Genomic DNA, 144,179 nt, shown 5'->3' on the forward strand with positions numbered 1-144,179 from the left:
GGACGTTGTGCACTCAGAAAATAAAAATCAACAGCCAAAGTGGCAGGGTCACAATAGGGAGCAAACACTTAACAAAATGGCAGTTGGGTAATAGATTTTTTTTCAGTGCATTTGTACGTAGGAGATGTCATGTGAATCAAAGCTATATTACATAGAGCTGCCTGTACATGTAACTGCATTCAGACCAGGCCATCACTCACAAAAATCATCCACATGAATATCTTGACCATATGATTTCAGATACTGGGAAGAGGGCTGATCAGCATCTATGTTTGAAGGCAGCAGGTTAGTTTATACAAAATCAACTAATGTAGCAGTCTCCGCTCTGAAGAAACAGGTTCTCTTAAATGGATGGTGTTATAGGCACTGCCCGACTTACCTAAGGGTTATGTTCCGTGAACCCTTATGTAAGTCAGATTTTACCTAAGTCGGAATCGCCTTCCCCCATCCCCTGTCCAAAATAATTCACTGAGAGTATTAGCTGTCTCAGTGGCCACTAGGGGAACATTTGGGGCATGTTCTGCAGTGAGTGGCCTTCTGGGTAAGCACCACTGCCATTGCTGGCGTGTGTTCCGTTTCACAGTCAGGGCACTTTCTGCAGCACGCGGTCTTCTGGGTAAGTATCACTGCCATTGCTGGCTTGTTTCAATAATAAAACAATTCAAATCCCAATAATGAGGAGTGGGAGTTGGAGATAGAATCCACCCACAAAATGGCTGAAAACGTTCTGATGGTTGGCTAAACATACCCCTAGCTTAGCAAACTGTCAAATCTGCAAAAGCTTTGTGCATTTCTGAATGATTCTGGCATTCGGAAACATATACAAAATACAAATTCCATAGTTATTTGAAATTAATCAAATCATTTGGAACCAGAAAGCAAGTAATAGAATTTTCAAAATAATTAAAAAAATTCATAGCATGTTAACACATTTTGAAATATCGTATGATTGTCTCAGTAGATTCCCCAGTGTATGCTGAGTAATTGTAGCACCTTGTACTCTGTGACTGGTTTCCATGAACAGTCCAATGCAAAGTGCAGTCTCAACAACTGCCAGGAAGTTTGAGGTTTCCATATACACAGCTGAACAACTTGAGAGTATGGCTCCACTTAAGTGTGGAACTTCAAATGCCTCCCTGCAGAATCAGGCCCAATATTTCGATTGTTGTCATTAATTTTCAGAAAATATCAAAAAGTTTGTTACTTTATCGAAACTACTGCAACTATTCTTAAAGCACAACCACCAAGGAAATCAACATTTAATTAATTAAATCTAAGAAACAACGAGAGTGAATTGCAGAATGAATGGCCGACCTTTCTCCCCACGTTTTAACTCAATCTCGAATCTCTCTTAGTTTCCATTTCTACCTGATTCCCACTTGCTGAGTATTCCGTGTTTGCATGATGTTTTTCACATTCTTACCTTAATCTATCCTTCTATGATCCACCCTTGATGAGAAAGCGCATTCTGTAAGTGAAGATATTTCCTATCATCTCACTGAATAATGTTTTAACCATTTCCATCATTTTTCTACATGCGGTACAACTTTAATACCTCAGGAAACCTAAATAGTCTAATAATTACCTCTGACATTTACAGTGGTTACTGTTGGACCTACTCTGTATAGTTTACATATTGCAAATAGCTACAAATGTGACTCTGATCATCATTGGATAATCAGTGATGTTAAATTATTGTACAAAAGTTGCCCAGAAGTTTGTAAACTTTAATATACACCACAGAAGCCATGAAGGAGTTTGGTTTAATGCCTTTTGGGGACATTGACATGTTCAACAGTGCAGTGCAGTACTGAAAAAAAGTCAGGTTGAGTTTATTGTCATATGCACAGGTACAGTGGAGTACATGTATCCAGAATCCTACTGAGTCCTTAACCTCATAAATTTCTGGTTTGTCCCATGTTTCTTCCTCTTTCAGCACTTTAAGCCTCTCTAAAACGTTGTTTCTCTGATTCTCGCACAAGGTCTTTCTTTCACTCCAGTACCTGTAGAAATAAAGAACTGCAGATGCTGGTTTATACACAAAAAGTCACAAACCCTCCCCCCCCTTCACTTTTCCCCTCCCCCTCTCTTTCCCAGTGCCCATAGACACCCATTTATTTCTCCCAATCCCCCACTCCCCTCCTGCTACTTTCCTCCCTCTAGCTTCACAACATGAATATCATGCCAAACCTTTATAATCCAGATTCACCTTAGTTTAGATTATTTTACTTTAGTTAAGTTTAGTTTATTGTCACGTGTACCAGAGGCACAGTGAAAAGCTATTTTGTGGCCTGTTATCCAGTCAGCGGAAAGACTATACATGATTACAATCAAGCTGTACAGATCTAGGATAAAGGGTATAACGTTCAGTGCAAGGTAAAGTCCAGTAACGCCCAATTAATGCTGTTGGAGTAGAGGTTTAAAAGTGTAGGGCGATTGTAATGAATGATTTATATATAGGGGACGATCAGCCACGATCACAATGAATGGCGGTGCTGGCTCGAAGGGCCGAATGACCTCCTCCTACATCTATTTTCTATGTTTCTATGTTGCTGTGATTGCGGATCCACTTCTGGGACCAGCACCCTGAGGGTCGCCTGGCTTCAGCACCAGTTGCGTTACGTCCTGGTTACGTCTTGCTGGAGCAATATTTTCGATTCTAGTCAGCATGTCACAGGAAGGATTTAAAGGCATAAGAGAGACTCCAAATATATATGAGAATGGTTGGGAAAGAACTGCAGATGCTGGTTTAAATCAAAGGTAGACACAAAATGCCGGGGTAACTCAGCAGGACAGGCAGCATCTCTGGAGAGAAGGAATGGGTGACGTTTCAGGTCGAGATCCTTCTTCAGAATCAGACTGGTATGAGAATGGTTCTTGGGAAGAGAGACCAGACAGATTAAAGAACTATTCTATTTTCTTTGAAGAAGGGAAGGCAAAGGGGGAGATTTAACAGGTTTATCCCATTATTAGGGTCTGAATCAAGCAGATTATGGGAGACTGTTTCTGTTGGTGGAAGGGTCAGAGATTGGAGGTCATAAGTATAAAGTAACACGGAAGAGAATTAAGAGTGGTGTGGCCGGCCGAGCCACTTTGGTCTCGAACCGTGGATTCGTCGATAGCTTGAGCACTCGAGTGGACCTGCCGTGATCTGGGCCGACCAATCAACGCCGACTTGGGTGGTCAGCTGTCGGGGTGCAGCGGATGACGGAGCTAGTCTTCACTGCACAGTCACCACGTTAACACACATCTTGCCCTTTTGTACTAATTGTTGAGCTGTATCGTTTAATATTAAACTGAGTGTTTATACAACACGTGAACCTCTTCAGTGGCATAAATGAACTGTCTGCAAATGTGATATGACAGGTTCCAGTGTGTGCTTCAAGAGGGTATTGGAGAAACATTTACATGGCTACAGAGATGAGACCAGTGAGGGTAGGTCTTTGCTGGAACAAGAGAGTTGTTCTGATAGAGAACCAGCATGGACATGAGTACTGAGTGGATCCCTTCGGCTGTAACCATTGTACCAATCCATGATACTTCGTATTATTTCTGCTTTGAATTTAGGTTTAGGTTTAGGTTTATTATTGTCATGAATATGAGAATGTTAGAGGAATATGGGCCAAAAGCGGGCAGGTAGGGTAGCATAGAAACATAGAAAATAGAAATATTTTCCCTGTACGGAGGACCCAACCTTTTCCCTGTCGGGTCTCCGTGTTCGTTGGGGCCTAGCACCGTGGAGCGGCCTCCAACTGGAACGACCTGGGGGCTCCAGTCGCGCAGCCTGCGGACTACACACCATCGCGGAGCTGGCCGTGTTCGGAGCGGGAGGAGCTGTGGTGGCGCGCTGCTACGGCCAAATCCCGGAGATTCGGAGGCTCCAGCCGCCGGCCCGGTGGACGGTGACATCGGGAGCTCGTGGGTCCCTGGTGGGAGATCGCCTTAACAGCCGCGGGACTTGCTAACGCCCGCAGGGTGCTCCAACATCAAGACCCGGAGCAGGGCCTTACATCGCCCGGCGCAGCCTTAAATGGCCGCGGGACTTATTTACCATCGCCTGCCGGGGACTTTGACTTTGACATCGGGAGGAGAATGGGGAGAGCAGGGGAGAGAATAAGACTTTGCCTTCCATCACAGTGAGGAGGAGATTCGCTGTGATGGATGTTGGTGTAAATTATGTTGTGTCTTGGTTCTTTTTCTTGTTTGTATGACTGCAGAAACCAAATTTCGTTTGAACCTCAATGAGGTTCAAATGACAACAAATAAATTGTATCATTGTATCATAGGTCCTGTCTAATACGAAGTCAGTGACTAATTTTAGCTATAGATCGCAATGGGAAGGACTGTTCTGAAGCCTGACAACAGAGGGGAAGAAGCTGTTCTTAAGTCTGGTGGTGTACGCTTTCAAGCTTCTTTACCTTCTGCCTGACATTTATGAGATGACATGTACTTTTTTTTCAATGGTGTCAGCACCGTGTATGGTCATTGTTACAGTGAGCTAGCAGTGTTACCTGTAAAAGGGATCAATGAAATAATTTTATCCGAACTGCTGAGGAGCTGACATAGATCGGATGAGCTCGCTTAGCTTACTTCCCATTGAGATCGATAGCTAAAATTACTGTCACTGATTTTGTATTAGACAGGACCTATCTGATCCCCACATTTGTTTCTCACAGGTGAAAGATTGCCCAATATTTACACAGAGGGGACGCCTACCTTCACTGTAATATCTTTTTCTCTCTTTTTGACCCCGTACATTTAATGCCGCTGCTGTCTGTTTTTAGCTGGAAGGACTGCTGGGTACTTTAACAGAAGATAGACACAGCATGCTGGAGTAACTCAGTGGGCCAAGCAACATCTCTGGAGAAAAGGAATAGGTGATGTTTTGGGTCGAGACCCTTCTTCAGACTGGGGAAAGGGAAATTAAATATACGAAGTGGTACAAAGAACAAGTGAATGAAAAGTATACAAAAGGACAGATCAAAGCAAGCAAGCATGATCAAGGAGCTGGAGAACAGGAGAAATAACAGAGGGGGTACAGTGAGAGAGGGTGTTGCTGAACTCTGTTGGAGAGAGGAGAAGAACCTCTTCAAGGCAACCTCCAGTAGGCAAATCTTGAGGAGCAGACAAACTGGCCAGGGGTTAATGCAGTGCATGCAAGCTAGGAAGACCCAGTATCCTATCTCACCACTGCCCATCCCCTTCCCCCACCACCCACACCCAACGACAACCCTGACCACCACCCCCCTCCCCTCCCCCACCTCCATCGCCTGTCTCCTGCGCAGCTTGGCATCACCAGTCATGCAGAGGGAATCCACTTTCTAAACTGCTACAAGTGCAATAAATGATTGATGTGCATGAAAAGTAATTACACAGAATGCTTTGGCATAGGGGGATTGTGGGGTGGGGATGTGGGGGTTGGGAGGCGAGAGAAGCAGATACCAGGATTCCCAGCAGATATCTGCGATAATACCTTTCTGTGCTGTTAAATAATGTTCACATAATTAAAATTCTGGAAGATTTAATTTCATGTACAATTTAGTACAAGTGAAGCAAATCCTCATGTTTTAAATTTCTAGCATTTCAAGAAGAACGACACCGTGGAAAATCAAAACTGTATAAAGTTATATCGTTAAATGTTTGATTTGATGTTGTGGAGTGCAGTCCAGCTACTGGTGATGGAATATTTGATTTCAGGTCAGCAGTGAAAGGTTTGACTTTCAGAGTGAAATGGAATTTGAATTGGTACCATATTTAGGCAGACGTGGGAACATATTTAGTTGGATTTAGTTGCAAGGTGGATGAGAACTGTAAACATCCCCTGGACCAGTTTCAATGGATCTATCCCTGGCCTGTCATTTGCATTCTGGCTAGCAATAAAAGAGTGGTTTTAAATGGCAATAGAAATAATTAAGAAATATCCACTTTATCTTACAAGGTTAAAGGTAATATATCAATATTTTATTGGAAGAATTTAGCCACCAGGGCAGGCAAATCATTCATCCACAGTTACAATGCTGCCACTGTCAAAGTGAATTGTTTTCCAAAACTAATATCAGGAGAAATGGTGTTTGAGGTAAATGTATAGGATTTGATTGATCCACACTGTCCAGAGTGAAGGTTATACTGTCTATCTAGACTAGTATAACCTTCCTGAACTGATACTCAGTATTTTGTTTGGTACCTGGCTCTCTGCGATAATGCAAAGTTAATATTTAAATTAAAATATAAAGCTAAACAGTTGATAGAGTGATATTTTTATCAAGGTGATGAATGCTTACGATTATCACCTGATTCTTGCAGTATGATAATGGATCAGATCTATTAACTTGTTACGCAAGATTTGTTTAAAGAGGCTATTACACAGTCATTTAATCAATTTGTTATACTGAAGGTCTTGACTTTCTAGACACTCGCAGTGTGCCTGTTCAGTGGCTGTCAAAGCATGCCTTAATAAAGTTAACACATGCAGTCTTTTATTCACAATGTTTAGATTTCTCACACTGTACAATCCTTCATCGTTTTAGGTTTTATTCTTTCCCCATCTATCAAAATAGTTTAACTTCTGGCATTGTTGTTGGGGGGGGGGGGGGGGGGGGGGGGGAGGGGGGAGGGGGGCGGGGTATTTTTCTCCTTTATAGCACCATAAATTTAATATGGATCATTAGCTCCTGATACTCATGCATGTCCTGACAAATGTAGTCAATGAATAATGCACATAATGTACTTGTGTTCAAAAGCATCACATCATAGAGAGCGCACTAAACAAATATCATCTTTAATATTGATCTGGGTGTGAAATACTGTACGTTCAATGTTAATTGTTAAAGTATTCAACGCAATAAATAAAAGCAATGAGACTTGCTTGAAACAAAGCACATGTATCCCAAGGTCTCTCTATTCAATAACATTCCCCTGGGTCCTGCACTCACTTCGTAAGTTGTAGCCTGGTTTAACTTTAAGATGAGGGGGGAAAAGTTTAATAGGAGCAACTGAGGAGCAACTTTTTGTTACACTAAGAGTGGTAAGAATATGGAGCTGCCGGAGGAGGTTCCCGTATTTGAGGCAGGTACTATTACAAGATTTAAGAATAAGGAGACTAAGTGGGACCCGTTGTGTCCCAGTCACACGGGAGGCCTGGTCCCCCAACGCAACCCATTCCCCAACGCAATATTCCACCACTCACCCATAGTGGGGTGTGTGGGGCAGGGAGTGTGTGGGCGGGGGGGTCGTATGGAGGGGGTGTGTGGATGGTGGGTTGTGGGGGGGAGGGGTGTGTGGGCTGGAGGGTTGTGGGGGGAGGGGTGTGTGTGGGAGGGGCTGGTTGTGGGGGGGGGGGGGTGTGGAGCAGGGGAGGTTGTGGGGGGAGGGATTGAGGGGGGGATGGGTGTGTGGGAAAGAGGGTTGTGAGGGGAGGGGGGGTGTGGGCAGGGGAGGGGGTTACATAGAAACATAGAAACATAGAAAATAGGTGAAGGAGTAGGCCATTCGGCCCTTCGAGCCTGCACCGCCATTCAATATGATCATGGCTGATCATCCAACTCAGTATCCCATCCCTGCCTTCTCTCCATACCCCCTGATCCCTTTAGCCACAAGGGCCACATATAACTCCCTCTTAAATATAGCCAATGAACTGCCCTCAACTACCTTCTGTGGCAGAGAATTCCACAGATTCACCACTCTCTGTGTAAAAAATGATTTTCTCATCTCGGTCCTAAAAGACTTCCCTCTTATCCTTAAACTGTGACCCCCTAGTTCTGGACTTCCCCAACATCGGGAATAATCTTCCTGCATCTAGCCTGTCCAATCCTCTTAAGAATTTTGTAAGTTTCTATAAGATCCCCCCTCAATCTTCTAAATTCTAGCGAGTACAAGCCAAGTCTATCCAGTCTTTCTTCATATGAAAGCCCTGCCATCCCAGGAATCAGTCTGGTGAACCTTCTCTGTACTCCCTCTATGGCAAGAATGTCTTTCCTCAGATTAGGAGACCAAAATTGTACGCAATACTCCATGTGTGGTCTCATCAAGACCCTGTACAACTGCAGTAGAACCTCCCTGCTCCTATACTCAAATCCTTATGCTATGGTTGTTGGAGAAGGGTGTGTGGGCAAGGGGGGGGGCTGTGGGGGAGGGGGTGTGTGGGCAGGGGTGTTTGTGGGGGAGGGGGGTGTGTGGGCAGGGGTGTTTGTGGGGGAGGGGGATGTGTGGGCAGGGGTGTTTGTGGGGGAGGGGGTGTGTGGGCAAGGGGGGGGGGCTGTGGGGGAAGAGAGCTTGGAAAAAAGATGGGGAAAGAGCCATGTGAGCCACGGGGCAGATGGGCAGGAGCCAGCGAGGGGGACCAGAGGGGAAGGGGCTGGAGCTGGCAGTGCGATGGGGACTCATAGCAGACGCTGGTCGCTGTTCATTGGTCGCTGGTCGTCCTTCTCCGCCGGGATCAGAGTCGCCGCTTTCCGATTGGAGACATTGGCGACATATCCGACTCCGTGCCCCGCTGGGCCGGACCGGGTTGGGCTGGGCTGCGTTGGGCCGGGCCGCTTCCGGTGCCTCCGAAAATGTGTCCTTTTTGAGACCTCCGCCGGCCATCCAGAGCATCCCTCAGCTCCAGTAAAGACGCGATGGTGCAGGAAGGGGCGGACTGTCCCGCGGAGTGACAGGAGAAGAGACTAATCCACGTGGCGCTGACTGGCAGAAGAGGAGATCGATCTGTGCAAGCGCGGTTTTTAAGATTTTTAAACCTCGCTAACTTTTACATTATGCCACCGATCGGAAGAAAACTTGGTGCACAGGGGAACGATGAGTGAGCTGGCAAGAAATTGTAGCGCTATCGGGTACCGTTTTTGCACAAATAGAAAAAATGCGCAAACCAGATAACAAGATCAGAGTTTTAGAGACAGACAGACAGACAGACAGACAGACAGACAGACAGACAGACAGACAGACAGACAGACAGACAGACAGACAGACAGACAGACAGACAGATTTAGGCAGGTACATGGATAGGATAGGTTTAGAGGGATATGGGCCAAAAGCCAAAAGCACGCAGGTAGGGTAGCATAGAAACATAGAAAATAGGTGCAGGAGTAGGCCATTCGGCCCTTCAAGCCTGCACCGCCATTCAATATGATCATGGCTGATCATCCAACTCAGTATCCTGTACCTGCCTTCTCTCCATACCTCCTGAACCCTTTAGCCACAAGTCAGTTTTTATGTTCCCTGCCAGTTTTCTTTCATAATCTATTTTCCCTTTCCTAATTAAGCCCTTTGTCCTCCTCTGCTGGACTCTGAATTTCTCCCAGTCCTCTGGTAGGCTGCTTTTTCTGGCTAATTTGTATGCTTCATCTTTTGTTTTGATACTATCCCTGATTTCCCTTGTTATCCACGGATGGACTACCTTCCCTGATTTATTCTTTTGCCAAACTGGGATGAACAATTGTTGTAGTTCATCCATGCAGACTTTAAATGCCTTCCATTGCATATCCACCGTCAACCCTTTAAGAATCAATTGACAGTCTATCTTGGCCAATTCACATCTCATACCCTTAAAGTTACCTTTCTTTAAGTTCAGGACCCTTGTTTATGAATTAACAATGTCACTCTTCATCCTAATGAAGAACTCAACCATGTTATGGTCACTCTTGCCCAAGGGGCCACGCACAACAAGACTGCTAACTAACCCTTCCTCATTACTCAATACCCAGTCTAGAATAGCCTGCTCTCTCAATGGTTCCTGTGCATGTTGGTTTAGAAAACTATCCCGCATACATTCCAAGAAATCCTCTTCCTCAGCACCCTTGCCAATTTGATTCACCCAATCTATATGTAGATTGAAGTCACCCATTATAACTGTTTTACCTGTAAAGGACCTTTTTCTACGCTGTATGATTCTATGACTCCGTGACTCTATAATTTGCTCAAAATGCATCATTTCGCATTTGTCTAAGTTAAATTACATTCCCTTGGCCATTTTCCCAAATGATCTAGATCGTGTTGTAACCCTAGACCACATTACCAATGTCCAATATGTCATCAATTTTGATATTATCTGCAAAATTTACTAATAATGCCTCTGATGTTCTCATCCAAATCACTAATATATATATGTAACAAGCAACCATTAACCCGGTGACAATCCTTGTGGCATACCACAGTCCCAGTCAATATTAAGGGAGTTAAAATCTCCCACAATTACAGCCCTATTATTCCTACATCTATCTGTGATTTCTCTAAATATGTGCTCCTCTAAATCATGCTGAGCATTAATTTAATTTAGAGATACAGCATGGAAAAAGGCCCCACGCTGACCAATGATCACCAGTAAACTAGTTCACATTAGACCAGTTTTGCATCCTGCACACTATGGGCAATTTACAAAAAAACATTTAACTTACAAACCTGCACACATTTAGAGTGTGGGAGGAAACCAAGCTCCCGGAGAAAAAACACCCAGTCAGGGAGAACGTGCAAACTCCGTACAGACAGCACCCATTGTCAGGATCAACCCCCAGTCTCTGGTGCTGTAAGGCAGCAACTCTACCTCTATGCCACTGTGGCGCCCCAAAGGAAAGATTATAAAATAATCCCATCATAGTGATCACTTCCTTCATATTTCTTCTCTTTATCATATTCCATTGTCTTCAATTAGTTTAGTTACATTTTAGAGATGCAGCGTTGAAATAGACACTTCGGCCCACCGAGTCCACGCTGACCCTTACACTAGTTCTATGTTATCCCATTTTCTATCCCACTCCTTACACACTAGGGGCAATTTACAGACATCAATTAACATTCAAACCTGCACGTCTTCGGGATGCCGGAGAATACCAGAGCACCCATGGAAACACACACGGTCACAGGGTGAACGCACTAATTCCACATAGACACAACCTGCTGTCAGATTGAACCCGGATCTCTAGCACTGTGAGGCAACAGATCTACCATCTACCATCTGCAAGTTAACTTCCAAAACCCTCTGGGACAAACAATTCCAGAGATTCACCATTCTCTATAAGAAGTTGTCCATAAACATATGTGTGTTTATATATATATATATATATATATATATATATATATATATATATATATCTGTTATATGTATATATACATTCCTACACCACCTATTTTAAAAAACTTTTTGGCATATAGAAGCGTATAAAATTCTTAAAGGATTGGGCAGGCTCGATGCAGGAAAAATGTTCCTGATGTTGGGGGGTGGGGGGTGGGGGGTGGCCAGAGCCAGGGGTTCACAGTTTAAGAATAAGGGGTAGGCCATTTAGGACCGAAATGAAGAAATACTTTTTCACCCTGAGAGCTGTGAATCTGTGGAATTTTCTGCCACAGAAGCAGAGGAGGCCAATTCACTGGATGTTTTCTATCGGGTTAGATTTAGCTCTTAGGGCTAACGGAATCAAGACATATGGGGAAAAAACAGGAGCAGGGTCATGATTTTGGATGATCATCCAGTCTGACTCGAAGGGCCAAATAGCCTACTCCTGCACCTATTTTCTATGTTTCTATGTTTCTATATTTCAAATATTTTAGTATAAACAGTTTCAATCTTTAAAAAAAACCCATTGAACTTTATTGCATGTATTACTTTACATTCAGTGCTCGAGTACTATTCTCTTCCTACAAGCAAATACTTTGTCTGAGGTTAACTTGCGTAGTGGTAGATTTGTTGCCTCACAGCGCCAGAGATCCAGGTTCAATCCTGACAGCAGATTGTGTCTATGTGGATTTGTAACTGTACTTAAATACAAGTAACTCCTTATGAATTAATTTCCTTCTTGCCATGGTTAAGCACGGACATGACGCTTTTTGATCATTCATATGAGCTTTCCCGGGTCATAGGCACACACAAACTACCATAAATATAGAGAAATAAATTGCATACAAACAAAATATGTGTCCCCACTCCTTCTGCAGTGCATAACCTTCTAGTGACCATGAGTGTTGAACTTTGAAATGGCGGTCAGTCAAAATTAAGTGGCAGCAAAGAACAAAATGCTCCCATGCTGGGGAAAAGTCAGTAGGAAGAAAATAGTTTCATTGCTTTTATGAAGACCACAATGCAAATCAAGGACACACTAGAGAGCAGTCCTGAACTACTATCTACCTCATTGGAGACCCTCGGACTATCTTTGATCGGACTTTACTGGCTTTATCTTGCACTAAACATTTTTCACGTTATTCCCTTTATGATGTATCTGCACAGTGTGAATGGCTAGATTGTAATCGGGTATAGTCTTTCCGCTGACTGGTTTGCATGCAACAAAAGCTTTTTACTGTACCTCAGTGCACGTGGCATTATACTAAACTAAACTAAAGTTTCTTCAGACACTAACAAGTTGGAAGAAGAGCAGAATATAAATATAGAAGCAGCAGGAAACTCTATATCCAGGAAGAATGGATAATCTCCTCTGCGTCCACCAACAAGAGTCCTGAATGATGTATTGTTTTTTTGACATCATTTAACTAAGGGCGGCACGGTGGCACAGTGTAGAACTGCTGCCTTATGACGCCAGAGACCTGGGTTTGATCCTGACCACGGGTGCTGTCTGTACGGAGTTTGCACGTGGGTTTCCTCCTGGCGCTCCGGTTTCCTCCCACATCCCGAAGATGTGCAGGTTTGTAGGTTAATTGGCTTCTGTAAATTGTAGCTTGCATGTAGGATGGAGCTAGTGTACTGGGTGATTGTTCGTCGGTCTTGTTTGTCATTCTGTCATTTCCAGAAAATGATGGATGCCAGACTATTAGATATAATTGAGGTGAAGATAGATTAATATTTGAAATATTGAAGAATTGGAGTTATAGGGAACTGGCATAGAAGGTGCAGTGGTAGAGTTGCTGCCTAATGCCCCTGTCCCACTTAGGAAACCAGAACGGAAACCTCTGGAGACTTTGCGCCCCACCCAAGGTTTCCGTGCAGTTCCCGGAGGTTCCCAGACGTTTTTGTCAGTCTCCCTACCTGCTTCCACTACCTGCAACCTCCGGCAACCACCTGCAACCTCCGGGAACCCAAAGGTTCAAAGGTTCAAAGATTCAAAGGTTGATTTATTGTCACATACACCTAGATGTAGTGAAATTCCTTTTGCCAATGCAGCACATAAAAAAGAATACAAACATAACAATAATAAATAGCTTTAACATAAAAACATCCCCCCACAATGGTTCCCATTATGGGGGAAGGCACGAAGTCCAGTCCCATCCCTAATGTCCACCCATAGTCGGGCCTATTGAGGCCTCCACAGTTGCCTCTACGGAGGCCCGATGTTCCAGGCCGTCCTCGCCGGGTGATGATGTTCCGGCGTCGGGAGAGTCCTCTCAGCGGCATGGGAACCCTGGAACGGCCGCCTCCCTACTCGAGACCGTGGCTTCCGTAGCCGACAAGGCCGCGCCGAATGGAGCTCAACTGGCGATCTCGTCGCGAGATCCCAGGCTCCCGATGGAAAGTTTCAGCGCCGCCGCCCGCAGCTCCGCGATGTTTTTAACGCCGGTCCCAGCTCACCGGAGTTCCAGCGCAGCGACCCAGGCAAGGCACCGCCCGCCCCACAATGGCGCTCCAGCGCTGCACCGCCGTCCTCACACCCGCAGCTCCGCCGCCGCCGATGCCGGTGCCGCCGATGCCGATGCCGATGCCGAGGCTCCGGGCGGTCCCCTCGCTCCTCGGACCCGCAGCTCCGCAGCCGCCGCCGCCGATGCTCCGGGCGGTCCCCTCAGGAAATTCCGCTCCAGGCCCGCTGGTAGGCCGCGAGGACGGGTCGAAAGTGCAGCCCGGAGAAAAGCTGCATCTCCGACCAGGTAGGGACCCTGAAAATTAGTTTCCCCCTCCCCCCCCCCCCCCCCCCCTCCCCACACATAAAAAAGCTAGAACTCCTTAAAAACAAAACACTAAACTAACTAAAAATAAGAAAAAAGAAATGAAAAACAGACAGCTGCAGGCTAGGCAGCCATACCCCCTACAGGTCGGCGCCCTATCACGGAAACCGCACGGAAACCTAGGGTGGGGCGCAAAGTCTCCAGAGGTTTCCGTTCAGGTTTCCTAAGTGGGACAGGGGCATTAAGCACCAGATACCATACAGTGCCAGATACACATCCTGACTACAGGTGCTGTCCGTACGAAGTTTGTACCTTCTCCCTGTGACCCTGTGGGTTTTCTCTGGGTGCTCTGGTTTCCTCCCTGTGCAGGTTTGTAGGTTAATTGACTTTTGTAAATTGTCGCTAGTGTGTAGGATAGAGCTAGTGTACGGGGTGATTGTTCGTCGGTGCGGACTCGGTGGACCAAAGGGCCTGTTTCCACGTGACATCTCTAAACTAAATCAGAATGAGGAAAGTAAAGCACTGAGGAGAACTTTGGAAAGCCAGGAGTTAAATCCAGTTCCCTTGCTTGTTTTCATAATTTCCAAATTCACCAGCCACGAAATATCAACAGTTCTCTCAGCTTCACCCTCTCCACTTGCCTTCTACCTGCCCGCCATCACCTCCGTCAATGGAGACCTCATTGGAGACCTTTGAACTATATTTAATCAGACTTTATCGAACTTTATCTTGCACTAAATAATAAACCCTTCATCCAGTCTTTTCAGGTGAGGCAGAGGTTCACTTGCACCTCCTCCAACCTCATCTACTGTATCCGCTGTTCTAGGTGTGGACTCCTGTATGTCGGCGAGACCAAATGCAGGCTCGGCGATCATTTCGCTCAGTCCGCCTAAACCTGATCTCCCGGTTGCTCAACACTTTATCTCCCGCTCCCATTCCCACAGTGACCTTTCTGTCCTGGGCCTCCTCCATTGTCAGAGTGAGGCCCAATGTAAATTGGTGGAACAGTACCTCATATTTCGTTTGAGTAGCTTACACCCCAGCGGTATGAACATTGACCTCTAACTACAAGTAGCCCTTGCTTTCCCTCTCTCTCCATCCCCTCCCCATCCCAGTTTTCCTACTAGTCTTACTGTCTCCGACTACATTTTATCTCTGCACTGCCCACTACCCTGACATCAGTCTGAAGAAGGGTCTCGACCCGAAACGTCACCCATTCCTTCTCTCCAGAGATGCTGCCTGTTCCGCTGAGTTACTCCAGCATTTTATGTCTATCTTCATCCAGTACCTGTACACTGTGGGTGGCTTGATTGTAATTGTGTATCATCTTCTTGTTGATTGGATAGCATGCAACAAAAAAGCTCTTCACTGTACCTTGGTGTAAATGCCGATAATAAATTCAACTAAATAAACTAAACTAAATGGTACAAAGTCTCCCCGTTGGATTGCAACCTTGTCGTGGTCGGGGAGCTTGTGTGTCTCAGTCGCCCCTAGAGCTGTGCCAGCGGGAGATTAGGGTCTCCTGTTAGGGTCTCCCATGCTGGACAGGTCGAAGGGTAAAGGCAAGACGAAGAGCGATCCACTGGTCCTCCAGGTTGGAGGTTGAGCACAGGGCTAACAACCCTGTCTCGTAAAACAAATATCTTACGGAAACAGCAACTGAAGGAATCAACAAGGGCCTTTGTTACTGCCCTACATGCCAGGAGGCATAATAGGCAGTAAGTAAGTAAGTAAGTAAATGGTACAAAGTGCCTCTAATGTGCAATGGTGGTGGATGGGGTGCTGTTAGGTGGTGTTATGTCCTGTATGGCGGTGATCCTCTTGAAGCTCCATGCATCCAGGCAAGTGAATAGTATTCCATCACCTTCCTGACTTAAGCCTTGTAGTTGGTGGTGAGGGTATGGGGAGCTGGGGGATAAGATACTCACGCCAGGTAACCTCACCTCTGACCTGCTCTTATAGCCATTGCATCTCTCTATAAATACATATAGTTACGCATATATATTGTTACATATACATATAACAACTACAGGGCCTTCATCTACACCTCCTGTTCCTCTTTGAATCATAGAGGACGTGAACAGGCCCTTTGTCCCTGCCAACCAAGATGCCCCATATCCCCCTGGTTGCCCATATCCCCCTTTGCCCATTTGCCGTTTACCCATAAACTTTTCCTATCCATGCTCCTGTCCAATTGTATTTTAAATGCTATTATTGTACCTGCCTCATTTACCTCTTCTGGCAGCTTATTCCACCTCTCAGGTTCCAATTAAATCTTTCCCCTCTCACCTTAAACCAATGCCTTTGAGTTCTCGATTCCCCTACCCTGGGACAAAGGCTCTGTGCAGTCACATAGTTCATTTCAGTTCCTAATCATTTTTTATGTTTCTTCTCTCATTCTTTTGTCCATTATCTTAAACCTTCAAACTTTCAATTACTGAGCCATTTTCCAATGGAAATATTTTTACTCACGTTCTTTTACCTAAGCCCCTCCTAAGACCTGCCATTAATCAATTTCAAGGAACAGCATTTGATATCTCTCCACATGACTAAGGTCATGGCATGGCCCTACTACACCACCCAATAAACTCTCAAGACCTTGATGTCCTACTTAATGCTTCTCACTGTTTTGGAGATGCCAGAATTTTATACGACTTCATGATTGAACAGATTTTGTGGTATTGAAGATGGAAGGCTGATTGGGAGGTTCACAAGTTCACAAATTATAGGAGTAGAATTAGGCCATTCGACCCATCTAGTCCACTCCGCCATTCAATCATGACTGATCGCTGCCTCCTAATCCCATTTTCCTGCCTTCTCCCCAAAACCCTTGACACCCATTCTAATCAAGAATTTGTCTATCTTCACCTTAAAAATTGAATTTAATCTGCCACTTCTCTGCCCACTCTCCTAACCTGTCCAAGTCCTTTTGCAGAGCCCTTGCTTCCTCTACACTGCCTGCCCCTCCACCTTTTTTAGCATCAACTGCAAACTTGGCCACAAAACCTTCAATCATTATCCAAATCATTAATAAACTCTATATCATTAAAACACACTTTATCATTAAAATGCAGGATCAGATGGAGGTTATGAAGGCCCAGATGAGGGAGTCAGTAATAAATGGATTGTAGAAAACATAGGGATGGATGCTCTTATTATATCTCTATATCACCCATCTCCATGTCAATGCAAATATGGAGGTTAAAGTTTAGGGAAAACCATACATTCATCAGATTATAAGACTTAGGAGCAGAATAATGACATTCAGCCAATTGAGTCTGCCCTGCCATTCGTATTTTTTCCTCTCAACCCCATTATCTGCCTGCTTCCTGTAAATAGGATGGCACAGTGGTCAGCTGGTAAAGCCACAGCACCAGAGGCCCCATAGCAGAAGCGTCCATGTGACTGGAAACTGGAAGTATCCTGAGCTAATTCTGCTACCACCATCACCTATTGCAACAAGTGATGGCTCCCACTGATTGTCGCTGGAAGCTCGCGTCCTTTTCGGGACGGATGATGACAGCGATGTCAACATTTGAAACATCGAAGATGGACACGAAAGAAGAAGACAGCACCAGAGATGGGTTTGATCTTGACCTTGGGTTCTGTCTATGTGAAGTTTCATATTCACCCTGTGACCACCTAGGTTTCATCCATGCTCTGATTTCTTCCCACATCTCAAAGACGTGTGGGTTTGTAGGTTAATTAAACTCTGTAAATTGCCCCTAGTGTGTAGGGAGTGGATAAAAAAGTGATATAACATAGAACCAGTGTGAACTGGTGATCGATGGTCGTGGTAGACTCGGTGGGCCAAATGGCCTGTTTCCATGCTGTATCTCTAACTAAACTAAATGGTAACAGTCTGGTTCCATCTGGCTCAACAAAGAGATGGACATGATGGATTGTGATCATATGGGATTTAAGTCAGGGGTGTGAGAACATTTGTGGTTGAGCAATTGCATAGCCCTAAAAAAATCTATGAAGCCAAGAGGATCATTCTTTCTATATATCTGTCCCTGAAAATCAATTAACTGTTCCATCATTGTTTACACAGCAGGATAGCCATTGCCACAATGTACCTTGTTGCTGACACCAGTGTCAAATGTGCTTTGTAGAGCTCCAATGCAGTTTAGAGGCACAATCTTGATCTGGGACAGATCTTGACTGCACTCTTAAAATCAAAGATGACAATAGGTAATTGAATGCAATGTCAGTAGTTACCACTGCATGGTTTACGTCAATACTTTTGGTTGCAGACAAATGGGGTGGCATGGTGGCGCAGCGGTAGAGTTGCTGCCTTCCAGCGCCAGAGACCTGGGTTTGATCCTGACTGCAGGCGCTGTCTGTATGGAGTTTGTATGTTCTCCGGGTGCTCCAATTTCCTCCCACACTCCAAAGACGTACAGGTTTGTCGGTTAATTGGCTTTGGTAAAAGTTATAAATTGTCCCTAAAGTGTAGGATGGTGTTAGTGTACAGGGATTGCTGGCCGGCGTGGACTCGGTGGGTCGAAGGCTGCGATCATCAGGATACTTTCTACAGCACATCTGTGGATGTTTGTTAGAATATTCGGTGACAGGCTGTATCTCCTTAAACATCGAATAAAGTTGAGTTGCTGTTGCATCTTCTTTGTGAATACATCTCTGTATTTAGCCCATTTCAAATCAGTAAAGATTTTAACACCCAGGTGTATGAAACTGCCTGTTCTCTCCACCAATGGCTGCTATACCTTTCACTTTCTTTCCTTTCTGACCATGTCTGTTCCTCTCCAAAGCTGTGTGATGTGGCAGCTACATTTCTCCAACAATGTCCCACCAACACCAATGAGATAAATGGTTATTTCATTGAAGTTTGGTGATGCTGATTGCAGACAGATTGTTATAGAGTCAAAGAGAAGAGTCGTACAGCATGAAAACAGGCCGCTTGACCTAACCTGTCCATGCCGACCAAGTTGCACCCTCTCAGCTAGTTCTATTTGGCTGCATCTGGCCCGTATCCATCAAAACCTTTCCTATGCATGTACCTGTTCACATGTCTTTTAAATGCTTTTATAGTACCTGCCTCAACTACCTCCTCTGGCAGCTTGATACATACACGTTCTGGGTGAAATATTGCCCCTCAGGTTCCTACTAAATCTTGCCCCTCTCACTTAAAACTATGTCCTCTGGGTTACGGTTCCATGACCCTGGGTACAAGACTCCGCGTATTCAACTGTTGTCCAGAATATAAAATTATGTACATAAAATTATGGGAGGCATAGATTGGGTAGACAGTCAGAACATTTTTCTCAGAATTGAAAAATCAAATACTAGATGGCATAGTTTTAAAGTGGGAGGGGCAAAGTTTAAAGGAGATAAGTGGGGCAAGATTTTTACACAGAAGGTGGTGAGTGCCTGGTATGCGCTGGGGGAGGTGGTGGTTGAGGCAAATATGATAGTGGCTTTTAAGACATTTTTGGATAGGCACATGGATATGTGGGGAATGAAGGGATATGGATCTTCTTCATTCGTGTCCATCTTCCATGTTTCAAATGTTGACATCGCTGTCTTCGTCCGTCCTGAAAAGGACGCAAGCTTCCGCCGACAATCAGTGGGAGCCATCACTTGTTGCAATGGATGATGGTGGTAGCAGAATTAGCTCAGGATACTTCCAGTTTCCAGCCCCGCGACGTGGACACTTCTGCTACAGGACCGGGATATGGATTGTGTGCAGGCAGATAAGAATTTGTCTTGGCATCATGTTCAAAAGATTGAAGGGCCTGTTCTTGTGCTGTACTGTGTTGTATGTAATATGGAGAAAGACATCAGGCATGATTCAGATCTGCAGTGGTTATAGTCTTCCATCTCCACTATTCTTTTCCCATTGCTTCCGATCTATCTATCCATTCTTAGGTGGTTTGTTATTTGCCTTGAATTAGCAACAAAATGGCTTCTGAAGGAGAGCATGTAGGTTTTCAGCCCAAGTAGTACTTACTGTACGCTGGAAGCATCTGCTATGCACTACATGGTGTTGAAACAAAATCCAGAATAAAATCTTTCCCTGATGGCGAAAATAGTTAATGTGGAGCTTTTCCTACCTACCCGGTTTCAGAACCGGATCAATTACAAGAGGTTATGTAAAATTCATCCGTTAATCTTATGAGTTAAACAATCTCAATTCATTAAATAAAGACTAATCAACATTTAACACATAGTGGTTATGTGATTAACTACAAGAGAATAAATTTCTGACCAATGCTTTTATTTATACTTTAGAATGCAATAATGGATTAGTTCCAATGTCTGCTACACATCAACAACTTTAGTCTAAATCGTTTCTTTAACCCATCAGCATTTTCATTAGAATGCATGGAGAATTAATTGTCGTCTGCGTAAATATTACCTTTAAATGGATGTTCTCATTAACCCAGCATCTATTAATTGTCACAGACTTTACTGTAAAACCCAGGCTATTAGCAGCTTTCCTTCCATATCACAATGCATTGCTGAGGAGATAGAGGGAGCTGGATGGCAGAGTTTATTTCATTTGCAGCACTTCAGTGTGATTATACTCAGTGTTTTATCCTCCCTCTACTACTTTGACCAAGCTTGCTTTGAATAACATTTCCCCCAAGGTTTTCCCTTCCCCATGAGCGGAATTGTCAAAGTATTTTCTGGTGTTTGCTTGTTTGTTACTCATCCCTCTCCTAGTACCACCACAAGCCGTAATTCAGATTGCAATTAGATCACATCTCACTCCCTTACCTCCCCATAAATCATTCCTCCAAAGTGAAATTAACAGCAACTGGGGCACATTAATAATCTGTGGCACACATTGGAAAACGCATTAGCTCGAACTCCCATTGCTCTGACTGTTAAATAGATCATCTTGTTTATGAAGTATAAACACTTCATGCCAGGGATCCAGGACTGGTGATGGGTAACATTGACAGACGATAACCCTTAAAAATAGCGCCACGGATCCACACCGGTTCCCTTGGTTTGAAATATTTCCTAGTAAAAGTGACAGGATTTTGCTGTTCTGCTATCTTTTGCAATATCTTTAAAAGAAAGAGGGAACATTGAAATCTCACAATGAATGATTCAATTAATGGAGCACAAAATGCTGCAGTAACTCAGTGGCTCAGGCAGCTTCTGTGGAGGACATGTAGAAACAAGGAACTGTAGTTTACAAGATATTGCCCATCAGGTTCCGATTAAATCTTGCCCTCTCACCTTAAATTTATGTCCTCTGGTTTTTGGTTCCGCTATCCTGGGCAGCATCTCTGAAATACTATGAAAAACTATTTTCACCTGGAATGATAGCTTTGTTTCTTTTCCACAAATTTCAACCAGTACATGAAAATTAAGAATATATATGAATGTGCAGACTGTGTGATTCAAGTGAGACCCTGTACCGCACAATAAATAACATTTCCCTTTTTGATGGATTTCATGGCAAGTAACCTGTGAAGACAATAGAAAGAAGACTTCACATTATAAATTGAGCTGATTATGCAAGATAAACCAGAACAGTCAAAAATAACGATGACATTATATCTCATTGGCCACGAGGGGAGAAAATTGTAACATAACATAAAGACACCAAATGGGACCATGGAGAATGGATTAAATACATTGAAGACATCTAACAACCTGCCTCGAAGTAAAACCGTTCAGTTACTGATTGTTTTCCCACAGAGAGAATTGCAAATACTTTCGTAATGAAGCTAAGACTATTAATTAAATGGTTATTTGCAGTTTTGCAGATTAGTAGAACTTGCTTATTCGAAGTGGATTGTTTGTGGAATCAGGAAGTCTTGCCTCAGGCTATGGCTGCTGCCATGGAGAATTGATCTCTGTTGGGGAAACTGAAAGATTCAGACATCCGAATTCCTCCGTCAGTCCTGGACTTTTGCTACATGTGAGTGAAATCTGTAAGATTATATAGGATGGCATATGGAAATAACAACAGTTCATTTATCCTAACCACTCCATGTTGGAGTCAGGAACAGCTGAGGAACAGCTTCCTCCCCTCTACTTTCAAACTCAGAAATAGCTACTTCCCCTCTGTGATCAGACTTCTGAACAGAACTTCCATAAGCTAGTGTTTTGTTCATTTCACCTCTACCCCATTGTGGGCATTGGACTTTGTCCATGGAACTGTTGCACTACAATACTGTACTTTGTACCTTCCCCTTTGCTCTATCTATGGAACTTGAGATTAAGGTGATGATGTTTACGTACGGAGAGGGGAGTCAGTCTTCATATGCCTTTCTGGTCTCCCTTCAAATGTACCTATACGGCTCACTTCAAGCACTCCGTGTGGGAATGATGTTCACATTCTCATCACTCTTTGGGTAAAGATATTTCTTCCGAATTTCCCCCAGGATTCCACGGTGACTGTTTTATAGTGAAGGCACAGGTGATATCAACTAATCTGCCCGCACATAATCCATAATCAATGGTTTCAATTATAGCGGGAAACGCCCAGCACCTCGGCCTCGGCGGCGGCACGGCATTGGAGCGCTGGAGCGGAGCGGAGCGGGCGATGCCTTGCCTGGGTCGCCGCGCTGGAGCGACGCGCTGGAGCTCTGGCGAGCTGGACCGCCGAGAGCAACAACTCCGGGCTGCGGGCTGCGGAGAGGCGGCGCCGACTTTGTCATCTGGAGCCTGGGAGCTCCAAACCGGCGCGGCCTTGTCGGCTTCGGCAGCTGCGGGCTCCAACCAGAAAGCGGCCGTTCCAGGTGGCCCAGCCGCCGAAAGGACTCTCCCGACGCCGGGGCAAGACCACCCGGTGAGAACGGCCAGGGACATCGGGCCTCCGTAGAGGCAATTGCGGTGGCCTCAATAGGCCTGACTTTGGGGTGAACATGGGGTGGGGACTGGACATTGTGCCTTCCCCCATAGTGCTATCCACTGTGGGGGGATGATTTTTTTTGTCTAACTGTAGTCTTGTAGGTCTGTGTCCAAGATGGCTGCCGTGAAGGGAGAGTGGACGCTGGCACGAATTGGTTGCCGCTGCTCTCTCTTCACACTGTGTTTTTGATTTTCTGTTTTTGGATTGAATTCTGTTTTTAATTTGTGTCTCTGTGATGTCTTTATTATTTGTTATATTCCGATTTTATGTTATTCCGATTAAATGTCTATTATTGTTATGTCTGTATTCTTTCTTTATGTCCTGCACGGAGAGGACGCTGGCGCTGTTTGTTCGCCGCTTCTCCGTTTGCTATTGTCTGTTACTATTGTAAAGCGACTTTGAGTCTTAGAAAAGCGCTATAAAAATAAAATTTATTATTATTATTATTATTTATTTGTCACGTACCGAGGTCCGGTGAAATTAATTTCATTTTTGTATACAGTTCAGCACAAGTATCACTATACATAAGCACTTAGATACATCTTAGATAAGCATCACAGATACAGTACAAGTGAATGGAAGTAGCACACTGAGTCAGTAAACAGAGTCAACAATTTAGGCACCGTTTTCAAGTCCCAGTTCTTGTAAGTGCGGGGTTCTTGACCATGAAGGCCTGTTGCAGGGTCGGCTTGGCCAAGCATAGCCGTGGTGTTATCCGCCACTGCTCTACCACTGTAGGCCATGCACGGTCCACATGCTCAGCCTCTTGGAGCAGTGTCTTGTCCAGCCGAGCCCCAGGCTGTTGCAGGGGCTCTACCATCGATGCATTGCACTCCCTCCCACTGCCAATCTCCTTCCAGCCCTCCCTCTGACTCCTTCCACTTTGGGCGGGAGAGCTGGGCCTTCCAGACGGGTACCTGGTCTGCGCCCCCGGTCTTCCTCCATTCCCTACATATTTTCTGCATCTACTCTTCATATAATTAAATATGATTATTAGCCCCTCCATGCGCTCACCCCAGTCATTTATTCTCATGAGAGAAGAGAAACCCAGTCTACTCTTTTATTCCTGAAAATATGCCTTCCCATTTTTGGTATCATCCTTGTGAATCTTCTCTGCACCCTCTCCAGTTTATTACATGGTGCCCTACACTCGATGAAGTCTGGGACATTGTAACTTTAATCATTCGACTCTTTTCAATTAGAGCTTGAATAGCCACAAGGGGTCAGATCCAATGAGTTTCATAGTTCGATTAGGGGCTGTGTGGTTTTCACATTGGACTATCTTTGTTCGGACTTTACTGGCTTTATCTTGCACTAAACATTATTCACATTATTCCCTTTATCATGTATCTATGGACTGTGGATGACTTGATTGTAATCATGTACTGTCTTTTCTTTGACTGGTTAGCATGCAACAAAAACTGTGCCTCAGTACATGTGACAATAAACTAAACTCAACTCAAACATTTGAAGCAGATCAGGTTAAATTTCTGCACATTCTGATTTTAATGTGATCTGATCCGATGATAGACAAAAAAAAAGATTATCTTTGTGGTTCAGAACTGATTTCTCATGTTATGCATTGGGGACAGGAATGGCTCCTACAGGGCCTGTCCCACCAGCATGCAAGTGCATGCGTCTAGCGTGACCAAACGTGGTAGCTTGAGGCGTACGGCCTCGCGGGGCCGGTCCCACTTCTAACCGCGGAGGCGTATGGAGTTGTGCGGGGCTGGTCCCGACATCATACTCACCAATCAGCTGGGCAGAAGGCGGGCCGACTGAATTTGGACGTCGCACGGCGTCGGGCGGCTATGTCATCACGCAACGGCACACCGGGCGGTGACGTCATCGCGCAACGCCATGCGCTAGGTGTACGCCGTCAAGACGCTGCGTACGGCATCAAGACGCTGCGTACGACGTCGAGACACTGTGTATGCCCGTTGAGGCGCTGTGTACGGCCTCAATGCGGCTGCGGACCGACAGGCCGTTGTCACGCGGAATTTTTGGACAGTTTTACGGAGCCCCGCTCGATGTCGGGACCAGCCCCGCACAACTCCATACGGCTCTGGAGATCGAAGTGGGACCGGCCCCGCGAGGCCGTACGGCTCAAGCGACCACGTTAGGTCGCGCTTGTCGCATGCAGTCGCATGCTGGTGGGACAGGCCCTTACTGCAGGTGGGAGTCAAGTTTTTGTGCAATGAACAAGTATTTCTTGTTAATAGCAAAGGTGAATGAGTTGTGTTTGGATCAGATATTATGACTAGTGTCAATTTGTGTGAAAGTTTGGTTAAACACACGAATGGGAACACAGGAAAGAGGGTGAGGGGGGTTGTTTTAAATAAGCAATTTAACTAATGTAATATTAAGAATGATTTATCCCACATAAGAGTGAGCAGCTCATTGCCTAGCTTGACATATGTGTTAATTGTCTTGTCTGGACCTGTAATTTACAGTTATAAATGGCCTTTCCATCTTATTCACCACGAATTAAGTTGATCAATGTTCTGAAATAAAGTTTGAAAGATTTTTGATCGCAAAACCAAAGTGTAAGCACTTAAATGATTTGTAGGGTTTAAACTGTCATTGTCCTTTTCTCAGTGTCAAAGGTGATAGATTAAATGGACATTTTTTTAATACTATCATCTTCTGATGGAAGGTAATTGTATTGAGTTTCAATGCGTATGGTTCAATATCAGAATTCCCATATTATCACCAATCTTGGTGAGATTACTAATATTAAAATAAGCACCATTGTAAGGATGATATGTGTCGAATAATATTTATCACTATTGCAGGTAAAATTATATGGTTTAAAAACAGAGATAAGGGAGAGAGATAGAAAATGTAAGAAAAAAAGAGACAGGAACACAAAAATATAGAGCAGGAGTAAGCCTCTTCAAGCCTGCTCCGCCATTCATCATCATCATGGCTAATCTGTGCTGGCCTCAACTACATTTAGTTTTAGTTTAGAGATACAGCATGGAAACAGGCCCTTCGGCCCACTGAGTCTGCACCAACCAACGATCACCTCTACTCTAGTTCTATCCTAACCACTAGGGACAATTTACAGAAGCCATTTAACCTACAAACTTGCACGTCTTTGGAAAGTGGAAGGAAACCAGAGCACCCAGAGAAAACCCACGCAGTCACAGGGAGAGCGTACAAACTCCGTACAGACAGCACCTGTAGTCAGGTTGGAACCTGGATATCTGGTGCTGCAGAGCACTAGCTCTACCACTGTGCCAGTTCCCTTTAACCCCAATTCTTCAATGTTTCAAATATTACTCTATCTTCACCTCAATTATATCTAATAATCTGGTATCCGTCATTTTCTGGATAAGACTTGTCAGTGATTTGCTATCCTCTGAGAGAAAAAAATCTCTCTCTCAGTTTTACATGATTGGCCCCATATTTTGTCACTATGTTCCACTAGTGAAAACATTTCAGCTTCTACCCTCCCAAACTTGGATTGTTGTCTGTGGAATGACCAAGTTTAGGATAGAAGTACATAAAATAACGAGGTATAAAATTAGGACAGTCAAAGCCTTTCTCACAGAGTAGACCTGTCAAGGACTAGAGAGCATAGCTTTTAGATGAGAGAGGATAAGTTTAAAGGAAATCTGCGGGCACGGTTTTTACACAGCGTGATGGGGGCCTGGAATGTTCTGCCAGGGATGGTGGTGGAGGCAGATATGACAGTGGCATTTAAGATACTTTAAAATAGGCACATGGATATATAAGGACGAGAGATCAGGATCACATGCAGGCAGAGCAGGTTAGTTTAACTTGGCATCATGTTGCATGGTCATTGTGGGCCGAAGGGCCAATTCCTGTGCTACCTGTTCTATGTTCTATATTCTATGCCTCCTTACAATCTTATATACTTAAATAAGATTACACTTCTTCTAAACTCCAAGGAATACAGACCCAAAATGTTTACGCTTTTTTGGTATGTTTAAAACATGTGGGAATCATTTAGCACCTCCATCCATCCGCTTTCTGGAAATCTACTGTTAAATTTCATATGAAAACCACAAATTACTCCATCAACAAAGTTTGGAGTTTAGAGCTTAGTTTAGAGTTAACTTTATTGTCACGTGTACCGAGATACAGTGAATAGCTTGTGTTGAATTCTAACCAGTCCGCGGAAAGACAATACATGATTACAATCGAGCCAGTAGTGTACAGATACATGACAAAGGGAATAACGTGAATAATGCTTAGTGCAAGATAAAATCTAGTAAGGTCTGATCAAAGATAGTCCGAGGGTCTCCAATGATATAGATAGTAGCTCAGGACCGCTCTCTAGTTGTTGGAACGATGGTTCAGTTGCCTGATAACAGCGTCTGTCTGATAACAGAGTGTGTATGACATGAAATAAGATCTCTAAATGAATCTGGTAGAATAATGTATTCCTTGACACCTGCAATGAGAGCTCACATTTTGGCAAAGCTAATGCCCTGCATTCTCTGGCAATTTACATCTCATGGGCATTCGCTTATGTATCGTTGGGTCTTCATTGTGCAGGTAAAGGCAAGGAACGTGAACAGTTGCAAGCCAGCGGTTGTGGTGTCCATTTTACAGTGGCAAGCTGACATGGTGACAGTGTACAACTCTGCATTGGCACAACCCAACATTACATGTTCCATGATAGACTGAGTGCCTAATTGAAAGATCCCAGCCTGGGGCTCTTTAGTTACACCTGCAGCTACAAGCTGCTCTGCCAGTTACCAGCACTGACTGGCGGGAGCTGACTGCTTTATTTCTGATGTCGGGAGGTCTGTATAAAATAGTGATGACATGGGCGAAAACTGCCATCACCTCCTCTCGCCCTACTTTTCCTTCAAATGCACAGGGGCTGTGTCAATAAACTTGGTGTTGAGAAACCTGCCATTTGTACACATGTGGCAATGTTTCTTCACTGAGGTGACAGATTGTGAAGTGGGGAGAGTAATTCAAACTATTACCTGGGTGAAGGCAAGACACTGGTGATATATGAAGACCACTTAAACCCATTGTATCTGGTACATCAAATCTATGATAGATTAGAGGTCTGACATTAAAATGGAAATGTCTTCAGCAAGGCCTGACAGGGCTGCCGTGACCTTTGCTTCGTCAGTTCAACGTGGCTGACCGAATTATCAGTTTTTTGTTGTTGAAAAATGCTCCCAGCAGGGGAAAGCAGAGGCCTTGATCAAGACTCACCGTTGTATATTTTAACTTTGGCCTTGATTGAAAGCAACGCCTTTTATTTCCCCCTACGAATTTCAAAGCCCAACGAGCCCAGTATTTATAGAGAGAGCTGTTGTTATAGATCGGCTTGCTGCGAATCACACACCGCTCATTCTCATTTCAGAAACCATTAAGTCGGGTGAATTTTATGAAGCAATAAATGATGGAGGCACTCTCTCTATTGTCAGAGCAGCTGGCTTTTTAGCCCTGTATCATCGGATATCCCAAGTGCCTTTTTGCACTTACGTGCATCCCCTTCCTTGCTTAACAAGTTATTTCTTTTTTTTTTTTAACGCTATGCTGATCAAGTGATGCAGCGAGCAGATTGAGAGCCAAGCTCCATTCACATATGAGAAATCTTTCCCAGGAATTCCCCAAACACAGTCTCACATCTGTCATGAAACAGAGTCCTTGTTCTCATCAGATTGTTTTCACCAATGACCTGACACCAACATCTATAATTAATTACATAATTTACATTAGACTATTGACTAAACAAATACATAAATCATGGGTTGAGTCAATAGATGCAGACATATTTAATCATGTTCTAAATAATGATTACTGCTCCCATAATGCAATAATTATTTTCAGCAGCTGAATTGAATTAATCTTCTGTCACAGTGCCACAGTGTGATGGAAATGCCTCTGAGTTCAATGGCACCAAATTTCTTAATGCTGAATTGATAATGAAGACATTGCATGGATCACTGCAAAGACAATAAGCGATCGGAGAGAAACATGGACATACAAAAGCCGGCAAACAAGGAACAATGGATTTAACTGGTTACATTATCTTTAAGCATCAGGATTATATAGCAAATTAAAATGTTAATCAATATGGACTGCTCCATACGAACGATGCTTCGCTTTCCCAAGTACACAGATCGCTTACTGGATACGTTTATATCTCAATTAATGCACCTCTTCTTAATTCTCGTCTCTCAAATTGTCCCCTGGTACAGCACGTGGCTTGGACAGGATTCAGCACGTGCGATTAAATGTGTTGTGGTGATTAACACCGTAGATTTTACAGGTTTCCCGTATTAAAATGACAACAACTAAGAGACAAAATGTTCCGGTTATAGGCATGGTAACATTTTTAATCCGTACCATATTACACTGAAGATAGGCACAAAAAGCTGGAGTAAAGGGTCTGTCCCACTTGGGCATTATTTGTGCGTCATTCACGCGACATCATTTACGCGTCACGACGCACGACGTGCGCGTCGTGATGCACGCATAGCGTGCATTACATACGCATGGCGCATGGTGAGACATGGTGGCGTAGACAGTGACGTGCGTGAGCGCGCGGCGCCCCAGGAATTATGGGATTCTCAAAATCCTCGAGCGCCACCTGCGTGATGCGCAAATGACGCCCAAGTGGGATTGGCCCTTAACTCGGCGGGTCAGACAGCTTCTCTGGAGAAAAGGAACAGGTGATGTTTATTGTACTGAAATTGGAACAATAGTACTGTTTACTCAAGATTTGAACCTCACAGCGCTGTTAACAATAGTATGAATCCAAAGCACTTATTGCTTTTTTAACTTTCAAATTAAATATATTTGCAACAGAACTGAAAATATAATGTTGATGTAGCACACAAAAAATGCTGGAGAAACTCAGCGGGTGAGGCAGCATCTATGGAGGAAAGGAGTTTTGGGTCGAGACCCCTCTTCAGACTGATGTCGGGGTGGGGATTAATCCATTGCTTAGGGCACATGTATTCCAATAAATAGAAAATAGAATATCAAAGGAACCATCCCTTCAGCCCACAATGTCCGTGCTGAATATATTGTCAAGATAATCTCATCTGCCTTCACGTATCCATATCCCTCCATTCCTTACATATCCATGGGAATGAAGGAGAAAAATTGGTTCTTGTTTTTCCTTCTAAATATCGCACACTTTCCAAATCGGCTTGTCCATAGCTCAGTCAGTGATATATTATTATAGAACTCTTTCTTTTTTCCTTCTAGTGAATATTTACATATTTTTGGATGGAAGAAAACAAAATTGAAGGGACTTGTCTAGGGTGGCAAACTGGTGCAGCTGGTAGTGCTGCTGCCTCACAGTGCCAGAGACCTAGGTTCGATCCTGATCATCTGAGTGGAGTTTGCATGTTCTCCCTGTGATTGCATGGGATTCCTCCAGGTGCTCCGGTTTCCTTCCACATCCCAACATCGTGTGGTTTTGTAGGTTAATTGGCCTCTATAAAAGTTGGTTCTAGTGTGCAGGGAGTGGATGAGAACATGGAATAACATAAAACTAGTGTGAACGGGTGATTGATGGTCAGTATGGACTCGGAGGGCCAATAGTTCTGTTTCCATGCTGTAAATTAAACTAAACTACAAATATGCTAGTAGGAATCTGACACAAGAACTGTTCGAGGGAACTGCAGATGCTGGTTTATAGCGAAGATAGACAAAGAGTGCTGGAGTAACTCAGCGGGTCAGGCAGCATCTCTGGAGAAAAAAGGATGGTGACGTTTCGGGTCGGGACTCTTCTGCAGACTGCCAGCGCCTGGCCTTAGCACGGGGTCAGCCTGCCGGACTACCACAGCCCCTCCCTTGTTAGATGATAATGTCAAGATTGTGCAAAGTGAGCGGAGGGCAGTATGATCGGAGGGGGTGAGGTTAGAGTAGGCGAGGGGAGTAGAAAAGTTAAGACAGTTGATATCCTGCCTGCAGTTAGAAATGAAAAGATCTAAAGAGGGTAGAAGGTTGCACTAGTGATTCCAGCAGGAGGAGAGGATTTATACTTATAAGAAAAGCTCTACGCCATGGAGGGGCCCAGAACTTGTTGAGGTAGGGGCAGAAGGGTCTATTGAGGAGACCATTCTAAGTCAATAGACAATAAACAATAGACAATAGGTGCAGGAGTAAGCCATTCGACACTTCAAGCCAGCACCGCCATTCAATGTGATCATGGCTGATCATCCCCAAGCAGTACCACGTTCCTGCCTTCTCCCCATATCCCCTGACTCTGCTATCTTTAAGAGCCCTATCTAGCTCTCTCTTGAAAGTATCAAGAGAACCGGCCTCCACCACCCTCTGAGGCAGAGAATTCCACAGACTCACAACTCTCTGAAGTCACTTGTGAAGACTCACAAGTCAGAAAGAAAGAGGTCAGGGGGGATGGTGAAAACACGACAAGGGTGAGAGATGGGGTCAGACAGGGGCAGGTGAGCAGTCTGAAGAAGGATTCCGACCCAAAACATCACCCATTCTTTTCCTCCAGAGATGCTGCCTGACCCGTTGGGGTACTCAAGCACTTTGTGTCCTTCCCTGACACAAGAAGTGCCTCATTTACATGAAGAAAAAATGGACATTTTACAGAGGGAGCAACTAATATTTATTCTTAATAAAGGCAATAGCACTCACTTGCGGGCACGAGCCACTTCATTTACATAGCATTATTGAGTGTTGCTATATCTTCAGATCAGTGTCCATCCCTCAGAAGATGAAGCTGTCAGCTTCATTTCTATCTACTGTCAGGGGCTGTGTTTGTGTCATTAGCTTTCTGTGCACAAAGAATGTCAAAACAAGCCAGGAAAAATCAAATTAAATATTAACAATCGCAGCCCCAGCAAGGAGCTAGCAATGTAATATGTGTCTCTTAATGAACTTACTTTGTTACAGCACAAACCAAAGAGATTCTCTCTCTCCGTAAGTGGTTAAATGGTTCCCGTTAAATTTATTGCCATTTAAGCATGACTAAAGGCCATTCTGCTGGTCATTACAATAATCTATCTTGTCTACAACTGTTGGTATCCTGCTTAGTGGTGACTTCAGTCTGAGTATGGCCCCAGAATTTTCCCTGCAAATGTTTCCCTCCTGACTCTCATCAATTTACTTTTGTCAACAGTAGAGTATTACCACAGAATGAAATGAAATATCATGGTAAGACCCTGGCAAACAGTGCAGGCCTCTGTTATATGTTCAGTTTGTTTCTGTATAAATCCTCTGCTCCTGCCAACTAATACTCTGCCCGTGCGCTTCCCCAAAACAACATCTGGGGTGAGGGGTTTGGGTGGTGGCGGAATGGTAGGAAACATAGAAACATAGAAAATAGGTGCAGGAGTAGGCCATTCGGCCCTTCGAGCCTGCACCGCCATTTGATATGATCATGGCTGATCATCCAACTCAGTATCCCATCCCTGCCTTCTCTCCACACCCCCTGAATGGCGGTGCAGGCTCGAAGGGCCGAATGGCCTACTCCTGCACCTAGTTTCTATGTTTCTATCCCTTTAGCCACAAGGGTAGGAAACCTACCCGTTTTTTGAAACCTTTCTCTATCATGCAAATGGTGACAATTGTAGTGTTCAACTAATGAATGAAGCAAAGTGTTTGCTCTGTGTGGATGTTAATATTACTTTTATATTTAAGTCACAAGTCAAGTCAAGTCACATTTATTTATATAGCACATTTAAAAAACAACTTGTTGGCCAAAGTGCTTTACATTTGTTATAAGAATAGTATAATCAAACAAACTATATACATATATACATATAACCCTCGCTCAGTAGACGTCAGGAAAGGCTTGGGAGTATAGATACGTTTTTAGTCTTGACTTAAAGGAGTCGATGGAGGGGGCAGTTCTGATGGGAAAGGGGATGCTGTTCCACAGTCTAGGAGCTGCAACCGCAAAGGCGCTGTCGCCTCTAAGCTTATGCCTAGACCGCGGGATATTCAGCAGTCCCAAGTCGGCCGATCTGAGGGACCTGGAGGTGGAGTGGTGGGTGAGACAACTTTTAATGTAGGAGGGGGCAAGCCCATTGAGGGCTTTGTAGACATAGAGGAGGGACTTGAAATGTATACGGAACCGCACAGGGAGCCAGTGGAGAGAGGCCAGGATCGGGGTGATGTGGTCCCTTTTTCGGCTGGCCGTCAGGAGTCTCGCTGCGGTGTTTTGGACCAGTTGCAGGCGGGACAGGGAAGATTGGCTGATGCCAGTGTAAAGAGAGTTGCAGTAATCTCGGCGGGAGGAGATAAATGTGTGGATGATCTTTTCGAGGTCATCAAAATGGAGGAATTGTTTTATTTTAGCTATCGTCCGAAGCTGGAAGAAGCTAGCTTTTACCACGGCATTGACTTGTTTGTCAAATTTCAATGCAGAGTTAAATATCACGCCGATATCACGCCGAGGTTTTTGACGTGAGGTTTGAGTAGTGGGGTAAGGCTTCCAAGGCTGCCTGCTATCATTTTGATTGAGTCCGAGGGACTCAACAACAAATGATTATAATGTAACATATTCTTCCAGTCCAGATGAGTCGCTCAACAAACGTTGTTAAAATAGATGCTTATTATCACATTGCTATTAGTGGGGCCTAGGTAAGCAGGCATTTGCACAAATGAGGCCAGACTTCATATATATTTCACGGATCATATTGATTGATTCATTGAAAGATACATTGTGGATAAGGGGCCTTTGGCCCACCAAGTCCACACTGACCATTGATCATGAGAGCATGCTGACCGGTTGCATCGTGGTTTGGTTCGGCAACTTGAACGCCCAGGAGAGGAAAAGACTGCAAAAAGTTGTAAACACTGCCCAGCCCATCATCGGCTCTGACCTCCCTACCATCGAGGGGATCTATCGCAGTCACTGCCTCAAAAAGGCTGACAGTATCATCAAGGATCCACACCATCCTGGCCACACATTCATCTCCCCGCTGCCTTCAGGTAGAAGGTACAGGAGCCTGAAATCTGCAACATCCAGGTTCAGGAATAGCTACTTCTCCACAGCCATCAGGCTATTACACTCAATTCAAACAAAACTCTGAACATTAATAGCCCATTGCACTTTATCTGCTTATTTATGTGTGTGTATATATATATATTCAATGGTATATGGTCACACTGATCTGTTCTGTATTTATTTATGCCTACTATATTCTGTGCTGAAGCAAAGCAAGAATTTCATTGTCCTATCTGGGCCACATGACAATAAACTCGCTTGAATCTTGAATCTTGATCACCCGTTCATTCCAGTTCCGTCATCCCACTTGCGCATTTACTCCTTACACACCAGAGGCACTTTACGGAGGCTGATTAACCTGCAAACCCACACGTTATTGGGATGTGGGATGAAACCGGAGCACCCGGAGGAAACCTACGTGGTCGCAGGGAAAATGTGCAACTTCTACACTCCTCACTTATTTCTACCAGCAGATTGTGTTGAATTAAATTGCACTACAGTATCCAGTCTAGTTTAGATTAGTTTCGAAATACAGCGTGGAAACAGGCCCTTCAGCCCACCAAGTCTATACCAATCAATGACCACCCATATGTTAGTTCTATCCTACACAGTAGGGGCGATTTACAGAAGCAAATTAACCTACAATCGTGCACATCTTTGGAATGTGTGAGGAAACCGGAGCACCAAGAGAAAACCCACACGGTCACAGGGAGAACATACAAACTCCGCACAGACAGCACCCGTAGTCAGGATCGAACCTGGGTCTCTGGCGCTGTAAGGCAGCAACTCTACGACTGCACCACTGTGGCACTAGTCATCTCAGGTCAATGTGTTTTCTTTCCATGTGTTTCCCAGGAGGAACTTCCTGGATATATGTCCTCATCCCTGCAAGTTGAGATGACCTTCCCCAATATAGATCTGTCACTTCAGGGTAGTTGGAGTGGTAGAGAGGGGCCAGTGCATATCCCACCAACAACATGGAGAAGCTATATTCCTGCTTAGTCAAATGTCAAAATCTTAAAAGCTATTCCAGAATTCAAACAATTATAAATTTAATAAAACAAATTAATGAAAAGTAAAACTCTTAAAAATTGCTTACCAATACATAAATAGTAAAAAGGATTATATAAACCTAATTATTTCTAAAAATGTAAGTAAATGAATATTTACCTTGGTACAATGCAGCCACTCCTTTCTATTCAAGTGATTGAAGACACCTTGTGTTTCCCAGCCAGTTCCCCAGTGCTGGCCAATTGCTGTATGTTTGCATTTGCTAAGGAGTTTGTAATCAGAGCAGTCATGACTCTGTATAACTGGAGGGATTGCAGATGCTGGCTTACCAAAAAGAGACACAAAGTGTTGGAGTAACTCAGTGGGCCAGGCAACATCTATGGAGAACACGGACAGGCGACGTTTCGGGTTGGGATCCATCTTTAGAATCTGATTTCTTCATGTCTGAAGAAGGGTCACGACCAAAATGTCACCTAATCATGTTCTCCAGAGATGCTGCCTGGCCCATCTGAGTTACTCCAGCATTTTGTGCCTCACCCGATATAACTGTACTAAGTTTAAAGGACTTATCAAGTAACTTGTATAGAGAGAAAATGAACATACAATATGAAAACATTGCACCTAATTAAGATGAATTCAATAGTGAAAAGCAGGAATATATCAAAATTACAGAGAAAATTTACAAAATAAATACAAAACTATTTTTGCTTAATAAAGATGGAGTGGGAAAACCAAAAACAAGGATTGAGGAGGACATGCTAATGGGATCCATATGGATGAAATTAAACCTAAATCAGTATTTTACCTCAGTTTTTTGCCAAGATTATTTCATCTAGAGTGGAGGATCAGAGGTGCACTGTAGTATGATTCACATTGATACAACTTTGGTTGCTAATGTTTCACTGTAGCTGACAGAGTGAAAAGCAACTTAGTTCCACTTGCCTTCATTATTATCTGAACCTTGGTGGAAAATGCGTGCAAGAGGCTGAGGTGAACGAGGCTGGCTGTTGCTGTTGTATGGTGTAATAGTAAACCGATGCTCACTGCAAGCTCTAATGAGTAATGGAATGTTCATTTCTGTCTTGACACTACTGAAGGTCAATTAGACTTTATTTTAGACTTTAGAGATACAGTGTGGTAACAGGCCCTTCGGCTCACCGGGTCCATGCCGACCAGCGATCACCCCGTGCACTAGCACTATCCTACACACAAAGCACAATTTATTCTACCAATGTCAATTAACCTACAAACTTGTACACATACTAGGGACAATTTTACAACTTACAGAAGCCAATTAATCTACAAACCTGTACGTGTTTGGAGTGTGGGAGGAAACTGGAGCGCCCGGAGAAAACCCATACGGTCAGAAGGAGAACATACAAACTCTGTACAGACAGCACCTGTAGTCAGGATCAAACCCCGGTCCCTGGCGCTGTAAGGCAGCAACTCTACCACTGCGCCACCGTGCAGCTCTAAATTAGTATTAGAATGATTGTCTCAAATTAATAGGAGAGAACTTCCTATGCAAAAAAATTATTTGCGATCAGTAAATCCAGAATTAATGTATTTTTTTAGAATACATAGATACATAAATACATAGACAATACGTGCAGGAGTAGGCCATTCGGCCCTTCGAGCCAGCACCGCCATTCAATGTGATCATGGCTGATCATCCACAATCAGTACCCCGTTCCTGCCTTCTCCCAACTCTGACATACCCCTTGATTCCGTTAGCCTTAAGAGCTCTATCTAACTCTTTTTTGGATGCATCCAGTGAATCGGCCTCCACTGCCTTCTGTGGCAAAGAATTCCACAAATTCACGACTCTCTGTGTGAGAAAGTTTTTCCTCATCTCAGTTCTAAATGATCTACCCCTTATTCTTAAACTGTGGCCCCTGGTTCTGGACTCCCCCAACATCGGGAACATATTTCCTGCATCTTGCGTGTCTAATCCCTTAATAATTGTATATGTTTCTATAAGATTCCCTCTCATCCTTCTAAATTCCAGTGAATACAAGCCCAGTCGCTCTATTCTTTAATCATATGACAGTCCCGCCATTCTGGGAATTAACCCCGTGAACCTACACTGCATTGCCTCAATAGCAAGAATGTCCTTCCTCAAATTAGGAGACCAAAAATGCACACAATACTCTGGGTGTGGTCTCACCAGGGCCCTGTACAATTCCAGAAGGACCTATTTGCTCCTATACTCAACGTCTCTCGCTATGAAGCCCAACATGCCATTAGCTTTCTTCACTGCATGCTGTACCTGCATATTTACTTTCAGTGACTGATGTACAAGGACACCCAGGTTTCATTGTACTTCCCCTTTTCCTAACCTGAAACCATTCAGATAATAATCTGCCTTCCGGTTCTTGCTGCCAAAGTGGATAACCTCACATTTATCCACATTATACTGCATCTGCCATGCATCTGCCCACTCACCCAACCTGTCCAAGTCACCCTGCATTCTCATAGCATCCTCTTCACAGTTCACACTGCCACCCAGCTTTGTGTCATCTGCACATTTGCTAATGTTACTTTTAATTCCTTCATCTAAATCATGGATGTATATTGTAAATAGCTGTGGTCCCAGCACCGAGCCTTGCGGCACCCCACTAGTTGTTGCCTGCCATTCTGAAAGGGACCCGTTAATCCCTACTCTTTGTTTCCTGTCTGCCAACCAATTTTCTATCCATACCAATACCCTACCCCCAATACCATGTGCTCTAATTTTGCCCACTAATCTCCTCTATTGGATCTTATCAAACACTTTCTGAAAGTCCAGGTACACTACATCCACTAGCTCTCCCTTGTCCATTTTACTTGTTACATCCTCAAAAAATTCCAGAAGATTTGTCAAGCATGTCTCATTTGTCTCCTTCATAAATCCATGCTGACTTGGACCGTTCCTGTTACTGCTATGTGTTTTCTTTCACCATAGTCCAGTATTTAGCTGTTAGACTGCATAGGTGCCAGAAATAGGGTCATTCCATCCGTGGCCAATCCACAGCTATATTTCTCGGCAGCAAGTATAAATAAGCAAAAAAACAACCATTGCACTCTATTCTGCTCTCACTTGACATCAGTATAAGCTGCACATTTTCCAGGAAGGTCACAGGGAAGCAATTAAATGGGAAGCCTTGTCGAGTTTTCTACTTGCTAATCCAAGAATAATAACACCATGAAAGGATTGGGCAGCTTGTGGTAGGCCATCGATGAAATCTAAGTTATTACTTTTTGTGCGCCCTAGGATCATACCAGGTTACATCAACTAACTCAGAGCAGGACAGGAATGGGACCATGTCCCTTCCTGAGTGTAGCCCAGAGCAACACTGAGGACTGATATAGACAGTGGAGATATCAAACAAGGGCTTTGCATTTGATTTTACTCTGTGCTGTACTAAAGATGTAATTGACCCATGGTGTAGTAATGTGAAAGATAGCACAATGTTTCCTGTGTTCAAGAAGGAATTGCAGAAGGGTTTCGGCCCGAAACGTCGCCTATTTCCTTCGCTCCATAGATACTGCTGCACCCGCTGAGTTTCTCCAGCATTTTTGTGTACCTTCGATCTTCCAGCATCTGCAGTTCCTTCTTGAACACAGGAAACATTGTGCTATCTTTCACATTACTACCCCATGGGTCAATTACATCTTCAATCAGTCTGAATGTCGCTACCTCGCTGCATAGAGCATGTCTGCACCCGCTGAGTTTCTCCAGCATTTTTGTGTACCTACAATGTTTCCTGTAATTGTTCCTCGTAATGTCCTCTTACACTAGCAATTCCCTGTCAAACCTTGGAGTTGGTAATTGCCCAGCTTAGTAAGTAGTTTCTTTCTTTTCTATGTTAATGACTAGGACAAAAATGTAGATGATGGGTTGGTTAATAAGTTTGCAGATCACAGCAAGATTGCTGGTGTCGCGGACAGTGAGGAAGGCTGTCAGAGGATAGAACGGGATATAGATCAGCTACTAAAATGGGTGGAGTTTAATCTGAGCAAGTGTGAGTTGTTGCAATTTGCGAGGTCAAATATGAATGAAAGAATGAGTGAATAGGTTTATTGATCAAGTATTCACATACAAGGAATTTGCCTTGGTACTCTGCCCGCAACGACAACATGACATACAGTGAGAGTTAGGAATGACACATAAAACATTAAACATTAATAATAAAACATTACTGATTAAACATGTGAATTAAATAAAATACCAGAGCAAAAGGAGGCTACAGATTTTTGGTTATTGAGTAGAGCTACTACTCGTGGAAAAAAGCTGTTTTTATGTCTGGCTGTTTGAAAGTCCAGAGTCGCCCTCCAGAGGGAAGTGATGCAAAGAAATTGTGGCCAGGATGAGATGGGTCAGAGATGATCTTACCCGCTCGCTTCCTGGCCCTTGCAGTGTACAGTTTGTCATTGGAGGGAAGGTTGCAGCCAATAACCTTCTCAGCTGATTGGACGATTTGCTGCAGCCTCCGGATGTCGTGCTTGGTGGCTGAGCCAAACCAGACCATGATAGAGAAGGTGAGGACAGACTCTATGATGGCCGTATAGAATTGGACCATCATTGCCCGTGGCAGATTGTGCTTCCTCAGCTGCCGCAGGAAGTACATCCTCTGTTGTGCCTTTTTGACTGTGGAGTTTTACGGTCGCCCCCCACTTAAGGTCCTTGGAGATGATGGTTCCCAGGAACTTAAAAGACTCCACAGATATGACAGTGGTGTTGATGATGGTGAATGGGGTGAGGGGAGGGGGAGCTCTCCTAAAGTCTACAATCAATTCCACTGTCTTAAGAGCAGTGAGCTCTAGGTTGTTACGATGGCACCAGGATGCCAGCTGTGTCATTTCCTGTCTGTAGGCAGATTCATCCCCATCCTGGATCAGTCCAATCAGGGTTGTGTCGTCCGCAAACTTGAGAAGCTTGACAGAGGTGTCTGTGGAGGTGCAGTCATTGGTGTAGAGAGAGTAAAGGAGAGGGGAGAATACGCAGCCTTGCAGTGCTCCTATGCTGAGGGTCAGCGGGTCCGAGATGTGCTTTCCCAGCCTCACATGCTGCTTCCTGTCTGTCAGGAAGCTGGTGATCCACCGACGGAGGGGTTCAGGCACAGTCAACTTTGAATGTTTGGAGTGTAGTAGCTCTGGCACAATGGTGTTGAATGCAAAGCTAAAATCAACAAACAAAAGGGAAAAATATATAATTAATGGCAAGACCTTTATCAGCATTGATGTACAGAGGGATCTTGAGGTCCAAGTCCATTATTCCCTGAAAGTGGCAACACAAGTAGATAAGGTGGTAAATTGGACAGCACAGTGGTGCTATGGTATAGTTACTGCCAAACAGTGGTATTGAAGAGACTTTTAGATAGGCATATTAGGGCAGCACAGTGGCGTCGCAGTAGAACTGCTGCTTCACAGCATCAGAGACCCGGGTTCGATAGTGACCACGGGTGCTCCCTGTACAGAGTTTGTACATTCTCCCTGTGACCATGTGGGTTTTCTCTGGGTGCTTTGCTTTCATCCCACACTCCAAAGACGTTCAAGTTTGTAAGTTAATTGGCTTCTGTAAATTGTAAATTCTCCCTAGTGTGTATGCAGGATAATGCTGGTGTACTGGGTAATCGCTGGACGACATGTACTCGGTGGGCTGAACAGCCTGTTACCACCATGTATCTGTAAGGTTAAAGTAGAAAGTCTAAAGGATGGGGAATAATGGTATATGGCATGCTTGCCTTCATTGATCGGGGCATTGCGTATAAGAGTCAGGAAGTTATGTTGCGGCTTTATAGGACTTTGGTTAAGCCACATTTGGAGTGCTGTTTGGGGACTTTAAAATGTTATTGAAAAGTATACATCATGTTGTGGCCGATAGAGTTAGATTAATACAGGGGTAAATGAAATGTCCATGTTAGGCTGGAATGGGCAGATCCTCCAACAGGGCCAGACCGACTCATGTCTTTCTTGCTCTGACAAGAACGTGTGGTTGTGTCATCTGCATTTGTAAGCTGGGGGTCTGTTTGCTGAGATCAGATGACATTTTCCGCTCATAAAATACTCACATTGTGTATCTGCAGAGAACTGCCTGTACTTAATCTTGCACAATGGCAATATAGTCACGGCAACATAAATAATATGTTTTATTAGTAATCTTAATTTACTACACAAATTTGTAGTTTAAATACATAAATATGTCAAGTGAAAGACCTGTGATAGACCCTTTTATCCTCATCATGGTGTACATATAATTTTCCTCTCATTAGTACAAAACCCTACCGAGGGAGCTACCAGCCCATCTTTCATCCATTTAATTTGCATTAGCTTCCTTTTGCCTTGTTTTTAATCTGCTTTCCTTCAATGTATTTTGAATAAATCAATAAGAATACATGATTGTTTAATGATTTTTAGAAGAGCTCCTTTCGACCACAACCAAATGATTTAGAATGACTAATTTCACTTTTTACAATTGATTCTTTGCTGTGCGGGACATCTATTCCTGCCATGTGAGTAGAATTATAGTAAACTAAGTGATCTATAAAAAGGAAAAGTTGGATGAAGTGCTCTTCCGGATGTCTATACTTTCTCTTGTGCACCTGAGCGCTAAAGCGTCGAGCTGTCAAATGCAGAGCCGGTTTAAATCAATGCACTGACGAGGTATTCGTCTCTCCATTAAAGACGGAGTCAGTTTTCAAAGAATATTGTGAGTTATAAATCACGGCCGTTTTGAACATGCAGTATCATAAAGACGCATTGTCCACCCGTGAACTAATTCCTCTGCCTTTATTTAGGTCAATATAGCATCATACCCTGGAGCAGGCAATGCATTAACTACTTTAGTGATGTACAGACCCCAGAGGATCAGCATGGCATCAATCTCTCTATCTTTTGGACATTAGCATTGAAACGTCATTTTGCAACAACCAATTGCCCAGAGGATTTGTATTTTATGCAGTCAGAAGCTGCCAACAGCATATTTGGACAACAATAAGACTGATCTCTCATTGCTGTTATCAGGTGCGAGCATCATTCCACCCCTTCCTAATGATACCACCTTCAATATATAATGAGCGAAGCCTTCAGAGATCTCTGTACTTACCCCATGTTTTTGCTTCCTCTACACTGATTCGTTCACTTGATAACAGCTGAGAAGAATCTGGACCTGAGTTCCAATCCATGGAATCTTTTGCACAAGTTTTTTTCTATGAATATGTAAAATATGTGGCCACTCACCACTCAAGTGCTCACCGTTTAATAAGATTAAGAGATCAAGGCTGCACTTATTGTAATCTCAACCCTGCAATTCTGCCCATTTATGGTAATCTTTCAATCTTTTGCTTATCAATTATTCATTCATCTCTCACTTAAAAATATTCACGGACACTGTTTTCGCTGCCTTTTGAAGTAGAGACTCACAAATCTGGAAGATTTGTTATGCCATCTGTGTTTTATATGGATAGCTCCTCATATATCTATATTACTAAAAGTCTGATCTTGACCACTTTTGGCCCACTGTGCTGCCATTTCCGAGAGAACGCAGCCACCTACGGCTGTCATTTTTGGCCACCTCGCTCAGAGCCCCCGTCTGCCTTCCTGGCCTGGAGGATTTTTCCCATCGATGACAAATCAGAGAGATATTAATGTTTTTTTAAAAATCACAATTCTCTCTGCTGCCCCTGCTGGAGGGAGGGGGAGGGACTATAAAACCAGGAAGTGGTGTGCCTCACTCAGTCTCTGCAAGATGGATGAAGCCAAAGAGTCACGTCTGAGCTCCGAATAACACTGAACACATGTCCACTCAACGGTGAGTCCCCTTAATGTGGTCTGAAAATGAAAATATGGATTGTTTGAAGTAAAAAGGCACTGCCTGCAAATGGTTGTTTGGGTGCTTTGGCTTGAAGTTGAAAGGCACTACTTACTGAAAATGGTGGCTTGGGTGCTTTGGCTTGAACTTCAAAGGCACTACTTACTGCAAATGGTGGCTTGGGCGCTTTGGCTTGAACCTGAAAGGCACTACTTACCACCAATGGTGGCTTGGGTGTTTTGGCTTGAAGTTGAAAGGCACTACTTACTGCAAATGGGGGCTTGGGTGCTTTGGATTGAAGTTGAAAGGCGCTACTTACTGCAAATGGTGGCTTGGAAGCTTTGGCTTGAAGTTGAAAGGCGCTACTTACTGCAAATGGTGGCTTGGGTGCTTTGGCTTGGTTGAAAGGCACAACTTACTGCAAATGGTGGCTTGTGAGCTTTGGCTTGAAGTTGAAAGGCACTACTTACTGCAAATGGTGGCTTGGGTGCTTTAGCTTGAAGTTGAAAGGCATTCCTTTCTGCAAATGGTGGCTTGAGTGCTTTGGCTTGAAGTTGAAAGGCACTACTTACTGCAAATGGTAGCTTGGATGCTTTGGCTTGAAGTTGAAAGGCACTACTTACTGCACATGGTGGCTTGGGTGCTTTGGCTTGAAGTTGAAAGGCACTACATACTGCACATGGTGGCTTGGGTGCTTTGGCTTGAAGTTGAAAGGCACTACTTATTGCAAATGGCGGTTTGGGTGCTTTGGCTTGAAATTAAAAGACACTACTGCAATTGTACTTACTTCCTGTTTGCACTGTATATTGATTTTAGAAAAACCCTACCACTTACAGCTGTAATTTTTGGCCATTTTACTCAGTCCCCCTCTGCTCAGCAGGTGCAGAGAATTCTTCCCATCAATGAAAAATAAAAGTGTTATTAGTGTTTAAAAAATGTTGAGAATCTCTCTCCTGTCAATCACGCCATGAAGGTCACACCTTTTCTGGTGGGAGGGGGAGGGGTTATAAAACCCAGAAGTGTGGGTGTAGCTCAGTCTGTGCATGATGGTGGAGGGAGAGGTCACGACTGTCTGAGCTGTGAATCAACTGAACACACTGAATGTCTACTGAACTGTGAGTTTGGTGTTTTGTGTGGTTTTATGGTGGTTTCACCCTGCATGAAATGGTATGAAGCTGCAATTGAATTTGGTGGCCTTGCACCCTGCTTGAAGTGGAATGAAACTGCACTTGAATTTAGTGGCCTTGCACCCTGCTTGAAGTGGTATGAAACTGCATTTGAATTAGTTGGCCTTGCACCCTGCTTGAAGTGGTAGGAAACTGCACTTGAATTTGGTGGCCTTGCACCCTGCTCAAAGTGGGAAGAAACTGCACTTGAATTTGGTGGCCTTGCACCCTACTTTCAAAAGAATTTATTTAATTACGGGCTAATAACGGGAAAAAAGCTTATACTCAAATTCTGGAAAAACGCTCCTATACCAACAATAAAAATGTGGATTTCAAACATGTTCGAAACATTACACCTGGAAGATATGAGACTCCTCCTCGCAGGCAAAGCAGACCAGTTCCAAAAGACGTGGTCTGCATTTATGAGCTTACTAGAAGCATAAAGTGCAATAATAATTAAAAAAATAAATGGTGCCAGGATCTGGTAACTGGGGATGAAAAATATGGTTGGTATATCCCTTTTTGCTGAGTTTTTTATAATAGAGCGATTGTTTCTCTTTCTTTCTTTCTTTTCTAGGGTCTATTTCTTAACTTTCTTCTCTAACTCTCTCTCTAATGGGCTCTCTTTTTCCAACACTTTCCTGCACTTTCACGACTCTTTCTCACTTTCATTACTTCTTTTATTTCGATCTTTCTTAAAGCTCAAAAAATGAAGGGGTACAACAAATGTAATAAGATATATGTGGTGTGTATTACTGTAACTTATTGTACTTCTAATAAAATTAAAATTAAAAAAAAAAAGGAAAGGAAATTAGATTTTTAAAAAAAAAAATTAAAAAAAAGAATTTGGTGGCCTTGCACCCTGCTTGAAATGGTAGGAAAATGGATTTGAATTTGGTGGCCTTGCACCCTGCTTGAAGTGGAATTTCAAGGAATAGCCATGAGTCAACTGCCAGCCCACCAGCCGTGAGTTAGCTGCCAGCAGATCAGGCTTGAGGGACTGAGCTGCCACCCCAAGAACCCATACCAGCACTCCAGAAAGCCCCCCCACTGGCCACCAATATTGGAATTGGTGGAGAGGTGGAATATTGCATCGGGGGACCAGCCCTCCCGTATAAACATGAGACCCAACGGGTCCCACTCAGTCTCGTATATTTATATATATAGACAGCCTAGTTCTAGATTCTCCCGAGAGATTAAACATCCTCTCCACAACTGCTATATGAAGACCTCAGGATGAATTAGTGATGCAGCTAGTAGAGCTGCTGCCTCACAGCATCAGAGACTTGGGTTCTATCCTGATTTCAGGTGCTGCCTATTCTTCCTGTGCCTGTATGGGTTTCCTCTGGGTACTGTGAATTCTTATTTTAGTTTAATTTATTGTCATGTGTACCTAGGAACAGTGAAATGCATTTGTTGCATACTAACCAGTCAGTGGAATGTCTATACACGATTACCATCGATCCATCTACAGTGTACAAGTACATGACAAAATGAACAACATAGATAGATAGATAAGGGGGAGAGAGAGGAAAGAGGGGGAAGAGTGTGGAGGGGTAGGGAGGGGGAGAGGCAGGAAAAGAGAGAGTGTGGAGAGAGAAGGGGGAAAGGGCAGGAGTTGAGGGGGGTGTGGGGGAGAGGAGGGGGAGGAAGGGAGAGTATGGGTGGAAGGGGAGGAGGGGGGAGAGGGCGAGTGGGGGTGAAGGGGGGAGAGGAAGGGGTGTGTAGTGGGGGAGGGGGAGAGGGAAGGAGGATTGGGGGGGGTTGGGGGGGAGAGAGAGGGAGAGGGCGGACCTGAACTCGGTGAGCGGGCGGCTCGGACAGGGCTGACTGCGAACGGGCAGCGAGCCTCGGCAACTCTCGCGTGATGATTCTCCGTGTCCCTGCGATCAACGGAGGAATTGAGCCATTCAGAATTCAGTAGCAAGTCGGTGGCCTCCGGTGACCGCTGTGACCTCCGATGACCTCCGATCTGCAGAGCATTTTGAGAACGGGGGAGGGGGGGTGTAGTAGGGGGGGTGTAGTAGGGGGGCGGGTGTAGTGGGGGGGGGGTGTGGTGGCGGGGGGGATGGGAGGGAGGGGGTTGTAGTTGGGGGGGGGAGGTTGTAGTGGGCGGGTGGGCGGGCATGGGAGTCAAGCTGCGGGAGGAGTGGCGCGAGCGTACTTGTGTTGGGTGCAGGGCTTTAGTCCACAGCGGCGGGGGGGACGGCTCCTGGTGGCAGGTGGGCCTCGATTGGTGGGAAGGTGGGCATTGTGACGTCAGCAGCTCAAGCGGCTATTATATATTTTTTAAAGTGAGTTTTGTGATCAATTACATTCAAAATCTGTGGAAAAAATTGACCAAGGAGTGTTTTTCTGAACTCGTAAGATAAATCCCTCCCGAAATTGTAAAAATCTCCGCGTTTTTGCGTCTGGTTTTCGAGGAGATGCGTTCAAAAGGCAAAATGCTGTACACCCACACACACAAACACCCACCCACACACACACACACACACACAGAGTTTTAAAAGTATATAGATGAGGCTCACCAGACCAACAATAAGATAACCCACCCAATTTAGGTACTCATTTGGTAAAGCTTCTCTCCACTGTCAAATGCATTGACAACCTTCCTTAAATAAGGAGACCAATACTCCACACCTTACTCCAGATGTGGGTTCATCAATTCTCCATATAATTAAAGCATAAATTACTTATTCCATATTCAATTCCCCTACAATGACAATTAATCGTTCCTAATGATTTGCATTACCTCCATTTCCAACTATTGTGAGTCATGCAATAATTCTGTAATCTCCTGCCACTTAGATAATCTTCTTTATAATTTTTATAGCCAAAGTGAACAGTTTCATTTTTTCTTGACATCTCCCCCACCCCCTAATTCCCTGGTATCTTCTGACCCAAATTTTAACTTTCAATCCTCTTGGCCTCAAGCCATCCACAGATGTGAACAGTTTTCCCCACTATTGACCTTATTGGAATCAGCCAACACTTTAAGGCTGCATCATTTATCAGCCCCGTAAACATTGGAATCACCTGGGCAATCCTAACCTCACACCGTCAGATGTAAGCACTTTATTCTATCAACTGCACCTGCTTCACCCCACCCTTTCTACAATTTGAAACAAATATCTTCTGACCTTTCCACTTCTGCTGAAGAGTCATCACTCAAAATGGGAACAGTACAGTACAGGAACAGGAAACAGTCCACGATGTCTGTTTCCATACTAATCCCTTCAATCTGGACATAATCCAGAACCATCCATTCCCTGCATATTCATGCACCTAACTAAATCTCTCTTAAACGCCTCTGTCATATCTGCCTACACCACCACCCCTGGCAGCCCATTTCAGGCACGCGCCACCCTCTGTGTAAAAAAACGTGCCCCACACACCTCCTTTTAATTGTTCTCTTCTGACAAAGTCATACCCTTTATTATTTGACATTTCCACTCTGTGAAAGAAGTTCTGATTGTCTATCATAATTTTATAAACTTCTCTCTGGTTTTGCCTCAGTCTCCAACACTCCAGATTAAATAATTTTACATTCAATTCAACATCAGATATATTAACTCTATTCTACCTTTGATTTTCCAGCATCTGCAGTTCCTTATTAGATCCATAGATGCTGCCGCACCCGGTGAGTTTCTCCAGCACTTTTGTCTGCCTTCCATTTTCCAGCATCTGCAGTTCCTTCTTAAACATATCTATATACTTTAAAAAGTATATAGATATATATGTGTGTGTGTGTGTGTGTGTGGTGTGTGTGTTTGTCTGTGAATATGGGTGTGTGTGAAAACCAGACGCCGAAACGGGGAAATTTTTACATATTTCTGTAGAGATTTTCCTGGTGATTTTAGAAATCCACTCCTCTGTACATTTGGTACATTATTTTCCCGACTTTTTAATTAAAATTGTTGACCAATCTGACCTATTTTTTAAATCTGACCACTGCCCAGCTGCTGACGTCACAATAACAGTGAAATCTTTACATCTTCTGGTAAAAATTTTCCTTATGATTTCAAAAATCCACTCCACTACAAAATTTGGTGAATTATTTCCCGAGATATTTACAAAAAATTATCACCAAACTGACATTTAAAAAAATATAAAGGCCTCACAATGCCTTTTCTCGTGCTCCCCCGCCACTCTGGATTAATGTAGCTGCTGTCAACGAGCATGCGCAGTTTTCCACGAGGTACGTTAGCCCCCTCCCTTTCCCCCCCCCCCCCGTTCTTCAAAAGGCGCAGAAAGAACGAGTAAGTTCTGCAGCAAAGATCCTACAGCTCCGCTCCGCTATAGGATCTTTGTTCTGCAGATCGTGAGGTTAGCGGGGCTCAGGCGCCGAAGAAGTTTTCTCACTGCCCATGCAGCTTGTAAAGACCCTCCCCTCCCATCCCCCGCCCGCCTGCTCACTCAGCAGTAGGTTTCCAGAGACTCAGGCCGGTTCTGTCTCTCTCCGCTTTACGCAGCCCACTCACTCGCCCGCCACCCCACCCCCCCCGCCCCCCACTCCTCTTCTCACCTCCTCCCCTCTCCTCCCTCCCTCTCTCCCCTCTCGTCTGTACCCATCACAGGGGATGACCTCCTCTCCGTGTCCATGTCCATGGCCCGACCATCTGTAACGCTGGCGGAAGCCACGATCGGCCGGTCCTCCACAGCTTTTGCAGCAAAGAGCCCATAGCTCGCTATGGGCTATTTGGTCCTCGCATTGCTCCGGGCTCGCTCAGGCCCCTGCGACCTGCCGCCCTCTCCCTCTCCCCCCCCCCCCCTCCCTCTCCCCCCTCCCTCTCCCCCCCCCTCTCCCCCTCTCCCCCTCCCACCTTCCTCTCCCTCCCCCTCCCCCTCCCCCACCTTCCTCTCCCTCCCCCCCTCTCCCACCTCCCTCTCCCCCCCCCCTCTCCCCTCCCCCACCCTTCCCCACTACCCACCCTCCCTCCCCTAAACCCCCCTCCACACCCTCGCCTCCACCCCTCCCCTACCCCCTTCCCTCCACCCCCTCCCCATCCTCCCTCCCCTCCCTCCTCTCCCCCTCACTTCCCCCTCCATTCCCCCCCTTCCCCCTCTCAGCCCCCTCTCACCTCTCTTTCTCTCCTCCCATCTCTCTCACCCACCCTCCTTCTCCCCTCCACCTCCTCTCCCTCTGTCTCTTGCCCCTCTCTGTCTCTGTCCCTCTCTCTCTCTGTCTGTCCCCCTGCTCTCTCGGCCCTCACTCTCTACCCGCCCCCATCTCTAGGCGCGCCTGCGAGTTGAGGGCTATGCGTCAGTGGATAGGGCGGTTATGGGGTAAAAGGAGCAAATTAATAATATTAATATAACATCAAAGGGATTTAGTTAGCATGTGCGCGGGGGGGGGGTAGTTAGTGTGTGTGTGGGGGTGGTTAGTGTGTGTGAAGTTTGTGGGAGATACTATAAATCAGCTACAGAAATGGGCAGGGAAATAGCAGGTGGAGTTTAGTCCGAGTACGTGTGAGGTGTCGCACTTTGGGAGATCGAATGAAAGGGGAATGTGTACGGTTAACAGCATTGATATGCAGAGGATCTTGGAATTCAGGTACTTTGCTCCCTGAAAGTGGCAGCATAAGTAGATAGAGTGGTGAAGAAGGTGAATGGTAGGCTTGCCTTCATTGGTTGGGCGTTTGAGTATAGGAGTTAGGAAGTCGTTATGCACAATTGCTTGTGGTTCTGTTGCCCCAATGCAGGAAGCATGTGGAAGCTTTGGAGATGGTGCAGATGAGATTTACCAGAATTATGCCTGGATTAGAGGTTATAAACTACAAGGAGAGAATGGAGAAACATTCACTGCTTTTTCTGGAACACCAGAGGTTGAGAGAAGACATGATGGAAGTATATAAAATTATGAGAGGTATAGGTAATGGAAACAGTCAAAATCTTTATCCCCGGATGAAAATATTCAAGATGAGAGGCCACAGCTTTAAGGTGAGAGAGGAGAAGCTTAAAGGAGATTTGCAGGGCAAGTCTTTCACACAGAGTGTGGTAGGTGCCTGGAATACATTGCCCATGATGGTGGTGGAGGCAGATATGATAAGGGCATTTAAAAGGCTTGGAGGCAGCCACATGCTGGAAATGGAAGAGTATAAAATCCCTGCATTCTCTGAGATGTTGAGTTCCCTCCATTCCAAAGACGTCTGGGTTGATAGATTAATTTGTAAATTGTCTCCAATGTGTAGGTGAGAGATAGAATCTGAGGAGAGTTATGGAAATAGAGTTATAGAGTCATACAGCACAGGAACAGGCCCTTCAGCCCAACTTGTCCACACCAAACAAGATGCCTTATCTGCACTGGTCCCACCTGTCAGCATTTGGCCCATATCCTTCCAAATCTTTCCTATCCATGTACCCGTCCAAATGTTTTTTTGAATGTTGTTATAGTATCTGTCTTAACTACCTCTTCTGGCAGCTCGTTCCATATACCCACCACCCCCTGTGAGAAAAGGTTACTCCTCGGGTTTCTATCAAATATTTCCCCTCTCACCTTAAATCTATGTCCTCTGGTTCTTGATTCCCCGACTCAGGGTAAAAGACACGGTACATTCACTGTCTATTCCCTCATGTTTAAGAAGGAACTGCAGATGCTGTAAAATCGAAGGTAGACAAACATGGTGGAGAAACTCAGCGGGTGAGGCACCATCTATGCAGCTCCATAGCCTCACCCGCTGAGTTTCTCCAGCATTTTTATCTACCATCTATTCCCTCATGATCTTTTACACCACTAAATGAGGGGAGAATAAACAGTATTCATGCATGATTGGTATAAATAATAGTCTGCATGGTCTCAGTGGGCCAAAGGTCTGTTTCCGTGCTGTATCATTCTATGAATCTATGAATCTATAAAAATTATGTTTTTATGTACTGCTTTTCCCCATCATGAAATGTCACAAGAATTGACAAAATATGTACAATATTGTGAAAGTTATCCCCAGCTCTAATTTAAGATGTTGAGGTGTAGATTGCAATAAAATTTGATTCTGATTCAATTACAGTGAAAATATTGTCTAACTTCAACCTGATACAGAATTAAAGCTGAGCAAGATGCTCCCTGGGAGAAATATTCCCTCCAATTTACTTAAGAGTATATCTGGACCTTCATGCTAAATATATACTCTTCAAGTCCAATGTCAGTTGGTGCAGAGTTTGAAGTGACACATTAAATAGAGACAAGGAATGGGAATCCTTTTAGAGCTTTCCAACATACTACATGCATGAATGAGATGAGAAGGCGAGGTTTGCAATGTGCCAAGAAGCCCAGGTGTAACAACAAGGCTTGAGATATTTTTGGCATTATCCATGACAAGCGAGGCTCTGTGTTTATAGACCGCTCCACGTGTAATTGGCCATGTCAGGGAAAATCTGTTCTCGCTACTTCACAAAACCAGCCGTGACAGAACTGTACCATCTGGCTTAAGAATAGCCTGTGGACCATGAGTGGATCTGACATGGCTCTTCTTGTAGAAGCAAACCTTCCAGTCTGCTGGCTCTGACCAAGTGAACTCAGGAATCAGTCTCATCAGCCATGTCAGAACACACACATAACATACAATGGATATGTCATGTGTTTCCAAGTGAACCTCTACCAATCCAGAAAACTAATAGGTTATCAAGATTTTCAAAGCTGCTATGGATAATGCCACAGTTCTTCACTGCCATAACTTTGCTGTGCTGTGCATTAGTTTAGTTGGGGTGGGAGATTGCAACCTTCACATGGTCCGCCCTTTCAACGAATGCAATCAACCCGGCGTGCACAATCAAATAAGATCAAATAGAACAAATTGTCCTGCAACTTTAGGCTGTGCACGCCATACACAAGAAGATTAGTTTAGTTTAGTTTAGTTTAGAGAAGCAGGCCCTTCTGCCCCCAAGTCCGCACCAACCAGCGATCCCCACGCATTAACACTGCACACACTAGAAGCAGTTTACATTTCTCCCAAGCCAATTAGCCAAGTAACTTACAAAGCTGTACATCTTTGGAGTGTGGTAAGAAACCAAAGATCTGGGTCTCTGGTGCTGCAAGCGCTATGAGGCAGCAACCCCACGGCTACATCATCGTGCAATTTTAAGTATTATCCTCCACAACCCCTTCTCTCTTTCCTGTGCTCCCCTCCCCCATCCAGTGCACACCCATATTTTTCCACTATTCTTCACCCCACCTCCCCCCATCCCTTTCCACCTATGGCTTTACATTTCACACTTCTCTCCTAATCTGATACCCTCTTGTTTCTTTTTCACCTCTAGCCTTTATCACTTACTTCACCCATCTGCCAATCAACCACTCTTCCTCACCGTTTTCCACCCGATCACTTGCCAGTCTTTGTCACGCTCCCACCTCTCTTCCAGCTTTCTCCCCCCTGCTACAATCAGTCTGTGGAAGGGTCCTGACCTGAAAAATTGCATGTCAATTCCTTTCACAGATGATGCCTCACTTGCTGAGTTAGATTAGCTTAGAAATACTGCATGGAAACAGGCCCCTCGTCCCATCGGTTCCACGCCGACCATTGCTCACTAACGTCGGAGAGATTAGTCTGAAGAAGGGTCTCGACCCGAAACATCACACATTCCTTCTCTCCAGAGATGCTGCCTGTCCCGCTGAGTTACTCCAGCATTTTGTGTCTACCATTAATCACTAGCGGCAATCTACAGAAGCCAATTAATTTACAAACCTGCACAACTTTGGGAATATGTGAGGAAACCCCAGCAAACAGGTAAAACGTACAGAAAATAGTTAAACAGGTAGAACGTACAAACTCCACACAGACAGCACCCGTAGTCAGGATCGAACCTGGTCTCTGGCGTTCTGAGGGAGCAGCTCTACCGCTACGCCACTGTGTCGCCCTAATGTTACTCCAGCACTTCATGCTTCAGTGTGGATCTGGTGGAAACCCTGGTCACCATCATTGACAAGGTTTTCTCTGTGACCCGAATATGATATAGTGCATAGTGGAAGCAGCTTTGAGAAATAGCTACCCTTTACCAATAACACACGGAGAGAAGGACCAATTAGCCACATTGATTGCTACCCTATTGTAATGCACTATGCCATTCAATTTTAATTTAAAAAGGATCATAAGTCAAATTGGGGATTTACTGTGAGTTCCCCAAAGTCTGCAGTTTTATTTCTAGCTTCTCCATATGTCTGACTTGGTGAACCACCGAGGAGTTTAAACATGTGCAGTGGTTGCCAACAGAAACATACCTTTAAAATGTATCTGCAGCCTGCTTTGTTGTTCATTAAAGATGACCGGCCTTCTAATGGTGTAGGTAACACATTAGATTAGAGTGATTCACTTGAGCTGCATTTATTCCTTGACATTTCATCGCATCCCATATGAAACTGCCCCTCTACCATGTTCAACCAGTGATTGTTTCCCTGATTCTGAAGAAGGGTTCCAACCTGAAACATTGCATATCCATGTTCTCCAGTGATGCTCACAAAATACTGGAGTCACTCAGTGGGACAGACAGCATTTCTGGATAGAAGGAATGGGTGACATTTCAGGTCGAGACCCTTCTTCAGACTGAGTCAGGGGAGAAGGAGATAAGGGAGACAAAGATAAGGAAGTGTAAAGTGTGAAAATGAGACAAGGGAAATGGAGATCAAGGGAAATGTAGAATAGATCATTATTAGCTAGGCGAAGGTAACAACAAAGCAAACAGGGATAAAGTGAACAAATGTTCTGCATTTTCCTTGATCTCCACACCCTTTGTTTTGTTTTCACACCTTTCACTTCCTTATCTCTGTATCTCCCTCTCCCCTGACTCAGTCTGAAGAAGGGTCTTGAACCGAAACATCACCCATTCCTTCTATCCAGAGATGCTGCCTGTCCTGCTGAGTTACTCCGGCATTTTGTGTCTATCTTCGATTTAGTCCAGCATCTGCAGTTACTTCCTACAAATTTCTCCAGAGGTGTTGCTTGACCTGCTGTGTTACTCCAGCACTTTGTGTCTTTTGTTGGAAATAAAATTGGTTACTGTGTTTAACGTCAAATGGAAAATTCTGCAAAACTAAAATTCATTCACCAAAGCAAACATTTTTAGATCTCATGCGTCAGACAGCATCTGTGTTTGTCTAACTACAACAATTTTTATGAAGTCCAGTATACCCTCTACGATTGGTAATTCAAAGTAATTCATTTGTGTGACATAAATAAAAAGATGTAATGCAGCTGTGGTAATTTAGTGCTTCAAATATGAATTAACCAGAGACAGTTTTACATATAAATCACAGAAGAGTAGATACTGAATGAACTTTGCTTTGTTGCTCTCTTAAACATGCTCTCTTCCCACTTAGTTTTCTGTTAGAATTTGATTTCAGAAGCTCTCGCAGCGAAGATTAAAAATAATTGTTTGGAAAAAATCAATGCCTGGGAACAATTTACAAACTCTAATTGTGTTTCCCTCAACATAATTTCCTTTTGTCTATTCACCATTTAAATGATTGTTGGCAAATACATTATTTAACTTGACTTTTACTGCTGCAATCACAAAAGTTAAAGAAGCATTTGGAAAATAATGGTTCAGAGAAAGACAATTAGAGCCTGTAAGTTATTTCCTGGTTATTGGTTTGTTATTGAATAATCTTTTTGGGATTGGGAAATAGGCAAGAAACTGGTTTCAAAATGGAGGCTGATTGTTCAATGGCCAGGAAGTGGACAGATGACGTTTTGGGTCTTGGCCCTTCTTCAGTCTGACGGTAGGACTAATGGAAGAAACATTATAACCAATTCTAACTGGAGTCAGTCTGAAGAAAGATCCCAACTTATAACGTTGTCTGTCCATTCCCTCCACAGATGCCGACTGATCCGCTGAGTTTCTTGAAATGATTCTTTCCAAATAAGCAAGAAAGATATTAATATTATATAGTATAAATTCACAATTGCATAGGGAACATGCCACAACTGATGCAGTAAATGAAGAGCTACCAGCCAAAGTTGACATCCTAAAAAAGTCACTTCTGTAAAAGTATTGAGTTTCTTTAATTTAATTTTGTATCATACTCCTAGTCTGTCATGAACACTAGATGGCTACTGAGTTCCAATATCTACTTAGCCCAAGTCCTCTACCTCCTCCCTCCCCACTCTATGTTTTCTAGATGCAAAGATAGCCTAATGGCTTTTGGTATCCTGCAGATTTTTGATGTTCAGATTAAAGCCTACTAATTAAGGCACAGCAGGACTGTAGGTTCTGGTGGAGGCAGTGTCCAAGATACATAACGCACAGGTGAAAACTGTGGATGGAACTATGGCAAAGATTCAAAGGGGGAAATGGAGATGAGAGAAACAGAGTTTAAGAAGGGAAGATCTGAATGCAAGGTAATGTAAAAGTCAAGGCAAGTCAATGAAGAAGTTGCAGAAACAACACTAACGAGCAAAAAACAAGCTACAAGGGGTAATTCAGGCAGTGTGTCTTGAACTATACATTATTCCCTTTATCCTGTATTTGTACACTAGACGGCTCAATTGTAATCATGTATAGTCTTTCCGCTGATAGGATAGCATGCATAAAAGCTTTTCACTGTACCTAGGTACACGTGATAGTAAACTAAACTAAACTATGCAGCCATAGCTTAGCTATGTGTTAGATGATGTGTGTGAAAGAAGGGTCTGAAGTCTGAAGAAGCGACTCGACTGAAACGTAAGTCTGCTGAAAGGTCTCGACCTAAAACGTCACCCATTCCTTCTCTCCAGAGAAGCTGCCTGTCCCGCTGAGTTACTCCAGCTTTTTGTGCCTATCTTATGTGTTAGATGAGCAGAATTAGCTCTTTCTATGCTAACAACCTATATTTCTACCGAAATAATATGTAGGTACTGGACAAAGAGTCAAGAGAGTCAAGAGTGTTTTATTGTCATATGTCCCAGATAGAACAATGAAATTCTTACTTGTTGCAGCACAACAGAAAATGTAAACATAGTACACTGTAAACAATATGATAAACGAGAGAGAAAGAAAAAGTTCAGTGTGTATATAAACACATACCCACAAGTACACATGCATATATATATATATATATATATATGCATATATATATATATGCATATATGCATATATATATATATATATATATATATATATATATATATATATATATATATATATGCATATATATATATATATGCATATATATATATATATATATATATATAGTGCATTCAGAAAGTATTCAGACCCCATCACTTTTCCACATTTTGTTACGTTACAGCCTTATTTTAAAATGGATTCAATTCATTTTTAAAATTATCAATCTACACACAATACCCCAGAATGAAGAAGCGAAAATAGGTGTTTAAAAATGTTTGCAAAGTAATTAAAAATAAATAACTGAAATATCACATTAACATAAGTATTCAGACCCTTTGCTATGACACTCAAAATTGAGCTTAGGTTCATCCTGTTTCCATTGACTATCCTTGAGATATTTCTACAACTTGATTGGAGTCCCCCAGTGGTAAATTAAATTGATTGGACATGATTTGGAAAGGCACACACCTGTCTATATAAGGTCCCACAGTTGACAGTGCATGTCAGAGCAAAAACCAAGCCATGAAGACGAAGGAATTGTCTGTAGACCTCAGAGACAGGATTGTGTCAAGACACGGATCAGGGGAAGGATATAAAACAATTTCTGCAGCTTTGCAGGTCCCGAAGAGCACAGTGGCCTCTGTCATTCTTCAATGGAAGAACTTTGGAACTACCAGGACTCTTCATAGAGCCCGGCCAAACTGGGCAATCGGGGGAGAAGGGCCTTGGTCAAGGAGGTGACCAAGTACCCGATGGTCACTCTGACAGAGCACCAGAGTTCCTCTGTGAAGATGGGAGAACCTTTCAGAAGGACAACTATATCTGCAGCACTCCACCAATCAGGCCTTTATGGTAAAGTGGCCAGATAGAAGCCACTCCTCAGTAAAAGGCACAAAAAGGACTCTCAGACCGTGAGAAACAAGATTCTCTGGTGTGATGAAACCAAGATTGAACTCTTTGGCTTGAATGCCAAGTGTCACGTCTGGAAGAAACCAGGCACCGCTCATCACCTGGCCAATACCATACTTATGGTGAAGCATGGTGGTGGCAGCATCATGCTGTGGAGGTGTTTTTCAGCAGCAGAACTGGGAGACTAGTCAGGATCGAGGGAAAGATGAACGGAGCAAAGTACAGAGAGATCCTTGATGAAAACCTGCTCCAACCATCCAACCTGACAGAGCTTGAGAGGATCTGCAGAGAAGAATGGGAGAAATGACCCAAATACAGGTGTGCCAGGCTTGCAACATTATACCCAAGAATACATAACAAAATGTGGAAAAAGTGAAGGGGTCTGAATACTTTCTATATGTGTGTGTGTGTGTGTGTATATATATATATATACATATACACACACACACACATACTCAAAAAACAAACAATAGTAGTATAATACTAATTAGAGCCAGAATTTTGCTATAAATGCCATAAGCGCCTTTTCATGCCTTTTTCAATGATTTCACCAGGGTAATGCCTTTTTCAGGATCGAGTGCCTAAATCAGTATTTTTTTGCTAAAAGGTCGTGCTATTTACTCTAGTTGTACTGTGATTACAATGACGTTTTCTATGTTAACATGTTAATATTAATGTTATTATTAACGTGTTAACAGAGTGTAACTTACAAGAAAACTTTCACCACCGGGGCAAAACCGAGGGCGCCACCGTTGGTCGTTCATTCGTTCATGCCGCTTCCCGCTGGTTCGGTCTTCTCCAAGATCTATTTAAGAAAGAACTGCAGATGCTGGAAAAATCGAAGGTAGACAAAAAATGCTGGAGAAACTCAACGAGTGAGGCAGCATCTTTGCAGAGAAGGAATAGGCGACATTTCAGGTCGAGCCTCTTCTTCAGACTGATGTGGGGGGCGGGCAGGAAAAAGAAAGGAAGAGGCGGAGACAGTAGGACTAGAAGGAGAGCTGGAAAGGGGATGGGGAGGAGGGAGAAGACAAGGGCTATCTAAAATTTGAGAAATCAATGTTGATACCGCTGGGGTGTAGACTACCCAAGCGAAATACCCAAGCTTGTCTCCTCACTACATTTACTGCTGGCTCCAGATACAAATCTGAGTTTTCGAGTGATTTGTGCAATGCATTCATTGATGCTGGAATTCCACTGTGGAAATTGGGAAACAAACCTCTCAGAGGTTTTTAGAGAAATGGATAGAGGAACATATACCAAGCGAGTCATCATTATGGAAACATTATGTTGACAGCAACTTCAATATTGTTGTGCTGAAAATTAGAGATGAAGTTGCATGCAACAAAATATGGATCTCAATAGATGAGACAACCAATGCTGTGGGGAGATATGTTGCCAATGTGGTCATCGGTAAACTGGAGTCAGGTCAACCATCAAAGGAGTATTTGTTGACATCGGAAGTATTGGGGAAGTCAAACAGCTCAACTATTGCTCAGTTGTTTATATTCTCACTTGCTGTACTTTGGCCAGAAGGTATAAAACACAAGAATGTGCTTCTGTTTGTGACTTAAAGTTTTATTCCCCAAAATGTTGCACTTGACCTGCTTAGCTCAAGGACTTCATAGAATTACCAAGCACAAACGTAGCTTGTTTCTAAATGTTGATCGCCTAGGCAATGTCAAGAAAATCTCCCTCAAAGTACCATCACGAGTGCAGTTGTTCAAGGAAATGGCGCCCGAGATTATGCTACCTCCTCAGCCCGTTTTCACTAGGTGGGGTATGTGACTCTCTGCTGTACTCTACTATGCTGCAAATTTTGAAATGATAAAAGAAATCATCAACAGTTTTGAAGAAGAAGAATCTGCTGCAGTTAGAATCTTCAGTAAAATCATGCGGAAAATGTCCCTCGTGTTTAATTACTTCCAATTTTGCAAACTTCCCACAACTTCCCACAAACTACCATTTCGCTTGAGATTTTCTTGACATTGCCTAGGCGATCAACATTAGTGAATAACTTGCAGGTTTTCAACAAAGTAAGTGACGATATTCGTAAAGTTCTTGGCGATGTAGGTAAAGACATACAAGGAAAATGTGAGAGAGTGATTTTAGCTAACAAATATCTTGAAGAAATACAAAACATAGATAAGGTTCTCAAAGGTAGTTGTAATGCACAAGATATCGACATGAATATAGAGTCTGTAGCTTGTTTCTGGTATGCACCAGTGACCTCAGCTGAGGTAGAAAGACGTTTTTCACAACTGAAGCTTATTCTGTCTGACAGACGGCATAGTTTAACACCAGATAATTTGAAAAAAATGCTACTAATTATGTGCAACCAGGCAACTTTGGTCATTTAATGTAGTATACCTTTATATTATAATTTTTAACCATATTTTGGTGATGGCAATAAATGCCTTATTTTGTCAATAAATGCCTTTTTCGTGCCATTTTTAAAATTTTATTTTGCCTTTTTGCCTGCCTAGTTCAGGGTTTTTTAGTGTCTAAACATCCCTGGCTCTAATAATAATAGTCTATTGAATTTCAGAACTTATTTGAGGTTGTAGTTTAATAGCCCGATGGCTGTAGGGAAGAAGCTGTTCCTAAACCTGGACGTTAGAGTTTTCAGCCTCCTGTTCCTTCTTCCTGATGGCAGGGGTGAAATGAGTGTGTGGCCAGGATGGTGTGGGTCTCAGATGATGCTGGTGGTGAATCCAATAAATCCCATCAAGTCATTCAATTGACTCTATCCTGAGCTTTTAGCAATTTCTTTTACCAAAGAGAAAAAAATCTCTCCATACCTCACCGAGAACCTGCTCTATCTTAACTTGAGGAAACTAATTAGCCCCAGGGTGAAACAAGAAATGACTTCCCACCATTTAGACCTTAAAATAGATTCAGGAACAGATTCTTCTCTGCTGTTATCTAACCACTGAACTAGGGTCCACCTGTAAAACAAGGCTGTAGTCTCCAAACCTACCTCATTGTAAACTTTACACTTTTTGTAATATTCTCTTTCCCTGTAACTGTAACACTGTAAGGCTGTAACACAATATTCTGCATTCTAATATGTTTTTACTTGCCAATCTATTACATTTTATACTTTAGATTTTACAGGGTCAGCGCGGAAACAAGCCGTTCGGCCTACCAAGTCCACATTGACCAGCGATCACTCTGTACACTAACACTGTCCTTACACACTAGGAACCATTTTACTAAAGCTAATTAACCAACAAACCTGTACGTCATTGGAATGTGGGGGGAAACCAGACAGTCTGGAGATAGCCCAACTGTTTACAGGAAGAACGTACAAACTCCATACAGCCAGCACGTAGTTAGGATCGAACCCAGGCCCCTTGCGCTGTAAGGCAGTAACTCTACCACTGCGCCTCTGTGCTGCCTTTTGATTGTATTGTACTTGCATACTGCTTGATTTTACTCATGCATAGTATGATTTGACTGGATAGCATACAAAGTGGGCATTGTATCTTGGTACACATGACAATAATAAACCAATATCAATACATTTCTCTTCACACCATTACACAAGAACACAAGAAAATAGGTACTGGATTAGGATAGCTGGCCCCTCAATTTATCCCACCAATCAATATGCTCATGGTTGATCCACATTGGCCTCAACTCTTCTTTTGCACAAGTTCCCCACGGATTTCAATTCCCCGATCATCAAAAACCTGTCTATGTCCACCATGAGTAGTTCTAATGATCTACTGTAGCTTCCACAGCTCTCTGGGGTAGTGATTGTAGATCAATCACTAGTACTGATTTGATCCATGTCTGGTTTTGCTATTGCTGACCCGATCCATAATCCATGTCGGGTCTCCACCATGCCGTCTTGTGGAATATGAGCAGCCATGCTATCAGTTTAATCTACGACTTCAAGTCTACAGTACCTATGTATATGGCAGGCACATGCCGTGAGTAATTACTCAGGGTAGGCAGTCAGTCGGCTTTTAAATAAAAACTTAATCCACGCATGTGCAGATTGTTCTCTCCGTAAAAATAAAAAATAAAAATAAAGACAGTAACAATCCAATTTGTCCAAGGCTTCCATGTCTCCTTTATTCTGAATTAATGAATGGATGGGGGGTGAAGGGTGATGGCAGGTGGAGAGATGGTGGGAAAAACGTGAGCACAGGGAAAAGTTGAATCAGTTGTCATCTTATTGAATGACAATATACAATACAATACAATATTTATTCAATGTCATTTGAACCTCAGTGAGGCTCAAACTAAACTGTTTCGACAGCCATACAAACAAAACAATTCCTACAAGACCAACAAACAATTCAATTCACACAAACATCCATCACAGTGAATCTCCTCCTCACTGTGATGGAAGGCAAAGTCTTTTCTCTCCCCTGTGCACCATTTTTCTCCCGATGTTGAAGCCCCAGGCGGGCGATGGTAAGTCCCATGGCTGTAAGTCCCATGGATGTACGGCCCCGCTCCAGGTCTAAATGTCTCAAAGTTGGAGCCCCCGGCGGACGTTGGAATGTCCCGCGGCTATTAAAGCCGCGCCGGGTGATGTACGGCCCCACTCCGGGTCGTTCCAACCCCGCGACACGGGCGGCAGAAGTTGCGTTGCGGAGCTCCGAAAAGCGGTCTCCACCTGGCACCCGCAAGCTCCCGAAGTCCCGTCCACCGGACCTGCAGCTGGAGCCTCCGAGCTCCGGAGTCGGGCTGCAGCAGTGAGCCACCACCGCTCCCCACGCTCCGAGGCCCGACCAGCCCCGCGATGGTAAGTCCGCAGCTCCGCAGGCTCCGCGACTGGAGCCTCCAGGTCGTTCCGGTTGGAGGTCGCTCCACTGTGCTAGGCCCCAACGACAACGGAGACCCGACAGGGAAAAGGTCGGGTCTCCCGTGCAGGGAAGATATTTTAAAAGTACCCCGCCCACCCTCCCCCGCCCCCCACATATACACAGTTAAAAACAGTATAAAGAAACACAACAACTACATTTAACTAGACAAAAAAAGAAAAAAAGACAGACAGGCTGCAGGGGCCGCTGCAACGTGAGTCGCGCCGCCAACCGGAAACATACTTGTTCAAGGGACCAATTGGGGGGAGAGTTCCTTTCACAGCGTGTGGAGAGTCTGTGCCAGGGGTAAAGTTGCAGGTAGGGCAGGAGTGTTGAGAAGGAGAGGGTCGGGGATAATGCCAGTAACTCACTCACTCACCGCTGCTGCAGCACTCCAGGCGCAGAACCACTGCATTGTAGCCAGGGATAGAAGCAGCTCGGGTAGCTACAAGCGGCCGCCGGGACCCGACAGCAGAACTGGCCGCCACTTCAGCGCCTTCTGCCGGCCCGCTCACCTCTGGCAGTGCTCTCCGTCTGAACACCTCTCACCTGCCGCTCGCCGACTTCGCTCATGTCAGCCGCTTCCCGCAAATCCTTAAATTCCCACAGCCGAGTAAACTCAATCGCGCTGTCGGAATTTAAGGATTTGCGTGAAGCGGCTGACATGTGTGAGACCAGCGAGCGGCAGGAGAGAGGTTTTTAGACGGAGAGCTACCAGAGGTGAGCGGGGGCCGGCAGAAGGCGCTGAGGTGGCGGCCGGTTCTGCTGTCCGGCCCGGCGGCCGCTCACAGCCACCCGAGCTACTTCTCCACCCCGGCCTCAATGCGGTGGCTCCGTGCAAGGAGCGTCGCAAGTGGCATGATCCCAATCCCCTCCTTCACAACACTCCTGCCCTCCCCGCAACTTTACCCCAGGCCAGACTCCCCAAACGCTGTGAAAGGACCTCTCCCGCCCCCCCCACCCCGGGAAATACGGTATTTAAAAACATATAGCACTAAGAAATGTACTTACCACATTATTGGTACACAAACTCCATTCTTCCCTCTTTCTTCCCTAAGATACTCTTCAGATAATGGCAATCCATATTTGAAAAACCCGTCAAGAAACTAGCGCTGCGCAGGCGCAGTAGGCTGCTGCACCTGCACAGTACAGCAAAGGCAGAATTTCTGCTGCCTTCAGTTCCCCTTGAAATTGACGGCTTCAGGCAGCGCTGACGGCACGTAGGCTGCACAGACCTTCACATGTTACAAGTGCTGTGGATGAAAGGCACAGAGAATTATGCCTACCTAAGAGATCGATCTCTTAGATAGGCATAATTCTCCCATGCCTTTACTATTTATATTTAGTAATTACCATTTTATAATTTTAGTTATATATGGTTCCTGTATGTATCCTTATTAAAGTACTTATGCTGAAGATTTATGACTCCGTGTCAATAATAATTTATACATGGTATCAGAAGTGGGATTCGAACCCCCGCCTCCAGTATTCATCCTTCCTGTCTGGATACTTTGGTGGCTCGCACGGCAGAGGATGCCACTCTACAGATACTCACCTCAGTCTTCAATTACGGATAGCCTAGCAAGCAGCATTTGCTTCTGCCTACTGTTCAGCCCTACTTGCCCGTCCAAGACGAACTTGCCATTAAGAATTGAGTCATCAAGAAGGGCCGTAAGGCAGTGATCCTGGCTTCGCTCCAGCAGGAGTACTTTAATGCCATACACAGAGGACATCCTGGTTCCGAGTCAACCGTACAATGAGCAAAGAGCATGTTTTTCTGGCCTGTCATGTCGGATAACATACGCCAGAGGGTGCAGTCGTGGGCTGTGTGCTACAGCATGACGCCGCATCGACAGAACAAACCTATTTTGCAGCACCCTGTTCCTGACCTGCCGTGGTCCACCGTGGCTACCGACATTTTTGACTGGCACGGCAATCAATACTTGGTCCTGGTAGACTCTTACTCCGGGTGGTTCGAGATCGACTTGCTCCACACAACCCCTTCTGCGGCCGTCATCAAGAAACTTGCAAGATGAGGTCCATGGAGCGCCTCGCTCCCTCTTGTCCGGTAATGGTGGACAATTCACAAGCTAGCATTTTAAGGACTTTGCGAGAGAATGGGACTTTAAACACGTCACAAGCAGTCTGGAGTATCCCCAGTTGAATGGACTGGCTGAGCGGGCTGTCCGCAGTGTTAATGAGGTCATGGTGAAGTCCAGCAGAGCCGGGTCTGCCATTTTTAGATCTTCTCAATATCCACGCGATCCCTCACTCGGTTCGCCAGCTCAGCAACTGATGTCCAGACAGACATGAACCACACTTCCTGTCTCAAGGCCTGCTTCAGCCACAAGTCTACGACCCTGAGGTAGTTCAGGCACAGTTGCAACATAAAAGACTAACGCAAAAGGCGTATTACGACCGTTCCAGTCGTCCACTCCAACCGCTGACGGAGGGACAGACTGTCCGACTACAGAACCAGGAAGGATATGACCGCAAGTGCACAGTCAAAGAGGTGTGCCCGGAACCAAGGTCCTATTTGATTCAATCGGATGGAGGTCTCCGTAGACGTAACCAAAAACATATTCTACCGGTGAATGAGCCAGTGTCACCGCAGCAAGTTCCATACAATTGTGCGGATGACCCAGATGATGCGATCGCTATGGATACGATTGTTTAAACGAATGACAAGTGACAGCAGACCATAAGCTGTTCTGGGATCAGAACTTTGTCTCTACACTTGTGAAAGAACCGCCAGTGGGGCCGGTGCTGATATTAAAATCTCCTGTAAGGCCTGTGGAGAAGTCCCCCGTGAAACCTGTGCTGGTTGAGTCATCGCCTGCTAAGAAACTCCCTGTGAAGGTTGTACCTAATAACAATTGACAATAAACTCACTTGAACTTGAACTTGAACCTATGGCGGCATCATCTGCAAAGAGTACTGCTGAGTGGCTGTACCGAACGCGTGCAGAACGGGTCTGCACGCCTGTGATAAGATACAAAGACTTTGTCTAGAGGCAGATCTTGGTCTCTAACTAACCATAACTGACATTACTCATATTGTATCCTCCGCTTCACTGTAGATGATAGTTAACTTTATATACTTATATATTACTAGACTAAGTGGGACCCATTGGGTCCCAGTCACATGGGAGGCCTGGTCCCCAACGCAACCCATTCCCCAACGGAATATTCCACCACTCACCCGTTCCCCCAACTCAACTCATTCCCTCAAAGCAATATTCCACAACTCACCCATAGACGGGGAGAAGCCATGGGGGAGAAGGGGGCATCACGGGGGAGGGGGCAGGAGCCAGCAAGGGGGACCAGAGGGGAAGGGACTGCAGCATGCGTTGCGATGGGGACTCACAGTGGGCGCTGGTCGCTGGTCATTCTCTGCTGGGATCAGTCTCCGCTTCCCGTTTGGTGACTTCAGCGACATCTCCGAATCCGCGCCATGCCGGGCCGGTCCGGGTTGGGCCGGGCTGGGCCGCTTCCAGTTTCCGTCCGAAAATTGTGTCCAGTTCAAGACCTCCGCCGGCCACCCACAGCATCCCTCAGCTCCAGTAAAGACGCGATGATGCAGGAAGGGGAGTGACATGAGAAGAGACTAATCCGCGCGTCGCTGACTGGCAGAAGAGGAGATCAATCAGCGCATGCGCGCTTTTTAAGATTTTTAAACCTCGCTAACTTTTACATTATGCCACCGATCGGAACGAAACTTGGTGCACTCGCAGCACAGGAGAACGGTGAGTGAGTTGGCGAAGAATCATAGCTCTTTCACATACCTATTTTACGCGAATAGAAAAAACGCGCAAACCGGAAGATAACAAGATCACAGTTTTAGTTATGTACTAGACCAAGGGCAGACCCGTTGGGTCTGTTCCCCCAATGCAGCCGTTCCCTACCCGTAGCCCCCACGGGAGACGTGGTCCTCCAACTCAAGCGGCTCAGGAATGAGCAGTGCGGCTGGTTTTAACTGGCGTCTTTGAGGTGAGATACGGGCGCCAGCAGCCGTTATGGTCGCCGGCCAGCAGGAGGCGACAAAATGAGTGAGTGGGGGGGGGGGGGGGGGGGAGAAGGATTTAATGAAAAATGTGGACATAAACATAACGAAATCTAATGAGGAGTGGATGGTTGGAATGAAAAGTGAAATGTCTACCGAAATGGCTGCTTCTATGGGTGAGAAGCCAGTTTATTTTTGAAATATTGGGGGGTTGGGGGGGGGGGGGGGGGGGGGGGGGGAGAAGGATTTGATTAAAAACGTGTACTTAAAGACGACGAAATGTAATGAGGAGCGGATACTTAGAAAGAAAAGTGAAATCTCTACCGAAATGGAAAAGATCTCGGCGATTGAGCGTCTGGATTCGGCGTGGCAATGAATCAAAGGAAGAAATGCAGCCGGCAGCCGTACATGTAAATGGTTCCATTCCGATTGGACATCTGCGAGCATCGGCCATTCCGATTGGACATCTGCGAGTATTGGGCATTGTGACATCACACGATGGAACGAATCAAAAGGCAGAAAGGCAGCCAGACGGCAGGCACAGAGTTTTAATAGTATATAGAAGATAGATTGATCGATAGATGAAGGAGGATGTAGATCAATCACTATTACTGATTTGATCCATGTCTGATTTTGCTATTGCTGACCCGATCCGTAATCCATGTCGGGTTTCCACCATGCCATCTTGTGGAATGCGAGCAGCCATGCTTTCAGTTTAATCTACGACTTTGAGCCTACAGTGCCCATGTATATAGTTCCTGTATGTATCCTTATTAAAGTGCTTATTATGAAGTTTTATGACTCAGTGTCAATAGTGTCAATCATTTATGCAAAGATTGCCGGATTCGCTCATCACTGCAAAAATACATTTCTACGCACTTCATTTTCATTGAGCAGCCTGTATTTTGTTTCCTCCCTCCACCTGTGGCATTGCACCGTGGTAACGTACTTTCTCCGGCGCTTTCCAACGCACGGGTCATAAATCACTGCTGGGTGAAGGTGTTGTGGCTCGTTCTTGTGAAGAAAGGAAAAGATGATAGCAATGAATGGGCAACATTTGTTGGCCATAGTTAATTTGGGCCTCCAGCTCTCACTTTGTAATATTTGGTTATACATTAAGTAGGAAGTGCCAACACAAGTCTGCAGGGTACCTCTGCTCACTGGGGATGGGTGGAGGCTACTCTGAAGGTATAGACTTCATGGCTGTTACCATATTTGTTTGTACTGCAACTCTTTCCACATATGCCACTTAGACATTTTCATTCATTTCACACCTAACATTTATAAAAATGACTGAGTGAAAAAGTTTACATCCTGAACGTCATTTTCCTCTGTAACATATTTAAAAAGTAACCTGGGATATTAGCAATATTTTTAACCATGAAGTATAATGAGGATAGTTTTTAAAAATCCCCATATAAATCAGTCTTATTCTTGGCTTGTATGTCCTGGAATTATTTCTTTTAAACTCACGAGTGTAAAATTTACACAGCATGTGTGCCCTTTAAACTTTTACTTTTAACTGAAACAACTTCAAAGAGAGAATAAATCTTTGCTTTCTTCACTCTTATATACAGGTGCAACATGTGTAATGTTTGAGAACTGAAAATAATGCAGGAAGTACAGATGTTATGTAAAATGGCTGGCACACAACACCATTCAGGGCCAATGTGTTCATTCATTCTTAAGTTGTTTAATTCTCAGAGCAAACCTTTTAATGTCGCCCTTTCCCTTGACTCCATGATAAAAAGGGCCTGCACTGGCCTGTTTACTCAGAGTGCAAACTTATTAAGCCACTGATGTCAGATTAAGGGAAGAAAGGGGAGAAATCAAGGACACTGAGCTGCACATAAAAGGGAATCGCTAGCAACCAATCTGTTCTACTTCCAACCATTTGCACTTTATGAATAAGGGTCAATGTGGTATTGGAACCCAAACGTTAATGTTCTTATGTGCTTAAGCTACTTTATAGGCTGAATAAGTGATGGCGATCTACAGGCAACCAGCCTAACCAATGAAGCACGGAAAGGCTGCAGTTTCTCAAAGGGCAATGCTGCCGTAGCTCCATTGTGAATTATTAACAGTTATTGAAATGAGTCAATAGTGTAAATGGATCGATATTTTTAAACTTCACTCATTTTCAGTGTTAGTTGCATCGCTCAGTTAATTTGCTTTTAAACCAGTGAAACAGCAGCATGTTTCATTTGGTTCCATTTCTCTTCAACTAACTTATAAATTAAAGCTATTTGCTCCGGTTTGCCTGTGCATTTGTCCAATCCATTTGGGTTTCAATAAAAAAAGATTAAACGTATTCCTGTCTTTTATCCAGCCAGCTAATGTCTTTTAAATCTCCACAATTTAACAAATTGAACTAATTTAAAGTGCTTCCAAATGCAACATCTGTAGGCTGACGTTAGTCCCTGTCTTTCTTGGGCTTATGGAGCTGCTCTCCTTTGCACTGATCTCTGAATAGTCATGTCTGTCAGAAGCCCTATCAGCCATTATCATTCTAATTTTACTGCCTTTCTCGGTCCCTAATCTAATTTGCAATGATGCTCAAGCATTTTGCAAGCCTACAGCACTTTCTTCAGAATTTCAACAAGAGCATTAAACCCCCAATTTACATTAATGAAGTGCACATTTAATTAGGGGAGAGGGTAAATGGAGGGCTCTTCAAGAGCAGTTGTGTGATATGATAGGCACTTGAAAAACTAAGAAGATGCATCTGATTAAGGACTTCCATTCAAACACCCAGGCTTCATCTCATTTTGCTGCTTTCTCTATTACGTGAGTGCAAGATAAACTCAAATTTACTGGACGACTCAAAAGCCATTGAAAGAGACCAACACAATTACCTTTTATCGGACAGTTTGTGGGGGTTCCGGTTACTGCCTGGAGCAGAATTTATTGGTGCGGTAATTTAGGTGGAAGCCCTCGGAAACTAATGCACTAAACAGAAAATAACTCATAATCCACAGCACCTTGTGAACGGTTGAATGCTTTGGAAAACTAGTTCCGTTGGCTTATCAATGGCAAGAGTTTACAGGCAAGAAGAACCAAGAAAGTCAAAACGTTTTCACTTTCCTTCATTAACCATAAACCAATCTCTACAACAAGTCACTTTCTGAATCGTAAAAAAGAAAACTGAGATTAGCACAAAATCCACCTTCCAATTTGTATTATAGTATCACTGATTCTGTCAGATTCAATTTCTGTAACACAGCATGGTATATTCCCTTGTTCAAGTTGTCCTGTATGTACTCTGATATTATTGCAACCAAAACGATTAGAATCACGTGATGTTATATTCCAGTTACAGTGGGGTTAAAATTCAAATATATGGAAGCACATCAAGTGTACAGCATAAAAATTAGTCATTCAGCCCATCTCCTGCCCTATTCCATCTGACCCAGCCAACAGGAGATCCTTCTTCCCTGTGGCTGTCAAACTTTACAACTGGGGTAGATTGATACTGAGACTGAGACTGACTACCCCCCCCCCCCCCCCCCCCCCCCCCCCCCCCGCCCACCTCTCCCCAACCTTTGCGCATCCCCCAAGCCTTTCCACTCGTCATGTATTTTGTGTTTTTATGACTGTTGGCAGATCAATTTCCCTCCTGGGATAAATAAAGTTCTATTGTATCGTATCGTAAAGCATTCAGTTCCCAGGCTCCTGTTTCATAAAGCCATAAAGTTGTACAGCATGGAAGCCTTTCAGTCCCACTCCTTCTTACTGACTGAGATGCCTCCTGCATTTGGCTTAGCTCTACTGTATTCCTTTCCTGTCTGAGAGAGACATAAAACCTGCACATGCTGGAATCTGGAGAAAAGAACAAACTGTTGGAGGAACTCAGTGGGTCGAGCAGCATCTGTGGGGGGAGAGGAATTGTCAATGGTTTGGGTCGAGACCCTGCACCAGGACTTACAGTTGGGAGGGCAGATAGTCTGTATAAAGAGAAGAGGGGAGGGGTGAGAGAGGAGGAATACCAGTTTTTACCCGTGCAAAGGCATTTTAAATGCTGTGACTGAACCTACCTCTATCGCCTCTTCAGGCAGCTCATTTAATATATCCTCCACCCTCTGTATGAGAAGCCCAGAACCCCTCAGACCTTCTTTAAATATTTCCCTTCTCACCTTAAACCTGTATCCTCTAGTTTCAGACTCACCTACCATTGGAAAATAGGTTGTGACTAGATAAACTGTGCCTTTCATAATTTTATGGATGTTTATAAAGACACCACTTAGCACATTGCACTCCAATGAGAATAATCCCAGCCTAGGCAACCCCTCCTTGTAACTAAAGGGTCTGTCCCACTTGGGCGTTATCTGCGCGTCATTTACGCGACATCATTTACGCGTCACGATGCACGACGTGACATCACGCACGCGTCGTGATGCGCGCATGGCATGCATTACGCGCGCGTGGTGAGACGTGGTGGCGTAGGCAGTGACACGCGGTCGCGCGCGGCGCCCCAGGATTTTGGGATTCACAAAATCTTTGCGCGCCACCTGCGTGACACGCAAATGACGCCCATGTGGGACAGGCCCTTAAAGCCCTCAGTCCAAGCAACATCCTGGTGAATCTCTTCTGCACTCATACTTGTGTTACCACATTCTTTCTATCATGTGATGACCAGAACTGCACACAATATTCCATGTGAGATCTAACCAAATTTATATTAAAGTTTACACAAGATGTGCCCCCATGAAGATGAATTCCAACATTGCCAATTTTTGACCTTCCAATGTCATGTCATGATAACGGGCGACATAATTTCACCAATAAAACTGTCACCTTCTTATGCATCATGTTGCACATAAAATAGAAACGTAGGAAACTTCAAGAATTAACTAATTATATTATATTCATGCACATTATTGAAGAAAGAGACAGCTATCTATGCAGGTTATGCTTCTTGCATGGATCAGTGCCTTCAAAGTAGTTTGTTTCAATGCACTTTGACAAATTATCATATTTTAATGCAGATTATTATTTCTGTTTTTGTTACAATAACTTTTATTAACTGGGATGTGTATTCCTGAATTCCAATTTGGATTAGCAAGAAAATTCTCATAAACAAGTCAAATCATACATTGTTGAAGAACAAAAATATTGTAAGTTGTTTGCTCTAAATAGAATGACCTCAAAACAAGGTACAGGCTTTCCATGAGGTTTTGGGATAAAGAAGGTGAAATTACTCTTTAGTTAGTCATAGAGGCATAGAGTGATACAGTGTAGAAACAGGCCCTTTGGCCCAACTTGCCCACACCGGCTAATATGTCCCAGCTCCACTAGTCCCACCTGCCCGAATTTGGTCCTTATCCCTCCAAACCTGTCCTATCCATGTTCCTGTCTAACTGTTTCTTTAAGTGTTGGGTTAGTCCCTGCCTCAACTACCTCCTAGGCAGCTTGGTCCATGCACCCACCACCCTTTGTGTGAAAAAGTTACCCCTCAGATTCCTCTTAAATCTTTTGCCCTTCACCTTAAACCTATGTCCTCTGGTCCTCGATTCATCTGCTCTGGGCAATAGACTGTTTATCTCAGGTTTTTTCACTATTCCTCACATGATTTTATAATAATAAAGTAGAGTGATTTTGTAGAATGAATTGGGTTATAATGAATTGTCTCATTTATATTCCAGAGTTTGAATGGTCATAGGATTAGATGCAGATTTCTTCAGCAACTACTAACGTTATGTTATAACTACGGATCTCCTTGCACACTTATCAGGAAGCTACTAACAAATGGGATCAGTGTAAATACTGACTGTTGGTTAGAATAGGGTGTCCCCTTACAAACAAAATTGTGTGTCTTGGTTGGAATTCTTAGGATACGGTTCCCTTCAGTGGTTTGCCAAACATTCTTTTTTCTCAGGTACACAAAAATGCTGGAGAAACTCAGCGGGTGCAGCAGCATCTATGGAGCGAAGGAAATAGGCGACGTTTCGGGCCAAAACCCTTCTTCAGGCTGATGGGGGGTGGGGGGGAGAAGGAAGGAAAAAGGGAGGAGGAAGAGCCCGAGGGCGGGGGGTTGGGAGGAGACAGCTCGAGGGTTAAGGAAGGGGAGGAGACAGCAAGGGCTAGCAAAACTGGGAGAATTCAACGTTCATGCCATCCGGACGCAAGCAACCCAGGCGGAATATGAGGTGCTGTTCCTCCAATTTCCGGTGTTGCTCACTCTGGCAATGGAGGAGACCCAGGACCGAGAGGTCAGATTGGGAATGGGAGGGGGAGTTGAAGTGCTGAGCCACCGGGAGTTCAGGTAGGTTATTGCGGACCGAGCGGAGGTGTTCGGCGAAACGATCGCCCAACCTCCGCTTAGTCTCCCCGATGTAAATCAGCTGACATCTAGAGCAGCGGATGCAGTAGATGAGGTTGGAGGAGATACAGGTGAACCTTTGTCGCACCTGGAACGACTGCTTGGGTCCTTGAATGGAGTCGAGGGGGGAGGTGAAGGGACAGGTGTTGCATTTCTTGCGGTTGCAACGGAAAGTGCCCGGGGAGGGGGTGGTACGGGAGGGAAGGGAAGAATTGACAAGGGAGTTGCGGAGGGAGCGGTCTTTGCGGAAGGCAGACATAGGGGGAGATGGGAAGATGTGGCGAGTGGTGGGGTCACGTTGGAGGTGGCGGAAATGGCGGAGGATTATTTGTTGTATTTGCCGGCTGGTGGGGTGAAAAGTGAGGACTAGGGGGACTCTGCCCTTGTTGCGAGTGCGGGGATGGGGAGAGAGAGCAGTGTTGCGGGGTATGGATGAGGCCCTGGTGCGAGCCTCATCTATGGTGGCGGAGGGCAATCCCCGTTCCCTGAAGAACGAGGACATTTCCGATGCCCTGGTGTGGAACGTCTCATCCTGGGAGCAGATGCGGCGTAGGCGGAGGAATTGGGAGTAGGGGATGGAGTCTTTGCAGGGGGCAGGGTGGGAAGACGTGTAGTCCAGATAGCCATGTGAGTCAGTTGGTTTGTAGTGTATGTCGGTCAGAAGTCTGTCCCCTGCGATGGAGATGGTGAGGTCAAGGAATGGTAGGGAAGTGTAGGAAATGGTCCAGGTGTATTGGAGTGCCGGATGGAAGTTGGTGGTGTAGTGGATGAAGTCAGTCAGTTGTGTGTAGGTGCAGGAGGTGGCCCCAAAGCAGTCGTCAATGTAACGGAGGTAGAGGTCGGGGATGGGGCCCTGGTACGTATTGAACAAGGATTGTTCAACGTACCCGACAAAGAGGCTTTTTCCTTCCTTCTCCCCCCCACCCCCCATCAGTCTGAAGAAGGGTTTCGGCCCGAAACGTCGCCTATTTCCTTCGCTCCATAGATGCTGCTGCACCCGCTGAGTTTCTCCAGCATTTTTGTGTACCTTCGATCTTCCAGCATCTGCAGTTCCTTCTTGAATTCTTTTTTCTCAGTTAGTAGTGGAGGCATTGACTCATATCTAATAGATACACTGTATTTATTTTACTGCTCCTGGTATAGAATGGCATAATCCTGTGATTCTTACATTTATTACCATATTAAATAGCTGTCAGATTATTTTTGAATATGATCCGCTAACAATTCAAGATTTTTGAAGTTTTTAATTCTGTTTATTATATTGATTCTCAGAGTTATTTATTATTATGTATGTGATGTGATGATGTGATATGATGAGCATTAAATGTTCAAATGAAATTTATAAGCAATTCTATTTTAATTGGTGGATTTATAAACATAAAAAAGACTAATTTTTAGTATTTATTTATTGTTTAAGAAGGAACTGTAGATGCTGGAAAATCGAAGGTACACAAAAATGCTGGAGAAACTCAGCGGGTGCAGCAGCATCTATGGAGCGAAGGAAATAGGCAACGTTTCGGGCTGAAACTATATTTTTTGGTCTGAAGAATGGTTTTGGCCCGAAACGTTGCCTATTTCCTTCGCTCCATAGCTGCTGCAGCACCCGCTGAGTTTCTCCAGCATTTTTGTGTACCACTAATTTTTATTAGTTTAGTTCAGTTTAGTTTATTGTCATATTTGCCGAGGTACAGTGAAAAGCTTTTTTCCCTGCTATTCAGCCACTGGAAAGACTATGCATGATTACAATCGAGCTACCCACAGAAGGCACTGATCCATGCAAGAAGCATAAGCTGCACAGATACAGTGTACAGATATAAATTCTAATATACGAAAGAACTGCCAAAAGAATAAAGGGACCACCACCAGATATTTCTGTGCAATTTCCCATCATTATTCTTTTTAAAAGTTTCATGATACAAAGTCCAGTGTATTAATAAATATTCTGTAATTCTCCATTTTATTTGCAGTTCAACAAGGTCCTTAGCGCCATTTCATATGTGAACGCCATTCCCTGATTCTGAAGTAGGGTCCCGACATAACCGTCGCCCATCCATTTGCACCACAAATACTGCCTGACCCTCTGAGTCCATCCAGCACTTTGTGTTTTGCCCATATATTGAAAGGCAGCTAACCATTTCCCTGAAAAATGTCAAACCTCTGCAAAAAAAAAAGATAATAGAAATCAAATATCTTGAAGGCTGACACACCATCTGATTCCATGTCTGATCTATTTTAACATCTTTTAACACCAAGGCGGCACAGTGGCTGCTGCAGACACAGTAGAGTTGCTGCCTTACAGCACCAGAGACATGGGTTTGATCCCGACTATAGGTGCTGGCTGTGTGGAGTTTGTACTTTTTCCCTGTGACTGTGTGGGATTTCTCCGGATGCTTCGGTTTCCTCCCACGCTCGAATGACGTACAGGTTTGAAGGTTCATTAGCTTCGGTAAAAATTGTAAATTGTCCCTTGTGTGTAGGATAGTGCTGGTGTACGTGGTGATTGCTGATCAGCGCGGCCTCGGTGGGCTAAAGGGCCTTTTTCCATGCTGTATCTCGAAACTAAACTAAACTTGACATAACACATGGTTCTCTCACGCACAGAGACATACCAGCCATTCCCAATATTAACATTTTTTCTCTTTCTACATCTGCTTTTTGTGCACTCCTCATGAAGGCACAGAGAATGAAATCTCTGCTGTACATTTAGAAAGGAATTAAGTACAACCTACATGCACACTAATGCAAAGAAGTTGCCGCTAATTGAGGTAATACCGTTAAAGGCATTGGAGTTCATTGCTGTAAAGTCACCAAAGAGCTCTGAAAGATACCATCTTTTACTTGTGTCCCTCATGCAAACAGCCTCGAATCATTAAAGATAACCTTTACGGGGAAAAAAAACAGTCCATTTATCTGGGAGGAGGAGTAGAAGAGAGGACAAAGATTTATTCAGGAGATCACAGTGAGAATCACAATCTGGAAAACTAGTGAAGAAGTCCCCCCGAACAATAATGGTGGAATTAACCAAAAAAAAGAGAAAGATATAAATTCATTTATTTGCTCTTTTCTGACCCTTGCTTTTATTCCCTGCCTGCACTAGCCACCCAGGGAAAAATACAATGCTTATCCCTGTCACAATATTGAGAAAAATTGAAACATGGAAGAAAGACCACCAGATGCTTTATTGTCTTATGGCTTTCCAGATAATTACCCATGAATAAAGCTCCTCCGCATGGTTTCATTGCACTGAATGAACTTGGATATTGCTGCACAGCACTATGTTTTATAATTCTTGCCTCGCTATTATGCACTTTTGCTGAGCGCCAGCTACTATATCAGTGAGGACCGGTATAAGTCTGCCAGCTGAGATGCAGCAATGCAAAGTTAACTATGTGTGACAGATGTCCATGAAATTGTTTAACATACACTGGACAAAGCTGTCCCATGTCAGTCAATGGCTTCCTGCTGGGATCTAATCCCATACCACCCTCCCCCAACACAACCCCAGCCAAACTGCTAATAATATATTCCAACTGCATGGGGTTTAAAGGACGCTGGTTTAATGAATATCAGGCTTAATCTGAAACCTCAGATTTGTGATCGAGAGATGACGATGGAACTGTAGCGTTAAATGGCCAACTGAAAGGCAGCTCTTCTGTGTAGAAGAAGCTTTATTGGGATTGTAAAACTGTTGACTCCTAAAGGCAGCACAATGAAGCTGCTGGCTACAATTAATTCCTGGAGTGTAATGTGGGTGGCCAGATAAACATTTCGCTGATGTTTCATTCCCACCCCTTTGACTACGACCCTGGTCAGGCAACTTTTATACCCATGACAGCTTCATGAAGCACAAAACATGGAGCGATACATGGCATGAAATTGGCAACAATGCCTAGCAAAAGGGGGAACAATTCTCAGGCAGGATGTGATCACAATATGCCTGATTTGATCTGGAAACAGATGCAGGCACCAGGTATTGTCCAAGTGACTGAAAAGACATGACCCTCAGAGTACTGGAGACAAGAAGGCACTTCAAAAGCATTGGGGGGGAGGGGAGAAGGGGCGAAACCAATGAATAAATCAGGGCATTAAAAAAAAGGAGGAATATGCTAAAGAGGACTTCACAAAAAAGGCAGCTCAAAGCAAAGCCCTACTGCTGCTGCAGCTGAACACAGTTCAGACAAAAGGTTGTCACCAGATGGGAGCTTGGCTAAAGAAACCAAGTGTTCTTCAGTTAAGAATTGCTATTTGTTTAGCCTGCTTCAGCAGGTGTCCTTAGAGGGACAATCCAGCAGGTTAAGTGGTTTTGTGGCCGTTTGATAAAGGTCAGCCTGTGTTTCAGTTACTTGTTTTTAATTGTAATCGCTTGAGATACACAAGTATTTATAATACTGCCCCTTCAACCCAATTTCAGTTTTTTTGCATTACATGACTGTCTCTTTCCAGAAATAAACTTTATTAAGCTACATATTTACATTCAATATATTTTTGCCCATTTACCACTCAGAGTTTCCTGATCCTAAATGCTTTACTAATAGCAATGTGGCGGCTCAGTGGTGCAGCAGTTGTTGCTGCCTTACAGCACCAGAGATCCAGGTTTGATTCTGACTACGGGTGCTCTCACTGTGGAGTTTGTATGTTCTCCCCATGACTCGTGGGATTTCTCTGGGTCCTCCAGTTTCCCCCCCATGCTCCAAAGACAGACAGGTTTGTAGGTTTGTAGCTTCTGTAAATTGTCCCTTGTGTGTAGGATAGAACAGGGTACGGGTGATTGATGGCCGGCATGGACTCGGTGGGCCGAAGGGCCTATTTCAATGCTATTTCACGAAACTAAACTAAACTAAACTAAACTAAACTAAATTAAACTAAACTAAACTAGTGTACGGGTAATCATTGGTTGGTGTGGACTCAGTGAACCAAAGGGCCTGTTTCCACGTTGTATCACTAAACTAAACTAAACTATGCATTGGGGTAGTTATCAGGACGCAGTGAAATATGTACATATATATTTCAATGTAAAATTCCAAAGCTCTTGCAGTCCCAAAGGTTCCCAAAAAGGATATCATCATCTGATTTGCACTTAAAATGAAATTCTGGAATTTACCTCAGAAACATGGATTAAATTGACGACAAGGCTAATGCTTATCTATTTTTCCATATTTTCATTCAAGTGTGCTCATTGATGAAAATAGATAATTTTAAATTTTATTTTAGTTTAGAGATACAGCGTGGAAACAGACCCTTTGGCCCACTGAGTCAGTGCCGACCAACGATTCCCGTAAACTAGCACTATCCTACACACACTAGGGACAATTTACAACTTTACCGAAACCAATTAAGCTACAAACCTGGACGTCTTTGAAGTGTTAGAGGAAACTGGAACACCCAGAGAAAACCCACGCAGGTTACGGAGATAACGTACAGACAGCATCCATGGTCAGAATCGAACCCGGGTATCTGACACTGTAAAGCAGCAACTCTACCACTGTGCATCCATGCTGCCCTAAAATACTGCAGCCATTTTTGCACATCAAGTATTTACAACAACAACTTTTGAAAGGACATACAAGAAACTGAAAAAGACACAAAGTGCTGGAGTAACTCAGCGGGTCAGGCAGCATCTCAGGAGAACATGAATAAGTGGTGTTTAGGGCCGGACCCTTGCCGACCTGAAACTATTTTTGAGATCTTGATTGAAAGATAAATAGAGGAATACATCGCTTTTCTTTCAAAACTTTTCTGGCAACCTACATATCCAATGGAGAGAACTTGGCAAGATTTTACATCTCATCTAAAAGAAGGGATTTCTGACATGGAAGCATCTTTTCAGCAGCAGTCTGCCTCAATTGTGCTGCTTAACCTCTGAAATTGAATCCACACATGATGCAGAGGAAGAGCAGCAATCAATAATGGATACTTGAGCCAGAACAATGATATTAGTATGAGCATAGATTGTAGGACAGTACAGTACAGAAATAGGCCCACTCAGCTCACTATGTCCAGGCAGAACATGATGCCAATATAAACTATTCTCAAATGCCTGCATGAGACCTATATCCCTCCCTTCCCTGCATATCCATGTTTAGTTTAGTTTACAGATACAGCGTGGAAACTGGCCATTCAACCCACTGAATCCATGCCGACCATTAATCATCCATACACTAGTCCTATTCTACACTCTAGGGACAATTTAGTTAATAATAATAATAATAATATCTTTTACTGTCATTGCACATAAGAGCAACGAGATTTGGTATGCAGCTTCCATCCGATGTCATAACATAACATAACATAAAAAAGGCTTAATAGATTTAATAGGCACCTGAGGGGCAACCTTTTTTGCACAAGGGGTGGGCAGAACAAGGTGCAGGAGGAGGTAGTTGGGGCAGGTTTGTAGGCTAATGGGATAATTGTTAATTATCCTTGTGTGTAGGATAGTGCTAGTGCCCAGGGAGCGCTGGTCGGTGCCAACTTGGTCGGCCGTAGGGTAGCATTGTATCTCGAAACTAAACTAAACTTAGTCCCTCAGAACTATGGTATGGCAGTTTACTATTTAAAAGGCACTACATCTAAATTGTTGGTATACTACAGTAATGAATGTATTGTATAATCCAAACCTAAACAAATGAATTAACTCCACTTTGTTATCTAACCATGACCATGTAAGACTCCTTACCACAATACAATTGGAACTTGCTTCCCTCTGTTAGATTCTTGCCAAATTTGATACAGCAGTTAAAATAAATGAAAGGGTAAAATGATTAAGTGAATAAAATTAACTGGAAAATCATTATTCATTTAACTGTTTTACACTGGAGTCCTTTATCCATTTAACCTTGCATTCTGTTCCTGTTACATTCAATCTCTGGTCTGCCCTGTGTTAAATAATCTAAGGACTCTGCATTGATTTCAGTGAGATGAAAATCGGACATGTTCTACCATAGGTGTTTTCTGCCCAAATAAAACCTGAAACGCTGGAAATACTCAGCAGATCAGAGAGTGTGTACTGAGGGAGAATCAGAGTTAATATTTCTGGTCACTGGCTTTCCATTCTCCACCTCTCCCTGAGGCCGCACTACATCACTTTACCTCACAACTGTCCTGGTCTACAATTCCACTTCACCTTTCACGTTCATGGCATTTTCCGCTACGAACTGATCACAAACTCCGAGAACTTGGATATTCATGAATGTCAGCATTGTTTTTCTCTACTTTCTTCTGGCCTATCCCTCTTTCCAATCTCAACCTTTGACATGCTTATTCTGACGATTCTGCCTTATCCCTCTTCAACCCTGAATAATCAGGGTACTGTATCCACTGCAGCTTGTTCACATACAACACACACACAAATGGACCTTGACAAATCACCCATATGTACACATCTTTCATGCACAGACACAGGCTATTAAAACATAATCAGGTTGACCTTATCAAAACTTTAAATACCACTACAGGTGACTGTAATGAATAGAAAAAAATGACACACTATTCTTCCTTTTTAGAGTGAATGTAAGTTGAGGAATGACAAATGGTCAAAGAAAGGAACTGCAGTTGCTGGAATCCGAAACAAGAACAGAAATGCTGGAAGAACTCAGCCAGTTAAAATTGTCTCCTGATCGGCAAAGCCTTCACCTCTTTCCAAAGAAAGTAATCAAGCTATTTGAGGGTCAGAGTGACTGATCGATACTCCAACCACCATCCTAAAAATACAATCCTTCCACCACAGGCCCACCCTGGTTACATGCGTGCTGTCTTCAGAATTGACTGCAATTACTTAGCAAAGCTACTATCACAAGCCTGCAATTTGTACATATAAGAGAGCAAGGGCAGCAAGCACACAGACATAACCCCACCAGCAAAACCGCTCTCCATTCTCACCTGTCACCATTCCTTCAACATCGCTGGGTCTGTCCTGGAGCTTCCCGTCCAAAAGCTCTTCACAAAGAAGAACTTCAATGGTTCAAGGAGGCAGCTGCTCAAAGGCAATTAGCAGGGCCCTGTAAATATTGACATCATCCCATTACTAATTTTTTTTTAAGTAAAAAAGTATGCAATATCTCCAAAAAGAAAATCCACTTGTGACAGGTTACTGCTTCGCACAAAGTGACCTCTGAAATACAACAGCTGCAATAATTTTACAGATAGCTCCTTTATCTCAAAGAACATTTCCAATCAACTTTTGGTTTAAGTGACAATATGCCCTGTTAATTAAAGTTTAGAATTCCTAAATAAGTTTTTTTTTTTTTAAACTCACCATCAGTAGTTTTGATGAAAGCTTAAAAGAGTATTCTGGAGGTACAACCTTATGGAAGAAAGGAAATGGAATGAGATGAATAATAATTCCTGGCTTGCACATTGTGTTTACCAGACCTGCAATACAATCATAGTCCTGTCAAGCTTCACTTCTCCTCAGCTAAATTCACTGATTTTAGTTGATTCATTGAAACATATAAACATAGAACATTGCACCAGGATTGCAAGCTGTCTTACTATTTTGCACATAATATCTCAAAACTGGTAATGGACTGACCTTGCAAGTGTACAATCAAGGAGTTCAGGCAATGTCATCAACTGCAAGAGCATAGTTTGGAAGAGTTTCATCAAATTATCCGAATCACAAGATTGTGTTCGTCGCAGAGCGCACCCATCAGCTAACTACTACCCGATGCACAGGCCAACAGGGAAGATCTCTGCTGGGGAGGCCAGACAGAGCGTAGATCCCGCAGAAAAAATTAACAATAACTTTCTACATAAGAAAACTTTCCAAGCTCCTTTACTGAGATATCTGAAAGAGTAGCATGCAATAAGTAGAACTAGGCCTTTCAGTCCCTTGCCATTGCACTGCCTTAATAATATCATAGAACATGGATCAATAGCACAAGAACAGCCCTTTGTCCCTGAATGTCTGGACCAAACACAATGCCAATTTAAGTTGGGCATTTGCATGTACGTGATCTATATACCTCCTATCACTGACTGTTCATGTGTCTATCTAAATTCCTGCTAAACATTGCCATTGAATCTGCTTCCACCACCTCCCCTGGCAGTTTACACACTCTGTCTGTAAAAAAAACCATGCTTTGAAAATCATTAAACTTCCACCCATTCACCTTAAAACTGCCCTCTAATATTTTACCTTTCCATCATGGGAAAATGATTCTGACCTTCTACCCTGTCCATTGTTCCATTATTTTACATACTTCTATCAGGTGTCCTTCCAGTCTCCAGCACTCCAGAGGAAACAATCCATGTTTGTCCACCTTCTTCTTAGATTGAATGCCAATATTCATTAACAGCTAATGGTTGATCCTTTACCTCAGCACCAGCCTCCTGCTGTAACCACATATCCCTTGATTCAGAGCTGGATTGGGATTAGGTTCCCTCTGACCTCTGAGACCTGCATTGCAACATGAAAGTCAGGTATGGGCTGGAGAATTGAACATGGGAGAGCAAAAACATACTCGGCTGAAGGGTTTGGGCAAAAATTGCATCCAGTTGCTCAGCTCATAGTCATAGAGTCATACAGTGTGAAAACAGGCCCATCAGGCCAACTTGCCCACACCGACCAACATGTCCCATCTACACTAGTACCATTTGCCTGCGTTTAGCGCATATCCCACTAAACCTATGCTATCCATGTACCTGTCTAAATGTTTCTTAAACATTGCGATAGTACCTGCCTCAACTACCTTCTCCAGCAGCTCATTCTATACTCCCACCACCCTTTGTGTAAAGCTGCCCCTCAGGTTCCTATTAAATTATTCGCCCTTCACCTTAAACCTATGTCCTCTGCTTCTCGATTCCCCTACCTTGGGCAATAGACAGTGCATTTATCCGATCTATTCCTCCCACAATCTTTACTCTTCTATAAAATCACCCCTCAACCTCCTGCTCTCCAAAGATCAGCCCCTGATCCTCCTGCGTTCCTGCAGCTAGCTATACACCAGGGATGGCTGGTATATGAAGTTTGAATGGAGTCACCAATATTGATTCAAAAGGTAAATGTAGATAAGTGGTTGTGTCTTCCTAATTCCTAATCCAGGCAAGTATGATGCATCACGGCAGCACACGGTTAAAGAACTGTAGCCAGGCGCCAATGCCACAAAATGGTCAATGGCAACATCAACACACTCCCCACTCCAACAGCCAGACACAACTACAACTGTGGAAGCTGTGGGAGGGTCTTCCTGTCAAGGATAGGCCTAGTCAGCCATGGCAGGAAACACAATCACAGATGAAACATTCCTCTCTTCTGTGTATAAAATCATGAGAGGTATAGAATGGGTAGATGCACAGAGTCTCTTACCCAGAGTAGGGAGGTCGAGGACCAGGGGACATAGGTTTAAGGAGACGGAGAAAAGATTTAATGGAACAAGCTGCCAGAGGAGGTAGTGGAGGCAGGTACTATCACAAAGCTTAAGAATCAGTTGGACAGGTACATGGATAGGACAGGTTTGAAGGGATACGGGCCAAATGCAGACTAGTGTAGCTGGGACATGTTGACCGTTGTGGGCAAGTTGGACCGAACTGCCTGTTTCCACGCTGTATGACTCTATAACTCTATAACAGGGCAACATCTAAGCCACACCATCATCTCTTGCAGATGGATGGATGCCAAAAACACTTCCTAATTTTTCTTAATATTATGAAATGAATTTCTAACACTTAAATATGTTTGAAATAAATTTATCATTTTCTATGTGCAGGAAAGAACTGCAGGTGCTGGTTGATACCAAAGATAGACACAACGTGTCTGCTGTCTGGAGAAAAAGACTAGGTGACGTTTCGCGTCGGAACCCTTTGTCAATTCATATTTCAGCACCTCAAATTTTGCTTCGGTAGCTCACAACCCAATGGCATGAACATTGAATACTCCAGTTTAAGTAACTAACACATAACAGCTCCGTTCCCCCTCCCCTTCCTCCCCCTGGAACCACCACACCTTTTATTTCCCCCTCCCCTTCCCTGAATGTGGTTAACATTGCGCTAGGTTCTTCCCCCCCCCTGCACCTGCATCATTTCCAATGGATACACAATTCACAACGCTTCTATCGCCAAGCCAAACAAGTCGCATCTTTTTCATGCTCACACTATCTCTTCACCTCTAGCCTTTGTCCAACAATCTGCCTATCAGCCTGTGTTCACTTATTACTGGCCATGCTCTGTCCGGCCCCTCCTCTTCTCCAACATTCTACCCCCTGCAAACAGTCTGAAAAAGGGTTCTGAACCGAAAAGTCGCCGATCCATGTTCTCCAGGGATGGTGTCCGACCCACTGAGTTACTCCAGCATCCTTTTTTTAATCACTTAAATCCATTCGAATACTTAATTCAATGTCTCTGAATCAAGTATTTGCAACAAAGCAAAGTGTTGGAGGAACTCAGGCAGCCCACTGATTCTTTGCTCAAGATTTCAGCATCTACAGTCTTTGCGGGTAGCTCAGTGCTGCCGCTGGGTAGAGCTGCTACCTCAAGGCGCCAGAAACCGAGTTCGAACCTGACCTCAGGTGCTGCCTCTATGGAGTCTGCACGTTCTCAGTGTTAAATCTTGGGCTTCCACCAGGTTTCCTCCTATATGGCAAAGATGTGCAGATTTGTAGGTTAATTGGCCTCTGCAAATTGCCCTGAGTTTGTACGGAGTGAATATGAAAGTGTGAATACATAGAACTAGTGTGCAAAGGTGATCGCTGGTTAACATTTCTGGCATTGGAGAGGGTCCAGAGGAGGTTTACGAGATTGATCCCAGGGATTATTGAGTTAACATATGATGAATGTTTGATGGCACTCGGCCTGTACTTGCTGGAGTTTAGAAGGATGAGGGGGTCCTCATTGAAACTTGCTGAAGAGTGCAAGGCCTGGATAGAGTGGATATGGAGAAGATGTTTCCACTAGTGGGAGAGTCTGGGACCAGATCAGGATAAAAAGATATACCCTTAAAAAGGAGATGAGGAGGAATTTATTTAGTCAGAATGTGATGAATCTGTGAGAATCATTACCACAGAGGGCTGTGGAGGCCGTCAATGGATATTTTTAAGGCGGAGATTGACCGATTTGTGATTAGTGAGGGGTTATGTGGAGAAGGCAGATGAATGGGGTTGAGAGGGAAAGATAGATCAGCCATGATTAAATGGCGGAGTAGACAGAATGGCGGAGTGGGCAGAAAGGGCTGGCTTCAAGCTGTATCTTTCGAACAATCAAAAACAGTTAATGGATAGCAGGGACATTTTGGGGTTTTGGAGGCATCCCTCATGAGGCTACTTACCACTCTATCACATGGGATGGCCATGGCTTCCAGACCCTGACCACAGCTGGACATGCAGGAGGCAGAGCAAAAGCAGGGGGAATGGAAAACCAAGGGCTAGAGACCAACGGTTGGCAATAGGCTAAACTGAGAGTAAATCAGCACAAAAAAGCAGTAGCAGGGAAAAGCAGGAGGCATTCTTAAAGGGATCAAAGGGTCCCACTCCCAATGGCCTTATTAACTCTTGGAGTTTGGATTCTTCTGGATAGGGTTTACTCCCATTTGGAAGAGAATCGTTAAATAAGGGACAGAGGGCATGGTTTTGTATGCTGCAGGTTGTGTCTTACTATCTTGATTGAGTTTTTTGAGGAGGTAACAAAGGTGATCGATGAGAGTAGGGTGGAGGAAATTTTCTACATGGATTTCAATAAGGCAGTTAATTAAGTCCCCCATGGTAGGTTTATTCAGAAGAATAAGGTGCATGGGAGGAACTATGACTTGACCTACTGGTGAACTAATTTAATAAGGTAAATGAGGAGAGTGGAGATGGGGAGGTGAGACTTGGTTTAGAATAGGAAGTGTCCGTTAGGTTAAGGGTGAGTTTCAATGTACATGGGCTGGTGAGTAGGTTTGCAGGTATTGGAGTCCATGGTAAGCATGGAAAATGTTTGGCTTTACTTGAGTAGAAATCGAGTGACTCAGATGTCCTGTTCTCTGTAATGCCCATTCAATTTTAAATCCATTAATCTAAATACATTGGAGTTTCACCACACCAAATAAAGCACGGCAGACCTAGAGCATGCAATCCATTTGCAATTACATGCCATTAATGAATGTAAGCCAGTGCACTTCATGAAATATGTCATGATATGCGTTTCCTCCTGCTGCTCCAGTTTCCACCTCCCCCATCTCCATTCCAAAGATGTGCTTAATTGGCGCCAGTAATTGCCTTTAGTGTGTATGAAGTAGATGTGAAAATGAGATAACATAGAAGAAGGAGTGTGAACGGGTGATCAATGATTGGCACAGGCTTGTACGGGTTAAAGGAACTGTTTCAATGCTGTGTATTTCAATCAAAAAAGTCTAATTTGTTTTACAAGTACAATGAATTGACATTATATTCTGTCTTTTAGTTACAATATTCTCAAACACAGAATGGGTGAAAATATTTGGGAATTGTTTTGCCTCATGGATTAATGATCATATCGAGCATGAGATATGAGCACAGTCAGTAATATTTTTCAAGGGTGCAGAAGTGCTGAGGAATTGTCACTGTGCTTATGGAAGCAAGACATCTAATTAATGTTGACCATCCAGTTATTGATTTTGTGGCCGTCATGGTTATATTAATAAAAATGACAATATATCACTTCAGGGAGCTGCAGTGATCTTCTACGTCAAATGATCAATTTTACATTGACTATTTCACCCCATAGAGTGAAGTTTGGATGGCCATGTGGAACACACAATAGTTATTAAGCACAGAGACTTGAACTTTGCAGTTGCGCAAACCTTTATGCAGGTAGATAGGGTGAGCAAATAGGCTTTCTGCGCTTTGGCCTTCGTCAATCAGAGTATTGAGTATGGTCTGTTGCAGTTATATAAGAGGCCACATTTAGAGTATTGTGTTCACTTTTGGACACGATGATATAGGAAAGATTTTGTCAAACTGGAAAGAGTGCAGAGAAGATTTACGAGTATGTTGCCAAGAGTCAAGAGCCAGAGCTATTGGGATGGTTGAACAGACTAAGGCTCGACTCCTTGAAACGCGGGAGGATGAAGGGTGATCTGATAGAAGTGTACAAAATCATGAGAGGAATAGATCTGGTAAACGCAGAGTCTCTTGCCCAGAGTAGGGGAATCGAGAACCAGAGGACATAGGATTAAGGTGAGGGGGGAGATATTTCAGGAATCTAATGGGGTAACTTTCTCACATAAAGGATGGTGGGTATATGGAATGAGCTGCCGGAGGACGTAGTTGAGGCAATGTTCTAGAAATATTTAGACAGATACATGGATAAGATAGGATCGGATAGGCATAGAGGGATATGGGCCAAATACGGGCAAGTGGGACTAGTGTAGATGGAACATGTTGGTCAGTGTGGGGATGTTACGCCAATTATCCTGTTTCCATGCTTTATGACTCTATGACTATTTGACAGTACTATGTAAATGATAATTTAGTAAATGCGATAATAGTAAAGTTAATTTGTGTGGATACGTGTTATACGTGATTCACTTCAGCTCTGTGAACAAATCCTAAGACGAATGGATAGAAAAGGTTTTGAGGTATCTAGGCCAAACGCAGGCAAATGGGATGAATGTAGCTGGGACACCTTAGTCAGCATGGACGAGTTGGGCCGAAGGACCCATTTCTGTGCTCTCTGACTATGACTGTAAGATTGTTAGAAGAGGGGGGTGACTATTCTGATAGTTGACTAGATGGAATTAAGGCGTTATGTTTTCAAAAATTAAGGAGTAACCTTCATGCATCCTGATCTTGGTGATGCCCTTTCAAAAGGTAACTACTGACAGGAAGAAAGCACAATATACATTTACACAGACCCTTCCATGAGTTCAAGATGTCTAAAGGCTATTTATAACTATTGAAAAAAAGCCCCGCACATCTCCTTTAAACTTTAATAACAAGGAACTGCTGATGCTGGTTTATACCAAACCTAGGATACAAAATGTTGGAGTAACTCAGCGGGTAGGGCAGCATACTTGGGAAAACTTGGATAGGCAACTTTTTGGGTCGAAACCCTTCTTTAGACTGATTGCAGGGGGGAGCGGTAAAGAAATCTGGGAGAGAGAAGGGTCAGGACAGAGCATGACCAGTGATAGGTGAACACAGGCAGATAGGTGATAGGCAGATTGTTGGACAAAGGCCATGCCAATGAGAAAGGTGTGAGTCCGAGAGGATAAAGAGTTGTGAATTGTTAAATTCAGGGATAGAAAAGTTGTGAATTGCGTATCCATTGGTACAAGTGGAGGGGAAGGGGGAAACCCCTATGATGTCAGCCAGGTTGCAAAGGAGGTGGAGGGAAAGAATGGAGAGGAGCGGGGGAGGAGAAGGGAAGGGGAAAGAGGGCTGTTGTGGGTTAGTTAGTTAGTGGGTTAAATTGGAAAATTCAATGCTCATACTGATGGATTGTAAGCTATCCAAGCGGAATATGAGGTGCTGTTGCTCCAGTTTGCGTAAGGCCTCACTCTGGCAATAGAGAAGGTCCAGGGCAGAGAGGTCAGTATGATAATGGGAAGTGGAATTAAAATGGTTAGCAACTAGGAGAATCCTGTAAGCCTTGGTGGACCGAGCGTAAATGTTCGGCAAAGCGGTCGCCGAGTCTACACTTGGTCTTACCGATGTGCAGGAGTACACATGTGGAACACCAGATACTGTAGAAACTTTGTCTATCCATGTTCTACAGAGATGCTGCCTGACCTGCTGAGTTACTCCAGCATTTTGTGTCTATCCTTTAAACCTTGCTCATCTCACATTAAAGCTATGCCTTCTCATCTCTCAAATTTCCACCCTGGGGAAAAGGTTCTGACAGTTTACCCTACCTATGGCTATCATTAATTTATGCCCTCCCATCAGGCCTCACCTCTGCCTCCATCACTCCAGAGGAAACAAACTAAATTTGCCCAAATTTATCCAACTTTTCCTTATGTTAATAGCCTCTAATACAGGCATCATTTTAGTAAACCTCCCCTGCATCATCTCTGAAGCCTCCACATCCTTCCTGTAACGAGGAGATCAGAAATGGACTCACTACCCCAAAGTATAGGCCTAACCAATGTCCTATAAAGCTGCAACATGACTTCCTGACTCTTATACTCAATGCCCCGATCTATGAAGGCAAGTATACCAAACGCATTCTTTAACACTCCATTTAGTTGTGTTCAACTAATAAATTATTCTGATATCTTAACCCCTCCAGCCAATATAATTCAACGTTGCAGACATGCTCATTTGCAATTTCATAGCATTTAAGGATTACTGAGCTCTCAGAAAAATCATTAACTGTGGTCACAGGTCACGTTAAATTGGTACAAAACAATGCAAGTGGTTGGAAGATGGGAGTTGTTATTTGAAGACTGGATTTATTTTGAAAGAAACAGAGTGATCATATTGCAATATCGCTCCTGAATATTTTTTTGGTATTGACCAGAAAGAGCATTCATTGTAAAAAAGCTCACATTCACACAATGGAAAATTCTGTCTCCCCCTCCATCCCCCACCCCCTCCATTTCCCGGGATCTTGATTAATCAGGCCCTTTACATACCAAGCACTGAGGTTGTCACTGACACTAAATGTAAAATCTTTATTCTAACCAATGTCTAAATCATTGTTCCCTGCACTGCAGATCATGTGGCACAGATTATTAATAGCTCTGGTCTCTACACCACTTGACACAGCGCTCTAGCTGTCAGTCTGCTGCCTGCCTCATATGATTCTTGTGCCGGTGAAGTGCCAGAGCCAAGCCTATCCCATCAGTCACTGTCAGCCACTAGCCGGTGATGAATAGCCGTGCCTTCACTGTGGCAAGGCCCAGGCGTTGATTCACACATGCCTGACTTTTACCACCTTTCACATGCCAGCTGAGGCCTTGGTGGCTGAGAAAACCTAGGGAACGAAACAAACTCGAGTTAAAAATAAAGCTGCACACTTTATCATCCACATCCCCCCCCCCCCCCCCTCCCCCTCCCTACACCACCATACCCCATGCTTAACTGCAACCCCTCTAAGTAAGTCCACATTTAATTTGGTTAAAAGGGGCTAATGGATCCCTTGGTAACAGGCTCACACTACTAAACAGCCATTCATTTCTGAATCTGCGAAATCTAGTTAAGGGAACAACTGCCTACATGCTAAGCCCTTTCTCGGAATAATCTTATTTGCAATCATCTCGGGTGTCACTGTTGTTTGTCTGGTCGGCTGATGGCTGCTGTGAAACACGTTTGAGAAGCTTTGTTTCCATACTGTTATGCAGCTCAAAATCAATATCATTTGCCGCCTTCTGTTACACGAAGTTTTGCCTTGCTTAAAGATCACGGTAGAGTCAGTGGATTTTGAGTGACCAGCCGGAAAGCACAGCTGAGCCGCCCAGACACACCACACCTTAATCACTGTCAATAAGCGGAATGGAAGCAGCTTACATCATTTCATTTACTATTTCAATGATTACATAGCTCATTGCCTTCCCATTGTTTCACTGATAGATTTCATTAACTTTCAATTAATCATCTCTGGCAATATTTAATGTTCAGAAGACGATGCCACAAAGTGAAGGGTCCAGAAATTAAAGGGTTCAGCACACTTGGAGTTGAAGGCATGCATTTGCAGCTGGACACGTTGTATCAGACTGGGAGCTGGACGTGATCTGCAAGTTGGGTTAAAGGAGCAGCGCCCTAGCCAAATCTTTGCTTACACCATTGGATAAAGACCAGGCGATGTTATATCAGAGGGAACAAAATCTGTCAGGGCACAAAGGCGGCAAGATGGCGCAGTGGTAGAGTTGCTGCCTTACCGTGCCAGAGGCCCGGGTTTGATTCCGACTGCAGGTGCTGTCTATGTGGAATTTTAATGTTCTCCCTGTGATCGTCTGGGTTTCCTCTGGGTGCTCTGATTTCCTCCCACTCCAAAGAAATACAGGTTTGTAAGTTAATTGGCTTTAGGTAAAAATATTGTAAATTGTTCCTTGTGTGTAGGATAGTGCTAGTGTATGGGGTGATCGCTGGTCGGTGTGGAGTCAGTTGGCCAAAGGACCTGTTCCCATGTTTATGTCTAAAGTCCAAAGTCCAAAGGGTCTCAAGAACCAGAGGACACATGTTTAAGGTGTGGGGGAAAGATTTAATAGGAACTTGAGGGGTAACGTTTTCACACGTGGGTGTATGGATCAAGCTGCACAGGAGGTGGTTGTGGCAGGTATTATTGCAATGTTTAAGAAACATTTAGACAGGTACATGGTTACGGTAGGTTTAAAGTGATATGGGCAAATGCAGGCAGGTGGGACTAGTTGGTTGCCACTGGCAAGTTGGGCCGAAGGGCCTGCTTCCATGCTGTAAGACTATGACTCCAGGAGATTGATCAACCAGTTTGTTCACCAAAACATTGGAGGGACACTGACAAACTTTGCTGCCATGTTGGGACTGCAATGAAGAACTGTTAGTAAGCAGCCAATTTTAATATCAGCTCTCCTCCGCTGCTGGAACTGCACTGGAGAAGAGTATCCTCTATATCTGCTGTGCCTGAGGACAACTCTCCTGTCAGGAAATGTTATAAACTGGCACATATGCACGATAGGAGGATAACTGACCAACTTTGCTGTGGTGTTGGAGGATGGTGGCGGAAGGTGCAGCCAAACAATGAATCATTGTAAGCAGTTGTGGTCGCCACACTCTCGAAAGGATGTGATGGTGCTGGAGAGAGTGCAGAGGAGATTCACCGGAGGAGATCGGCTGGATTGAAGGATTTTAAGTTATGGGGAAAGATTAGACAGGTTGGGCTTGCCATCCCTGGAGCGAATGAGGCTCAGAGGAGAACCTGATAGAAATAGTCTCCTCCGTTTATGAATGTTATGCCCGCGCAAATAAACAAGTGTTTGGGAGACCGACTGAAAGGATTTGCTGGCCGTTGTAGGGATCCAGGTGACGGTCCTTAACACTGTTGAGAATTTTGCCACATCAACGCTAGAAAGAAAACATTCTGATTAACAAACTGATGTCCATTTAGTGAATCCTATCAAGACATCTTATTCAAACCATTAATGTCCTATATAAAGCAGCAGTATCTTATTCAAACCATCAATGGCATATAAAAGAGCTGATGCTTCACAGCACCAGAGATCCAGGTTCGATCCTGACCTCGGGTGCAGTCTGTGTGGAGTTTGCACGTTCCCACATCCTCCCACATCCCAAAACTGGCTGGGTTTGTAGGTTAATTGGCTTCTATATATTGCCCCAATTGTGTAGTGATTAGATTAGATTGTGGGATTACATAGAATGGGTAATCGATGGTTGGCATGGACTTGGTGGGCCGAAGGGCCTGTTTCCATGCTGTATCTCTAAACTAAAGTAAACAAAATGAAATGGAATTAAATTAAACTAAAATCTCGTTTGTAGAAAAATCTTTGAAAAGAATATTATTCTTTTCATTCTTTATTAAGAATAACGAAATGATATTTAAAATGTTCTTCAGGTTATCTCTTCCTTTGGAACAACCCATCTCTGCAGGCATCTTCTGCTGTGTCAGAACTCAGTTCGTGGACTCACATTTCTAACTTGCAGACTGTTCGGCTATGAATAGGTCTTAGCAATTGGACCCTGAATCCAGGCAGGTTGACTAGGTATTCCGAATCTTTTTCACAAATTAGAGATATCAAAAACAAGAGAGCAAAGGTTTAAATTGAGAAGAAAGAGTTTTAAAGGAGAAGGGCCTGTGGGATAAAGGAGATCTGAGGGATAAAGATGTTACAAAGAGTGGTTGATACCAGGAACTTGATGCCAGAAGAGATGGTGGAACCAGACACAATCACTATGTTCAGAGAGGAACTCAAATAAATAAGTAGGACGATTATATAAGCAAAATATAGGCAAAAGGGAGGAGTATAGATGGGCAAAAAAAGTTGGCATGAACAAAGGACCTGTTTTTGTGCTGTAAACTCTCTGAGTATTCTCCAGTTATTTCTTCATTCGAAAAAGAAACACGGTCTTTAATGAAATTGAAGTACATGTTTATTCAGGAGGGAGAGCTGGTCCTCGGTGGACAGATCTGCTGATTGGAAGGGTGGTGAGAGAAGGACTGGGCATTTGGCATTGGGTATTGTGTCGACCAAAGGGGAGAGGTGAGGATTGTTAGCTTTGGAGGATGGGGACTAGTACTGGGAATTGTGTGGGTGATGATAGTGGCAGTGGTGGAGTGGGGCATCCCAGACAGTGCAACCTAAATTAATTACCTAAAGACTATCTGAACAGGGTCCACAGTTTTAGAGTCATGGTCTGGAACCATTCCCTTTGCAATGCCTCTCTCTGCGTAAATGGCTTATTGGCATGGCAGCCATTTCTGGATTTTTGTCCATATATGTATGCAGATGCAGACAAAAATCCAGAAAATGCCTTAAAGTATGCATTGGACAACACTATTCGTATCCAAGGTACACAAAAATGCTGGAGAAACTCAGCGGGTGCAGCAGCATCTATGGAGTGAAGGAGATAGGAAGGGTTTCGGCCCGAAACGTTACCTATCTCCTTCGCTCCATAGATGCTGCTGCACCCGCTGAGTTTCTCCAGCATTTTTGTGTACCTTCGATTTTCCAGCATCTGCAGTTCCCTCTTGAACACTATTCGTATCCATTCTCCTTCATGCACCAGGTTGCAGATAGACAAAGGGGTCAGAAGGAAAACGAGGGATCATGCAACTTGCAGCAAGTCCTACAGTTTCCATGATGAAATTTTCACTGAAATCGAACTGCCTAGCCCGCAAAAAAACATGCCACTTACGCAACCCAATTTGTAGGCATATATTATTTCTTTCTGTATTGTGGAAGGTTAGGTTCAAAACACCTTTTCTCGTTGGGCATGTGCCAGTTGCTATTTTCTTTAGCTGTAGATTTTGATGAGTGAAAAGCTAGTGACAGGTGTTGAGGAAAAAACATTCCCATTCATCAAGGCAAATAAATTGCCGAGCATTTGCCAACAAATTCACTCTCGCTGCCAGGATACAGAGAGTGTTGAAGAACTTTCATCTTGTTCCATTGCGCCCACACTGTCTCGGAACTTCTGTGTCCCTCTGCAAAGAAAACAAGCACTAAATACGGAGAAAATGTTTGATGGCTTCAGGTTTCAGAATTTCAACAAAAATAACAGATGAAAACTTGGTGCAGAGAGTTCTGTTCAAACTAAAGTGTACATTTTCTGATCTATTTTGATAAAATCCTTACACTTTCAATCCAATCCCTTCAGTGGCATAGATAACGTGGACAGTCAGAACCTTTTTTTCTCAAGATGGCAAACCAAAATACTAGAAGGAATAGCTTTAAGGTGAATGGGGTAAAGTTTAATGAAGATGTGTGGGGTGAGTTTTCTACACAGTAACTACCACGGTGACTACCTAGAATGCAATGCCAGGAGTGGCTGATGAGGCAGATCTAATAGTGGCATTTACAATTCTTTTGGATAGGCGTATGGATATAGAGGGAATGAGGGTTATTGATTATGTGCAGGCTGATAAGATTTGGTCTTGGCATCATGTTCAGCACAGACATTGTGAGCCAAAGGTCTGTTCTTGTGCTGTACTGTTCTATGTTCTGTGGTTTCAGTATCTATCAATGTTGTAAAGGAGTCCAGTCTGACACACTGTAACTTTACTGGGTCTTTAATAAAGGCACATGTCAAACACGTCCCAGTACTGACTGCATCTAGTCTTCAGGCGTACTGGAACCAAGGGAGGAGCAAGGGGAAGATATCACAGTTATACTGAGATGACTGGGCGTGGTTAGTGGTACTGAGATAGCTACATTATAGGTTGCATGCATAAACCATCTACATCCTTTCCCTTAGAAATCTAAAATTGAAGTTATAACAGTGGCAGTGTGATTATACAACACATGCAAATTTAAACGAAATCACCGTAGCGGACAGGAGGTTTGACAACCCGACCCGAGCGTGTGCGTATAGCACCATCACCCTCCCCACCAGATAGAAGAGGAGGCGGAGCAGTAGCAGCCGGGAAGGAGAAAGTCGGCGGAGACCCAACCGGGAATGCGGGAGGTGACCCAACCGGCACGGGTGATCCAGGAGGAGGAGACGGGGGAGAAGGAGGAGAAGGAGAACGAGCAGGGGAGGAGATCATCTGCCCGAAAGCAGGAAGCGCAGAGGGAGGAGAACGCGGCAAGCGAACTGACCGGGGCACGCAGGGAGCTGTGGGGTAATTAGTAATGACAGGCTCGAAACGCAACGGAGGAGCGTAGGGTTCCGCAGGAGGAGGCTGAGGCTCGTTAACGGCCAACAGGTGCTGGCGGCTCCGGCGGTAGACAGTTCCATCAAAGTCCACCAGGTAAGATCTCGGGGAATCGTCCACACCAACAACGGTTGCGAGTCGGGAGAATCCGGTGGCTGTCTGCATGCGGACGACCTGGCCAGGCAGTAGTGTTGAGAGCGGGCGGCAGGACTTGTCGTGAGAGCGGCGCTGTACCTCATGCTTGTGAGCAATCCGTTGCTGAACGGCGGCAGGCTGGAGGACCTTGGGCACCAGGGATAGTTGGGCGATCGGCATCGGTGGGCGAAGCACGCGGGACATCAGATGCTGGGCAGGGGATCACATGGTAGAGTCCCGTGAGATGTTGCGAAGGTTGAGTAGACCCAGGTAGAAGTCACCATTGGAGAGACGAGACTGCTCGAGTAAATTCTTGGCACTGCGGACAGCTCGCTCGGCCAGGCCGTTGCTCTGCGGGTATTCGGGGCTGCTGGTATAGTGAGTGAAGTTCCACTTCACAGCGAAAGCCTGGAATTCTGCACTGGCGAACTGACGGCCGTTGTCGGTCTGCAAGCGGACCGGGGACCCAAAGGTAGCAAAGTGTCTGCGCAGCTTCCTGATAACCATTTCAGAGGTGATAGCAGGGAGAAGATCCACTTCGAACCAGTTGTAGTATGAATCAACCAACACCAGGTAGTGCTTGCCTCGCCATTCGAATATGTCAGCAGCCAGCGAGGTCCAGGGCATGGCAGGCGCAGGCTGCTGCAGAAGTGGCTGGCGCTGCTGATGTGGGGCAAGAGTGTTGCAATCAGGACAGAAGGCTACTCGGGCTTTAATGTACTTGGCCATGCCGGGCCAATAGTATTGTTCTTGGGCATGTGAGACGTGGCATCGGCTCCGGGATGCCCCATGTGGGCAGCGTTGTAGTACAAGTCGTATAGGGAGGCAGGGACGACCACCTTGTGACCTTTGATGATGATGCCGTCCCGGAGCACAAGCTCGTCGCGGACCAGAAAGAAGGGGTGGGCACCCGCAGGCAGTGAGGTGTGTCTGCTGGGCCACCCCCGCTGGATGACAGCTGCGAGCTGTTGCAGGTCGGGGTCGTTGGCGGTGTGCTCAACCAGGCACTGCAGCTGCTTAGAGGGAACAAAGTTGACATTTAGTACCTGCAGATCCTCCTGCTCGTAGGGGTGCCTGTCACAGGAGGACCGGGGGGCCCGGGACAGCGCGTCGGCCACATGCATCTCGGTGCCCCTCTTGTACACGATCAGAAAGTCGAACCGCTGGAGCTGTAACATCATGCGCTGGAGTCTAGCTGGAGCGATGTGGATAGGCTTATTGAGGATGGTCACCAAGGGTTGATGATCCGTCTCGACGGTGAACCTGGTACCGAAAAGGAAGTCCTTGAACTTGGAGCAGGCGAATACAACCGCAAGAAGCTCCTTCTCGATTTGTGCATAGCGCTGCTCAGTGTCTGTCATGGTACGCGAGGCATAAGAAATGGGCTGCAGTGAGCCGTCATCATGGAGTTGCAGGCAGGCAGCACCGAGTCCGAAGCGGGAAGCATCACACGTAACTACAATTGGACGTTGCAGATCGAAAAACTTGAGAGTTGGTGTGCTAATCAGCTTTGATTTGAGAAGGTCGAAAGCCTGCTGGTGTTGGGGAAACCAGGACCAGGCAATGTCTTTTTTCGTCAGTTGCCTCAGGGGTGCGCTCAACTCGCTGAGGTCGGGGATGAACTTTCCCAAATAGTTGACCATGCCCAGGAAACGCTGCAGGCTGGTCACGTCGGTCGGGGAGGCAGCTCGGAGATAGCGTTGATCTTCTGCGGATCAGGTTTCAGTCTGTGGGCTGTGAAGATGTGCCAACATAGGGTACTTCAGCTACACGGAACTTGCACTTTGACGGGTTAAGTTTTAAGTTGATCTGGCGAGCGCGGTCTAGAATCCGTCGGAGGTTGTGGTCGTGCTCAGCAGCATCTTTCCCATAAACCAGGATGTCATCCACGATAATGGCACACGGCAGGCCGGCAAACAGTTGCTCCATGGAGCATTGAAACACTTCGCTAGCAGAGTTGATGCCGAACGGCATCCGCAAAAATTCTAATCTTCCGAAGGGGGTGCCAAAAGTGGTTAAGTCTGAGGAGTGTTTGTCTAGAGGTATTTGCCAGAATGAGCTCCTGGCATCAAGGGCAGAGAACACCGTGGCCTGACCGACCTGGGCAGCAACATCTTCTACAGTCCTCATGGGGTAATGAGGACGCCTTATTGCCAGATTTAAGTCTTTGGGGTTGATGCACACCCGTATCTCGCTCTTACCCTTCTTCATGGCGGCGACCATGGTGGAGACCCACTCGGTGGGTTCGCTGACAGCTTCAAGCACTCCCATGTCAACCATGTTCTTCAGCATGGCTTCGACCTTGCCCTTCATGGCAAACGACACCCTGTGTGGAGCACGGACCACTGGTACAACCGACGGGTCAGTTGCGATCTTGTATACAAGGGGCAGCTTACCCAGTTCATCATCGAATAGGTCAGGGTACTCGGAGAGTGGATTCAGCATCACCCGCACTTCGTGGACAGTACGGTCAAAGGACACCAGCTCGAGATCCTGACACGCCTGATTGCTCAACAGAGTCACACAGTCACAGTCAAGAATGAAAAACGACAGGTCACGCGAAGATTTCTTCAGCACACAGTGGAAGGTGGCCCTCCCCACAGGTTTTAGCTCCTCTCCCCATAAGCACGCAATATGGAGCAATCAGCAGTTAACAGCTCATTATTTCTTATCTTCCTGAACAGGGATGTTGACATAACATTCACTTTCGCCCCCGTATCCAGCTTAGCAGTGAAGGACTTGTTGTTGACAGTGACAAGCACAGAAGGATCGGGGGGCGGGGGGCGAGATTGAGTATGAAGGAGAGAATAAACACTGGCATCTCCCATGGAAATACTGGGCTCAGAGTCGAGGGCAGTGTCGACAGAAGACTGGGAACCGAATTCGTTATCAACTTGTTGAAGGTTGTTTAAAACTTGTCTGGGAGCTGGAGGAACGTTCCCACGGGAGCGACAGGCAGCTGAGAAATGGTTCATCTTCTTACAGAAATTACAAGCTTTACCAAATGCTGGGCACTGCGACTGCATAGAGTGGACATAATTGCAGTTAGGGCACTTCTTGACAAGCGGGACCCGAGCGGCATAAGTCAGCCGCGGTGCAGGGCGAACGTTGTCTTGCTTGCGACGGGGCATAGCAACACCAGTCAGATTAATAGCCCGATTGTCAGATCCCCTCTTCCCATGTAGCGGGGCAACCACCTCAGCTATTCGGCATGCATGCATAGCCTCAGTCAGGGTGAGGTCCGGTCTTCGCAGCAGCTCTGTTCGTAGCTTCTGATCTAGCATGCCGGTGACCAAATTATCTCTGGTGAGCTGATCACGAATGTTCTCGAAATGGCACCACTGAGCAAGGTAGCGCAGGTCAGCGATAAAACATTCAACCGGTTCATCAGGCTGCTGTTTCCTTGTAAAGAATCTAGCCCGCTCCAATATACGGTTGGAGGGCAAGTCACAAATCTCCGCAAACTTGCGTAAGAGACATTCCGGGTCGTTGGCAGATTCCGCCGGCTCGACGACCTGGTCGTTGTCATCCAGGACCGCTGGATTGTAAGTGAAAGCCTGAGCTCGCTTCATAGCATCGGGACCGGCAAGGTTCAGCAGGAGTGAGGCTTTGACCGCATCAGGGTCGTTTCGGTGCACGATGTTGATGAAGTGGTTGTAGTCCATCACGAAAGTAGCCCATCGCTCCGCAATGTCAGCGTCAAAGACAAGGGGAGAGGGCTTGCGGCACGAGAATGCCATGGTAAATAGGGGATTAAACACTAGTAAAACTAGGAGCAAATAAAACCCGATAAACAGGAGGCGCGCGTTTAACTTACTGACACCATGTAAAGGAGTTAAGTCTGACACACTGTAACTTTACTGAGTCTTTAATAAAGGCACATGTCAAACATGTCCCAGTACTGACTGCATCTAGTCTTCAGGCGTACTGGAACCAAGGGAGGAGGAAGGGGAAGATATCACAGTTATACTGAGATGACTGGGCGTGGTTAGTGGTATTGAGGTAGCTACATTATAAGTTGCATGCATAAACCATCTACAAATGTAAACTCCTCCTTTCCCATAACCCTCATCAGCTTTGCACTCTATGACTCCATGCTGTGCGACTGTTTGGCCCATATCCTTCTAAACGTATCCTATCCATGTACCTGTCCAAAGGTTGTGATAGTTCTTGCCTCAACTACCAACTCTGGCAACTCGTTCCATACACCCACCACGCTTTGTGTGAAAATTTTGCCCCTCAGGTTCCTATTACAAAATCTTTCCCCCCTCGCCTTAAACGTATGTCCTGTTTCATTTATTTAATTTATTTTTGTTTAGTTTATTATTGTCACATGTACCGAGGTACAGTGAAAAGCTTTTTAGTTGCGTGCTATACAGTCAGCGAAAAGACTACATGATTATAGTCAAGCCATCCACAATCTACAGATACAGGATAAAGGATATAACGTTTATTGCGAGATAAAGTCCAGTAAAGTTTGATTAAAGATAGCTCGCAGGTCTCCATTTAGATAGATGGGATGTCAGGACCGCTTGTTAGTTGTCGAGATGATGGTTCAATTGCCTGATAACAGCTGGAGGAAACTATCCCTGAATCTAGAGGTATGCATTTTCAAATATCTGTACCTCTTGCCTGATGGGAGAGGGGCGAAAGCAGGATGCAACTCGTCCTTGATTATGTTGTGAAGTGTAGATGGAGTCAATGGAAGGGAGGTTAGTTTGCCCGATGAACTGGGCTGCATCTACAACGCTCTGCAATTTCTTGCAGCCTTGGATGGTGTTGTTCGCAAACCATGATGCAATGCATCCCGATAACACACTTTCTTGACCTCCCGACTGGGTAGAAGACTCTGTACACTTACCCTATCTATTCCTCTGATGATCTTATACACAGCTATAAGATCTCTCCTCATTCTTCTGTACTCCAAGGAATAAAGTCCTATCCTGCTCAATCTCCCCACAGCTCAGGCTGTCGAGTCCTGGTAATATCCTCATAACTTTTTGCTGCACCCTTTCCAACTTAACAACATCTTTCCTATAACAGGGTGACCAAAACTGAACATATTACTCCAAATGTGGCCTCACCAATGTCTTGTAGAATTGTAACATAACCTCCAACTTCCCAACTTCTATATTCAGTAACATAACCTCCCAACTTCTATACTCAATATACTCCTTCAATTCCAAGTAACGATTCATGGCCAATGATTTATCTTCCACATATTCATATATTCCAGCTCTTTTCTAAACACCCACCTCTTAACTGTCCTAACACCTAGTTATGCAACTCTGGGTCAAATTGTGCGCAATTACACTGGTGCAGAGTGCCTGAAAGGTGCTGATGATATATAATTTGTTGTTTGTGTTTTTCTGATATAAGATTGGAACAAGAATGCTGAAAGCACAACTAAAAAGAAGGCTAGAAGAGGTGAAATCTTTTGTACAAGGAAAGCCAGCAGTAGGTTACCAACCAATTCTTCCCACATTGAGGCCCAGAAGTTTAGTCTAGTGTAGAGATATAACAGGGAAACAGGCCGTTTGGCCTCCTAGGTCCATGCTGACCATCCATCACCTGTTCACACTTAGTTCTATATTATTCCACTTTTTCATCCATTCCCTGCACAACAGGGGCATTTTTTAAGCTAGATTTAACCTACAGTCCCGCTCTACAAAATTGGCCCAGTGTGTAGGGCTTAGATGTGAAAATGCAACAACATAGAATTAGTGCAAATAGTAAGGGACACAACGGTCCAAAGAGTCTGTTTCCATGCTGTATCTCTAAACTAAACTAAATTAAACTAAACTACGTGCAGGCAGATCAGATTAGTTTATCTTGGCATCATGTTCAGCACAGGCATTGTGGTGCAAATGCTGTACTGTTTTATGTTCAATGTTAAATAGCTAATAAAGAGGCATAAAAGTTAAATTAAAAGAAGGGCTTTGCCATTTAACCACTGTATCAATGATTAGACAATTGATAATAGGGAGACGAAAGCAGCATTTAAATATTGATGCTGCATTTATTTCAAACTGTTGCACCTTAGTATTTACGAAGCGCTTCTTGCTGGGTGGTAATAATTGTAAAACAATCTGGATTTACAACCATTGGTCAGTCTCACATTAAGGATAATAAGCAGTGGTTTCAGGGCGCTTCGCTAACTGTGCACAACTTAAGTGCAGTCTTAAATGTGCCACCTTGTTCGGAATATGATATCAATAGACAATAGGTGCAGGAGTAGGCCATTCGGCCCTTGGATCCAGCACCGCGGGTGCTGGCTCGAAGCTCTATCAGGAGCTCTAAATTTCTCACACAGATGTTGGTGAGTATGTGGAATGATCTGACAGAGGAAGTAGTTGAGGCAGGTACAATAACAACATTAAAAAGACATTTGGACATGTACATGGATGGGAAAGGGTGAGAGGCCAATGTGGGCCAAATGCAGGTAAATGGGATTATATTAGATGGAGCATCTTGGTTGGCATAGACGAGTCAGCTCAAAGATCCTGTTTTCCAAGCTATATGACTCTAAATGTCGCTATCTCATGTGGTACGAAAGGTTAAGAATTCTACGTAAGCTAATTGATTGCTTCCAGGAGCTATTTTGAAATAAAGGGTTTTTGAGTGGGGCCAACTGAGCAGGAAAGGGTGTCTGCCTGGTTTGCATGGAACCTTCATTGTTTGGTTGGAATATTTATTAATGGCCCCAAAGTTAGTGCAGATATAATTGGAATATTGAAACAAGAATCCTGTGTTCCATTCAGACCATGACTTCTAAATCGATTTATAGTTTCTGGGAATGTCTGTGATAGATCATGACAGGAAATGCGAGCACATAATCCAGGTTATTTCTCAACCAACAGCTAAATCTGACTGACACAAAAAGCAGAAGTAACTCAGCGGGTCAGGCAGCATCTCTGGAGAAAATAAATAGATGACACTTTAGATCAAGACATCAGAACGGAGACGAGGAAACACTTTTTCTCACAAAGAGTTGTGAGTCTGTGGAATTCTCTGCACCGCCATTCACTATGATCATGGCTGATCATCCCCAATCAGTACTCTGTTCCTGCCTTCTCCCCATATTCCCTGAGTCCGCAATCGTTAAGAGCCCTATCTAGCTCTCTCTTGAAAGTATCCAGAGAACCGGCCTCCACCATCCCGAGGCAGAGAATTCCACAGACTCACAACTCTCTGTGAGAAAAAGTATTTCCTTGTCTCCATTCTAAATGGCTTACCCCTTATTCTTAAACTGTGGCCCTTGGTTCTGGACTCCCCCAACATCGGGAACATGTTTCCTGCCTCTAGCATGTCCAAACCCTTAATAATCTTACATGTTTCAATAAGATTTCCTCTCATCCTTCTAAACTCTAGAGTGTACAAGCCCAGCCGCTCCATTCTCTCAGCATATGACAGTCCCGCCATCCCGGGAATTAACCTTGTAAACCTACGCTGCACTTTCATATCTTGCAACGGCACATATAGTTCAAAAGGACTTTACTGCTTATAAAGTATTTTGCGATATCATGGGTGTGATGAAGGACATAAGCTCTTCCCAGCTCACTGATGCTGAAACCCACTGGTAATGCATTGATCCATCTTCTCCACCAGATGGGGTCTGTGGTGCCACATTGTATAGGGGCGAGCCATCAACCTTTATCTAAACCATTCATACTGGCCAAAGCATGACCAATCTAACTTATCCATCAGCCAATGTCTTTGGTATATCAATTCACTTGGTGAATAGAAATAGCAGGGTTGGCAATTCAGAAATGTTCCCAGTGTGATGCTTTGGACCAATATTACTGGAAGGTGGAAATGGAGAGATATGGATCATGTGCAGACAGATGAGATTAATCTGAGAATTGTCTGAAGAAGGGTTCCTATCACTTATCGCCAAATCACCTATCCATGTTCTCCAGGTATGCTGCCTGGCCCACTGAGTTGCTCCAGCACTTTGTGCCCTGAGATTAGTTTATCTTGGCATTACGTTCAGCATTGTCATTGTGGGACAAAGGACCTGTTCCTTATGTTCTATTCTACAATCCCACATTGGGCACGATCTGGATTTGATCATTGCCCGTGTTCATTATACAATGACTTGTTCAGTCGTCCCTCAGAAACACTAGGTGAATTAGTTGCAAATTCTACTGCAGTTCCATGATCCCCTTCCATATTCTCTGAAGGAACACGAGAGAAATGGTGCCTTGGTGGATCATGTTTCATTTCTCAGAGGCATTTCCCAAGTTATGGTTGACAAAGAGGGAAGGTGCAGAAATTCCCTGCTGCATGGCTTTTATCTGGTGTCAGCGGTTTCTGTACAAACAGTGAACATTTCACAAATGATTATTCTCCACATTGCTCATTTTATTCTTTGCTCCAAACGGGGTACTGATTGTGGATGATCAGCCATGATCACATTGAATGGGGGTGCTGGCTCGAAGAGCCGAATGGCCTACTCCTGCACCTATTGTCTATTGTCTATAAAGTTCCTTCATACTTTATTAGATGAAAGCACAATATCATTTTAACAACACTGTCAGCACTGTGACCTGCCTGAGATGCTGCCTTGAAGCTCCTTGTATTTTGTCTCATGTACACCTGTAGTGGCGCAGTGGTAGAGTTGCTGCCTTACAGCGCTAGGGACCCAGGTTCGATCCTGACTACGGGTGCTGTCTGTACGGAGATTACATGTTCTCTCCATGACCATGTGGGTTTTCTCCGAGTTGCTCCAGTTTCCTCCCACATTCCAAACATGTACAAGTTTGTAAGTCAGTTGACTTCAGTAAAAATTGTCCCTAGTGTGTAGGATATTGCTAGTGTATGGGGATCGATGGTCGGTGCTGACTAGATGGGCCAAAGGGCCTGTTTATGCGCTCTATCTGTTAAACTGAAACTAAAACTAAATCTAAAGTATTTATTCATGAATGAATCTACATCAGACTTGCAATTTGTACAACATGTTAAACATGCAAACAATTATTCAAGTTGGTCTTTGGTCAAATATTCAACTACGTTGTTTAATGAAATTGGCTTTAAATGGAAGCACTGGTTTTTTCAGGTTGCCACAAAGTTACATATCATATTATGGGCCAGAATTTCAATGAGGTTGTCCACCCTCCTAGGTTGCTTTGCACCTGAGAATAAAGTTAGCTGCTCAGAAATATGGGAAATCTGCTTAAAACATAGCTAACTACTCTTTTCCTGTCCTAGACGATACAGCTGTAATGTGATGTCTCGATGTGAAAACCAGATGAGGACCTAGAGGAATGGAGAGACGCCAATGTTGTTCCTTTTAAAAAAAGGAAATAGAGAGAATCCAGGGGAACAACAGGTCTGTGAGCCTCACGTCAGTGGCAGGGAAACTATTGGAGAGAATTCTTTGAGATTAGAGCCTGGAACACATTGCCAGGGGTGTGGTGGAGACAGATACCGACAGTGGCATTTATGAGGCCTTTGCCTAGGCACATGGAAGTGGTGAATTGTCGGATATGGATCATGTACAGACACATGAGAGCAGTTTAACTTGGCATCACATTCAGCACAAACACACATCGGAGGGCGGCACGGTGGCGCAGCGGAGAGTTGCTGCCTTACAGCACTTGAAGCGCCGGTGACCCGGGTCCGACCCTGACTATGGGTGCTGTCTGTACAGGGTTTGTACGTTCTCCCCGTGACCGCGTGGGTTTTCTCCGGAATCTTCGGTTTCCTCCCACACTCCAAAGACGTACAGGTTTGTGGGTATATTGTCCCTAGTGGGTGTAGGGTAGTGTTAATGTGCGGGGATCGCTGGTAGGTGTGGACTCGTTTCTGTGCTGTATCTCTAAACTAAACTAAACAAACGTTGTGGGCCAAAGGGGTCGTTGCAGTGCTGTACTGTTCTCTGATCTATGTCCTTCATCAGTATGACTTGTCCTGTAAAAATATCTTGTTGGCTTTAATATGCAATATATCTTTCATCTTTGAAGAAAGTGTCTGTGTGCGTGTGTGTATGTGCATGTATGTGCAGAGTTTGTTTTCTCTTGCTTTTAGCCAAGGATACTCTGTGATGTAAAGCTTACCACAGGCCATCAATATTCAATCCTGGATCTAACAATCTTATTCGCCTTCCAGTTATTTATTGCCTGTCCTGCTCCAGTTTTTCCCACAAGATGCATAATGCGATACTTAATGATTATTCTGCACTTTTGATTTGGGTTGTGGCATCCCATTAGTAACTGTGAGGGGCGACCGAATGTTTTGTCTTAACATCAGAATCATCAATCTACATAGCAACAGCAAAGTTCATCAGATCAGGGAATATTCTGACACCGTAATTCCAGCTGTTCCATCAAGTCAAAACTTAAAAGGGCACGGATCAAATAAGCAATGATCCTGTAGCAGTGATTTTACAGTTAAGAGCTTAAGAGGTCTGATATTCCTCCTTCATGCATCAATGCAAAGGTCAGTTGTAAGGTGCAAAGAGGGAGGTGGGATTGATAGAGGTACTAAAATTGGTGGTTACCTCTAACAACCCCTTCTCCCCCTCCCATTTCTCCTCCACACCCCCTTTTCTCCCCCCCCCCCCCCTCATCCATGTGCCCCTCCTAGACTTGCACCTATATCACCCCACCCCTCTCCCGTCCAGGCTACGGTCCTTCCTCTAGCTTCACAATTCACAACTCTTCAAGGAACTGATGCGCTACAATGCTGAGAACTATATTCTGCACTCCGTATTTTCCTATTTTCTCTCTATCTGTTGTGTTCGAGTTTAAACTGATTGTATCTATGTATGGTATATCTGATGTTTAGTTTACTTTAGAGATACAGCATGGAAACAGGCCCTTCGGCCCAACGAATACATGCCACCCAGCAATCACCCATAGGCTAGTTCTATCCTACACATGAGGGACAATTTACAGAAGCTAATTGGCCTACCAACTAGCACGTCTTTGAATGAAAGCAGAGCAACCGGAGAAAATCCACACGGTCACAGGCACAATATGTAAAACTTAGTACAAGCAGCACCTGCAGTCAAAATCAAACCCGGGTCTTTGGTGCCATAGAGTCATAGAGTGATACAGTGCGGAAACAGGCCTTTCGGCCCAACTTGCCCATACCGACCAACATGTCCCAGCTACACTAGTCCCTCCTACCCACGTTTGGACCATATCTCTCCAAACCTGTCCTATCCATGTACTTGTCCAACTGTTTCTTAAATGTTGTGATAGTCCCAGCCTCAAATGTCTTCTAGCAGCTTGTTCCATACACCCAGCACCCTTTGTGTGAAAAAGTTACCACTCAAATTCCTATTAAATCTTTTCTCCTCCACCTTAAACCTATGTCCTCTGGTTCTCGATTCACCTATGGGCAAGAGACTCTGTACATCTACCCAATCTATTACTCTCATGATTTTACCTCTATAAGATTATCCCTCACCCTCTTGCGCTCCGAGGTGCTGTAAGGCAGTAACTCTAATGCTGCATCACTGTGATTGGACAGCATACAAAGTTAAGCTTTTCATTGTAGCTTCGTGCATGTGAAAATAATAAACCCAATCCTAAACCTAAACGTACAATTGTGGTTTTCATATTGGACCAGTAATATAAGGAGTCCAGAGGATTTAAGATAAAGTGAACTAATTAGCCTCACCACTCTAGTAATGTTGTCGTGTTCTCTGCTGGATTACTAAGTTGCATAATTCCCTAAATAATTCTATAGCTGTTTATTTGCAGCACAGACTGCTGGCAGTATTTTTAAGCATTATCAATTGGCATTTTTCCAAGTCTGTAAAGGGGTGGTAGCAGATTCAACAGATCCAGGCTGCCATTTAAGAGAAGAAAAGATTCTGTGCTAAAGCCTAAAAAAAAGCTTATCCAATTCATTAGGGAAAGGAACATTGCAGTGATGTTTTGAAGTTTCGCAGAAGTGATTTACAATTTTAAGGCTATCGCAACCCTTTTGATTATGATCATTTTAAGTGACTTTTCTCAATTGTGAGCCATTAAGAGAAATGGAGTGTTACATTAATGTTTGATGTTTCACCATATAGCTGCCAAATCTTTTGCTTGGTATTAAAATAGGGAGGACAAGACAATGTACCACAAACTATATATATATTTTTTTAAAACAGAAGTCTGCAGGTGACATTCATTTTACAGCAGAACTCTGCTCAACCTCTCCTGTTGTCAGAGTGTAAACAATTCATTACTGGAGTTGATACCTCTTACTATTTGTGTGTGAAGCCCAACTAGATGCCCGACAACTATCAAATTACATAACAAGAAGTTTATAAATGTTCCCATGTGAAATTAGGATCATGGCATGGAATCTGTGATAGACACAAAGTGCTGGAGTAACTCAACGAGTCCGGCAGCATCACTGGAGAAAAAGGATGGGTGACGTTTCGGGTTGGAACACTTCTTTGGACTGAAAGTAGGGCGGGGGGGGGACTGGAGGTTGGAAACGATCAGAAGACATCAGGGCCGGCAACAGATGACTGACGAAGGGTGTAGGAGGAGAAGATCGATTAGCCTTACATCTTCCTGAGTAATGAGTATTTCTAACATTAGAGAGCATTAATAAATATTAAGAAATAAGCATACAACAAAAAACTAAAACTCATTTAAAAATAAAAATAAACTTGAAAGTGCTTGAATACCTAAAGCAACTGAATACTTTCAAGTTAATTAATTAAAAAGGTAAATTATTTGACATTTATCTCTCTCCCCTGCAATCATTCCTCAGCCTTACAATGAATTAAGTTACTGAACATATCCCAACCACAACCTGTTCAAACTGAGCTAAGGCAGTGTAGGTTCTTCAGTCAGTTCCCACCTCAACTGCTGGGTAATTGCAGGAAGTTAGCACATCACTGATGGCAGGCACCCCTAATGAAGTTCTGAAATTCGACCGATACACATGAATCCTAAGCCACCCAATGGCCACAGAAGCAAGTTCTGATAGTTTCATTCATAACTTCTGAGGTTTCTCTGGAGTTCATGGCCCAAGAATCTTGAGTTTAGTTTAGTTTGGAGATACAGCGCAGAAAAAGACCCTTCGGCCCACTGAGTCCATGTCGACTTTCGATCACACGAACACTATGTCCTATACACTAGGGGTAAATTTTACCGAAGCCAATTAACCTACCAATATGCACGTCTTTGAAATGTGGGAGGAAACCGGAGCACCCGTAGAAAACCCACATGGTCACAGGGAGAATGTACAAAATCCATACAGACAGGGGCCTTAGTCAGGATCGAACCTGGGTCTCTGGTGCTGTAAGGCAGCAACTCTACCATTGCACCACCGTGCCGCCCAGAGTTGCACAGCACCACTGTCAAACAAAAGCTGAGAAATTGTTACAGGTTTCATTTAATTACAAGACACAGTTAGATGTAGACTTTAATGGAATATAGAGATGGTGAAGTTTATCACTTAATGGATATTCCCAACATTTGTCAAGTTGGATTTGAACATGGTATTTTAATGAAGTGTTTCTTCTGACACAACACCTCATCAGTTACCAATGTAATTTGAATCATATTTTGCTCTGTCAGCTAATTCTGCTATTTTCTGTACACTACCTTTTCACAGCTTTAATTTTGGTCTTTATTCATGAACAAGCTCTCTATCTATCTATTTATCAGACAGCGTTAATGGTTTAAAACAGTCCATGAAAGTGAATGGCCATTTGAAAACAAAACTGGGGAAGCTGGGTTGTGTCAGGGTGAATCTATTCTGAGACCCAAATCACTTTATTATTTCATGTCAAAATAAGATCATCCATGGCTAAAAATGCAGAGATTCATCAGTCGTAAACTTTTTCCAAATTTTATATGATTGTGCTGCAGGAGAAATTTAGTTCAAATGTTTTAATGGTTTGGTCTTTTCAAGTGTTTTTTTAAAAAAATATTTTAGAGTGCTGAATGGTGTGAATATTTGTGAACATCAAATAAATTTTCCAACTGTCAAATTTATTGAACGTAGACACAAAATGCTGGAGTAACTCAATGGGTCAGGGTCGAGAACTCAGACAGAGGAAGGGGCTTGACCAGAAATGTCACCTCTTCCTTTTCTCCAGAGATGATGCCTGACCCGCTGAGTTACTCCAGCATTTTGTGTCCATCTTCGGTGCAATCCAGCATCTGCAGTTCCTTCCTACACAAATTTATTGATCAACGGATAGCACAGTTGCCACATATTAAAATGTTGTGGATTTGCATTCCACTTACTGATAGCACATTGAATGCTAGCGTGATATTCTGCTGCTGAGAGGTTTTGGGATTGTTCGAGATGTAAGAGGCATTAATGTTGCCTGCTCCCTCAGGGAAATATGCTGTCATATGCTGAGGGAGACTGTCATATGCTGAGAGAATGGAGCGGCTGGGCTTGTATGCTCTGGAGTTTAGAAGGATGAGAAGGGATCTTATTGAAACATATAAGATTATTAAGGGTTTGGACACGCTGGAGGCAGGAAACATGTTCCCGATGTTGGAGGAGTCCAGAACCAGGGGCCACTGTTTTAGAATAAGGGGTAAGCCATTTAAAACGGAGATGAGGAAACACTTTTTCACACAGAGAGTTGTGAGTCTGTGGAAGTTGTGAGTCTCTGCCTCAAAGGGCGATGGAGGCAGGTTCTCTGGATACTTTCAAGAGGGAGCTAGAGAGGGCTCTTAAAGATAGCTGTGTCAGGGGATATGAGGAGAAGGCAGGAACGGGGTACTGATTGGGGATGATCAGCCATGATCACATTGAATGGGTGGCTCGAAGGGCTGAATGGCCTATTCCTGCACCTACCTGCCTTGGCCGGAGGCCGCCTAGATTTCGAGGCCCTAGGCTTCAGCCTATGAAGCCTAGTGGTAAATCCAGCTCTGCGAGGCCCCCCTAGTTCTCGAGACCCTAAGCTTACGCTTGTCAAGCTTATACGTAAATCCGGCCCTGCCCACACCTCCTAGGCCATCCAAGACCAGCCTCATCCTCTAGAAATTAACTGTCAGTCAGCTGTGCTTAGGACCCAGTGGATCCCCTGCCTGCCTGTCCGGCCAACTCAATCAGGATGCTGGACACACTGTGGGGTTCACATCATTTCAAATCCACCCTCATGTCATCTAACAATTAAAATCAGCCATTGTTGCAGCAACAGTGAGCTATTGGTAAGATACTAATCATACATGAAATTACCAGTGATTGGTGCCAATACTGTCAGAATTTGGAAAATAACTAAGAATGTGCTGGGATGTAAGCTCATTTAGTATATGGTACTTCTGTAAATGGATCTTTCACTATATGGATCCTTTAGTTTTTTGAATTATTTAATGTATGGATCATTTATTATAAGGATCTTTTAGTATATGGATCCTTCAATATATCAACCCTTCAAATTATGAATCCTTTAGTATATGGATTCTTCATTATATGTATTCTTTAGCATATGGATTATTTTAGTATATGGATCATTTAGTATCTGGATCTTTTAGTATATAGATCCTTGAATATATAGATGCTTTCAGGTCAGGTCAGGGGAGTTCCCCTCGCCACGGGTACCATGTAATCCCGTGCTACCTGCTCCATGATTGGACAGTCAGCGACTAAACCGTCTCCCCCACCTGGTTTGCCAGGTGAGGAGGGGGCTGTGGACCCCCAACAGGACCATAAACAAGAGCTGTCAAAGGACGGATGAGCTTCTAGCGAGCCAACGGCATTCCGCACTTCAATACAAGTTGCGATCGCTGTCGTACATCGCATTGTAAGGAATGCTGATAAAGCACACACACCAAAACCCTATACTTCCAGCGGCGGAAGTCTACAGGAACTGGAGGACAGAGATGTGTGGTGCGTCCATCGCCGTTCCCATTGAAAACCAGCACCGCTGCGTCGTTAATCTTTTCAACGATGATGAATTAGTATATGGATTATTTTAGACACCCATATACTAAAAGGACCATACTAAAATGGTCTTTAGTATATGGATCCTTCATGGTGTGGATCTTTCAGCCTATGGATCCTTTATTGTATGGATCCTTTAGTATATAGATTCACTGTAATTTCAACCCCTTCGATACAAGAAGGAACTGTGTATAAAATCATATCAAACACAGCTACAAAACTCTGTGCAATTAGTGCACATTTAACAAATCCATTTCAGTAGGCTTTTTGTCCAAAATACAAAACCTTAATTTATGGAACTGACATTGCAAATAAAGGTTCTATATAGATTGCCATAATATAAAGTGTACCGTGTTGACCATTCCTTTTATTTTCAAAATGTCACTTTTTGGGGATGATGCCCAAGTGAATGTCTTTATTTTCCCTCCATAACTGTTTCACTCTGTCTGAGGAATGGTTCATGGGTGAGAAACTCCCTCAAACTCCCTGCACAGCATTGCATTAGAGAGTCATGCTCATTCTCCCTGGGGTGTTGCTGTGTGATACGCTTCGCTGCCTTTCTAAAATTTGTTATGGGAGCAGATTACAAAGCATGCAGACAAAAGGATTCAAGGATGTGCTCCTTGACGAAAGTGCAACATCTTCACTTTTCCTTTGGGAATCACTGGCCTGAGACCACTCAAAGTGAAGGAGAAGATTTGAGATGGCATGAGGATCCTAGAGGCCATGCAATGGGAGCACATGGAAATCCCACATTGGTGTGAAAAGAGAGCTCCACCTCACAAAAAAACCCACAGAGTGCTGAAGTAACTCAGTGGGTCATGCAGCATCTCTGGAAGACATGGATAGACGATAAAGAAGGAACTGCAGATGCTGGAAAATCGAAGGTACACAAAAATGCTGGAGAAACTCAGTGGGTGCAGTAGCATCTATGGAGCGATGGAAATAGGCAACGTTTCGGGCATTTTTGTGTACCTATGGATAGGTGATATTTTGGTTAGGGACCATGGGACTCAGCTTTGACTGCCTTTTTGGTGGTTATGTTGAACAGTATTCCAAATGGATACTGCCACCATGCCCCAACTCTTTCTTTACCAGAAGAAGGAGTCTGGGCAAAGAAACTCAGAAGGATTTGGGCAATCCAAAGTGTCGCCCATTCATGTTTTCTAGAGATGTTACCTGACCTGCTAAGTTACTCTAGCACTTTGTTTTTGTTTTTTTAATGAGCCAGTATCTGCAGTTTCTTGTGTCTCCACATCACAAACTATCTCCTGGCTTGTCAGCCACCACTTGCCCCTTGTAGAAGAAGCTCCAATTCTCACAATGGTCCCATTAGTCACTTCAGAAACTGCAAAACCAGCATGAAATTTGGCCTTGATGCTGAGGTTCTTGCTCTGAGAAGACCTTGCCCCCACCCTCCAGAATGGAATGATGTTATCTGTGTCCCTGTAACAACCAAATCAAACCACAAAGCATGGTCAAAAGACTAAGTGCTGGAGGACCTCAGCAGTTCAAGCAGCATCTTTGAGGGAACGGACAGGCGATGTTCTGGGTTGGGGCCCTTCTTCAGATTGATTGTCGTAGGGGGTGGGAGGGGAGAAGAAAGATGAGAAAGATGGATTAGAGAAATGTGAATGGAGCAAAGCCTGGCAAGTGATAGGTGGATGACGGTGTGGAGGAGGAGGTGGGGGGAATGAATGGCAGATGGATGGAGTAAATGACTAAAGGATAGGGGTGAAATTGAGACAAAGGGGCGTTAGTTAAGAAAAAGGAGAGGAGAGATATGGGTGGAAGGGGACGGGGAAGAGTAAAGAGGGGGATGGGATGTGAGCATACAGAGGAGGTGAAAGGAGCAGGGTGTCGAATGGTAGGAGAAGGTGAACACAAGGTTAGGGAGGGGAGTGATGGGGTGGGGGGAGGGGGGGGGGGGTGGGGAGTGATAGATTCCAGCATCTGCTGTTCCTTGTATCTACAAAACATGGTGGGCTGGATCTGATTTGTCAGAAACCACATTGTAGATCTTTGTGCCCTGATAATAGTGGAACAACATCCTCACCTGTTCCCACACCAAATACTTCTTTATTTCTCATACGAATGCTGATATTCAATAACAATCGCATCGATTCCTAACGATGATCAGTGAGCTTAATGTCTCATGGTTTGTGAACTCTGAAAAGTTTCACGCATAGTTACTTAGACCAACAAATCTGATGGATCTGTGCACGCTGAATAACTAGTTGGACTCTTTGTTAGATGGCACGAAGATGTCACTGCACCAATTTAACAATTGTTTAGCTCTGTACACAAGAGATGGCAGAAGCGTTGACCGTTTGAAGCCAGATTTCTTCCGCATGCTGCTGTTGTTTTGTTGCTGTCTCATGGTTACAAGCACTTTCCCTGCCCTCTAATGCACGGCAGTGTTTCGCTGCTCCAGGACATTGGATTGCCAGCACATTAAGACCTCAAGTTTGAAATCATTGAATGTCTCCAGTCACCAGCAGCTGTTAAAGCCCATAAATTCAACGGGACTCTGACAGGTAGTTTTGACTGAATCGGGCTCCACAATTCCACCCCTACACAGCATGATTTCTCATCCTGTCCCACCTTTTGTTAAATTCTTGTATTCACACATTCCAGTGTCAGTTTGAAAAGGCTGAATTTTCCAATCACACACTCTGGTGAAATATTGTCGGGGTTAATACTGTGCTGGCATTCAATCCCATACAGAGAGTGAGACAAATACAACACACCCGCTGCTGAACACAAAGTGCTGGAGGAAATCAGTGGGTCAGGCAGCATCTGGGATAGGAGAGGCAACGTTTCAGGTCAGGATTCCTTTGTTTTTGAGATACAGTGTGGAAACAGGCCCTTCGGCCCACCGAGTCCTCGCCGGCCAGAGATGACCCCATACACTAGTTCTATCCTACACACTAGGGACAATTTGCAGAAGTCAATTAACCTACAAATCTTTGGATGTGGGAGGAAACCAGAGGACCCAGAGGAATGCCCACTCAGTCACAGGGAGAACATGCAAACTCCACACAGACAGCACCCAAGTACAGGAAGTGAGATAGAGAGTTTAGGAGTATGGTGTCAAAACAACAACCTCTCCCCCATTGTAAGCAAAATGAAGGAGTTGATCATTGACTTCAGGTAGCAGGATGCATGCAGTCTGTGTCAATGGTGCCGAAGTGGGGATGGTCAAGAACTTCATGATCCTAGGTGTAAATATCAAATTGCTCCGTATAACCAGTGACCCAAGCTGAGAAAGCAGACCGACGTCTCAACTTCCTCAGAAGGCTAAGGAAATTCAGCATGCCTCCAATTACTCTTACAGTATAAACAGATGCAGAGGAGAAGGCATCCCGTCCCTTCACAGCTTGATATAGCAACTGCTCTGTCCAAGATCATAGGAAATTGCAGAGAGTTGTGCCCACAACCCAGTCCAACATGCAAACCAGCCTCCCCCCAAAGACTCTGCTACGTTTCACGTTTCCTCAAGCAAGTAGCCAACATAACCGGGCGGCTCGGTAGCGCAGAGGTAGAGTTGTTCACTTATAGGCCCAGAGACCCGGGTTCGATCCTGACTGCGGGTGCTGTCTGTATGGAGTTTGTACATTCCCCCTCCCCCGACCACATGGGTTTTCCCCAGGTGCTCCGGGTTAATCCCACACTCCAAAGACGCACAGATTTGTAGGTTTGTTTATTTGCCTTCAGTAAAAATTGTAAATTGTCCCTAGTGTGTAGGATAGTGCTATGAACAGGGTGATCACTGGTCGGCGTGAACTCTGGGCTGAAGGGCCTGTTTCTGCGCTGTTTCTCTAAAGTCTAATTCTAAGCTCTAAAATAAGCAAGGACCACGCTCACTCCTCTCCCATCAGCCAGAAGACACAAATGCCTGAAAGCACATCACACCAAATTCAAAAACTACTTTTCCACTGTTCTCAGATTCCTGAACAGACGTCCCAGGCGTTAATGATGTATTCCTGAATTGTGTAATACTATATTCTGTATTCTGCCTCTTCCTTGCATTACCTTGATGTACACATGTCTAGCATGATTTGCCTGGACTGCATGCAAAACAAATTATTTCACTGTATCCCAGTAAACAAGACATGAATAAATCCATACCAATAGAAAAAGTATATTTGAGGGCTTGAATTATTATTTTTTTAATTTTAATGTGTGTGTGCTTTTGTTTGTTATTATCATTATTTGGCTATAGAATAGTACAACATAGGAAAAGACCCATTGGCCCACGGTATCTGTGTCAAACATCTGTGTCAGACATGACGCCAAGATAACCTATGGTATACTTGCCTGTGGTCATAACCCTCCATTTCCTGCATAACCATATGCCTCCATATCACCACAATCATATCTGCCTGCAACACCCACCCTGGTAGCATGTGCCAGTCACCCAACACCCTCTGATTAAACAACCTGCCCAGGACATCTCCTTTAAACTTTGCCCCTTTCACCTTACAGCCATGTCCTCCAGTCTTTGTCATTTCAATCCCAGGAAAAAGGTTCTGCCTGTCTATTATATCAGGTCTCCCCTCCTCAACCTCTGGCATTCTGGAAAAAAAGCAACTGGAGTTTGTCCAAGAAGAAGGCGGAGGGCATGTTATGAACCTCTAGGGAGAGCTCAATGGGAATTGGCAATGCAACTGGAGGTAGATAGCGCAAGAGTGAACTCATTCTGATGGCCAGGTAGTCATTGTGTGGTCTATAATCTGATGCATAGGGATTATCCTGTCTTCTGTCTGACATTAGCCACTTACTACTTGTATATTCGCGAACCAAAATGAATAGTAAACAGTATATTATGAACTAATACTAAAGCATTGATTCATATACATGAGAAAGCATGAATTCATGAAAAAGGAAATATCTGATGATTTCACTGAGTAGGTTATGTTGAAAGGGTTAAACAATCTATCCGCATCCCAACTCGTTAACACCTCTTGCCTGAAAGTTTACGCTTTTAAGGGCAGCTAGGAATCCCATCCCTTAATGTCTTAACGATGTGCGTTAAGGGGATTTTTGATCTACAACCCACACCCAAACTACGGTTCACTGGGTCCTCACGGGGCAAAGTCGCGGACTGGTAACACTCAGCAAGCGCTGCCCAGAAAAACACTCCCGGTTTGTGCTCCTGCCCCTCTCCGCTGAGGTGCCATTCACTCGATGGCTTTGAATCAAAACCTTAATCCATGACAGCGCCGCCAAGAATCACACTTCATTTAAAGGTTTTTACAACGGGGCGGGCAATCTTGCCTTGGTGTCTTGCCTGTGTTTAATTTCATTATCCGGTGAATTGCGGCGACATCTGCGGGTCTGGCCCGCAGACAAAGCCCGTCAACCACACAAAGGTCACCTCCTTACTGCACCAGCTGGTAACCTGGGCAGTGGAGCGAGTTATTTCCCCGGGACACGCTCGATCTGGCCCGGTGGTTTCTTCAGTAATATCATTATCTAAGAATGTTAATATCTTAACAAATCTCAGCCTAGTATCGCCCTTCTAAATGTTATTACTGGTAAATTGGATTTACATAGTTTAATCTTTATATGTGCAAAGCTGGGCAATTATAGGCACCACACACACACGCACCCTCATTCACCCCTTCTGTACTAAGTGGATTTGAAACAGTATTGAGATTTAGATTTGCAAATACCATTTTTATAAATGCTGACGAATATTTTTAATTGCATTCTAATTTCTTGGCTGTGACCGGGATTAATAAGAACTGGGCTGAAGTTTAGTGCGGATTCTTTAGGCAACTTCCTTTTTTTAAAATATAGAGACTCTTTAATATAAGGGCCAGTTTTTTTTTGTTCTGAAGTGTTTGCTATCTGCTGATGAAGAACTTTGAAGGCACCCAGTGCAAATCACAAATCTTTGTGACATTAGAATTCTTTCAAGTAGCAAGAAACTATTACTAAACTAAATAAAACCCTTTCCAAAACATACAGCTCTTTATTCATGGCATTCAATGGTTCCCAGTGTGAAATTATATTTGTTTGAAGCATTATTCAACAGAATGCATCAGTGATGAAGTGTCTCTTTATTCCAGATGCCTGGATAAGGGCCACACATTTGCCCTTGTGATGATGGTAAAACTGAGAGTGCAGTGTCATTACTGCATAAAACTAACAGCAGCTTAATTTTAGAGTCCACAACATATACTTAAAAATGGGAAATGGAAAGTGGAACTTGATTATTCCACCAGAATCAGCTAGCTTTCACTGTAGATATCACCAACCTAGAATCAATGGCTTGACGTACACAACAACTTCTGTGCACTATTATGTCCATAAACTTCATTGGAAGTGTTCAGCCTTTTTAAATAAAATCTATATGAGTGCTGTGTTCATGGACTGAGTCAAAATTACTGCTAAAATGATTTTGGCCCTAAAAAGACAAAATGTATTCTGTATTATTTCTTCTGCACATATGTAATTTCCATTGATCTTTAACAATATAATGACAACATTTTAATTTCATAGTTTAAAGTTTGATTCTGGTATTTCATCGTGAACTTTCATCAAAAATATTTCATCTCAGTATATATTTTATTTTCCATAATATCCATTAAAAACGTTTTTTTTAATTTTATTTTTGTTGGAAGGAATTTTACAAAAATAAAACATTCGGCATCTAAAATTATACAATTATTGTACAGCTTCATTTTTAACCTTATAACCTAAACTATAAAAATGAAAAAAGAAAAGAAAAAGAAAACAAGAAAGGAAAAAAGTGAAAAGTGAAAAGATAGACCCCTAAACTACCAAAATAGTGTGGCAGAAAGATATAGAAATAAGAACAAGGAAAAAGAAAGGTGGAGATATACCTTGCCCCTCGTCCCCCACGCCCACCTCACTCAACCCAGCGCGGATTAAAATTAAAATTTGTGTTGCACCATGCTATTGTTGTAAGAATTCGGTGAAGGGTGTCCATGTTTTGAGAAATTGATCTGGTTTTTCCACCAAGACAAGCCTAATGTTTTCCAAATGTAGTGTCTCGGACATGTGATCCACATCTTCACTGTAGGGACTGTTGTCTGTTTCTAAAATTTAAGTATTAATTTTTTCACCGTTATCAGGCCATAGTTAAGGAAACGTCTTTGAAATATCATTAGCTCAGAACAGGCCTCTGACATACCTAGAGTGATCAATTTTATGTCGGGATCCAATTTTGTTTTAAGCATTTTGGAAAAGATATCAAAGATTCCCCTCCAGAATTTTATAATTTTGTACAGGAAACAAAAGAATGGGTTATGGTTGCTTCTTGGAGGAGACATTTATCACAAATAGGAGAGACATTTGGGAAGATCTTATTCAATTTAGACTTAATAATAGAGTCTATGCAGTATTTTAAATTGTATTAGTGAGTGCCTAACATTAAGAGAATAGTAGCGTATATATAGAAGACTTTCCTCCCAACTATCCTTTCAAATTGTTAAACCCAATTTGTCTTCCCAAACTCGCCTAATTATTTCCGACGGTGGGATATGTAAATTTAAAAGGGAATTATAGAGGTACGATATTAACTTATTTGAATCCGACCTTCTCTTCATGCATTCATCTAGTATATCTAGGAGGAGGAGCCATCTTGGGGAACGGCTGCTAACCAGCAGCCGTCCGTTTAATCCATTTTTTTCCCAGTTTTTAGTAAGTCTTGTTTTTCGTTTGTAGGAGAAATAGACTTCTTAATGTGGGGGGAAGGAGGTAATCTTACTTCTAGGTCCCTATCTGGTCGGTGAGGCAGCTTTTTCTCCGGGCTGCCCGTCGACCCGTCCTCGTGGCCTACCAGCGGGCTTGGAGCGCCGTTTCCTGGCGGGGACCGCCCAGCACCTCGGCTTCGTTGGCGGCACAGCACTGGAGCGCTATCGTGGTGCGGAGCGGGCGATGCCTTGCCTGGGTCGCCGTGCTGGATCGACGCGCTGGAGCTCCGGTGAGATGTGACCGCCGAGATCAACACCTCCGGGCTGCGGGTCTGCGGAGCGGAGCGGGCGGCGCCGTCTTTAACATAGGGAGCCTGGGAGCTCCAAACCGGCGCGGCCTTGTCAGCTTCGGAAGCCGACAATCCCCTGCTGGGAAGTGGCCGTTCCAGGTGGCCCAGCCACTGTGAGGACTCTCCCGACGCCGGGGCAACTCCACCCGGCCAGAACGGCCAGGAACATTGGGCCTCCATAGAGGCAATAGCGGTGGCCTCAATAGGCCTGACTTCTGGGAGAACTGGGGTTGGGGACTGGACTTTGTGCCTTCCCCCACAGTGGTAACCACTGTGGGGGGATGATTTTTCTGTGTGTAGTTACTATGTTAGTCTGTGTCCAAGATGGCTGTCGGAAGAGAGAGTGGACGCTGGCGCGCTTTAGCTGCCGCTGCTCTCTCTTCACATTGTGTTTTTTGATTTTTTTTGATTTTGTGTCTTTGGAGCGATTTCTATCTTTAATTTGTATATTGATGATGTCCTTATTATTTATTTTTCTCCGACTATATGTTTTTTTCTCTTCTGTTAATCTTTGTAAGGTGTCCTTGAGATTTGAAAGGCGCCCGAAAATAAAATTTATTATTATTATTATTATATCTGGACCCATGGAGTGACAATCTTGCATGTGTATTTTCACATAGTCTCGTATTTGAAGATATCTGAAGTATTGACTACCTTTCAAGTGATATTTCAACTATAATTCTTGAAACGAGAGGAAGGTCCCCATCTCATAAACGTCTCCCAGATTTTTAATTCCTAAGCTTTCCCATTGTACAAACGCCTTGTCTAAAGCAGACGATTTAAACAAGGGATTATTGGCGATTGGTAAGAGGAGAAATACATTTCTCAATTTAAGGGTTGATTTCACCTGTTTCCAGATTCGTGTGCTATGGATTATCGGATTTTTCTCATACGTTGATTTCTTCAGATGTATTGGAGAAAGAAGAATCGCGCCTATATTGAAAGGTAAACAATCTTCCCTCTCCATTTTTAACCAGTTTATTTGTTGACATGTATCTTCCATCCAATAGATTAAATTTTTAATATTAGTTGCCCAATAATAGAAAAGATAATTAGGGAGAGCCAGTCCACTGATTTCTTTAGGTTTGCATAAATGTCGTTTGTGAATTCTGTGAGTTTTATAATCCCAGATAAAGTTTGTAATCACAGTCGAGTTTTTAAAAAAGTTTTTAGGGAGGAAAATTGGTATTGATTGAAATAGGTACTGGAGTTGTGGAAGGAAAATCATCTTTATGGCATTTACTCTACCTATGAGGGAAATCGGAAGTGTTTTCCAAAATTGAATAAGGGCATTTAATTTGGTGATTAATGGTGGAAAATTTGCTTGAAATACGGAAGGATATTTTCTAGTCACGTAGATTCCATTAAAAATGTATTACAATTTTTTTACTTATTTCGGGATCTGGGCATCATATGCAAAGCCAGCATTCACCTAAATGCACTTGAGATGTGATGAGCCATCACCCTAAATTGCTGATGTGTTTTAGTGAAGTACTGTGTGAAACATCTTCTGTCCATTCTCTCCTCTGCTGCCTGACCCGCTGTGTTCCTCCAGTGCTTTGCATTTTCCTCAGGATTCCTGCTTCTGCAGTTTCTTGTGCAATCCTGCTGTGATGTTGGGTGGGGAATTCCAGGAGTTACACTCAAGCATACCCTGGCATACATTCATGGTGCCAAAGTAGAGATGATTGAAGGTTTCAAGTCCCCAGGAATAAATATCACCAGCAACTTGTCCTGGACCAGTCATATCAAAGCAATGGCCAAGAAAGTACACCAACGCCGTTACTTCCTTAGAAGGCTTAGGGAGTTAGGCATGTTCCCAACAACTCTCACTGACATCTACAGATGTGCTGTGGAAAGCATTTTGTTAAGCATGGCTTGGGGAAAAGCTTTTCACTGTATCTTGGTACACGCGACAATAAAATAAATTGAACTGAACTGAACTGAGCCACAATTAAGGTGTGGAGGGGTACTGACAGATAATGTTTGAGGGCATAAGGTGCAGTTCATTCACTTTGACTCTTAACTTTAGAATTTGTGAAAGGTGCAGAAAATGGATTGATTTTTCCAGGCTAAAAAAAAAATCTATATTTTATGGTCTGCTGAGTTCCTCCTGCTGTTTATTTTTATTTTCTCCAGATTCCAAATGCATTTGAGGCCAAGTTAAGACTTTACATTTTTAACAAATTTAAACTTGAAGGGTACAAGATAGCATTTGAACTGTGGTGACTTGTGTTTTGCCACTGTGTAATCTATTCTTATGCCCCTGTCCCACTTAGGAAACCTGAACGGAAACCTCTGGAGACATTGCGCCCCACCCAAGGTTTCCGTGCGGTTCCCAGAGGTTTTTGTCAGTCTCCCTACCTGCTTCCACTATTTGCAACCTCCGGCAACCACCTGCAACCTTCGGGAACCACACGGAAACCTTGGGTGGGGCGCAAAGTCTCCAGAGGTTTCCGTTCAGGTTTCCTAAGTGGGACAGGGGCAATTACAGTCTGAAGAAGGGTCCCAACCCGAAATATCGCCTATCCATGTTCTTTGGAGATGACACAAAATGCTGGAGTAACTCAGCGGGTCAGGCAATGTGACGTTTCTGGACGAGACCCTTCTTCAGACTGCTGAGTCCTGAGGTGCTGCCTGACCTGGTGAGTTATTCCAGCACTTTGTGCCTGGTTGTAAACCAGCATCTGCAGTTTCATGTTTCTACTATGTTTACACTCTTGCACTGAAGTATGATTATACTTATGTGTAGTTAAATTTCTACTAAACTGTATGCAAAAAAGGAATTTCACAGTATCTAGGTACATGTGACAATAAATTAAGGTACAGGTAGTACTATCTGCAATATTTTGTATCTCCATTAAATCTTTTGTGGCTTGGCTTCCATGATTGCAGACTTCAGATTTTATTTTAATAAGGATCTACTGTTCTTCAGTGATAAAAATTAATTTCAGCTATCCAAAGTCCACTCACAAAGTTCTCCACACTGGACGTTGGATTGTATTCAAAATATATGATTCCAAATGAATCATTATTATTGAATAATGGGCATACAACCAATTGAAGTAAATTACTTTTTTATTGATTCCTGACCTCAGGAAAAATAACAATCTTTTCATTTTTTTTATTAATAAGCAATGTAATAAATTCTGTCTCCAATAACAAACAATACAATGATTACATTGGCAGATCCTAATATTAAAATGTTGAATTGAAGCTGATTACACTTAGCTTCCAAACCATGACTAACTCCTGCATTTTTATGCTTCCGAGTCTTGTATTATCAATCCTAACCATTGGGTCCTCCACAAATCCAATCTCAGCTATGATCAAATTCAAGAGAGCCTGTGTTGTTATACCAATTATTCTCATTGCATTTGTCAGAATATATCTGTCAGAAGAGCTTGTTCCTCTTTAATTTCCATATTATGACATCCAAACAGTTGTCCTTGGAACAATTTAATTTACAAAGTGAATCGGAAAACAATTTGACTTCTTCCTTCCCCTCCGACACATTTTCAACGGCAGAAGCAATGATGTTCTTCTTGAGATTGTACACCAGTTGTAAAAGTAGCTGCCTAATAAGGTTCCTTGGCTTCTTAAGCACTGAAGCCCTTAATATTACTCTTAACTTTGAGGTTAATGTGTTGGTTTAATCACATGACTTTGCAGTGTTTATCTATGGACCTGTTTCTGTTAATGTTGGTTTATGATATTTGTTTACTGCAAATTACAAAGTTAGCTAGGAATTAACTTAATTTAATGGCAAAGCTACACATCACTATCAACCAGCTATCAGCTGGGTTGGAACTAATCAATGAAACTAATGGGAAACTGTTCAGTCTTAAGCACCAACATGCTAGAACCAATGTCACCTGAACCTTGCAGGAGGGTGACCTTGGAGGCCAGGTCAGTGGATATTTTTAAGGCAGAGGTAGACACATTCTTGATTGGAACGGGTGTCGTGGGTTATGGGGAGAGGCAGGAAAATGGGATTAGGAGGCAGAGATCAATCATGATTGAATGGCGGAGTAGACTCAATTGGCCGAATGGCCTAATTCTACTCTAACATGTGAACCTCAATAGCATTGAGCAAATGGCAGCCAATTATTTTGTTTGCACATATTTGAAGGCTGAGCTCCAAGTCATTGTAGAATTATTTATTGAAGCATATGAGGGGAAGGGTCTTAGACTCAGCATCCAATAAACAAAGGTCCTCTTCCCTCCTGCAAAATTGGTTCACTGTACTACACTGGAAAAAATGTGGACCACTTCCCATGATTTGGACAACGCCTCTCAATGAAGACAGACTTTGATGATGAAATTCCCTATCACTTTATGTACACCAGTGCAGCCTTTGGCCGGCTGAGGGAAAGGATAATGCAGATCCACATCTCAATCTGAAATAAAATCCACAGTATATGGATAGCAGCGGTCCCTGCCCTCCTGTTTAATGATGTGCGGGTCAAGTTTATTTGGTGGGTGCCAGGAATGCGCTGCTGAGGTTGGTGGTGCAGGCAGATACAATTGTGCCATTTAAGATACTTTTGGATAGGCACATGAATATGCAGAGAATGGAGGAATGTGAATTGTGTGCAGGCAGATAAGAGTTGGGCTTGTTATTGTGTTCAGTACAGACATCGTGGGATGAAGGGCCTGTTCCTGAGATTTCTGTGTTCTATGTGCCAGGTACTATATCTCATGTTCTATGGTTCTATGCTGTATAATTCTATGGTTCTATGTTCTATGTTCTATGGTTCTATGTTTTATAATTCTATATTTTATGTTTCTATGTTCTATGGTTCTCATAGAACAATATGTTCTGTGCGTGCTGCTGTATTGATGTCCTGGACAGGCTACATTAGTATTCACAATATCAAACATACTAAAGAACCTCTTTACTCCAAACTCTGTCATGGGAAGAACTCACCAGGTGGACAAAGATCACTAGGTGGAAGTTTTGTGCTATACCCATATGATGTATCTGGCTTTGCTCAGATAGGCACAAACACAAAATAAAACAACTCGTAGATCATTGGTGAGTCTATCGAACAAGTTAGTTTATTGAAGGCTTTAACTGTGTGCATTGAGAAACACTCTGAGAGAACCCAAAGTGTTTTGCAATGCTCACTGTTAAGGCCTTCAATGGACCAACATCCTTAAGGGCCTGTCCCACTTGGGCAACCTAATCCGCGAGTTCTCGTGAGTGTCCCCTCGACTCATACTCGCAGCATGGTCGACACGAGGTCGTAGGAGGTCTTCGTAACTCTCCTTCATGCTCAAGAGTGGTCTCCGCGTACTCGAGACCTCAGCTAGGTCGCGGCGGTTTTTTCAATACGTTAGAAAATGCCCGCGAGTAAAAAAAGGTCGCCATGGAAAAAATCGATACTTTTTTTACTCGTAGGTTTAGTCGTAGTAGGTCGTAGTAGGTCGGCATGTTAGTCGTAGGTAATCGGGGGTAGTCGAAGGTAGTCAAAGGTAGTTGTAGATAGTCTTCATCATAGTCGAAGGGAGGTCGAATGGAGGTCGAAAGCAGGTCGAAGGAGATCGAAGGAGGTCGTCTTCACTCTCCACTATTCGGTGTCCAATTTTCCCGAAGTTAGTCGTAGCTAGTCAAAGCTGGTCTTCTACGTAAGATCTAGGGTTAAGCAGATTATAAGCTACTCATCTTCCTTATAATTTTCAAAATTTCCATCAATATATTATTAATGATGGAGAGGGAAAACCCCATCAGAACTACCTCACAGCCTGCCCCATCTGTGGCAGGATCTGCAGTTACTACTTTGGCCTCATCAGCCAACACAGAGTGCACAACATTGGAGGGGGAGCAAATCACTTTCAATCCCAAAGTACTGTCTAAAAAAAAGGACATTGAAGGAGTGAGTACAAATAATTTCACAATGCTGTTTGTATCTTATTACCAAAAGCAGTTGAGGGTATTTGAGTGAGTGAATAAGTTTATTGACCAAGTATTCACATACAAGGAATTTGCCTTGGTGCTCCACCCGGAAGTGAGGGAAATGGTGAGAAGAAATGTCATTGGACCAATTTATACATAGATCATTCTTATTATTGTGAGAGAAGATTAGTTTTGATTGCAAGGCTCCTTTTTTCTGTCTAATTTTTAAAATTATAATCAGGAGTACAGAATGATTAATGACTTCAAAACTGTGGGAGCTTGCAATGCATAAGAAATCAATTGGGCCATTGAATCTGTGCCAGTTCTTTCCTGGAGAAATCCCGGCACTATGTGTTTATGTCCTGATGGCCCAACATCTTCTTCTGCTTCTGGCATTTCTTGAATCTCCTATGGAATAATTCAATGAGCTCGCTTCATGTACTGCCTGTAATAAAGTATTCAGTTATATAATCACGTTTTGAGTTAAAAAAAGTCTCCACCCTTATCTTGAGGGCTGAACATATCAAAGACACCTTATTTAATGTCCACTCTAACAAAATCTCCCATATACCCTATTGAAAACCTTTCTAATTTTAGAATCGCTGGGCTGCTTTTCACTGGTTTATATGTTTTCAATGTTTAAAGTGCAACAGCTCCAGAACATTATAAATGGACTGTCAAACGTGAAAATCTCAGAATTACTGATAGATTTATGAAGCAGGATTATGCCAGGGATTTGCTTTATTTTTGATTTTGCGTCAGGCCAAATCTGATGCAGGATCTGAGATCACATTGGTTTTAATGGAAATGATTGAATAGTGGAAGATAAAGTGGAGGGCGGGTTGAATGGTCTGGAGCATCCAGCCAAGATGAAGCAGCACGTGTGATTATTGGAGCTCTGCTAGCTTCCGATTGTCTGAAAGAACCCGTGCTTCAGATGTAAAGTGCTGTTGGTGCTGCTGTATGTGGTGCAGGTATGGGCCATAGCCCAGGCCTGAGCCACTTCACCATCTTTTGTGGATATTGCAAATGGGTCATGTCCACGGAGAACCTTATACAAATCTCCGGAGAGATTGGGAGGGGAAATATATACAATAAAGACGTTATTAGATAAGTTTAGCGATACAGCACGGCAACAGGTCCTTCGGCCCACCGAGTCCACGTCGACTAGCGATCACCCCATACAATAGCACTATCCTGCACACTAGGGACAACTTACAATTCTTACCAAAGCCAATTAACCTACAAACCTGTATGTCTTTGGAATGTGGGAGGAAACCGGAGCTCCTGGAGAAAACCCACGCGGTCACAGGGTGAACGTACAAACTCCATACAGCCAGTACCTGTAGCCAGGATCAAACCCGGGTCTCTGGTGCTGTAAGGCAGCAACTCTACCACTGCACCACCGCGCCGCTTTCCTGAAGGCTACGATTGTGTGTGGCCGCAATATCCTGAGTGTGGAAACACCATGTTTCACTACAGGTTCTATCTATCACTGGTATTGCAAAAGCTGGGTCTAGCCATGTTGCTACAAGATTTCCATTTGGTTTCACTGTGCCAAACAATCCATCTGTCATTAAAAGGCTTGTGCAGTTGGCTTGAGCACATGTTTACTGGGCAGTGGTCTGTCGGGAATGTGCTTGAGGTCCAGCAGGAAAAGGAGATGGTGGAGCATGTCAGATGGTTGTCCAGATGTTTTTGTTAAATATCATAAGAGTCTCTGACGCCACCACCCCAGAAGGCCATGTATTGCATGTTCTAACCACCTTCTGAGTGAAAACATTCTTCCTTTGATCCCTTCAAGGGGTTAAGGAAAGAGCGTTCACGTCGCGGCCCTGTTTCCACTAATCTTTCCACCACCACGCACAAGAAGCACAAAGCAGCGACAAGACAGACACCATGTATGCAGATGCCGAGAAGTGTGTTCAGCGCTGGCTGGCCAATTTCTAATCTTGTGTGTGGACTCGATAAGAAGATCCCCTCAAAAGCTCTTACCCTTTACCCTATCTATACACCTATTAGTTTTGAACACATGTACTATGGAGAGAAAAAAATCCTACTATCTAAACCATTTATGTCCCTTGTAATGTTATATATCTTTATTAGGACTCCTTCACTCCAGGGGAAACAACCAGATGATCCAATCTCCAATCCCGTAACTGAAAAAGTGCACCCCAGGCGTTACCCTGGTGCATCTGTAGAAACAAAAAAATTAGTTCCATCCCCCACCAGGAAGGTCTTAAGGCCTGAAGATCGGTACAAAGCACTGGAGGAATTGAGCGGTCAGGCAACACCTCTGGAGAAAAAGGAGTGGTGATGTTTCATGTTAGGAACCTTCTTCAGACTGAAAGTGGACAATAGACAATAGGTGCACGAGTAGGCCATTCGGCCCTTCGAAGGGGGGAGTTGGAATAACGAAGGGATACAGGGATGCAAACAGTGGGACTGGTAGGATGCCTAGGGTGGGGTAGGGGGTAGATAGGGAAAGCAGGGGGTACTTGAAATTAGAGAAGATTAGAGAGATTAGAGAGAGTCTCTAGGGCCTCTGTTTCTTCCTCCATTGGAGACCCAATCATTTCCCTTCACTAATACTCTCCTCCACCTGGCAGAACTTGCCCTCACCCTCAACAACTTCTATTTTGACTCCTCTCACTTCCTCCAAGTTAAAGCTGTTGCCATGGGCACCAGCAATGCCTGCCTTTTTGTCAGCTACATCGAACAGTCCATCCTGATATTTCCCCTCCTCTGCCGCTACTTTCCTCCCTCTGGCTTTGTAATTTGCAACTCTTCAACCCTGGGTCACACCTTCTGTTCTTATCTCTGACCTTTGTTCCAACCATATCAAACACCCTCCTCACCTATGTTGACCCATCACCTGCTATGTTTTGTCCTGCCTCTCCCCTTTTCCAGCTTTCTTCTCCCCCCCCCCCCCCACCCCCCCCCCCCCCCGACAATCAGTCTGAAGTTGGGTTTCAACCTGAAATGTTGCCTTTCCATGTTTTCAAGAGATGCTGTTTGACCTGCTGAGTTACTCCAGCACTTTGTGTCACTCTGATGAATCTTCTTTACATCATGACCTTCCTATAGTTAGGGACCAGAACTGCGCAAAATACTCCAGAACCCAAATACTCCAAAATACTCCAGATGGATGGATGAACGATTCAAAGTTGAGTTCTAGAGTATCTTACAATGACCCTAAGAATCCTCCTGCATGTTGTCACGTGGAATCTGAAGCCCATCCTTTTGCATTGTCAGACGCAGATCTGTGGAAGATAGAAATTATCTCCATAGTGGCTTATGCAAGATCAGCTTGCTTTACAGCCAATTGAAGATGGCAACTCCTCTGTTCTTCTATGAAGCCGGACCTTAGGGTCACCAAGTGAGAGAGCAGAAAGGCATGATATTAGGACCTCTGACAATGCAGCTATCGCTCTGTAATGTATTATGCTATAGCGTCAGCCCATAATATTTTGATCAATTCTCTGAATTGAGACTTGAGTCCACAACCTTCTATCTCAGAGCCAAGAACTTTACCAGATGCACAATAGCTCCTCAATTCCATTCAGCAGAAAATGCGCTATCAGGTGACGATGAAACCATTTGGATGACAGTCTCATCCTCCGTCAAAATTCCTTCTGACAATGAATATGTAGACAAAAATTTCAAACGGGTGTTTGAGTTGTCTGAGTTAATATTGTGTTACTGAGAACTGAGTATTGTGTTGATAGGTACTATCACAACCGTTAAGAAATATTTAGACTGGTACATAGATAGGATATGTTTAGAGAGACATGGACAAAAAGCAGACAGGTGGGACTAGATGGGGCATGTTGGTCGGCATGCGGAAGTTGGGTTGAAGGGCCTGTTTCCATGCTGTATGACTCCATGACTATGACTCTACCTTTGAGTACATGTGCAAACCTGACTCCAAGTGACTACAATTTCACAGGAATCTTCCCAAATAGCTAGTAATTGTCCTAAATTATTAGAGACTCTAAGTCAAACCCAGTGTGTTCCAAGACATCCTCATTTCCGCCCATCTCCACTGATCCTAACAGAAGTTATCGCTTATGAATTCAGTATTTCTGGTTAACAATGACAAAGAATACAACCCCATGGAGGCACATTTGCAAGGAATTCTCTGATCAGTCACTGCTACATTGATAGACGAATGTCGGGTAACCTGGTGACACATTCATCCTGGCGCCCCATAAATCTTACGTCAGGATGCAGGAAATTCCCTGTGGTATCAAATGATAAGTGCTCCAGACTGTGCTGAACCGCTCACCATCAGCTGATTTAGTGAGTGCATGCATTAAGTCAACAGCAATTGGCATTGTTTTCGTTCTCAGATATTAATTTGAAGCTGCCAATCATTAAATAACTCAACACTGACTGACGAGGCTGCAGAAATAATAACTGCTCCCAGTAGCTGCAGACTCTTGATGAATGGCACTGTTGAGGCATCGAGAGAAATTGCTGCGCTGACAGCGTTTCCACCTTCCTCTATAATTCAATTATTTAATATTATTTACTCTGCTGACTTCCAAAGAATGTCACAGCTCTAAAGTGACTGAGCATGGAACAGCTTGTGCATACTTTCCTGTTCAGGTCCCCAAATATAGTCCACTGCTGGCTTAAGGTCACCTATACCATACATGATGACAAAAGAGTACTTGGAAGGATGTGGCCACCCTGGTCATACACTCATTTCATTCCTGCCATCGGGAAGAAGGTATAGGAGCTATAAATTGTGACATCCAGGTTCAGGAACAGCTTCTTCCTTACACTACAACCCTGTCTTTTTGTCTTTTTTGCACAGTTATTGTTTCTTTGTTTTTAACTGTATCTATGAACCGATAAAAAGTTCAATGCATATATATATTTAGTTTGTTAGTTCGGTGTACAGTTCAGTGTATATATTTCAGTGTATATATTTCAGTGTATACAGTGCAGTTCAGTGTATATCTACACACACATATATAAAAGTTCAGTGTATGTATATATATATATATATATGTGTGTATACAGTATATGTGAGTGTGTGTGTATATATATATACTGTACACTGATCTTCCTTTTTGTTTATTATATTGTTTTTCTGAGTACCATGTTTACTTAGAAGATAGACACAAAATGCTGACGTAGTCAGGCAACATCTCTGGAGAAAAGGAATAGGTGATGTTTCGGGTTGAGACCCTTCACCAGACTTACACTATGTTTACATATTCTGTTGTGCTGCTGCAAGTAAGAATTTCATTGTTCTGTCTGGGACAAATGACAATTAAACACTCTTGACTCTTGTTGGAAACACTCAGCAAGTCTGGTAAAATATGCAGATAAAGAAGCAGTTAATGTCACAGTATCACGAGCGATTTCTCTCTCTACAACTGCTTTCCAAACCAGCATTTTCTGTTGTTTTTTTTTTCAGATTTTCAGCACCTGCAACGTTGTTTCTCATACTTAAAAGGATGATTGAATCAAGAATAAATTAAACTTGCATTTACAAAGCACCGTTTCAATTGCAGGATGTTCAAAAGTGCTTTCCAGGTGAGAATTTTTGACGAGGTGGAATAAAAAACAGCCTATACAGTATTTGCAAACAAACTGCATAAGTAATCTTTTGCCTGAGTGATGGTGATACATTTTGAGGGATAAATGTGGCCACAACACCAGCCAAGAATTCCCTTGCTCCCCTTTGAAATTAGAACTTTTGAGATTTTCCCATAAGCCTTCACCTGTGACAGTGTGGCACTTCCTCAACATCATACAGGTGCCAGTCAATGTCGTGGTTCAGGAACTCACAATGTTCTTGATCTGGATGTGAGAATTCTGTCAATCCAGAGATGGTCTAGTATTTTTAATTCTTCTTTGGGCTCCTACTAGGAGTTATTTCAATGGTGTAATCGTGCTTTTCTTGCTTTCCAAAGATGTGATCTGATGCTACAATGCATAAACCTTGTTGAAGCACAACATGTGATTGAGGGCAACAACAGTTTCACTGGTGACCTACTGGAATTCTTGGGGTCCTTTGTTTGTGCCTTGCCAATCTCAATTGACGTGTCACCTTTCTGGTGCCTTCCTCGTGTTTTATGGGCCTGTCCCACTTAGGTGACTATTTAGGTGACTGCAGGAGACTATGCAGTCGCCACATGGTCACCACATGTTCATGGGTAGTTGCCGGGGAGTCACCTTCATGGTCGTGAGGAGATCCCGCATTCTGGGAACTAGTTGTGGCCTCATTATGGTCGCTGCGAATTTTTCATCATGTTGAAAAATTAGCGGTGACCAGCAGGGCCGGCCTTAGGGGGTGCGGGGCCCAATTGGGAACAATTTTGGTGAACCCCAGATTCCCAGCCAAGGTGAGTCAGCCCAGTTATTTAGTATATATTATGAAATTGTACACTAGGTGCTATGGATTATATATACACTGTGTGAATCTCTCCTGCTCCCTCCCGTTTGCCTGTCTGTAGCTCCGCTGGCTTAGCTGCTAATTATGTGATTGGACACAATGTCCTTGGAGACAGCGGCTGATTGGACGGGAGGAGACCTATTTGTTGATTGGATGGGAATTTTAAGGCAAGCTGGTTGGTGATTGGATGCAACCCCCTTAGAGACAGCGTTTGATTGGCCGCCAAATAAAATTGTCAAATCTGTAACAAAAATCGCTGGTCGGTGCGAACTCAGTGGACTATCTGGTTGTATCTCCAAACTAATCTGGTTGTATCAACCAGACTATCTGGTTGTATCTCCAAACTAAACAGTATAACATACAGGTACATTCATTTAAAATTAAATTCAGTGATTATTTCACATGATTTCTCACTGTGTAAATCTCAATATCTGACCAATTTCTGTTTAACACGTTTGGTCTGCCGTGAGCATTTTTCTCTCCCAAAACAGTTAATATCTAGCAAACCGATCAACGAACCAGACAGCAGTTGGATGCAGTCATAGAACCATAGACAATAGGTGCGTGAGTAGAGGCCATTCGGCCCTTCGAGCCTGCACCGCCATTCAATATGATCATGGCTGATCATCCGACTCAGTATCCTGTACCTGCCTTCTTGCCATACCCCCTGATCCCTTTAGCCACAAGGGCCACATCCAACTCCCTCTTAAATATAGCCAATGAACTGACCTCAACTACCTTCTGTGACAGAGAATTCCACAGATTCACCACCCTCTGTGTAAAAAACGTTTTTCTCATCTGAGTCCTAAATGATTTCCCCTTTATCCTTAAACTGTGACCCCTTGTTCTGGACTTCCCCAACATCGGGACCAATCTTCCTGCATCTAGCCTGTCCAACCCCTTAAGAATTTTGTAAGTTTCTATAAGATCCCCCCTCAATCGTCTAAATTCTAGCGAGTACAAGCCGAGTCTATCCAGTCTTTCTTCATATGAAAGTCCTGACATCCCAGGAATCAGTCTGGTGAACCTTCTCTGTACTCCCTCTATGGCAAGATTAGGAGCCCAAAACTTTACACAATACTCCAGGTGTGGTCTCACCAAGACCCTGTACAACTGCAGTAGAACCTCCCTGCTCTTATACTCAAATCCTTTTGCTATTTATTTTTTTAATTTTATTTAACCTTTATTTAACCAGAAGTCTCATTGAGATTAAAAATCTCTTTTACAAGAGAGTCCTGGCCAAGACAGGCAGCAGCACAGTTCCACATTTACAGACAATAATTTTAAAAAAAACAACAGAGAACATATAAATAGAGTCACAGTCAGAACATCATCAAACAAAGCATGTACAGACAGAAGAGCCCGCTTCAACATCATTAAGAAGGGATTTAAATCTGTTTATAGAAAGCAGCTCCTTAAGTTTCAGTTCATTCTGCAGCTGGTTCAATGCGAAGGTAGCAGCATAACTAAATGCCCTTTTCCCCAGTTCAGTACGGACTTTAGGTACAGTTAGTAAGAACAAGTCCTCAGAGCGGAGCTGATAAGTACCTGTGCTTTTTCGAATTACATACTTCTGCAGGTATGAAGGAAGAACACCGAGGATAGTCTTATAAATAAGGATATGCCAATGATGGAGTCTGCGGGTGGACAGGGCAAACCATCCAACTTGAGCATACAAAGTGCAGTGGTGCGTGAGGGTTTTAAAATTAGTAACAAATCTCAGTGCTCCGTGGTAGACCGTGTCCAAAGACTGTAGGCATTTTGAAGATGCATTCATATATAAAACATCACCATAGTCCAACACAGACATAAACGTTGCAGCAACGTCTTTTTTTGGCTTCAAAAGAAAAACAAGATTTGTTTCTAAAGTAAAAACCTAATTTTATCTTTAGTTTTTTCACAAGTTGCTGGATATGAGGTTTAAAAGAGAGAGAATCGTCAATTATAATTCCCAGATATTTATATTGAGACACAGATTCAACCACAGAGCCCTGCAAAGTGGTGATAGGAAGGAGGTCCGAGGGCTTTGATTTAGCTTTAGTGAACAGCATGAGCTTTGTCTTGTCAGCATTTAAAACAAGTTTTAAATCACACAGGTTACGTTGCACAGTGTTAAAAGCAGTTTGGAGCTGACAGAGAGCCTGATTTGGGGTAGACGCAGAGCAATATATCACTGTGTCGTCAGCATAAAAGTGAAAATTTGCGTTCGGAGCTTTATGATCTAGACTATTAATATAAATAGTAAATAATAAAGGTCCTAGAACCGATCCCTGTGGCACACCCTTGGATACATTAAGAGAGCTAGAAGTAATACCTTCTGCTCGCACACACTGGGATCTGCCTGATAGATAGTTTTTAAACCAACAGACAGCTTGATCAGACAAACCGATGCTGCATAGTCTTTGTAACAATAAGGCATGATCCACAGTATCGAAAGCCTTTGATAGGTCAACGCTATGAATGTTAACATACCATTCGCTTTCTTCACAGCCTGCTGCACCTGCGTGCCTACTTTCAATGACTGGTGAACCATGACACCCAGGTCTCGTTGCATCTCCCCTTTTCCTAATCGGCCACAATTCAGATAATAGTCTACTTTCCTGTTTTTGCCACCAAAGTGGATAACCTCACATTTATCCACATTATACTGCATCTGCCATGCATTTGCCCACTCACCCAGCCTATCCAAGTCACCTTGCAGCCTCCTAGTTTAGAGGGGTTTAAACGGTTTAGAGATGTTTAGAGGGCTTCAGATGGGTTCAGGTGTGTTTAGAATTGTTTAGAGGGGAATAGAGGGGAGGCTAGAGGGGGGTTAGAGGTGTTCAGAGGGTCCCAGAGGGGTTTAGAGACGTTATAAGACCCCGTGAGAAATTGTAATTCTCTGAAATTGAAGATAGACATAAAGCTGGAGTAACTCAGCAGGACAGGCAGCACAGCGACTCTGGAGAGAAGACCCTTCTTCAGACTGAACTGAACTCGCGTCGGTGAGAGTACTTGTGATTGTCTGAAGAAGGGTCTCAACCAGAAACGCAACCCTCTCCCCAGAGCCGCTGCCCGTCCCGCTGAGCCACCTTCAACTTCAGAGCCAATCAAAAAACACAGAGTGCTGGAGGAACTCAGCGGGCCAGGCGGCTGCCTCACCCGCTGGGTTTCTCCAGCATTTTTGTCTACCGCAAAACATCAATGATTCCGGGAATGCTGAGGTGATAGAGAGGGAGTGGGAGAGCTAGAGAGAGACGAGATGGGGAGCGGGAGAGAAAGAGGGAGGGAGGGAGGGAGAGAGCAAAAGACAGAGAGACACAACGTGGGTCGGTAGGTGAATGACTAACCTGCACACCAGGAAGAAGCCCCTTCTCACGGTCCGGGGCCCTCACTCATGATGGTGAATTTAATGAAATTCTCAACATGTCATCGATCTACATTCCTCAGTAAATGTAATTGTGTTTTAAACAAGTATTAATGACGCCGCGTGAATTTTATTCAAAGGAACACGGCGTCATTAATACTTGTTCAAAACACAATAACATTTACTGAGGAATGCGGATGGATGCAGATTGATGACATTGCATAACAAGGTGTTAACTACTTGCTGTTAAGAAGTGCTAACAGTACTAGTTAACAAATCGTTTGTGTCTGATGGCCATGCAGCGGTTGTTATACATGTTCGTTTAAAAAAAATCCGGATGGCGAATTTAAAAAAATCTTTATTTAACAAAGAGAATTCGTATTTCCGTACGAAATACGGAACATTAGTGCGGGGCCCCGCTTAGGCGCAGTGCCCAATTGGGAGCAATCGGTCAAATCGGCTTAAGGCCGGCCCTGGTGACCAGAATGAACCAGCCATGGAGTGTAACGAGAATTCTCGTGCCGTAGGTGGGTCGCCAGGAGGTCGACGGTTCTCGTAGGTTGTAGCCGGTGCTGACTGGTGAATTTCATTGGCTCATTGTGGAAAAAAACGTAAGCAGTAATTTTCTGAATCAAGGATAACCGACCTGTAATGTTAAATGTCTGCCGAGCTTCACAGCCGTGCATCTCTGGCTTCTTAAAAGTTGTCTCCACTCCTTCTCCCCCATTCTACCCTCTCTCTCCACCCCTTTTAAAGGACTTTCTCGTACACTGTGCTTTCACCGTCTTAATTACAGCGCCAACCTTCTTGTTCATCGCAGTGTGTGTCTGTATCACATTGACTTTGCACCATGTGAATTTCACTCAGACAGCGCTCTCCCCGCTTGCCCTGTCCCCCGCCTGCATAACGGGCTGGTGAAAGAAGTGATGTCTGTGCGTGTGTGTGTTCCACTCTGACAGTCACCATTCCAAATGCCTCAGGTTCCCATTAAATCTTTTTCATCTTTCCAGTGCTCTTTGATCTAAACCTCTGATCATGAAAAATGTCTCTCGCAATTCCACTTGTATCTTCAGAATCGTGTTGTGATAATCTTAAATCTACAACCAACCTGTGCAAATATACGTCACTTGCTCCTTCACAATTCTTTTGAATCTTTAGACTTCAGACTATAAAGATACAGCATGTAAACAGGCCCCTCGTCCCACCGAGTCCACACTGAACAGTAATCACCCCGTACACAAGCACTATCCTACACACTGGACAATTTACAATTTACAGACGACAATTACACTACAAACCTGTATGTCTTTCGAGTTTGGGAGGAAACTGGAGCACCCGGAGAAAACCCATGCAGTCACAGGGAGAATGTACAAACTCCATACAGCCAGCACCCATGGTCAGGATCGAAAACAGGGTCTCTGGCACTGTAAGGCAGCAACTCTACCGCTGCACCACTATGCCGCCCTTATCCAAAAAATCCTGAAAACCCCTATCGCAATCTGATCAATATTTGCTCTTGTTCTTGAATAAAGACTGTTAAAAATATTTCTCAATATAATGATCACTTCCTTGTATCACTGCTACATTCTAATATCCTTTCAACTAAACAATGTCCTGAGCTACCCACTGGACCACAGTGGTCACCTTAGAGTCAGGTATCATTAAGCTGGAAAGAACGCAGGGAAGATTTACAAGGATGTTGCGAGGATGAGGGCCTGAGCTGTAGGGAAAGGTTGGACAAGCTAGGACTTTGTTCCTTGGAGTGCAGAAGGCTAAGGGATGATCTTATAGAGGTATGCAAAATCATGAGGGGAATACATAGGGTGAATGCACTGTCTTTTACCCAGAGTAGGGGAATCAAGAAGCAGAAGACATAGGTTTAAGGTGAGAGGGGATTTAATAGGAACCTGAAGGAACAACTTTTACAGCCAGAGGGTAGAGGGTAAATGGAATAAGCTGCTTGTAGGGGTAGTTAAGGCAGGTATTATAAAACCATTCAAAAGATGCTTGGACAGGTACATGGATAGGAAAGGTTTAGACATGGGCAAATGGGACTATCTTAATATTTGGTCAGCATGGAGCCTGGTTCCATGCTGTATTACTCCATAACTCTATGTGTCAAAGTGTTTTGCTGCCTGGACACTATCTCTTCAACCCAGGAAATGCAGACCAACCATCTAGCACTCATCACCTTAGTAATGAATGTGAGAGTCAGCATAATTTGCTTCCTTTTAGTAACACCAATGGTTAATGTGCAAAATACAGGCAGCGTAACATTGATTTTCATGGTAATTGGAGCAGATTGATATTTTTGGTACTGTACCAACTACAGTATGATGTTTGTGACCAAAATATACTGCACAGTTACTTTTAGTGGGGAAAAAAGGATCGTAACACAACAATTCAATTAATGTTGCTTCCTGGATCCCTGAACCCAATACTTCCTCACTGCAGACATCAATAGCATGGCCCCCCAATTACAACTGGAGAAAGAGCACTTCCCTATCCCCAATCTCACACAGGGAAATTCTTGCAGGAAAGGCAAACAAAGTGCCAGTAAAACATTAGAGGTTGAAGCAGAAGATTGATGTCCATTTTCATATATTAAGGTTTAGTTGGAAATTCAAATTAAGAGAAAGTATAAGTGAACATCCCATGGCTAACATTGTCAGTCTATACTTGAGTGCAGTCATCAGGTGAGAAGTATTCCAATACCATGATATACTTCAGAGATAATTCTGCCACTATCTGGCACATTGGATCATACTTTCCTTTAATATGTTTACCTTTGAAAGTTGAAATAGAAAATGTACAGCCAATTAGTAACCAATCAAATAAAGTAGATTGGAATGTGTAGGAAGGAACTGCGGATGCTGGTTTATACTGAAGATAGACACAAAGTGCTGGAGTAACCCAGCGGGTCAGGAAGCATCTCTGGAGAAAAATGATGGGTGACGTTTCGGTTCAGAACCCTTCTTCAGATTTTGATTAGAATCCAGGCATCTCTTGGACACGACCCTTCACACTGTAGCAGTGATCAAGAAAGCGCACCAGCTTATATATTTTCTAAAGGCATCTGAGAAAATTCGTCATGTCCTCAAGGATTTCTCGAACTTCAGCATATGCATTATAGAAAGTAGTTTGATGCAAAGCATCTCAGCCTGGTATGGCATCTCCGAAGTCTGAAGAAGAGTCCCGATCCAAAACGTCATCTATCCTTTTCCTCCAGAGATGCTGCCTGACCCGCTGAGTTACTCCAGCACTTTGTGTCTATCTATGGCAATTGCTCAGTTCATGACTGTCTGAACAGAGAGGTGAACACAGGCCAGTCCAGTGTCGTCACTTCCTTCCATCCACTCCATCTTCACGGTGTGTTGCATCAGGAATGCTGGAAGTGTCGACAGGGATGCCTGTCACCCTGGCCATTCCCTTTTCTCTTCTACCTTCTGGGAGAAAATACAGGAGCTTAAAAACCCAACATTCAGACTTAAAAACAGCTTCTTCCCCACAGTTATCCCCACATTTGAACTCAGCAATCACCTCTTTCAAACTCTCTTCCCGGGGTGGCATAGTGGCGCAGCGGTAGAGTTGCTGCCTTAAAGCATCAGAGACCTGGATGCGATCCTGACCTCGGGTGCTACCTGTACCTTGGTGTGAAGTGGAAATGCAATGGCAAATTTTCTTTAATACAAATGCACCTGACATTTAAAATGTAAGGAACTTCTGATTGAGCCTGAAATTGGTGCAGAGAGATATAAGAAAGATGTTTGCTGAAATATATTGGAGGCTTAGGTTAAAAGATACACTTTTATCTTGCACTAAATAGCAATGTTACAAAATTTTGAGATTTAAAAAATTTAGTCTGTAATTTATCCCATCAGATAAAGCATAAAAATAAGTTTAATTTGACACCTAATTCACTTTCATATCTCAAGTATTTAAAAAGTTATGGCCATTTTCATACTCGGAAATGAGCATCTTGTTCCCTATTGATTTTCTATGGACATAACAAAAAAGTTGTGATCGTGAACAGTCAAAAGCCCATAACTTTCTTAAAAATTAAGAGAACTGAATGAAATTTTCAGTTATCATAGATTGAAGCATTCTGAAACAAATATAAAATAATCTTACTTGGATGACCTGAAATTAAAGCATATAATTAGTTAGTTACCTAATTGTAGCTAATTTCAGACTTCAATTACTAGATCTAAACATCTATCCATTTCTTAATAAATGATTAACATTTTTAAATAGCCTAAATGTCCAAATAATATTCACAAATAATTCACAATAAAACATGATTTTAAAATCTCATTTACATTAATTTATAGGCCAAATGGAAGGAATTCAGTGTTCAATTGCTGTAAATAAATGTCCATTTAAATCAGCTTTCCAGTGGGTCCCTGTGGAACGCGCTGGTTTAGAACGTTCACATTGCGGTAGATTTGTGCCCCAAATGCCCAGAAAATACTGCGCGATATAATGGGCCCAAAATGAGCTACTCGCAATATTAAACTTTGTATAAAGGGATCTTTAGAAGCCCTTTTTAATGTAAAAATATACAACCTACCTTCTGTGGTTTGCTTTATGAGACCCTGCGGTTGCTGGCGGTCGCGGGTTTAGAGATTGATTTTTAAACTATTATAACTATTATACGAGGCCTTTAAACCTAATAATAGCTTTTGCGACGGGGTCTTCCAGCGATTTTTCGTTAATAATTAACTAGGCTGAACATCTTCGATTTGAACAGCCTAGAGAAAATCGCGTTTTAAACCCGCCCCCTCTAAACGGCACCAAAATCGCGCACACCCGCAGCGGCCACTAAATGTTATTCCCGTTATTCCCTTTGTCATGTATCTGTACATTGTGGATGCCTCGATTGTAATCAGGTATTGTCTTTCCGGTGATTGGTTAGTGCGCAATAAAAGCTTTTCATTTTATATGTGATAATAAACTAAATTGTGTGAAAGATACGTCTTCTAGGTGCGCTGGGATGCATCCTCGGTGATGTGACCTGGGGTCATCGGGTGTTTTGGGTCTCACATTATCAGACACCCTCGCCCAGGCGACCCAGCTGGGGTTGATCAAGCCGCGACTGGCGTCCCAGCAGCAACCGCCCACGGATCAGCCCTCTTAATCCAAAGCCACCTCGTGGCTTTCTCTGCGGCTTCGCTCGTGGATTGAATGGCCCTCTTCATTGCCAGCCCCGTAATGCCAGGGCCGGATTTACATATAAGCTTGACAAGTTTAAGCTTAGGGCCTCGAGATCTAGGGGGTCCTCGCAGATTCGGATTTACCACTAGGCTTCATAGGCTGAAGCCTAGCGCCTCTGGCCAAGGCAGGACACCTGCCGTTCAACTCTTGGCAAGCACCCCCTCTCTATCTCTCTCTCTTTCTGTCTGTCAATCTTCATCTCCGCCCGCCATCCGTATCCGTGTCAGGGCCGCTGGTTCTCCGCTCTCCGCCCGCTCCTCATCCGCCGGCACGGCAGGCCGCCTTGCACATGTGCACTGCTACGGCCAGCACATCATCCCCCTGCACATGCACACAACCACGGCCAGCACATCATCGGCCGCCCTGCGCATGCGCATTGCCACAGCAACTGGTCGGCGCTGGGCACTTTCTCCCTCGCTTTGAGTTGTGGGAGATCTGGCCGCCATTGCTGTCTGGTCGCAGCCTCGCCACGACCGCCGAAAACCATGCAGAATCACTCCCTGACCCTGGATCTGGAGTAACTCCCTGGAGTAACTCTTGCTACTGATTTCCTGGTCCTCCATAAATATTCTAAATGGAATTTAAACTGGAGGTGGTGGAGGGCTGAACAATAACAGCCTATTGCATGTTATCTGTTTATTTATTGTGTATATATATGGTCTATGGTATATAGACATGCTGAACTTTCATCTCCTGTTCTGTATTATGTTTACATATTCTGTTGTGCTGCAGCAAGCAAGAATTTCATTGTTCTATCTGGGACACATGACAATAAAACTCTCTTGACTCTTAAGCAAAAAAGGGTTCTTGGGGGAAAAAAGAGGTACCTTAAATTTAGTTGCGTCTAGTTGGGTAACTATGGTAGGGTGAAGACTATTCCATGCTTTAATTGTGCGGGGGAACTCCATGGAGCAGCCAGCAACTCAGGATAGAAGAAATTGGTTGATGTTTCGGGTAGAGACCCATCTTTAGACTCCCTCTGGTTTTAGTGTTTTTAGTTTAATTTAAAGATACAGCGTGGAAACAGCCCCTTCAGCCCACCGAGTCCACGCCGACCACCGATCACCCATACACTAGTTCTATCCCACACATTAGCGAAGTAAGTCAAGTCAAGAGTGTTTTATTCTCTCACGTCCCAGTTAGAACAATGAAATCCTTACTTGCAGCAGCACAACAGAATATGTAAACATAGTACTCTGTAAACAATGTTATAAATGAGAAAACAAAACGGTGTATATTTATATATGAATACATAATTATATATATATGTGTGTGTGTGTGTGTATAGTATATATACCCACACACACACACACACATAATTTCCCTCCTGGGATTAATAAAGTTCTATCGTATAGTATCATGTGTGTAGGAAGGAACTGCAGATGCTGGTTTAAACTGAAGATAGATACAAAAAGCTGGAGTAACTCAACAGGTCAGACAGAATCTCTGGACAAAAGAAAAATATTATGTTTTGTGTTGGGTCTGAAATAGGTTCCTGCACACCTTTGGAATGTGGAAGTAAACAAGAGCACCCGGAGCAAACCCATGCGATCAAAGGGAAAAGGAGCAAACTCCATACAGACAGCACTCATATTCAGGATCAATTCCGGATCTCTGGCACATTTAGGCAGCAACTTTATGGCCAATGTACTGCCCCATCCATAGTCTTGAACTTAATTAAAACATACAGTAGCTGTAAAGGGGGACATAGCATCACTTGAAGATTTTAAACTGATAATGGATATTTTCTTTTTTTTGTAACCAAAGTTATCAACGTATAATTTTTTGTGTGTTGGAAAACAAAATATAGTGGCACAGCTGGTGGACTTGCTGCCTCACACACCAGAGATCTGTGTTCGATCCTGTCCTCGGGCACTGTCTGTGTTGAATTTGCACATTCTCCCTGCAAGCGTGTGGGTTTCCTTCAATATCCCAAAGACGCATTGGCTTTGTAGGTTAACTTGTCTCTGTAAAATTGCCCCAAATGTGTAGGGATAGAACTTGTGTGAATGGGTAGACAAAAATGCTGGAGAAACTCAGCGGGTGAGGCAGTCTGGGGCGAAGGAAATAGGCGACGTTTCGGGTCAAGACCCTTGTTCAGATTGATGTGAGGGTGTGGGGGGGTGGGAAGAAGAAAGGAAGAGGCAGAGACAGTGGGCTGGGGAAGAACTGGGAAGGGGAAGAGAAAGCAGGGATTACCTGAAATTGAAGAAGTCAATGTTCATACCGCTGGGGCGTAAACTACCCAAGCAAATATGAGGTGCTGCTCCTCCAATTTATGGTGGGCCTCACTCTGGCCATGGAGGAGGCCCTGGACAGAAAGGTCGGATTCGGAATGGGAAGGGGAGTTGAAGTGTTGAGCCACCGGGAGATCAGGTTGGTTATTGCGAACTGAGTGGAGGTGTTGTGCGAAGCGATCGCTATGCCTGCGCTTGGTCTCACCGAGGTTGATCATAGGCTAAATAATCCAACCACATTTTTGTTTGGAAGTGTAAAGAAATAATAGAAATTGCATTCATTGCAACGTGTAAAAATAGTTGAGATACTGTATTATAATTTTGCTGCATGTCATTGTGTTATATATCATGTCTTGATTGGTGAATATGTTTAGTTTGTGACTTCATTTGAAGCAGAAATAATACGTGAATGCTTCATTGAGCATAATTCCGACTGGTAACTACGCACTTCGGCCGAGCACATTATCGCACGCATCATGCAAGCCATTCTAAATGACCACTTAAACTGTCATTTGGCAACTTAAAAAGCTGCCAAGGTTGCCCGGCTGACAACAGAGAAAAAAACATAAGTGAGAGACCTGCAAGGTGTATAATATTTTTGACACTGTCATAGGCCTTTCTTACATATGCTGTCACAACGCACTGTAGTCTCTAAACAACCTTTCAGTCATTTTCCTTGCCCTCCATTTCAGAATAATAGCGTTTTAAGCCAATAACTCGACACTAGCACTGGCAATAAATAAATAAATAAAATAAGCGCAGCTTTCCCGTCCTTATCTCATTGGCCACGCTCGGCTGCAAATCGGTGTCAATTTGGTGGACCATCTTGCTCAACCAGTTTGTGCAGTATGGACCCATAAGCTTTGGCGAGGTCCAACCACAGAACAACTAGGTCGCCTCTGTTTTCATGGGCTTCTCTAATGAGCTGCGTGACTACTGCAGTGTGCTCCAAACAGCCGGAACTCCCGGAATCCCACCCTTCTGCACTGAGGGGTCAATGTAGCTGTTTTTGAGGAGAAACTCAGTTAATCTTCGGGAGACAACGCTGAAAGACACCTTCCCTTCGACGCTCAGCAGCGAGATTGACCGAAACTGATTGATGTTCTTTGAGTTTTACTCTTTCGGGATCCAAACTCCCTCAGCGCACCTCCACTGGTCAGCAACTCTCCCCCTTCGCCATACCACCTTCAAGATCTTCCATAGGTGTCGAAGGAGCTCTGGGCAGCGCTTGTACACTATGTATGGTACTCCACTAGGGCCTGTAGCAGAGGCTGAGCGTGCCACCTTGATGATCTCCTCAACCTCCTTCAGACTGGGCTCCCTCAGATTAAACTCTGTTGTGGGGGGGAGGGGGGCTGGGCTGATGAGAGCTTTGTTGGGCTCGAGCTTCTGTTCCCTCATTGGATCGCTCAGGGTGTCATGGAGGAAACAATTTACTTTATCTGTTGAGCACATGAGGCGGCCACTGCGCTTGTCCTAAAGTAATTGCCTGGTAAAGCCAAAGGGATTGGAAATGAATGCAGCTCGCTTCCTAGTTCTCTCTCTTCACCTTCTCCTGTGCCACTCTGCTCTGCGGAGGGTCATAAGCCTTTTCCTTAGGATGTTTCGTAGGTCGGCCAAGGCTTGCTTCTCCTCTTCGGTAGATCTCTTGTACTGGTTTTTGAAGGTTCGAAATTCCAATGGCAGTTGATGTATTTTGGTGGCCCTGCGGTTCATAGTGTTGGTGGTGGGCTTGGTGTTACCTTTCCCGCGATGGCCAAATCTTTCAGAGGCATATCTGACTATGATGGCAGTCATTGTTTGGAGTCGGCGATCTACATCTCCTTTGGCTGTGGCTTGAATGATGTTGGTCACGTCTTTGTCAAACTGCAGCCATTCATTCCGGTTGCTGGCTGGGGGCCACTCAATCGGTTGCTGTGGAGCTATTCTGCAGGGGTTGGGAGACTCTAGTGCATGGAGGGACTGGGCTCTGTGGGGTGAGTCCTGGCCGGGCTCCTCCTGCGTCTCACCAGGTTCAAGGCCTGTGCGCTGCACCTGTTTCTCCTTCTCCGAGCATTTCATTCTTGCCTGATGGATTTTTAGGCCACGGTGGTTCTTACACAGCTTTCTGCAAATGCATCTTATACTCGTAGTCAGGTCGTTTACGTGGGTCAATAACCTTTGGTCCGTCCTATTGGAGATCTCATCCTCCCCCCCTCTCGGGATCTCCTGGGGGCATTTTTCATTAGGCCTTTCCGTAGCTTTGTTGGGTGTCTTTCTCATGAAAAACACAGACTGGGGTGGTAACCCAGCCTGTCCCGGGTGCCGTCTTTCCGTGCCGTCAACTGTCTCTCCGAAAACATTAGCTAGAAGACAAGTAAATATGTCAGTAAATTAATAAATGCGGATCAAACGGGGTTCATACCCACGAGACAATCATGTAATCATTTGAGACATCTGTTCAATATAATGCATTTATATAAAACTGAAGAACAAGATTTATCAATTATTTCATTGGTCGCAGAAAAAGCATTCGATCAAGTGGAATGGGACTACCTTGTTAAAGTATTGCAAAAATTTCAAATGGGAGAGAATTTCATTTCATGGATAAAACTATTATACAACAGGCCTACTGCTAGAATATTAACTAACAACATATTGTCCACGAAATTTCAATTATCAAGGGGCAATAGACAGGGATGTTCACTATCACCGCTGCTATTTGCTCTTGTAATAGAACCTTTAGCTGAAAGATTTAGAACACATCCGAACATCCATGGTTATAATACAATATACTCAAATAATAAAATATCATTATACACAGATGATGTACATCATCTCAAAATCCCAAATTAGTATACCAAACATACTAAACCTAATAGAGGATTTTGGATCTTTTTCAGGATACAGAATAAATAGGAATAAAAGTGAAATTATGTCGATAAAACCCAGAGACTCAACACACCTTTTAAAATTCCCTTTTAAAATTGCTACAGAAAAATTTTAATATTTGGGAATTGAAATCACTAGAAAATATAAAGCTCTGTTTAACGCAAATTACATCCCCTTACTTAAATTTTGGAAAACTCTTCCGATGTCTTTAATAGGTCGAATAAATGCTATAAAAATGATCTTTTTACCACAAATTCTATACCTATACCAATCAATACCAATATATACCTACCAAAAACTGGACTCAGATATTACAAATTTTATATGGGACTATAAATCCCATAGAATACA

The 144,179-nt window shown here is 43.8% G+C and overlaps 2 long non-coding RNA genes across 2 annotated transcripts; one reads left to right on the forward strand and one right to left on the reverse strand.

Moving 5' to 3' along the window:
- The first annotated feature begins 56,864 nt into the window (after nucleotides 1–56,864).
- LOC116973491 lies at nucleotides 56,865–62,909 on the forward strand. Its single transcript, XR_004412064.1, has 3 exons — nucleotides 56,865–56,875; nucleotides 57,656–57,661; nucleotides 62,802–62,909. It is a non-coding gene; the product is annotated as an uncharacterized LOC116973491 (long non-coding RNA).
- An 18,505-nt stretch (nucleotides 62,910–81,414) lies between these two features.
- On the reverse strand, nucleotides 81,415–99,049 carry LOC116971839. The gene is made up of 3 exons (XR_004411646.1): nucleotides 98,805–99,049; nucleotides 98,018–98,019; nucleotides 81,415–81,442 (listed from the first exon to the last, which is right to left on the reverse strand). It is a non-coding gene; the product is annotated as an uncharacterized LOC116971839 (long non-coding RNA).
- Between the last annotated feature and the right edge of the window lie 45,130 nt (nucleotides 99,050–144,179).

The sequence above is a fragment of the Amblyraja radiata genome, chromosome 1, assembly GCF_010909765.2.
Source record: "Amblyraja radiata isolate CabotCenter1 chromosome 1, sAmbRad1.1.pri, whole genome shotgun sequence".
Taxonomy (NCBI): Eukaryota; Metazoa; Chordata; class Chondrichthyes; order Rajiformes; family Rajidae; genus Amblyraja; species Amblyraja radiata.